A 144179-nucleotide genomic window follows, 5' to 3' on the forward strand; every position below is an offset into this window, starting at 1 on the left:
TTCTGGAAGGCCTTGGCAATGACACAGGCTCGTGGCCTCGCGGTAACGGTAATGACTATTAAGCGTTTAAAAATAAATTCTAAACTTTAGCGAAACATTTGTATTTAAGGTAGCAACAGCGCCATTATTTTATGAACAAATTATCAATGTTTTTGGTGAAGTTTAATGAGCCATAGTTTTTATAATTGATATGAAACATGCAAAAAATCGTACCGTAATCAACCATGCTTTAATTGGATACCTAAAAAGATCATGAATCATAACGGAAACAAGAAAATTCCACAGAAGAATTGAATTGCACAATAAGAACAGTTGTTTCTGTTCAGGCTTTAGAGGTATGTGAATAATTTAGATTATCATAAAAAAGGATAAAGTTTTATAGGCTTAGGTTTTATACCAAAACTGTGTTCATCTGTAAAAAAATCATATAACAATATTACCTGCTATGTACGATACCTAGCATCATCGACGTAATTTTTCTTATATAAGTAAATACATTCGATACATTATTTCTTCTAAAATATGATTAAATGCATGAAATAATTGAACTAATAAACGAAAATCATAAAACGTCACGGCAAACTTCCGGGCAATCGTAAAATTTCGGTCATGCTAGGGTGTTGGGTGGTATGGTATGAGTTACATTCGCCCAGTTGAAACATTCGCGTGCGACCTTGCCCCGCTTGCATCGCGTTGGTTAGGCCAATGTCAATGTCGAACGAAACGGAGGTGAATTATTTGGTAGCGACCGTGAAAATAACACGAATATGTAAATTGTTTAAAATCGTAACTGATGTTTGATAAGAAATATATAAAATCTAAATATAATACCAACCTACTTTATTCAAAACATATACTTTACTTTAAGACAGCAGGTTTAAAACCACTGTGACCCATTTTTATGTACTTAATTTGTTTTTATAATAGCGTTATTTTGCGAATTTTCAAAATTGGTAATAAAGAATAAATCGTCAGGATAACTGTATATGTCTAAGGAATGTAAATTTAAAGTGACGGAACATGAAAGGTTCGTAGAAAAAGCTCCTCCTAGAAGAGAGTATTCGTTTACCCAGCGTTGGGTCCCAAAGGACCTTTTCCTTTTTGAACTAAAACTACATTACAATTAGCGTTGTAGTATGAGTACCTTGTACGTTCGGTTCAAGATACTCATGCTTATGAGTACCTTGAACGAACCTTCTGATAGTTTCAATTTTATGAATTTTATTACAAGCTACTACCGTTGCTAAATTTATGATGATTAATTTTTTTATCCTCCTTGAAGACTAACGAATACTAACTATATACTTTTTATCACAAACACTATACAGATTTTATTAAAAAAAAAATTGGTAAAAGTGCATAATTATAAAGTTGTGTTTTGTTTAATCGGTAATGTATTTTGAAAGTTTAAATAATTTGCTTTCATATAACTACAAACGGATGTACGGTAAAGTACCTTTCACTATGAACCTGTCTATTTACGACGACTTTTCTTTGTTTAATATAAATATCTATTAGCAGGCAAACGGAGCAAAGAATGTCTTCGCTGCAAAAGCCAATCGCTACATTGCATTGTTGCAACTATCGAATTCGTCGTTCGGAATGCCATGCCAGACTACAGACGATTGATTGATGTATGTATATGTGTACATTATACTGTTTTGTTTGTTATAATCAGTATAAGTATATTCTATATCTATACGATACATATGTGTAAGAAACTCTGTCTGTCTGATTGTTGCTCTTTCACGGAAAACATACTGAATTTCAATGAATAATACTTTTTTGTGCCTGTGAAACGTGCTGAATTTTCTGGTATTAGTTTTGTATATATTTGTTATTATATAATATGTTTATTGATTTCCGATTGCATATCCAAGCATAATGTGACAAATAGAACCAAAACAATTACATTCGATCGGAATGTTACAATTGTCTTTCAATTATTTTTACTGAGATTCCAATTTCTTCAACTACATCGCTCATTTCCTTTCATACTGTCGAAGAATCATAGCTTAAGAACAGTATATATTAAACAACATGATATTTGAATCGTTTGTAGATTTATGACATTCTAAAGCAATTGTAAAGTTTTTACCTATTTAAAAATAAAGATTTTTACTTGACCTAGAATGGATTCCTGATAGATCCCTACTTGAAGTTAAACCTCGAGAGATGTCTTCCTATTTACACCATTACTTTGAATTCGATTGCTCGTGCTCCAATATAAATGCCCTTTTTGTATTAAAAAACATTTGATTTAGCAGAATTTATTCATAAATCTTGATAAAAGTTTCGGAACTGATCTATGGTTATTGGGATCTGTAAGATACTAACTAACCAGTTAAAAATTGGAATGATCTACTCATTCTAAAGTTTCATTCCCTATAATTTTAAATTAAATTAGGAGATCTTTGACTCCCTAGTTTCGTAGTTGATTATGATATACCGCATGGTATAGTGGTATTTAAATTATATCGGCATTTTTTATTTTGAAACATACTCATAATATAATTCACTCGGTTACATTACAAAAATTGATTTATTTGAAAGGTAAAAGAGAATAAGGGGTTTTTAGGTACAATTACTAATACGTGATACGGCCGCAAGATGTTTTATTGGAATAGATGGTTACTAGGGCCGATTTAACTCTGAGGTTTATTCAAAGTTTGAAGTGGTCGCACCGCGATTATTGTTAGTATTATGGCTCAAATATTAACAAGTTTTTCTAGAAAACCTATCTAAAAGCACAATAGAAAATAAATTTTATTTTCATTGGCTGCATGTGTAGACCGTCACTAATTGTCATTAGGAAGTAAAGCTGGTCACAGATGTGTATTTCATTCTTAAGACGTAAAAGTTTACGTAAAGCCTAGATCGATGCTCAGCTAAAATTGGGTCAACATGGCAGCCAGCGAAAATGTTAAAGTTACGTAATATTCCAATTTCTCCCTGCCTACATTTATTTGCCGTACGTAAAAATAATGTTCATTTTTTTAAAGTAAAATATCACAAATTACAAATATGTTAGGTACATACTAATTAATTATTGTAGTATAAACACTCATTATCTTTCTCATTAAATTTGTGAGATTCGGATTTGAACAATGTACCTACATATATAACATTAGGTTGAAATAAGGTCGTGGTTTTAGAATACATCTCATATTACTAGCGGTTAGAATTCGTAGGCTACCGCGGCACAATAGCTAAAAAGTAGGTCGGTGAAGTATATTATGAGACGAGTAAGAGTAAAGTACAATGCTGTAGGAAATATTTTAAAATGTCAAATTATATTTTTTTAATTTCATACCTTAACGTGCAAAGGAAAGTTTAAGTAAAGTAATTATTAGATATTAACAATTAATAAATTATCATTAATATCTAATTATAAATCTATTTTTATTGCTTTATTGCATTGAAAATATTTTCTTTTATAAGTGGACTTTATGTATTATATTGGCTTAGTTATCAAGGCAAGTCACAAAGGGGTGAGATTCAACGAAAACACAAATAATTCAATTAAAAAAGTTCACAATTCTTATAACAATAACAAATCATTTGACATTTTTAATTATTGTTATCATTTCTGATATTATTATTTGACACTAATCAGTCAGAGTGGCTGTATAAGATGTATAAGTATGGATGTATAAGAACAAATAAAAATGTGAAATGTATAGATTATTATTATATGAAAGATAATAAAAAAATATATAATTAAAAAAAAAACACATTATTGATGTTAGCGTTGAGAAATTGGTCACACAAGTAGACACTAACATGCCGAGCAAGCTTGTATTACAAAATAATTAACAATACAACTTACCTATAGTTGTACAGATTTATAATTAAGAATACAGAGTATAGAAATCCCAGTGTTAAATAGAAAGTATACAGATACTTGGAACAAAATCTAAAAGATAATAACATTTTAGAAACTTCTCGAACCGATCGTGCTGCGGCACTCGGTTTAAGCCGCATGTCCGATAAAATTTTATCATAGATAACTACAATCGAATTACGATTAGATTATCAAATCATGTTGATGTTAGATCTATCCTTGCAATCATTTACTTATGAAAGTGTTATGAAATATTCATACAAGATTATATTTTGCAATATTGATTCTTCATTTTTATATTATGTGGACTGAATTAAGTGGTGAAAGAGGTGTACTTATCCAATACCATTTTTCTTGAAATCCCTTTCTGTACCATCCCCATTGACCATGAGGCCATTCTTAATGATTTTAACTAACTTCGCAGGAGAGAGTAAATAAGTGTATGCAAACACAAGTAGAGTAGAGGTGGCTCTATTCTCTCACGCTCATAATTAGATGGGACTATGATTTTAGTAGAAGAGGAAAACGGTTAAACGGCAACGATTACTTTTGCGATTCGAATGCGATTAGCAGACACTTTGTTAGACCGAGACACCGATCATTATTTTACCCAATTCCCGAATTTAATTTAATAAAATACCTAGTTCATAAATAAATTGGATATCAATAATAAAAAAGCTTTATAAACCTATTACTAGCGTTACATTCAACAAGCTAAGCCGTGTGTGGGAGAATCTAGAAAACCAATTGTAACTAGATCTGAATACAATAAAGAACGCAGTTTGCGGGTCGGTCGCTGGAGGACATTGGGAGGGGCATTGCAATTTGTAGCTATATGAGTAATATCCGGTCCCGCCCGTAGCTTCGTTGATACACACGACGACCCACGTTAAGAATTACTCTAAGCTTAGCATAAGGAATCTGGACCACTATATGATTTTACATCAGGGTTATATTTGAATGACCGCCTAGTTGGGCATTGATTCCAGGGTCTTAGATCCTGGATTCAAAGCCCAGGTCAGGCCGATTAAAATTTTTTGGCACTTCCTATCGGAAAATTCGCAGTAACAGCCCGAAGTCTGGAAGTTGGAAGTGTACACTTCCGTACCGCGGAAAGCACGGAGAGCCTTCAGTCCTGCGCCTAAACTTTTTTCGATCATGTCGGATTATAAGTCTGAGGGAATAGAGAGTGAGAGAAACACAGGTGGTGTTCTCGCACGTACTTGTGCACTAATTTATGATCTGCGTCGTGGGCTGGTCTCGAAATATCGACGACATCACGAATATCCTCAATAACTATTTTTCTTACGATCGGTATTACCCCATTACATAACATTAAAAGTGTTTATGTCAGTGTAAAATGTCTAATTTTCCTGCGTCCACAGATTCATTAAATACTTAAGCAAGAAGGTTCATCGGAAACTATACGTATAATTTCGATTTAATATTTTATGGAATGTAATATAAATTAATAAATAATGGCACAAAGGTATCGCTAATGATGTAGAAATTGTAGTTCCATATCTGATTCCTTGGGAAATTGACTATTGCGGTACTCACTCTTAACACAAGGTTAGCGCTTAACTTAAGGGGAAAATAGGAATATTCGTAATTCTTTGAAAATAATTTTTGCTAGTATATATGTTTATATATTACAAAATTTACCTTAAAGAAATAAACATAAATCCATAAATTGCAGGAAGTAACGGATAAGAAATTGCTACATAAACAAAATAAATCTCTGTTCTCTATGAATGCATGGAGTGTTTATATGTTAATGATTCTTTATTTCGTCTTGGTTTTATTTATTTTATATTTATAGTACTTTAAAAAAGAAAATGCGACCACATTTAATAGTTGAACAAACACAAGTGAACTGCGCAGAGACGTCATTTTTCTTCACAACGTTATGAGAAGTGCTTAGCACTCTTATGTAAGTCAATTACCAATCCCATAGTAACATCAAGAGTATATCGCATATATTAAGTGTTTGCTGTGTTAGCAAAAGTAATACAAGAAGGTACTTTTCTTTTCAACCCTGACCCTCTTTGATTGGTTCAGTCCTGGACAAGTAAGCTATTTTTGGATTACTATTGACGAGAACGTTCTTTTAATTTGTGTTCTCAATTCAGCGCACATTTACGATTCAAATGAGACATGGTTTTTTAGTTTTCTATGTCATATCGATTTCAACTTATATTGAGAAGAATATTTTTATTATCTGACTTTGTACTAAGTGTAATTGTCAAGCTACAATGACACAACGTTCTAGCTAAGCACATATTCACGATACATTTATTTAGAACTTTATACAACGAACATTAGTGAGATGACGTCATTAACAAAAAATCCGCACGACGAACAATTTAAACCATTGTTGATGCAATATTAGTCTTGCAGTTATGAGTGATTCAAATCTGTATATATACATACATATATATATCCATTATAATATAAATGGTCTATCTGACGCAAAAATATTCAAATCGGACTGGTAGATCGTAAAACTAAGTGATTGAAACAAACAAACGATTTCGACTTTGTAATATTAGTACAGGTATAATTTTTTATTAAACTTTTAATTTTATAACCCATCTGGTATAATTGGCTTATTATACTTTACCTAATAGTAAACCACCAACCATAAGAACTAACATGTTATGCCCCTTATGCCTTAATTACAGGCATAAGGGGCATAACATACCTTAAAACTGGAACACATTATTTAACAAAGTATTATAATAGTTTCGCGTTAGAATATAGCTCCTATCCAAGCGAGATCGAAAATAGGCTTGCAACCTACCTGTCGTCTTTTTATTATGGGTATTATATAGCTATCTCTTCTCTCCGACTTCGCACAGATAAAACAAAAAAAACATGCAATCAATTATCTTCTATATAGCATATATCCGTTTTAAAACTATAAGCCAAACAAACAAAATTTACCTCTTAATTATACGAGATTCTATCCTCTCTCTAGTCCGTTGATTGATTGACGACTTACATAGTCCCCAAATTTTTGGCACTTTTACCAATGTAAACGACATCTATCGATATTACCCTGAAAACAAACAATCCTTCTTCAAAAGATAAGCTAAGTCACGCAATGTTCAATGTAAGACTTGAACAAGCCGACGGGATTGGACGTAAATATTTTATGACGATAGCATAGGCGTTAATGGAACTTTACGGGCACATTATACTGACAAACTCTTTAGTTTAAGCTGTGAAGGCGTGTGCGGAAGTATTAGTCAGTAGGGTCATTAACCGTTGCAACGTGCAGTTGGCAATCGCACACACGGACCAAACGTCTCGTCTCGACAAACATGGTCAGGAAACCCGTCTTCTATTTATACGATTTTGGACGATTACGATGACAATAATATATATTACTCAGATTATGTTCGTACGAAACTAAATTGTTGATATTTTAAGAGTAACACTAAAACCGAAATAGTATTTTGTGTGCTAGTAATTTGTTTTATTTCATAGTGTGCATTTGTATATATAGATTGAAATATTACTGTTATAAAAAATAATCTAGCTTAGTCCGTAAATTCTTCTCTTGTGTTTTTCTTATAATTTAAATAAAAAATCGATTACTTATTATGTTTCCTACTTTGACTTGTTTATAATATTTAACTATGGTCAAGAAGTTATTGATACTCATATTTTCCAATTATATAACTACCTAAAAGGACAGTTGAGAGATGAGTTGACAAAAAGGTAAAGAGGCCCCGCGCCTTTAACTTTTTTTTTTAAATTAAAATCAATAATTCTTTATTCCGTTTTACAGAATTTATTTAAAAGCAAAACTACCACCGGTTCGGAAAGTAGATTCTACCGAGAAGAACCGGCAAGCTCAGTAGTTACTTTGTTCCACAATTTTAATTACTCTTATTTCAGTATTATTGCACCTTATCAAATGCATAGAGATAAAGTTTGACTTATTGTTAAAACACTTACAAGTGCGATAGTTATTAATAATATCAAATATATTTCTACCTATTCTCGAGTGAATTAATTGGAGAAGATCATTTTCTTTATGCTATCCATAACTATGTAAAATATGTAAAACTACGTCCCTTAATTCATTTCTCACTATGAGCCGTATACTTCAACTTTCTAAGAAGTTAAGAACACTGCAGTCAAGTGGCTCCTTCGCGTCATCGCAATGTCTAAAAAGTCACGGTTTAAAATTAAAAAATAAAACCATTTATTTTTTACTTCTTTGGCACGAATATTTACTTCGTTGCATAATTCACATTTCTTCTGTTTCATTGAACTAAGCCGTTCCTACTTAGATAATCATAAGCTAATCTTGGAACGGGTTGCTTAAAAAACAATTGTTCAAAAGTTTTATTTTAAGTGATATCATGGAAACGAAAATATTTTAATTTACGTAAGTCCAATCGCTTGATGTAGAGATAACTTTATATATCATATGAGAATAACGTATATAAAGAATTATTACCCTACCTAAAACTTGATTCATAAGATATATATATATTTTTCTTTTCACAGAATCTTAAGCTCATTGAATTCTTAATAGGCATCATTCCAAACTGAGATTTCAATAGGTTTATATAACGCTTGTAAAATAAATGGCAATCTTTGGCTTGAAACATCTAAACTTTCCCGTGAAAGTTTTGCCGCCTTTCCACATTATTAAAATATAGAATTTCTCTCAGTCACGAAAATATTCAAACTCAAAACCAATTCAAATAACAAATTATAAAAGGCGGGCGAATTGGTTATGGTCGAGAGTCAATTGACATTGAAAAGAAATTGAACATTCAACTATTGTTGCCAAAAAAACTGGAGCACGCGCCAAAAAATTCTTGTATTTTTTTTTGTTTTGCTCTAGCTATTACGATTTTCAGGGTATGTTTTTATGACTAAATATTTGCTTCTTTTCTTGTCCAATGCAAGTTATTGATTTTGTTACCAAATTCTCAAATATTTAATAAGATATCAATCAATGTATGTATCATTGTAACAAGAACATGTAATTCCCACTTGTCATATCAATAGTCAAAATTTTAAGCGACTGAAACTGAAGCGCAGTTTCTTATATAGGTACAAATTTCATGTATACATTGGTGTAGTAGTTTTGTCAGTTAGACATCACAAAAGAATGTATCCATATTAATTAGTATGGATAGATTTATCGGTAAAGACATTACCAAATCTCAAGTAATAGAACATCCAGAAGTGCTACATTACTTTTTTCAATCGATATCTTAAAAAATATATTTTAGAAATTAGCTGTTGGAAAGTGGAAATGAAATAATACTACTGATAATACTATAAATAACTATGACATATAATATACATCTTAATTTATATTAAAAAAAAAGAAAAACATTTGTACAGGTACTTGTTGGAATCAGATAAATTTGTCTTCTTGCTTTATTTATAGTTGCATTAGAAAACATTAAAATTACAAACATAGGAATCGTTAAAATTTGTTTCGACTATCGTCTGTCGTCACCACTAACCATCAGGTGGCATTTGCCAGTCCGCTATTTTTATATAAATAAAAGATCAAAATTGATAATACTGTATAAAAACTGACACTGTGGAAAGTTGGCAAAATATGGTTTTAATACTTACGTATATACGTTCATATTACTATGAACAGTGTTTTCAATTAAACAAAGTTAGCATTATTTACTATGGTGGTATTATAAAATATTGTGAACGTTAAAATTGTTACATAAAATTCCGATACGATTCTACACTATTATACAATGTAAGATATTTTGGGAAGCAAACCTAAATAAATCATAGCAACTGTTTATTTCCCGCCGCGCCTCTGCTGATCGCTTGCGTCAAGATGACGAGCTGTTTGGATTTGTTTAGAATAATGGACTTTAACCTATTTTTTTGCAAGTCGTCTGGAAATATACATAAAAGTCCTTGATTTATAGGCCTTGACTGATTTTAATTTGTTTTTGATTAGAGATCATATAATGATTGTTTGTTTTCCAAGTAAATGGATTGTAAAATTGTAAGTTTTAAATATATGTAATTATTATCCAAAACAAATAAAAATGTATCTATCTATTCAAGACCGACTTCTAGGCTAAGGGCTCATTACCACTTCAAGGAAATTTTCTAATTTATTCCGGTCGGTCTCCAGTGCGGGTTGCTGGGTCTTGAAAGCTAAACCTCAAATATCAATGTGATTAATTGTGTAAATATGTAAATTAAATAAAAGAAAAAACACACTTTAATGTGACATCAGCATTTTATTTCTCTTTTTATATTTATTTCAGTGTTCAACAAGACTTATCAATTATGTAACTCACTTCTAAGGAATTGTATCCCTTTTTAAAATCACCAGTGCAGTTTCATGGGTATTCTGCAAAATAAAAAATAAAAAACAATTATAAAGTAATTTAAACTTTGAAAGTAATAAACCAAAAACAAATTCGAATACATTTTTGCAATCAAGCAAAATGAGATGGTTTATTTATGATTCCTGGAAAAAATTCAATAGACGTAGGTACACTTTTTACTGGTTAATATCAAACGCCGTATAATATTTGGTTTCTTATTTTAAGTTGGTTATTTTCTTACAATGGTTTAGTGAAAATGGTTCAATGAGAGTCTTTTCAATTTGGTAAACGTTTGCTTATAATGAACAAGACAAAAAAATATATATTTAAGTATTTTGCTATTTTTCGATATCTTTGAGAATTAATATGTTTTTGCGTAAGTACAATCATTAATAACAACATTGCTTTAATGTCACTACATTCATGATAATAATTTGAAATTTTATGAAACAAATCTATAAAATGCAACATTTTATTTTAAAGGAGATACCTATATCACTTTACTGTGTGATGGTTGAATTTTTTTCTCCAAAATAAATTGGCCATTTGCGTATGACCATATTATTTAAAAGTACAAGGAAAATATATATATATATATATATATATATATATATATATATTTAAAGTTATAATGACTATGTATTGGTATTGTTTAATACAGATAATTAATATATAATCATTTTATGTCGGACATGATGTCAGGTCTAACTTAATCTTATATATGATTAATGCAAAAGTTCACTTCACACAAAAGGTTCTCACTTCACTTATCACGTATTCAATCATATTTAGTAGAGTTATGTCAATACATTTAATACAAGAATTAAAGCTGTAATTTTAGATACTAGGAATATAATAAAACAAATGACATACTCATTTTGGAGGCTGTTTTGCATCAGGACCAGGAGGTTCATCTTGCATTGGGGCTGGCATATATCCCCTGATAAAATAAATTATAAAAAGTTAATTGAAATAAAAACAAAATACATTTAATTTTTGTTTTAAATCTGATTTGGCATATTCAGATATATGTACATTACGATGACTGGTGTGTAAAATCATTCAATGAATTGGCATAATATATATTTCCTTTGCTTCATAAATTGATTGTTATAGAAACTTTTTTACACGAGGCAAAGATCTTTCTCGAAAAGTTTCCAGAGTTTAAGGGTTATAATGTTAGGAGACGTGCGTAGCAAGGCCCTGAAATTATTATTTTTATTATCAATGTTGCTGGCGTTAAATATAGAATGAGGCACAAATTTTACGAAATTGTTTAAATTCAAGTGTTTTAATTTACAATTAATTTTATATTTTACATTTTTTAATTTGATACATATTTTTAACGATGATACTTTACTAAAGATGGTATATAAATCTATATTAATATAAATGCGAATGTTTTTGTCCGTCTGTGTGTCTGTTGCCCTTTCATGGCCAAACCAATGAGCCTAATTATATGAAATTTACTATCAAGTAAGCTTGAACACCTATAATAGAAAATACATAGGCTACTTGTTTTTAAAAAATAGTAATTTTAAAATATGTCAAGATATTTGACAGATTTTTGAAATTAATTAAGCAAATTATATGCATGTCTGCATGTATGTTTTTTTGCTTCGACACATTTCTCTGTATGCATTTCAAAGCATAAAATTTTGACGTTGGCGTCCACTGACTTTCAATGCCAAATTCCAAATTTCCGTGACATTGCACTTGACTGCTTAAAATTAGCAAAATTTAAATATAAGTGAAGACCGAAAGAAATCGCAAAATAGCCGTAACTGAATTATCACTTTCAGACCTTGACGACACGTGAACTAGCAAACATGCATACAGACATGTGTTAATTGCAAACTGAATAAACACACAGTAAGCCTTGACTCTGTATATCTTCTATTGAATCAATTAAATTTACATCCTATTCAGTGTGTTGTAAGGTCGATAATAATTTACCTTCTGCAAACTTGCATCTTCTCTATTCCGTTTCTAAAAAAACCTATAAGACTAACAATGCATGCAAAAATAATTCTTAAAAAGCTAGTGGGATGGATAATAATGCGTTGCGAATAATGTGTATGATAATGTAATCATTCGATCTGTGGCAATAGTATCGAGCAATAAAATTCTTCAAAGTAAAAGTGTTGTTGTTTGCTTCGGCTTTTAAAAATATTATGCAAGAGTAAAACAACGAACACATTACTGATACATTTCTTCCAAGATACTTACATAAAAACGACTTTAAAAATAACAGACAAAAGTAACTAAATTTTATAATTCTACGACTATTTACCTATCTGAAGGAAAGCCTCATTGAATAAGATAATATAAATACATGGTTATCATGTTGCTTGAAACATTTTTGATGATTTCGATAAACTAAGAAATTCATTAGCAAATGTACCTAAAGAAGACATGACTATGCCAGAATCCCTATAAATACGTATGTCGTTGGTTAAGAGATTTAAATTAAATTTAAATCAAACAAAATCCATGATAAGCGTACATTGACGGTCCGAGTATTTTACAAATTAATATTTAATGCCTACTAAAAGAACTACTTTGTTAGTTTATAATAAAATAAAATAACCTATTTCTTGCATAGGATTAATATATAATTCAATATTATACACAAAATTAGTAAACTTTTTATAAAAAACAAAAACATGAGGACATAAATTTTTAAATTTCCATTACGATTACATTTTTATTCTTCATCTATTTCTTCATGTATGAATTCGTCTACAGAAGTGTCTTCATTATTGTCAATGGCTGGTTCAACAGTTTCAGCAAGTTTATCGGGTTCTTTCGTATCATCTAGCGTTACTATTTCTTCGGTAATGGGTATATCATCTTCCTTTACGACTGCTTCGAGTACACTTAAAGATTTTATTATAAAATCCGGAATCTGTGATGATTTGCTTTGAGCATCACTATTATTCTCGATGCTGGCGCAGTTTTCACTGTAAGTATTATAAATGAAATTTAAGATTTGTGGAAATAGACAATATTAGAAAACAAAAGTAAAAAGAAAAACAAAAAAAAAAGTAAAATAACATACCGTCAACCAGTTAAAAGAATAACAATTACATGGAACGAACATTTAAATGTTGATATTTATAACTTGTTTACGTAAAAAATGGCGTAATCAATGATGTTCCAGTAAATTAGAATCTAGTTTATTAGAATATCATTGGGCGTAATATATCGAATTCTGAGAGGAATCAGAAGTGGAATTGGCATTAGTTAATGTAAATAGTGTTAGATAATCCAAATAAAAAACGTTTCAGAAGCTACGTAAGCACACAGCTGATTTGGAAAGCTAAATAACTGGAATAGGGCCAATTTTATTATTTCCACTATTGCTAAGAAACTTTACGTTTGATTGACGTATTTTATAGTTACGTCTAATTATTAACTAAAATTTGTCAAATAAATTTATCTCAAAATTAAAAAAAAAAACAATTTTATGTTTAAGATTAGAAAGCTTTGCGAAAAAGGTTCAATTCAATGTAAAAACAATAAATAAACGAAAACAAAACAATTTACAAATTACTAAGTCTTCACGAGGGAAGACTTGTAAATGCGCCATCTGCCTCGAGGTTAACTTAAGAAACAAAAGTTAGACGCACTCAGTATTATGTAACTGTAGTCTGTAACTACATGGTAAGTGCAAAACGTAAACCCAATCTTCGCTTCCTGTTTGCGACGGGCGTGGGCTGAGCGCGCAGTACATCTAGTTTATTTCTAAGCACTGAACTAGGATTTAAATCTAGTTTTTATCTAGAAGCATTTTCTCTATCTTTAGTATAATATATTTGCAGACTTATGATAAGACTTATCTTTTCTGAATAAGATTACGATAATTATCCGAGTCGAAATACTTAAAAAGGCATATAAAATCATCCTACCACATACCATCAGATAACCGTCTGTACTATAAAAAAGATTGATAAAATTAAAATCCGGCAATTCTTAAACTAAATTAATCATGCACCAATACTTAAAAAACTGTCTAGATGCAATGCAAAAAATGCGGAAAATCATTGATTAATGGAAAAAAAAATGTTTAGCTGATGTCTGGTGCTACAAGGCCACAGCGAATAACCTTGAAAGGGTGACTACAAAAAAAAATCAATAGTTTTAATAAAATAACTATCAATGCAAGGACTAAAGAAGCGAATCGATTTTACGGTCGGCCGTGGGAATTGCAGACTGTGTAATGAGTAAAACAAAACAGCGTTTTAACAATGCTATCGTTTGTATTCAGATCACAAAACAGAGGAAAAATCGTATTAAATGTCGAAAATTCTTAAAATAAAGGTATTTAAAAGATCCTAGAACCAGACGCAGTATCACACTTACAAAGTTACAAAATATAAAGAGATATTGAACAAACAAAGGTGAGAATTTAGAAAAAAAAAATGTTCTACAAGTACATATTAATGTACATACAGGTACATTACTTGAAAGTCTAGAATATTGTTCATTGTTTATTATTGCGAAAAACAGACATGCATGCATATTATATATACACATACATTAGAATAATATTAAGCTTTAAATAATATGTAAACTTACGTTGAATAATCATTTTATGCCTACGTTTACGAGATTGAATGTTTCATTGTAATTTTGTTCGAATTTCCGTGAATTTTGTCAAAAGAATAATCTAGAATAAACAGGAAAAAGTCACGATCGGTTAATTGACAATGCAGTCATATGTTATTGGCAAAATGTTCACGGAAAACGCGCTTCATTATTACTAATAGACGTTGATTATATGTATATTCCCTAAAAACTTTTCTTTACTGTAGGAAATATAAGCCCTTCCTCCCAGCGTTAATATCTCGTATTCTCAGATTGTATATACAATTATAACATTAAAAATCTTACCTACAGACATAAAAATAGCGTATAACCAAAAGTCGGCTTACCATGAGTAAAATACAAAGGCAGTACTTACAGAATACCACTCAAGACAACATCGGACGGCGTCCTAAATCCAGTAAAAAAGTAACCAAATTATGAGAATGTTAATCAATAACCAATGTAGCACAAAACAACACCGACGCAGGATTATGTTTCTAGTTCCAAGCACCATTTTCGAGCGAAAACCTACGCAAACAAATTCGTTAATCTGTCGTTTGGTAACAATGCTATGCGTTATCATTAATTTATTCCCCTGTTAAATTATTAAGCCAGTGTAATTAATTATTTACTGGCACAAGTAACAAAATATCGAAATATCGACTTTCAACTTTAAACTCCAATAGAAATAGACGGATTGTTGACGAAGCTTCGAATCGATACATCAATATAAACTTGCCCTTTAATCAACGTTATATTGGTATTAACAACATGATCTGTGTCGTGTTATGTAAGATCAGAAGGCGTTAAACTTTGATGGACTATTTTTTTTTATCATATGCGCTGTCTATCGTCTATCGACCTTACAGAATTGGCGTTATTCCAGCGGCTACCGCTGGCCCTTGGTGTCAAATTTGTAACGCCCTGCTCTGTTGTATTACGGTTTTCCATTTTGTTTGGTGTATATATATGAATAATTTGACGATTACGTCAAAGATGATCAGCGATAAAACTAGGTTTTTTTAAAAAATTCCATATTTACTATGTAAACACGTGTTTGAATTATTTTAAGCTTTTATGTTGTATTAGAAAGATAAAACTTAAGTGTTTAACGCCATAATTATTATAAAAAAATAAAATTAATTAGTAACAGTACTCAATCTTTATATTTATTGTGTTATAACTTTTCCAATCTATTTATAAGTTAGCCAGACTGTAGTGCAGAGGCGATTAGGTTTGAATTATTTTATTTGCATTAGATATACTGCGGTATTTGCGCGCGCGCAGCTACGGGCGCTATTTTGAAACGCAGGCCGACAACCCCGGCCGGACGACTCGGCTACTCGAGTCTCGGTCCTCGGAGGAAGGTTAAATAGCGATCAATGTCTTCTATTTGTTTTATAATAAAATCATATAATTTATGTTATAGGTTTGAATTAAACCCGCAACTTTCGACTAATAATCACGTGTCCTGACCAACGGAGCATCTCGGCTCATCCTTTTTTGTATATACAGATATTAGTATTTATTACTTTTATAAATATATATTGTAAATCATATATATAAATATTAGTTGGAAATTTTTAATTATATATTTTAATACAATATAAATAAATAAAACGAAGATGTGAAGCAGGTCGCCGTTCACAACAATTTCACACGGTGATAAGTTTTTTATCACTTTTTGCTAATGGAAAAATTCGGACAAAGGCGTCACAGTTCGACGATTATTGTAACAGTCTCAAGATACGGTATAAGAAACCTATACCGTCATCTGTTATTTGATGTGACAAAGATTATATGTAAGATAGAATGTACCTACAATGATAAATCGCAAATGGGTTGCCTAGCTAGATCACTGTTAAATACTATAAACTTTCAATAACTATTTCTGATGACCTATCACGATTAGTTAATTATATTAATAAGATAACAATAAGAAGTAGATTAATAATTAGTAGACAGAATATCGAAAATCGGGTATTAGTAGAGAAGTAATACGATACAATACGAGGAATTGGAAATATTTATATTGGACAAGTTATTTTGGACATTTTGAACATCATTGAACGCGTTGACCATTTTTGTTGATGATAAGAATAAAGAATAACGATTGATATCTACTGATCTATAAAGAGTTCCGCAAAATTAGTTTCATCATTGAAAAACAAAAGAAGATTTTTTAGCCTCTCCAGTTATTCTGTTATTAAAAATGATGCAGGAAGCAAATGTAAAACATACCATAAATTTTATGGTCGAGGTGAATAATATAGTAACACTAATTATAATTCTTAAATTTAGGGACGAAGTTGTACTTAATCCAAACGAGTCATTAATTTGGTTCAATCAGATATACTGACAGCAACCATGCGTTCAACGCAAGTGATCGCATTTTTGGTACTCATTTCTCCAATATCACACCGTTCATTTTAGACCAATAAGAAATTAATGACCCCGAACCAAATGTCTAGTATAAATAATCACGAAAAGGATTTCCGAAATTTAAATATTGCTTTTGTGATGAGCGTTCCATTTTTACAGTAGGTATATACCTATTATTAATATTGTATCTGTGATGTTTACTAAACAGCCTTCTAAAGTAATTTAAAAAAATCAAATAATGAGTCAATCCATCAAGTAATCACTACTGAACATCGATATATATCTTAGGAGTATCCGGTGGTTTAACCAAGTGGGTCATTAAATCAGTTCCCCGCCGTCGTGCCATAACGAGAGGATTACATGCAGGCACGTCCGCCCACTCACCGTGCAGCGACTTATTCCGCATTATCTTGGAACATAAAATAGAAATTCTGCAATAATTCTTAAACTTCGGGCTCGGGTTGCTTGCAATCATTCGAGTCAAAGTTGCAAAATTTAAGTATTTCAAACCATTTGATTTTCACATAATATAATTTAATTGCAGCTAATATATGACATGTCATTGCACTGAGATTAGATTTGCGAATTATTTTTTCGGGTTCGAGATTACTATGGTATTTATTTCTTATATCCTAGATGACGTGATTTGAATTTTTTATACATTATTGTGTTTTTTTTTAAATCAAATCCGTCAAATAACATGTTCATGTCTATGAACTCCAATACGAACATAGTTATGCAGTAAAATATTTTGCCTATTTTTTATAAAACTTTATCATAATTTTACTAAATTTTGTTATGGGAGGTTTTGGTCTTGATTGATTTTGATGAAACTTAATTTTAAATGAAAGGTATATTTTTGAAATATGGAAGCTTATCATGACTGCAAGTTGATTGTTTTGTAATATTATTTTTTGTTTTAAATAATGTCCTTAGAAACCGTTTTCCAAATGAAAATGTCTTGTTATCACTATTAATGACTCATGTCATATTAATTAAGCAAGACTTAACTGTAATCTTAACTTTTCTTGTAAATGCAAAAATAACTCTGCCTGTCTGTTTCTGTTTCGCGGCCAATCCACTGAACCGAATTTGATAAGATTTGGTATAAAGCAAGCCTGGAATCCAAGGAAGGACGCAGACTACATTTTTATTCCTAATACCTGACGACCAACACCTAAAGCTGGAGCGAAGCCGTGGGCGACAACTAGTTCACTAAAAACGTAATTAATATGACTGGAGTTATTCGGTATAAACTCTACTGCTACATAGTCGTATTCTGTCCAATATACTAGATACCTACTAACTAAACAATGATATTTAGAAATGGACAATATTACTTAGTACTTCCTACCAATGTTATATATTCCTAACATAACGTACCTAATGTATTCTGACTAAAAATTCTTCCACATATTGCAACTAGAAATATGAATTAAATAAATTAAGTGATATAATAATATGTTATCTATAATGAACTTGCATATTTACTGGACTAAATTAGATTAAGATTAATTAATTTAACCTTTCCACGCAAAATCATACAATTTGTTCGAACAAATTTAATTACTGTTATCTGTGCAGTTGATTTAATTACATTAAAAATAAATAAATAATATCCGTATTGTTTACTTAATTATATATATTTATATAATATTGTGATTGAGTCAGTAATAGCGAATAAGTATAATAAAATATATAAGAAATTGTGAATCGTCGTCGTCGTTTGCGGACATCAACCCACATGCTTGTTACGACAAACGAAGTGGTTTCGTTTCTAAGATCGATTTACGCCAACAAAGCTGGCCGTGTTACTGTAATATGCTATTAAAGTTTCATCGGATATGATTATTGTTGAATTTGAACGCAAAGAATAAAAACAAGTATTAGGAATAATGCTTAGTACCCGATTAAATACCGTATCTATGAAAAGAAAGCGTGTTATAATTAGTATTCGTTGATTTTCATTAAGTTTTAATGGATTTGTACCTAATTAATTAACATACCTTTGTAAATTGTTAAAAAAGTGTAACTACCTTTTTTTTTGATAGTTTTTCTCGATGGAATATTATATTCCGAATCGATGTTAGCTGTACTTGTAGGTTTTTATGAGCCTATATAAGCAACAGCCATTAAATGTGCCACTGTTGGGCTAAGGCCTCTTCTCTTTTGAGGAGACGAATTGAAGCTTATTCTACCATTATTATTTGGTGGTAGGGTTTTGTGCAAGCCTGTCTGGGTAGGTACCACCCACTCATCAGATATTCTACCATCAAACAGCAGTACTCAGTATTGTTGTGTTCCGGTTTGAAGGGCGAGTGAGCCAGTGTAACTACAGGCACAACAGCCTACATGAACAGAGAAAATTTTAAATTTGTTTTTCGATGTTTTAGATTAAATAAGAGACAAATATTATAATACTATAAGTACCAATACAAGATCACTCAGTACTGTTGATCTTGTAATACATATCTTTGAAACTACGTATCTAATACACAAACTAAATGTTATCTTAGAAGTGTATCGGATACCGATGTGTTAACAATCGTATCGTATGTGTATTTTGTATTATTAAAAAAATATATATTTTAAATCAACAAATAAGAGAATTTCATTATCATCATAAGGATTTGAAGATACAGTACAGTAAAAGAGTACTAAGTTATTATGAATGCAAAGAGCTACTGGGCAAAGATCCCCCCTACCACGTTATTGAACTGCGAATTCTAATATGTTTATTTAGCGAAATTTATCATTTATATTCGTTACATGTTACCCTATTAAGATTACCTTCAATTTTATCTTTTAAAAAATGAAGCCCGTGAAAATACATTGACGTTTTGTCTAGATTAGAGCCAGCAATCTTTAGTTCAGAAAACCGATTCTATCATCGGCCCGTCTCGTCTATATTATCTATATATCTCCTATATGTACATGGATGATATAAAATCATAAAAGTCATATGAAGGATGAATAGATGACTCAATGATACGAAACACGTGTTAGTGACAGAGGATAAAAGTCAGGAAAATAATATTAGTTTTTAAAGTTCTCAATCAATATATTACAAATTTCAACTTGTGTTCGGAAAGAAATTTTACATTTGTGACGCACATTGACGAATAAAAAATATAAATCATTTAATCTTTAAAGTTTTTGATATTATCAAAATAGGCTATAAAAATATATATTAAGCTATCCAAGCACCCACTCAAACATTAATTAAATCGATCCAGGAGGATTATTCTGTACTTGTGTCTGTGACTGAGCTCCACCGCTGCGGAGTGACAGACACAAGTACAGAAGAATTTTATAATACACAATATGGCTTATGAGATAAATTTTAAAATAATACAGATGTTAAATAATACAGCTTATTTTCGCTTAACTGAAGATAATATCGTGGTTTGCAATAGTAATGGAAGAAAATCAATATGGCCGCATGCTATATCTGTTATCAATTAATCATGCTATTGTACAAGGTACCAACGTCATTGGTGATTGTGACTTACGTTTGTATTGATTGCTATCGTCTTTACAAAGACGTAGAAAACATTTTACATTTGTAAAATCTTGATTAGACTTACTTCAGATCCAACTACATCTAGACTCCAATAACCTTTAATTACTCTATTGCCAAACAGCAATGCTTTGGTGACGGAGTTAGAAGAGTTTTCATCGGTTTTCTTCGTTTTATTTTTTTTTTATTACCAGAGTCTTTAGGCGAAGGGCAATTGCCATCAGATCCTTAATTAATCGTTCGATTTTCCAAAAACAAATTAAAAGCTCCGTAGCGTACCCAGTGCTCCTGTGGTACTTAGATAAGAACATTAATTATATAATTTAGGGTTATGGTGAGAAATTATTGTTCTCTTATTTATAACTTTCTTAAATCGAATTTGAATCAAAATATTTTTTATTCAAACAGGCTCATAAAAGCACTAACAAAATACTTAATATGCAGATGCCTTAGTGCTATGATGATCATGTACTAATTACGATGAGAGAACGGTAGACCGTTAAAAAAATTTGAAATTTTATTTAAAAACTCTCACAAATACATACGTATATATAGAAATGAAAGTAAAATGTAATAAAATTAAAAGGAAAGTTTTAAAAAGAGCCAATGTATGTAATTTCATTTAAGTGCTAAAAGCACTTAGGTACATTTGGTTGGAATTTCGTGATGTGTGCACAAATGGAGCATGGTGTGCAATATGCATTTGTACGTAAACCCCACGCGTCGTTAACTGCAGTTATATATAAGAACACGTCCAGGAAACTATAAACAGTATTTACTGCCTAGCAACAGGCGACGAGACAAAGAGATCTATGTCTAAATCCGTAGTTGCCGTTTAAGGCGACATCGCCAACGGGGAACCGCATGCGTTGCACTAAAATAGATAAGTACATTTTGTGGGGGTTGAAATCCTTACCATAAGCTTGCGTTTTATAATGTCGTTTTATTAGAGAACAATGAAATTAGTTATATTATGTTCGTCGCATGAATATTACGATTAAAATGATAATATAAGAAGCGAACAATTAGTCTTTGTCTATTGTTCATTATTGAGGAATACATACAGTTATCATAAATAAATAATTAAACCATTTAAAAGACAAAATGATATCTCAAAAGGTGACTTTAATGTTTCTTAAGCTTTAGGATAGGCAGTTGTTCTCATTGCAATTAATCTAACAGATAAAATTGGTCTACCGCCAAAAAGGATTAATTCTATGGCTTCTCATGTACATGGAACCACAGCGGCTTCAGCGCTGGATCGCAATATGTATTAACCCTTTCGTTGGTCTGGTTAAAACAGACCCCGAGGTTTTGATTACGTGTCGAAAAATTGACAAGAAAATCTCAATAGTGGCCAATGTCTTCACTTAGGGGCTTCGGAAAATACGTAAAGCCGTACGTTGGCGGGTTCTGCTTTTGACCTTTTTTTTGGGAACAGCCAGAAGAATAACACGTTGGAAACCCGCTACTTGTAAACTTGGTATAGGGTGATGCGTATGTGTAATGTTCATAAATGCAATGTTGTTAGGCAAAAAAGTCTCAACTATGAATTAGTCTTATATATACAAACAACTGCGAAAGATAAGTTACGAAGGTAGGCAATGCTAACTATTACCAGAGGTAAAGTTATTTAACTGGCCGGTAAGACAAAGACGATTGTTATAGTCTTGTTAAATAGCTAAGATAACGCAGAGTTTGTAGAATGCTTATAAGTGAGTATATTTTTTTACAGACGCATTAGCTATTAAGCCAGCACGATTATGCGCCAATACCTTTATATATTTAATACCCCTGAGTGTATTGACAACAATAATTCCGAAGGTATAGACTGCCTACTAATGCATCATTTGCAAACTATATAGATACGTAGTCGTGTTGTAATTTTTTGTCTTGAATATCTCGGGAATACATAAAAGTAATCGAGATGGCACCATATTAACACGAGGCACAATTATTAAATCGGAACCTGTAAAGCTATTTTATAAGACTACATTCAAAACCGCCACACCGCCGAGCCTGGTGAAAGGAAATTAATATAATGCTTTGTTTTAGGTCATATTCCGTGCCGGTATCAAAATTAATGTATATTATCGCAGTTTTGCATAAAGTGACAAAAAGTTTCGATGCAAAATTTTTAAATAAATAAAATAACACATTCATAGCAGATTATTTAAAGTTTTTTTTTATTTAATAATAGAAGATTTTCGATAAGCCATTTTTCAATTTTGCCGGGCCCTGAAAATTTGCCGCCCTGGATACTAGTCCCGAGTGCTGTAAATCCAGTGCTGATCATATTGTCAGTATTCGAACAAATCAACGTTAATATTATAAATAAGAATCTTATACTTATCCACTAAATTATTATGACTTATCTGAAAATATGAGATCAAACATATTATGATAATATTTTAATCGTAATGAAACTAAAACTTGTAAAAAAAGGATAATAATGAATTGTTGTCTTTTAACTTTTTAACTGATGATACTAGAGTATATAATCAACAGAATGCACAACCGATATAACGCATAAATTACTTTTATAATTAAATATGTATATACTAGATAACTAATAGATTACATTATGAATTATTTTAACGTAACAAAATTAATAAACATTACTTTACATATTTATTTAATTCAGACGCTTGTATTAATAAACAAAATTTTATATGCACGAATACCTAAAAGACTTGAATTTGAAACTACATACTTTATGACAGTGACAGAAAATTCTTACTTTGTTTGAAAACATTTAAAAAAAAAGAAATCAAAACAGGAAAACTAGCGTCATATTATACTATAAAGTATAAATGTATTCGTGCCAAAAAAAACCCTGTTATGGAATTTACAAACCTAACATACTTTATATGCGTAAATTTTACCAGGTATTTTCTTACTCGTGAACTTAGTACTAGAGTACATTTTGTCATTTGTTTTTAGTGTAATCAGTAATAGTATGTATTTATTTCAATTTAAAAACGGTGTATATCATTTTTAAGTTATAATTCTTTATTTAGACGTATTGTTTAACCAAAAGAATTGAATAATGTCTTGAATTAACTGAAATAAACTGATTATTGTGTAATCTATAAAATAAAAAAGGTTTTGAATGTTTATAATGTTTCAGATTTTTGAAATAAAGTAGTGAATCAATTATACTAAATGTCTGAAGATAAGAAGAAAGCTCTTTTTGTTTGTCTTGGTAAGATTAAAATAATCTTCACTCACTTTCCTTATTCTAGTGCTGTTAAAATTATATTACTACTACTACATACTATTATTCACTACCGGTTGGAAAACTATTTCTTTTTTTTTAGATTTATATAACGCAATGTGGCAAAGATTGAAATTATAACAGAACTTAAAATTCTTTGTTTAAAATTTAAAGCATTGGTTAAAAAATGAAATGAACTATGAATTTATGTATAATATAGGGAACAGCTGTCGATCACCGATAGCAGAAGCTGTGTTCCAGAACACTGTGAATAAGATGGCTATAGGACATCTCTGGGAGGTAGACAGTGCTGGGCTAGCGGACTGGAACGTTGGCTACTCCCCCACTGATAGAGCATTGAACACAATGAGAAAACACGGACTACGCTATAATAATGTTGGAAGACAGGTATACAAAATAATACATGTCATTAAGCTTGCATTATATATTTTTTTATTCAATAATCTTATATCCTACGTGGCAATATACCCATATTATAAAAATTCTGAAGTCTATGAAACTTGAGTAAAGATAAGAAATTCATTTATTTAAAAAAACTTTTTAGATAAACAATGACGACTTTAACAACTTTGATTTTATATTTGGAATGGATGAAATGAATATAAGAGATCTAAAAAGCTTAGCACCTGAAAATTGTAAGGCTAAAGTATTTCTGCTTGGGGACTTTGATCCGGAAGGTGAGAGAATTATAAGGGATCCTTATTTTGTGAGTATTATTTTATTAATTTGTATAATGAACAAAATCAACAAATATATAAATATTTAATAACCTATTTCTTTTGAATATCTTGACGCTTTTAATTTCTTTTTTTGAACCAACTTTTGAACAGCAATTTTTTGTGTTGCATTTACACTAAACTACACTATACTCCAGTTTCTCAACTGCTAATTTATTTTATATACCTTATGGATTTTTCATTGCTTTTCTATTCTCGCCTCACTAGTAAAAAAGTACTTTCACAACTAAAAAGACAAACTACATTTACAGCCATAATTTATGGTCTTTAAAAAGCAATGAGAAACAAAAGAAACTGATAGGTTTATCTGACTGGTCATTGGTCAGTGTCAACCGATAACGTAATAGGTGACCACTAAGTCTGCGGATAATTTACTTTAATCTGCCTTGAACAAAACTTTTAGAAACTGGAGCTATGTTGTATTTCACAAGTATCAATGCACAATATAATTTACTAAAATATTTTTAATATTTACTATAAAACAACTAGTAACATTATATTGTCAGAATAAATTTGATAAAGAATATTCACAGTACCATTACCTATATAACATAAAAGTATTTCTACTGTTATAAATAATAATATAAAAAATGTTCTAGGATAACCACGACAGAGGCTTTGAGAAGTGCTATGAACAGGCCGCCAGGTGCTCTAAAGGATTCTTAGAGCAACTAGAGAAAGGAAATGTCAAATAGATTATTAATTTGTTATTGTGATTTCAATTTCAAATAATAAATGAATATAAATTCGTAACGATTTTTTTTACTGGCACCCAAATTTTGAATTTCCGTATACTGTTACGGTTATAAAAAATAAAACCAAATTATATATAAAACATTTAGTTATGTATCAATTACCAACAAGATTTCTACGGATTAGCTGAAAAGTACTTGACAGCAATATAATTGGCTTTACACGGTTATAGTGTGAACGAACCTTATGTGAGTTACCATTGGAGCATTTTTATTACTTCTACGCGAACGTACAAGTATTATTATATATGCAGGCTTTCAGAGCGAGGATGATCATTTTGCTAATCTTACGTAAGACAACAAAATTACAAAATACTTAAAAATATTCTACTACTTACTGCTTTTAAACAATTTCTTTGATTCATCATTAAGAATATACTTATAAAAGAAAACATTGGCATTTACGTCATTTTAGATTTTTTTTGTATCGAGTGATTAATTTTTTTGAATAATCGTGAAAGTATTGTTCGTCTTTTAAACATTATAAACCCGCAAAATAAAATTGATTATTATTACTGAGGCAATGTTAAATAGGTACGTGACAACTGACACGGTTCTCAGTGTAACGATTAGTTTACGTAACATACGGGCTAAGCGGTAACATTTCATTTACGAAGCCACAATATATTAAGGTGACTATTGGATTACAGTCTTGAAATGTCTTTATAAAACAATTATAATAACTTTCGACAATTTACTACCTAACGGCTTTCGGTAATTGATAATAATAAATTTAAATTTGGAACCCTGACAAAAATACAATGGAATATTTTTTAAATTTAATTGCAAATTCTTTATAATAATAAACAAACAAGTCTAGACTTTTATGAAATTTTAGTCGTGATTGTTTTTAGTCACCTTGTAATTTGATCTCAATATGCTGTAGGTATATTAAACAAATTCAACATATAATTTATTCAAGTAGGCTTTTTGAATCATCATTTTACACAACTATAAGTAGGTATAATTAATGCTATCACCGGTTCGGAATGTAGATTCTACTTCTTTTCAAACATTTTCAATAGCAAGTTTATGTTAGTTGAACACAATTATTTATAAATCCTACCCGAAAATCATCAAGTAGTTCCAAGCCTTTTTATCGTCTATATAACCTGATGTTGAATAATATGCTTTATTTATTAATGTGTTTTTAACCTATGATTTGAATTTATGAATCGGCAATGTTAAAATATCTTTGAAATTTTAGTATAGCATCGAATATATTGCCCTTAGAAGGATTTATTGACTTTACGGAGTCGGAAACTCGGCGTTATAAGCATATGCTATGATATATCCATAGTTAATAAGAGGACCCTACCCATTCTACAACTTTAATACATCAAATCAACGTGGAGGCGTTAGTATTATAATAAATTTGTTTATTTATCATAATTCGTGTGAACTTAATAGAAAACAGGGTTTTATGGTTTAAATCTTTGTTATAGGTACATTAAACAATCGTTTTTTAATTTAAAATAATGACTTACTTCCGTACAAAGCCCTAGTATGGGGATAATTTTTTAAAAACGATGTAAGTACCAACTGTCCTTTACTCATAAGCTGAATCTTAAGTAACGAATTCCATATTTTTTACTTAAATAAATGAGGGACTTTCATACAAACTTCCATCCTAAAATTCATCTTCTTACAATAAGCTTCAACAATTGATTTGACGAATTTCTATACAAACTTTCATCAACTATTTAAGCCCCTTGGGAGAATTTTGAAAAAACCTCTCATAGTTCTCACCTACATTCCTTGAGGAATTCTCGTGCAAATTTCATCACGTTAAATTCACCGGCTTAGACTGCGTTTTATGTCAAAAATGTATACTTATTTATTTATTTTATACTTAGTATGTCGTAATAATATAAAAGAGAAACATGAATATGTAACATTTAATTCATTACTTTTGCACGTCTGCGATTGGCTCTAAAGTCCAAAAGTATGTATCGTATATGTAATAAATTACAAACTCCTATAACAATGTACGAGGATTTTAACAAATAGTGATTAATAAGCTTATATTATATATAACTAGTAAGTTAGCTAGTGAGTTATGTATAATATAAGCTTATTTTCTCATCGGTAAAGGAGACTTGGGAGTTCCCATGAGTTCGTCAAAACTCAATAATGCTTGTCCGGATTTGAACCCACAATCAGTACTTAAAATCTACGTATGCTTAATACATGTATCAACATACAATAAAAGATACTAAATATCTATATTTTGGTTTGTAAATAAAACAAAAATCAAAATGACTTTTAAATACCATTTATAACAAATCGTTCGAAAAAGAGATATTGTGGTATGGTATGAATGACTATTGCGCCTGCGCCGTGGCCCGTGGGCAGACTGCTTAATGCGTTTCCGGCGCGGCGGTCGGAGACGTGAGTCAGACCCCGGTCTCGCATTACTTCCGCCGTGGGGTCACTTGACTGACGTTCAATTTGAACCAGTTTTCATTACTTGGAAATTATATGTCTAAGAGCATAAATTGCGTTGTTCGTTTATAAAGCATGATGGTTAAAAAAAGTTAATTTGGTGATTGAGATTGCAAAGGCGTAGCGCAGAAAATATTATAGACATTGTAGTTTACAAATGTGTACATAAACATTGCAAACATATGTGAACTCATTTTTCCCTTACGCTTAAAATCCGATTGGCCTGCAATCAGACACAACCTGAGACAGATCAGACATTGGACCATAAACTATAATTGTAAGATATTATCATCTTACAATACCTTTGATGAATTGAAAAACTTAATTAAAAATAACAAGGCAACTAGGTACATTTCAGCTGTCGTTGAACATCCGAACATCATCGGGTATACGTACAAAACTACAAATACAACGTACATTCATATATATTACAGATGATACGCGAAATCAATATCTACTGCGCACTGCAGTTCAGTCCCACACTCACATACCGAATGTTAGTATTATTTAAAGATCTGTTCTATTTCTATTCATGAATTAAATATCTCATTGCTACTTCTATATAATAAGGCAACTTATCATAACTTCCGAGATGTTCTCACATCGCTCTTATAGTTTTTTATTAATAAAATGTTTTTACATTACAACTACCATCACTCGAAATACATAAGTAATTACAGCTCAATAGCCGAGCTAACGATACTTAACCAGTTGACGTAAACATTAATATGATGCTTTGATAGTGTTTTGACATCACAAGTTTACACAAGATTACCCGCATAAAATTAAGTAAAAATGAATCATCCAACATCACTTTATCTCACCGTAATTTCGTAAAACAGCGGATTGGTCGCCTGATGATGATGATGATGTGTCATCAATTATTAGGAGTTCTCAATGATTACCAAACGCTTCCAATTATAGAATATAACTTTCACCTCTTAAACTTGATCTCAGCAAAAAAAAAAGTGTTGATATTTGAAAATAGAACAAGAATCATTTTTGTACAAAGATCTACGATCAGTAATTGTTGGTGCTCTGGGTGCTTGATATGTGACCTACCTATTTTATTCGATCAGATTTATCATATAGAATACGAGTTCAAATATATCTGTTTGTTTAAATTACTGACCACGGGGAATAGATTTATAGGATCGTTAATACGAGGGACAGAGCAAGGTCGCAAATCTCGTATCGCATCATCAGCTAACATCATCGTAAACATTACGTCACAGATGATGTCTACGTTGTTAGACGAGACGGCAAATATCTGTCTATGATTATGTGGAAAACAACTAAAATTAGTATAACTATAATAAATAATAAAAGGAAGTATCCAAGTATCAGGTATACGTGAATAACAATTATAAATAATACATTATATTTTAATTTTAATATCATGTACTTTTACATATATATACCTACTTACTTCTAAGTCTGAATCTTGATTAATTAAAGCATAATTGTAACTTGTTGATTCTCAAAAACTAATTAGAACGGTAAAGAAAATCAAAATCTTTTATTTATTAATTTATAATAAACGAAAATGCCGAATTTAAAGGAGGTTTTACTAATTTAATAATAGATAATAATAAATGTCATAGGTTGATAGAAATCATTACTTTATAAAAAAAAAACTGACTAAACATTGAAGATTGCATGGGTTAGTAGAAAAGTGGATTAATAACTTAGTCTTTATGATATTATATTTCATAAAGACTAAGTCATTAAGTTAATTATAAGTTTTTTAACTTATTCAATTAGAACCGTGAAAATTTAATCTACTTAAATTAAATACATTAGAAAATGAGATTAATACGTTTTGTCACTGTAACTTTTTAATTTCATTTGAAACCTCTACAAAAGCTATTTATTTTTCAAATCAAATCAAAAACAACCTCTTGTAAAAGAAAATACTTATGAACTGAGAAGAGCGGGCGAAAGAAACTTAGATTTTGGAAACTACTATATATATAATTTTTTTTATTTTTAAACGAACACTCAGCAAAAACAAATCATACTTATATTTGTGTAACGTTAGCTTAAAAAGCACTTAAATTCGACCTTGACGTTTCAGGTAAAAGAAAAAATTTGTAGGGCGACGTAATACGAAATGTAATTTAAAGTTATCGTATGATAATGGAGACGGTCGGCGTTTGAGTTTGGCAAGAAACGAATACCTAGCTGATGCCATTAAAACTATTGTTAGTGCTCTACTACTCGAGTGCTAGCTACTTATTTATTTCGATCAGCTTTATACATAATTATATCTTCTTTATGTTTTGTATATATAGTACCACCAAATGTCCCACTAGAGCCTATTCCACCAGGCTGCTCTAATGCGGGTCGGTTCCGACACGTGTGGCAGAATTTCATTGAAATTAGATACACGCGACCTTTCCTTTCCTTTAATTTTTTTTTTCAACGCCAAGCAAGTGTATTATAAACACAAATTAAGCACATCAAAATTCATTGATTCATCTGTCGCCGAGTGCTTTCCTTGGTAGATTTCTACCGGTGGTAGATTTTGACTATCAATAAGTAAGTGTAACACTTCTATATTGATTTTTGACTTTGACGCCTGCGTTTGAACACGTTCTAACTAATAAATTTGTATGTAATTGTTATAGCTACTGGTACTTATTTTTAAAGTATTATATTAATTGTTCACCATGTATCCATTGTGACATGTAGTGAATTAACGCGGCGTCATTCCTGCCTTTTACGATGAAGGTCGAAGATAATTCCGTTCGGAATAGATTTGTGTCGAATCCCTGTGGGCCACACCACGGTTCCTCCGAGTGCATTTTAATAACTGTTGGCTTGAGCAACGCGTTATGTACGTGTAATTATGTTATTTTAATTATTAAAAAAAGTGTATCTGTTTAAATATTTAAGTATTTTTTGTTGTCTGAAGAACAACATTACTATTTTGCTCTTCTCATGTTGCACTATTAGTATTAGGGCACAATGGAGATTTGAGTTAGGTGTGAATGGTGAGCCAGTGTAATTATAGGTACAACGAACAAAGAATAACTAATATTTATAATAATGACTGTTAATATTATAATGCAGATCCAAGGTCAAGTCTGTTACGTAATTCACTTGAATCACGTCTTCCGTCCACTAGTCAGCCACTGACGAAAGATTCCGTGTTCAAGCTCCGACAACCATTGTGGTTTGATTTGCTTAAGTTCTCTGTATAATCATAATTCGTCTCGTGATTGGCGGTAAAGGAAAACCTCCTAAGGAAACCTGCTTGTCTCAGATAACATTCTGTCACCAACCCGCATTGCAGCAGGGTGATGGAATTAATTTCAAACCAGAAATGAACCGTAGCCGTAGTAATGTTAATAAGTGTGTTACTACTACTAATGTTTGTTAACATAAGTGAGTGATAAACCGATTTTTTTAACCCGTCTGCCTTCCTATTGTGCAATATTATTCTATTTCGTTTAAAATGGCCTAAAATGTACGATATTATCGAATTTGTCTCGAAAGCTAATATTCAAATATATGTACGTTAAAAAATAACTCGTTTTCATCAATGAAATAATGAGACGATAGTCATGCAAAACTAAATGGAAGCAATTTCATTTGTATACAAACGACCTTGTCGGTCTAACGATGCGCTGTGGTGAAGCGAAAAATTACTCTGAAATGAGATTCAAATTCATGTTTCATGGTTAATGCTCCGCAATGTTATACCCGTGCCTAGTTGAGCTTGTGAGAAAAAAGTATATAATAGATATTACCAACCTATAAAATTGTATTAAAAAATATTTAGTATAAGATCTTGCAAAAATCGTTATACCTATATACTAAAGTGGAAGAACAGTTTACCTAATGTTTTATCACAATTGTGATCATTACACTATTATATATAATTATAATATTGCCATTTATCCTGTTAATAAAAAGGAAATTAAACGAAAAAACTCTCCTCTCAATAAACTATGAGATAAAAAACATAAACAATAAAAAAAGACTTTTGTATACATAACTCATAAGTTTTCTTATCTATAAGTAATAACATTATCCAATATATATAACAAAATAATCATTACAATCAAGATTACTTCTTTTTTTTTTTTTTAAGTCTGTCAAAAAGTAATTAGAACGTGTTCGGGTTGAACAATCGTCAAATTACACATAAGCCAAAATTAATAATTATTTAGGTTATATTGCTTAAAATCTTTTGTTAATCTATGAATTGAAATAAGTAAGATAAGAGCAAACTGTGTTCAAATAAGCTACGTATTTAGATAACAAAACATTGTTATTATCTATGGTTTTGTAATACAACTGCATCAATTATGTCCTGTTTGAAATAAATTAAAACTAATAACGTTTGTACCATAAATATGCGGGCATCATTAAAACCAATTTAGTTCAAAACATACGTTAATTATCTATCTTAAACGAAGTTGAATAAATATTTTAAATCACTCTGAATAGAAGAAATCATCGAATGGTCATTTTAATTGGTCTATTTATACGTTTCAAAAAATATTTTAATAGAGCCGAAATGGCCTAGTGAATAGAATGCGTACATCTTAAATCAATGATTGCGAGTTCAAACCCAGGAATTTTCATGTGCTTAATTTGTGTTTATCATCTTGTTTATCATCTTGTGCTCGGCGGTAAAGGAATACATCGTGTGTCTAATTTCAACGAAATTCTGCCACATGTGAACCCATCAACCCGCACTGAAGCAGCGTGGTGGAATATGCTCCTAACCTTCTCCTCAAAAGAGAGAGGAGGCTTTAGCCCAGCAGTGGGAAATTTACAGGCCATACATGTTGTATGTTGTCCGACAGGATTATGAGAGTGCATTTGTGTCGCAAACTAGTGTCCTGTAATATACACACATAGATATATATATATATCCTACACAGTTGTGCAGTCCTTGAGTTTGTCCACCGTTGCCGAAATTCTGTGAGGACATTATTATTATTATCTATGCTAGGAAATGAGATAAAATATTTCAAGAATAAAGGAATAAAACGGCCCAGTCGCAATTTATAAATAGTGCAAGCAAGAAGAAATAAAAAGATTAGGCACTCTTATAATATCAGCCCGTATATAATCCTTTAAACTGGATGAATTACGGGTTTGTTCATTTGTACGTAATGTTATTTAATGAAAATTGTATTGCTTAATAACTTTTTTTCCCACTGATGATTTACAGTCTAGTTTTATTACGATATTCACTTTTCAAATTGTAATAAAATATCAAGATCTCTATTCCAAAAAAAAAATCAAACGCCGAGGCAAATAAGGAGGAAGTATGGCATAAATGGTATAAATAATGGCTTGAATTGTGAATCAAAAATGAAGACGACGGCTTACACGTAAGTTATGGCTTAAACTAAATTATATCTTCTAGTCTATGTATAAAATATATTTACAAGTAATCGTGCCTAGATTTTTGACTTAACTCTTAATAATAAATATTGTCCATCGATCATTCATGACAAAATATTTGATTTATTTGAGTATTTTGAGCTTGCCCGGTATACAGTGCTTGAAACGCTAGTTATCATTTATAACATTGGCGCAGATACGATATCCACTTTGGAGAGACGCCAATGTGATCCCGGTACGTTTAGATATTACCTATGTCTGATATTATTGAAGTGAAACTTCTTTGGGCGCGATGGGGGTCAAATTTCAAAGTGGAATTAGTCGATGTGTGATTTGTTGTGATTCAGGTAACTTTTAATTTAAAAAAAATATCTTAACAGCCTGCTTCCTGTATATGTCCCAAACGTTTACAGTTTATCCCGACACACTGGTTTAAGGCGGGTTTGGTAGAAACAATAAATGTGTGGATGAATTTTGCCGACACATTTTTTATAGCATAAGCCACGTAACGGTAACTCTTCTAACAACTAGTTTTTACTTTTGAGTGAATTAAACATTTCATATGCGACACTCATTTTGTGCGCATGAGCGGGATATCAAAAATGTAGCCTTTTTTATTTGATAAAATGAGATATTAGGTCTTGTACTTAACTATAGAGAACACTCGAAGAAGCTGTTTTGGCCTTAATGTCGCATCATTTGAATGAAGGATGTTTTTTTTAACTTAAGTCTCGATGGATCTACTAAAGTTCTCGAAGAGGTAGGAGAGGATATATTTTTGGTAAATTGTAAAGTAAACCTCGAAAAGTTAGGAATCAATGTAAAATCCGTTTTGTTATGCTTTTGTTTTGGTGAGATTAAATTATTTCATATTAGATTTATCTTATTTTCATATTCTACTAAGAATAAGGAGACTAACGTAATAAATTAATAGGTAAAAAGTAGTCATTGTCTATTATTTTTATTTACCGAGGATCTTTTTATTATTAAGGAATTTATTGGTATAGAGTTAAAAATCTTTGTTGATCGGTCTTTTTTGTAACAAGTTCTGTTTATCCCTTATGGTATTATAGTAGAATTGTTGCAAAATATTGAACTGACTTTGTAACGTTATTGCTTGGTATATGTTTAGTTTCAATTTATAGTAATTTTTGATAAGTAACATCTTTTCTCTCGCTTTTCTGTAATATTGATTTCGTAAAAAGGGACGGAAGTGTGTAACAAAGTGTGTAAGGAAGTCGAGAAAGTCGCGCGCTATCTGATCTGATTTGACTAATAAAGCGGAGAGGTCGGGAAACAAGTCTGCAATATAATGTTAATATTGCTGTAAGACTTGTTTCCCGACTTTTGTTTTCGAAATATTAATATTAAGATTTTCAATTAGAATATAATCCGTCAAGTTCAATTACACATACAATTTACAATTCTCTTGATTAATTTAATACAAAATAACATTTTACCTAATTAAAAAAGGTGAGGTGATTCAAATATTTGGCTCCAAATAATTGATCTTGTGCATATTATTTCAAACGAAGTTTAAGTTTTCTAATGACTTTGACAGTTATTATTGATTTTTGAGATTTTTCGCTTTCAATTCTTATATTTTGGTAATAGTATATTTTAACCCTTTTAGGTACCATTTATTGATAATTAAAATTAATCAGAAGTTCTACAATGTCGACTGCCAAAAGGAAAGCTTTATTTATATGTTTGGGTAAGTCCTGATTTTGTAAATAATCTAATAAATATTAAGCACATGAAAACATGCTTAAATATCCTGGGTTGAATTTTCGTAGGAAATATTTGTCGGTCACCAATAGCAGAAGGTGTATTTCAAAAGGCGGTAAACGATATTGGAGATGGTGATAAATGGGAGGTAGACAGTGCTGCGATAGGAAGCTGGCATGTTGGTAACCCACCTGATTGGAGAGCTCTGGACACTATGAAGAAACATGATGTGCCATATAACAACTGTGCGAGGCAGGTATGTGTGTATGAGTTGATAACACAAATACTAGAATTTTTATATGAAATATTTTAGACACACTGTCTTACAATGAGTTTTCATATTGGTCTCCTTAATCAACCAATAAATAATATTGATTATGGGAACAGTAATAATGTTGAATGTCATCAGAGTGTGAACAGGTTGTAGCAGATCTGCTAATACCGCTTTACTTCTTTTAAGTAATTCAAAATGAGATTCAGGCGACTTGTAATATATTATTTTATCAGATAGCAAATGCTGATACTCATTGCATACATATTTATATTTTACTTATCTAGTCATTTGGCTATTTGTCAAGTGTACAGAAAGTAAAAGTAATTCATTTTGCTATAAATAGTCAAAAAGTAAAACAATCTATATACCTTGTATACCAACATAATATTATTATATTTGAATATAATATATTACAAGAACATTAAAAATAGCTAATATAAATATGTATACTATTCATATAGTGACAAACTAAAAAACATTATTGCTTATAGCCATAAATTATAATAATAATTTAACTAAACTGTATTTACTTTTAGCAAAGTAATAAATTAAATATATTTGTTACTTATTAGGTAACGTCTGAGGATTTCAACCATTATGACTTTATATTTGGAATGGACGAAGCTAATATGAGGGATCTAAGTAAAAGGGCACCCAAAGGTTCGAAAGCCAAACTGCTATTGTTCGGAGACTTTGATCCCCAAGGTGACAGGATCATTAGAGACCCTTATTATGTAAGCATGAACAATTTTTATTATACTATTTGGAAATTTAAATATGAATGTGGTAATATCATTATGATCATCGCTGCTATTATTTTTTACAAATTTGTATTGATAAAGGATATTTTTAATGGGCCACAGAATCGGGATGTTACATGATAACTTCCAATCTACAATAATATTGTATTGTTAATAATCACAATGAACACATAAATATTAACCAATATGCATGAAAGCAGTGTAGTTGAATAAGGTCTCAACCATCTCATAAGGAGAGGCATTAGTACAGCAGTGGGATATATACAGGCTGTTATTTTAATTATCTATTGACCAAATGTTTCGTTACTTAAAAGGAAATAATCAATATGATTATAGATCTATTCACTTAGAAAAGCTTGCCCTTCCACATAAATTTATGGGTATATTAATAAAATAAACTTAACAGATATAATTTAATTTGTATTTTTCTGCTGTCTGTACTCTTTCTTATTTCACTCACTCCAAAAAACTCACTCATACTAAAGCACTCCGAAAATTATTTAACATGGAGGGATTGCCTTGAATATTATTATATTATATGAGTGAATAGATCTATACTTATATGTAGAGATAATATATAGTAATATGTATGTTGTTTTAATTACAGGATAGTGACTCATCGGGATTTGAGAAATGCTACCAACAGTCTGTGAGGTGTTCAAAGGGATTCCTGGAGCAGTTGGAGAAGGGAGCCATTAAATAATTTTTAACTTATTACTCATTCCATATGTACATGTAATTCATAACAGTTAGTAGTAAAGTATGATAATCTGAATTTGTCTTTTTTTTTTACTAAATAAGTTTTTCTAACACAAAAGCTATATCGAGACAACAATACAAGGTTATATCTATATAAAGTTATAAATATTATTTCGAATAAAAATATTGCATATTTTTATATGATTTTGTAGATTTGATTAAAAAGAGATGTTATATCAAATGCTGATAAGACAGTTCATTCATAGAACATGCTGTAGAACTGATTGTGCCCTTGGATCATTGCAAAGGTCGAGAGTTGAAATCCAAGTAAACACAAGTGTTTTTGATCTTGTTCATAAAACGTCTAGGATATCAATTCAACGCCTAGCGCATCACACTGAAGCTGGTGCTAAGGTGCACATCCTTTCCTTAATTGATGCTTTTACCATATTTATAGGCTATTAACTAAAGATTAGTATATTTTTTAAATGACACCTTGACGTGATAAATTATACACGTTCCATTGATTTAGTCTAACAGATCAAGTTTCCTTTATTTCAAAACTATTACATATTTTCTAGAAATAATTATTTTTGTCATATAATGTATCATAAAGATTAATAGATGAATTCACCTTGACCCGTACTTCATAATACGACCTATCGTAATATAAGCTACGTTAGACTGATTAAATAAGAATGCGCGCCAAAATAATTACCCTAGAGCCATTTGCCTAGTATCTTGGCATGGATTCGATCTAACACTTTGTTTATAATTGAATTATTTTAATGTCAGAATTGTACCTATATATTTGTTATCAAATTGGCCCTAAACTAAATTATATATAGCAGTCAAGTATGTAATAGATTTTAGAAGTAAATGTTTTTTCAAGTAACCGTGTACCCGATTGAATTTTCTTAAGTATTAGACATTTTTGTAGTCTGTGTTGCCACCAATTCCTATATTTGGGATATCAAAATAAATTCCGAAAAGGAATTATTTGGAAAAGGCTTTGACAATTGTCTTTAACATGAACTTAAATATCGATATCTTTAACTGATTTTTTTGTGCAAGCCCGTGTGGGTACGTACCACCTGATTATCACATATTCTATCACCAAATAGCAATACTTAGTATTGTTGTGTTCCTGGGTGAAAGTTTCAGTGAGCCAGTGGAACTGAAGATCAATGAATCTAAACTAGATTATATATTCGATCGAACCCTGTGGGACTATTATGGTTATAGTAAAGCAACTGTTGCTATCAAATATTTGTTGCGGATTCATAAATCAGTATTATGGAGTATTATGATACTGCATAGGTTCATAATACTGTGTGTGTAAGTGTACTATGTAATGTGTGTGTCATAATAGATTACTCTCTTTATTCTCACACCATTTACTATTGATTATAGAAAATATTTAAAATTTGTGGTTTAGAATTTAATATATTTGAAATTTACCCGTTTATCTCCAATCCTATTAATATATTATATGTACATATGTAATATTTAAAAAAAAACAACTATAAGGCGCATGCCTTATTGCGTAGAAATTGTGGTAAGTCTTTTTTAGTACAAATTCAGTTAATAATTTTTATACACCAGAATGTTGTAAATGTAACAATGTGGCGTAGAATATTTATCGCTTTAGCCAAGTAAGCTTGGATCAAAGAGGAAGCTCCGACATATATGTTAATTATTAGTTTTGGCAGTCGTTTCTTAACGATCTCCGCTCTATGTCAAATATACATATACACACAGTTCTGAATACAACTACAATACAATAGCACTTTTAATTATTATTAATTTATTTTAAACTAGGTTTAATTAGATATTGGACGAATCGAACTAGAAGAGGTGTGGTAGCTTCTATTATTTTTAAAGTATTGTCAACTAGCGTTTTATACACAGTGAGGTCAAGACCCGAAATACGAGGACTAAGACTTCACAATTTAACGATAAATTCATATAGAGAAATATCGTGATTCTCAAAAGACATTATAGCTACAGTGTATATATTTATACATGTATGTATATATGTAGTTTGAAATCACTTACATCAAATAATTGTAGGCAATGACTATATACCACAGAGCGAAAATAATGATGCCTTCACCCATGCTTCTTTCATGCAAGGATTCCTGTAAAAAAAAATCATATTTAAATAATTTACGCACGCTTTTTATCATCGTATTATTGCAGTGTGCTCATAAATAATAACGCCTACCGAATTTATCTGAGCAAATTATTTTATTGACAAAGTTTCAGACATTTGTGTGCAGAATATAGTCGTGTTGGACTCTTTTTTTATTTACGATTAAATTTTATATAGATTAAGTGTTAAGTAGGACACATAATAATTATGTTTTAAAAAATAATGCAAGAAATCGAAAAATATTACCTTTGAGTCATTTTCTGTTATTTTCCGACATTATAAATTACATAACTGTACTGTTATAAAATAATTTGTAAGCGTCATTTTTAAACCATTTTCAAACATAGACACGGTAGGTATATTTTATTAGGATTATTGAGGCATATTTAAGAGAAGTGTGAAGTTTATGTGTGTGTCATAATGACAACTTTATTCTATCATTAATATAGCAATTAAAATAATGCATTATTGTTTCAAATTCTCTAAAAAGGCTACACAATGAAAACTACGAAAGATGTTTTCAGTTGTATTCAGTTATAAAATAAATAATTTCGATTTTAAAATAGATAACTAGTTTACCAAAAGTATGCAAAATAATGAATGTAGTATTCAAAATAAAATATATAATATATTCAGATATAGTGTTTAATAAATTCATAAAAATCTAATCTTACAATGTGTAATAAACATTCATTGCACATTTATTTCTTAATGATTATTAAAATGAATTATATAATAATTCTTACCTTAAAATTTATAAAATAGGTTTCTAAAATATCAAATTAATTTAAGAAGGCTATGGCTGAATAAACTATTAAATAATTGACAGTTGTCTGTACAAAAAGTTTTACGTCTACAATATATGCACAATAAAAATGCCTTAAGATTGTCATAGTCATTAAAAAAAGATCAATAAGTTATTGCTTTTAATTATTTATAAAAAAGAGACAATAAATTCAACAATGATTTTATTAATATTAATAATTTCACATAATAACAATTGGAGAATAGTAAATTTTGCTTAAAAATATAATAGGTATGTATACCTAAATGTGGAAAATATGATTTTATATATTGATATAAGTAGTTAATTAAGATTATGTATAATCTATATAATAATATCACTATGCGGAATCACAATTATACATGCACCATTATATTATACAAAAGACGTATCTTGATTCACAAATAAGAGAATTGAATCTTTCTTTCAGTAAAATAACAGGTTGATCTAGCATGCAGCTATAAAACCCTTTTCCAGCTTTTCTACATATTCCTTTCTGCATGGCATGTTGTCTGCAGGTCGATTATACGGAAGCCAGACTGGTTCACCAATGAAGAATCGTTTTGCACGAATAAAATTCTGTAAATTCAAATATTAATATAATTTTTCATAGTGAAGTCTAATGGTAGGCAATTTGGCAGAGCCAACTTGGTCATGGTTACCGAAAGTCTTACACATCTGCAAATGAAGTTATGGATGTTCGGCCAGTGTAGGGGCAAAATCTACAATCTATTTTTGACAAAGCCCATACATTTAAGAAACATTAGCAGCAAGATAATTCCACAACTTATATGCACACGGAAAAGCATCATGACGCACATGTTATTATGACATAATATTGGCATATTTCCTATATAAATATTATATATGTATATACACTTGTTCAGGTAACAACCACTGTTTTTTTAAGTTTCTGTTTGTTGTGAGACATACACCAAGAATGGTTGCCAAATGATTGGGTCTTTTCATTCTTGGTTGTTATATCAGTGAGGGCAACACTGAGTAGGTTATCTCACAAATAGAGAGGCAGTTAACTGACTGCCTTGACATTTAGATTTAGTTCTACATAAGCAGTATTATCATGCAAGACAGATTTTTTGACATTAAAATAATATAAATAAGTAACAATTAATAAGTTTACTTATATATTGGAATAAATGTTACTTTTTTATTCAATATAAAAGTTTATTTCATAACATGCATAACTTACATTAGTGTCAAGAGTAAATCTGTGGTAAATTCCACTTGGTATGACAATCATGTCACCTGCAGATACGGCAATTCGGATCCACTCATCTTTGCCATCTCGTACATCAAAATAACCGGAGCCCTCGAGTACAAACCTGTAATTATTGAGATGTTTTTTAGAAATTTACTTTATATGGCTTTTATGGATTCATGAGCATTTTCATAATAATAAATATGATATATTTTAATAAAACAGACGAGGCTATGTGTCTTCTAATGGTAGTGGTATAGGTCTCACCTTCATTAATAGACATTGTTACTAAATAACATGACCAATTACTACATACAATAGGAATGGTCAATGAAATATAAGATTAAGAATTATAGGATCTAATATACCTTATTTCCTCATCTGTGTGAAGATGTTCTTCATAAAAGGATTTAATTTTTTCTTCATAATTTGGAAGGCACTCCTTTGAGCAAGCTATTTCATCTTCATATGTGTAACCTCTTTCTTTTTTGATTTTATCCAGAACCCCATCTGTTGTATAAGTGTTAACATTAATCTGAAATAATTGTTTTAGTTCGAATTAGATAATTATATTTTAAATTGACAAATCATAAAAGTCATGCTAGTAATTAAGATTTAATTAATAATTAAATGGTCCTAGTATTTTAAACTGTCTCAATAAATATACATTGGATAAAAAACACAAGCAAACCCTCAAAACAGATCAGTTGTTCAGACTTGTCATAAATACAAGTGGCCAGGTACAAAAATTATATTTTATGAGACCGTTTGGGGCACCTCACTGACGTTCCAAGAATTAATATAATTGTCCGGCGACCAAGACTAGCCTGCAGTTGTTGTTGTTGTTTGCAATGAAATGACAAGTGACAGCCAGTGTCTAGACACTGGCTATTTGGTCAAACACTGCAAAGCAGCCCGTAACAGTTCACCTAACAACAAATGTAGAACAGACATACAAGACACAATTTGAATTGGCTCAAAAAGCTTAACAAATGAAAATATTATAATAATATGCAGTTAGTCTACAAAAACATGATAACGAGTGATGTAGACTGACAAAGAGTTCATTTTGTTTTAAGTGACCTCTCACCTACAAGTAGAGATAATTATAAGAAGTCAAAGATTCTAAATCTAATTTTTGTAAATGTAGAAACTTACGTTAAAATATTCGACGCCGGTTTTCTTGAACAAATCTTCTATTGATATGAATTCAGGTGGATTTCTATGATGTTCTAAGCGCTGATCGCTGGAATCATTGTCCATAAACCAAGCTTTGACCATGTTTTACTTAAACTTTATATATATTTCAAGAAATTTAAGAGGAAAATGTATAAAAATAGAATAGTAAGACAGCCGAAAGGCAGAACAGATACTCTGGTAATAACGTAAGTACGCAAGTAGAAATAAATCGTGCTTATAAACTTTATGTAGTTAGATATCTTTGGCAATAACAACTAATAAATATTAAATAGAAATACTACTGTGAACTGTCACTACTCATTGCTCAACTGACAATAATTTGACATTTAAGTTTTGACTATGACTATGAAGAGTAGCCACTCTTAGTTTTACCGTTACGATTTTATTAAAAATATCGCGTTGTCAAGTTCTGATATTTTTGCATAAGTGAAACACTAATATTATATTAAAACCCATCATAATTTTTATTTTGTATATGATTCTTTTATGAGTTACATATATAATAATATATTATAATACTGTTAAAAAAAATGCTTTTTGTAGAAAACTATTGCTTATTACACTTTAAAATTCGAACCAATAAAATTAAAAATACGATGATACGATTGCATAGGCTAAAAAATTTTTTTTTTTTTTATGGCATAAAATCCTTTATTTACGATATGAAATCGAGATAGGTAGCTAATTGTAATTTTCATATATTATGTTATTTTGAACTATTTAGTATGAATTCTTAGTACCTACTCATGTTGATGTTAAATAAATTTTGCATTGTGTAAAATTTATTATTCCAATTATATTACCGTGCAGTTTATATTATTTGAATTTATTGGTCGAATATTTCGATCTCAGGTGACATCAATACTATCTATACCGATATTGTATATAGGTCAAATTGTTTTTTTTTTTTTATATGTAGAGGGAATCTCCAGAAATAATCTTTCTATTCCAAATTTTTTTACTGGTATAAAGCTACATTCACCCGGAGTGCTATAGTGCATAAATTATATTGATATAATTGTAGTAAATAGTAATACATTGAAAAATCATTACTTTTATCTCCTAACAAGTCAAGGTAACAAATGTTTATTAACCATAGAGAATAAAAAAATAAAATCACATATAGATTAAAAATAATTTTAATACATTAGTCTAATAATATAACATTTTGTCTCACAACTAAATTACAAAAACCGTTATTTAAAACGTTGGGGTCATTATTACATTTAATACAAAAATAATTTAATCACAAACCGAAATAAATTCAAGGGATATTACAACTCATCATTAAAAACCAATCTATGAATCACCGAAGCCGAGATACATTTATAATATTTTAAATAAAACGGAAAAGTGGATTTGCATATAAATAATATATAATGAGACAAGTTTAAATAATTATTTTGTTATAATACACATTATTATATTACATGAATACATCCAATTGAATATTTAAGTGACATACCTCTTTTGTCGTATATGATATGAATACAGTTAAGTATAGCGCCGACTAACTATACGATTGTAGTTTTAAGTAAGTAATACATTTTTAGGCTAAAAAGTTGTAGTATATATTTTTATGCTAATTATTTGGTTCCAAAGGTAATTCAAATAAAATTTTTGCAACATAATAACGCAACTGTTAAAAATCAATTAAATATATATATATATATATCGATATCAAATATAAAAAGTTTGAAAAATAAATGCGACAAATTTAAATCGATATTAACTGGACGGAAATACAAATCACAAAAAAATAATAATTTAAAAATAAAATAGAAAGAACAGAATATACACAAAACATCAAATGTACACTTTCTTTGGAAATATAATAAATCAGAAATAATTAATAAGTTGTTATCAGCTATTGATCATAGCTTAGAGTGCATGATGGGGTTATCGGTCTAATGTCTTTGAAATAAGCTTTTTAAATCTTGCATGTTAACTAGATTTAAAAATATTCCTCATTTAAAGACATGGCCTTACGAATAATGTTGTCTGGATGTTTGGTGAAACACATTCTTCTCTCTTCTGTCACCAATTCGAGAAAAAGACAGCATTGTTACATTAAACACCCTATCCTAAGGAGCATATAGGTAAAGCCGGTAGCCTTAAGATTTAATAATCTTAAAAGAAATTCTAGTATCTACAAATATCTAAAACTGAAAGACGAACATACTAAGTTTACTAAATGGTTGAAAATAGAACATTTAACAAAAATATTTCTTCTATATTAGTTGAAAAAATATATTCTTATACCTAAACGGATCATGTACCGCAGATTAATAATAATTAATTATAATTCTTGGTATGCCTTATTTTCTTAATGGCATTTCTAAGAATCGAAAGCAAGGATAAGATTCGTCAGGAAATTTCGTTCGGTTGATTTCCATTTTTGTGATATGAGGTTATCAAGAACATATTTTACTACAACCAATAGCATTACGATTTGACCCGTCAAACATGTGGCAAGTCAATACATACATCGTCGCCTTCCAGTGAGCACAAAGTATATTCCTTTTTTTTTTTTTAATTTAGTTGTTGATTAGAAAATATTTTAACAAAACGAAAGTGAAATGTTTATTGATTACAATGAGTTCATTGGGAAACTGCAATGATAATCATTTAAATTTGAACAACTCGGTTCGCCTCGCTAGTGCACAATTTAAATTTCATAAATCGTGTACACCAAACAGTCTACGGGAGAAGACAAAGTTCTCCTGTAAAATTATGATGTATAAAATCAAAAGGTTTCACTACAAGTCGACGACATACATATGATTGTACAAAGCATACGGTACATACTGTATACAGCAAAAACAACGATTTTGATTTTATAATTCAAAAAATAATTAATAAATAAATGTTTGAATCTCAAATTAGAGCTAATATTTAAGTTTAATACAATCATCCATTTTATATACTCATATATGTTCATACAACTAGTTAAATTTGAAAAAAAAAAAATGATAAAATATTTTTAAAATTGTACCTTTTTGACGATTTTCAATTATACATTTAACAAACAAGTATTTAAAGCTAGATTCATTAAATATACTATCCTGACTTAAAAATGAAATACTGAGATCATATTCTTATTCCTATTATAATGGATTTAGTTTCTTAGCTTACAAATGTCAAAGACAAAAAAAAAAACAATTCATACGTTTATCAACTGTTCTTGAAGGCTAAACTTACTTCCTTTTATTTTAAAATAACTATTGTATATATATGAATATAAATATTAAATCATGGAACTACAGATCGACAATTACTACTAAATATCATACAACCGAATATGTTATCACAATCATTAAAATTATTTACATAATCTAATTTTAAAACTATAATACTATTATAAATTAATTACAATTATACTATACTTAATTAACATCAAATATTAAAATAATATTACAACTATATTTATTTTGAATATACATATTTCGTAAAATGGAATTTCTGTGATCATTTTAGTTATAAAAAAAAAAAATAGTATCTTTTAGTGACAGAAATATTATTCAAATAAAAAAAAAATGCGTTTTGAAATTAATCAATACAAACAATACAATGTAAGAAAATGTTTACATTTTTTTTTCATAAGCAGTGTCTTTGATTTGAAGATGGGTACCTATAACGACTATAAATTTTAATGATCATTTTTTTATTCATTTGCATTAAACTAGTTTCCAAAATACACAAGTGTGATAAAAGACTAGACAAGAGTGGATCACGAAAATAAAACGTATCGGATTTTCATTGATAATAGTTTAAAAGTGTATTAAGTATATATGTAATGTAAATCTATTGCAGAGTTTAGGTTTATTGAATTTCGTTGCCAGTGCAAAAAAAATACGTTTTGCATACGTTAGCAACGTAAACCTACTGAAATTATTTTAATGAATAATGTAAAAGTACAGCAATAATAATATTGCAAGCATCTTTAGTATACATGAATTATTATTTTGGAAATTAAAAATAAATCACGATATTGTAAAGAACAATTGTTACCACGACAAATTTACCGCATCACATAAATATATTCTAATAAAACTGCAACATTGAATGACTTCAATAAAAATTAAATTATTCACTATTTAAAAGAAAATCATTTTTTATGTATCACTGGGAAATATTTCTACTGGCAACATATACATCCAATTTCACTTCAGATAGTCGTATACGTTAACATACTATCAGTACGAATGTCTACAGTTTGGTGTGTTTCACCGTGTCAGTCCAGTAATTCTGGATTGTCATCGCTTCAAGCGAATTCAGGAATGAATCGTTGTCCAGGCTGTACATCTCCTCAGAATTATCCTGAAACAGATGATTCACGATTAGAAAAAACATATTTTGCAGTAAATCTAATGTTTCAATTTCATTTGCTTATTTCAAAACTACTGGATTTCATATTTAGGAATATTGTATTAAAATAGGGGTAATATGCAAAAAAAAAACTAAAGCATTCTGTCAAATGGCAGTTTAAAAACTACTATTTAAAATTAAATTATAAGTACCATTTTTACAGATTTTTTTGGCAAGAACAGTGGATATAGAATATGAACTTACCCTTATAGTGCTATCATCAAGATATCCACTGGAATCGGGATTCGAACATTTGTCATTCAAAGTCTGCGGCTTGTTTAAATACCGCCTACGATACAGAACTAAGGCGGTACTTCCTGCAAGCGCAGCCAACACTATTGCTGCAAATGATATACCAGCTATTGCTCCCGTATCCATTCCACCGCCACCAGAATCGATTATCCTTCTGGAAGATTCTACATTCGGCGGTATTCTCGTTTGCAGGAACGTAGTTTCCAAAGATAGAGGTTTTTCAGTCACGATCCGACTTTCTGCAACGCCTTCTAAACTGAGGTCCTCCTTTATAAAGTCAGGTCTTGTCAGATTACGTTTTTTTGATGAGAAAGTAGAATTTTGTGAATCGGTCACATTAGTAAATTCTATAGTTACATTGATGTTAGTTGTGTTCTCTGGTAGCGCTATAATTGAGACGTTATTGTCAGTTATGTTGACAGGAGTCCATTGTATTTGTTGAGTTTCCGTGGTATTTACTACTGTTACATTCGTAACAGATGCGTTAACATCCTTAAGTGGTTCTTTTGTTATAACCTTTACTGTTTCGTTTATTTCCGGATTTGTTCTAGTAGTGCTGACTTGTGGAGTTTTCGTGAAGTACATGGCTCTTCCTTGTCTTTCAGCACTTTGACGTTCAACTTCAAAATCTGCTACGTGTAGTTCCTCTGACTGGGGCGCAGCAAGGTTTTTGCCAGTGCTTGCTGGAAATATAAGATTATTATTAGTGAGTAATTTAAATGGTATACATAAAAAAGCAAGTATTAGGTTAAATGTTAAAAAAAGAACGAATTAAGGGAATGAAATGAATGAACAAATTAAATTATATAGCAATGTGAATTTATTCGGGCTTTAGCGAGTTTATTATAAAATATTATTCTATATCAATGTTTAATGGGAGAAAATTATAAACAATTAACTAACTATTTATATTTTACTTGAGCTATCTAAATTAAAATATAGCGAATCGACTTGTATCTAAGAACTACAATCAGAGGCGCAATTATGTACGGTTGAGATGAACACCATTGCCTTATACTAGGAGAAATCGAGGGTGTATCTTGCGTGTGTGTTGTGTCATCTTCAGCGTTGAATCCAAATTACAAAAATGGAAACGTATTGGAGAAAAATTTCAAAATAATATACTTTTTACTTGCGTACTATCAGCGTAATTATACTACTTAAACCTTTCATATTTGATTTTAAAACAAATTAAGGCAACATTATAGCAAGTTCGTTTTATTAAACCAATTCAATGGTATCACTCCTTGCAATCGATGTTAAGAAAACAGAGATTTGGCGAGTCTTAAAAGCGGATTACGAGTAAATTGTTATTTTATGCCTTTCTTTGTTTCCGTTGTGTTATTCCGAGCCAAAGGAAAGGCACCAATATAAATCATTGCAACACGAATTGGCTCTGTTGAAAATTGGTCCGATGACAAATATGAAAGTTCCAAATAAGAAAAGATTCAACTTAACCCGTATCAAATGTTATTTCATATTTTGAGGAAGACTTCAAAATAATATTTGATGTGGGTATTTGACAGCTGCGTTCACGTGGTCTATAGGTGTAGCTTTTAAAGTTCATAATACTCTAAAAAGCCACACTACAACAAAATATATCCTGACATTTAATCTATTAATAACAAAAAGGGCTTTAAGGCAAAAATAAATACATTAGATTAAAGCAAACTATTCCCCAAAAAAATCTAAAATCAGTTATATGTATTACGAGTGTACCGAATTTACCAATAATGATACTACCGTCATTTTATTTCAAATTATTCGAAGATAAAATTACGTAAATTTGTATCGAACATTCATAGCTTGTTCTACAAAAAAAAACAAATTAATCTGTCTCCCCGGATTGCTCTTGAACATTATTGAAGGGCTATTTTCATTCTTATTTCTAACCAGAGGAAATGAGTAAAGCCTTACCTTTTTTATATTATGCAAAGGAAAGCTTTATAAGTACTCGGTGGTTCCCTTGGGTGGGATTTCGGTTTAGGCTTCTTACTCACTAAAACTTCTGCAACCATCCGCTGGATCGGAGTGACTACAGAATCGTTATGACATTACGCCATTCCGGAGGCAAAACACTCTCCTCAATCCTGACCTTCCGAGTTGCTTTTTACCTTGGGAGGGGAAGGAAATGTTTTTCTACGGACCCGCATCAACAAATATGACAAAATGTAATCATAAATTACTAAGACTGTATATCTAAATATTTGACAATTTATAACATGTTGAAAAAGTTTTTAAATCAGTTGTTGCGAAGTTAGAACGGTTCGCTAGTATTTACTTAACGCTGTAGTATGTGTAAAGTTAATAGTTATTTCAATTGTGTATTCAATGAACCAACCAAAGTAAATAGGCGATCAGACCACGCCCAAGGTCGCACACGACTAGTTTGCGTGGAATTAATTAAATTGAACCGAAACAAAGCAATTTCAAACTCATACGAGTTCTGTTTATGTTTTTTCCTGTGTGTATTCACTATATTAATTAAACTTTTGTGGGTTAAGGTTAATTATATTTTAACATTTCTAGTAAAAAGCTTATAGAGCTGCGAATAATACGATCTCGAGTTCGAATACCGGATCACTAAAAGATATTCTGTTTAGTAGCCGCATTTAACGAGGAAATACAATGCTAAAGTAATTCTGAAGATTCTATTCTGTTTTCATTGTATATGTACTAAGAAACCATTATTCTTGATCATGTACCTCAGAGTTCGCGCTAAGTAAAATGTACGATTCTAAACTGTCTTACACGTCCATATGATACGATACATCGTCTTTGTTATACGTACACTGGAGTTCCTAAACGTTACTGCTTGCATATAAATTAGATTGATTTGCGGTGCTATCATGTTTCATTCGATTGTGTTGGATAGCTTAATATTTATCTTCGATATCCTTGTCTGAATCTTATGAATCTATTGATTAACTACAAATATTCCTGAAGTTTTTTTTTAATATAAATAAATAAATGAATATTGGACAACATCACATACATTACTCTGATCCCAATGTAAGTAGCTAAGGCACTTTTATTATGGTACCACAAACACCCAGACCCAAGACAACATAGAAAAACTAATGAACTTTTTCTACATCGACTCGGCCAGGGATCGAACGCGGTACCTTGGAGTGGCGTACCCATGAAAACCGGTGTACACACTACTCGACTATGGTGGTCAAAAATGAAAACTTAAAAATTAAATTTTAATATATTATTGTCTAATTAATATTAAAATAACGAACATATGGTTTAAAGGGAGTAATCAATTTATGTATGTTTTATTTTGAGTTGTTTTTTTTAAATTCTATTCATGACATTATATTATGAACTTAGATATAATACCTAGACTAGACTCTCTAATTTAGTATCATACTCGTCACGTAGAGAAATTGAACGAGTCATACTTTCAAAGAAGAAAATCAATTTTACATATTCAAAATGACTTTCTAATAATTTTTCAGGTTTTTATCGTTACACGGAGAAACCAATTTTGCTATACCCGCATCAGGTTTGCATATTTTTAAACTTACAATAAATTTATTTTCATTGATATCGATGTGATTGGATCAAAAAAATTGTATATTTTAGTAAAATACAAAGAGTATTTAGTCGAGCACTAATCGAAACAAATTAAGCGAGTAAAACCTTACAGATTAAGATTAGTTCTAGCGAGTGGGCCATCTGTCTAGACTTGGAGTATTAAATTAATACTGAGAACAGAAATCAATTGCCATACATTCTGATAAATTAATGCTATCAACTTAAATTCAATAAAGATATGTAATTAAAAATCATGATCTCCTTTGATACTGACTGACTCATAAAAGATATAAAGGTACTTCCCGTTGATCTCGTTCAATGTAAAAACAAAGGACTTTGAGATCTTCATAGCCCCGCGTAAAGGAAGATACTGAACGAATGAATTACTTATTAAAAACCTGACTACTAAGTTGGATTAAATTTAGTGTTTTATTAATTAGCATTAATGATTATTGTTCTTTTGGCAATAGACAGAGTAACTTGACCTATTTAAAATTGAAAAAATCATATCAATTTTTTTTAAATAAATAAGGCATTTACGCAAAACAATATTCAATTAAATATAAAAGAAGCGTGGCTCAAGTATATATTTATTCTAGGCAGGATATATAAAAAAAAATAATTGTTCTTTACTGACACACTCTGTAATTAAAACGGTGGGTAAGAACTACTGACTTTCTAGTCTGTTCTTCTTGGTACAATTAACTTTCCGAATCATTGGTAGATTTACATAACTGTAAATTACGATTCAATAGTTCTTTTATGAGCGTACTTGAATAAAGAATATTTTGATTGCTATTTTGTAAGTCCCGCGCAATTGCAACATCTTATTGAATCGAGTTAAATATACATTAAAAAAGTATACGACTAGGCAACAGAGTATCTTTTAAGAAGAGTTTAGAGTTTATTCCACCACGTCAATCGTGTTAGTGTAGCTGAGTGGATACATATTCGACATCAGAACAACACGTACCATTTTACTCACTATTTCTTTCACGAGCATTGAGTTCACGATTTAAACTCACGACCTTGGGTTGAGACACAATCCACTAGTTCATATCGGTTCTTATTTATTTTTATAGATGATAAAACAACGTCGTATGAAAAATGTAGTGTTCATGTTGTCATGAAAGGATTCGCATTACCCGTGCCTACTACGTTAGAAATGACAGAGCCGTGAAAAAAGAAATAGATTTAAATTGTAAGGTTTCAGTGAAAAATTACTATATTCGCTTGGATTAATCGTAAGCCTATGGTCATGACCGTTGTTATGCCGCCTTTAGACGTAACAAGTCACTAAGTCTGTATGTGTTATGAAGAATAAAATTAAATCAACTAGAATATTAATAAATAAAGCATATTATTCAACAGAAGATTATATCGATGACAAAAAAGCGAGGAATTATTTGATTTTCAGGTCGGATATATTATGTATATAATTGTATTTAACTAACAAAAATGTTTATTTTAAATTATGGAAAAGAGTAACTACAGAGTTTGCTGGTTCCTCTCGGTAGAATCTACATTACGAACCGGTGGTATCTTTACTTAATATAGTTCTGTAAAATGACGATTCAAAAAATCTTGTAAAAGCCTACTCGAATAAAGTTAATTTTTATTTAGATTTTATATACATATTTAGTATAGTTTAAGGGATCTGAAAAGCGTCTACAATTTGTTATGGAAAATACATTGGGTATATATAAATGTTATGCTGGAAGAAATACAGGAGGTAAAAAATGTTTACCGTAATTAAAAAGTTTACTCCCGTTTTTCCAAACTTAATTAACATTCCCGTTCTTCCCTTTTAATTTAATTTTTCCTTAGATATTTAACGCTTATGATTGAATTCATACAACTGTTGAACAGAACACTCGTAATACATTATGAAAACTATCAACACTCTGTTATAAAATCGTATTACTGTAATTATTATGTTTGAAAAGGGTTCTCAGTTTTTATAATGGCGGTTCTTGGAAACTTATAACAAGTCCGATTATATTATGTTCTGGAAGTTATGAAAGGGGGTTAGGAGAGGAGGGCTACCGAGAAGTTAGTCCTCGTAAAGCCTACTTCATTCGGGCGAAGGGTTCGATATCTGTCTAAAATTTGAAATACCCATAAAAGTAAACTGAAAATAACAGCTTGTAATGTAACCAGTGCTGGAAAAAGGACCCGTCTTGAGAGCAAGGTCTATAAGGTTTGCTAGTGGGTAACAGATTTTCATCATATAAGGAAGGGAATATTAATTAGAATTACTATTCTGTGATGCTTGCTCAGATGGAGACCCACAATTTTCGGTTCAGATTTACGTTTTGCTCTTTATTAAATTGCTTGGATGTGGACGTTTAATGAACGGTTCATTTTAAACCACACTGCAGCGTAGAAATAAACCAGCATGCGTTCCAATGTCAGTTGTTTTTATACAGTAGTCTGATACGGGTCGCGCGCCTCTTATTGTAAGTTGATGATAGTACGTAATTAATCGGATAAACGGTTTAGGAACGCATAATATAATGAAGAAACAATAATTATATCTCTTTTCGATATTCCATCAACTACGACTCTTTTGGCTGTCACGTTTTCTCTACGTCATACTGAAGTTGCCAAAATGTACGATAAAAAATCCTAATTAAACTTTTTGATAGTGAAATACAAACTTTTGTATCGAGATTTCAAAATAATGTCCGTCAGTCATTAAAAGCAAAAAGCGGGATCGATTTTTATAAAATTAAACTTATTGATAATCGTTTTTATTATAGAGATGTCTTATTCTGACAATGTTATTATTATAAAAAACATATTTTAATGATCGCTACTCAATCGTATTACGAAACAACTCGACAAACTGTTGCATGCAATTTTGAATGTAAATATTATGATAATTACAGGGTAGAAGCATTAATTCCGCGTAACAGCTGTTTAGAGCTCATAGAACAGCTTAAAAGATGTTAACATATCAGTTAAAATTCAAATTTACAAATCTTGAACAAAGTAAGAAGCAGATTTAATTAGCGAGTAAAATGCCGGAAAGAAATTGCTTATGCATGGAAAATTTTAACTTGCACGAAATAATCTTCTTATGCGTTTAATCCCTTACCGGAAGCCTTTCTCGTACAAAGGATTATTACCATACCCATGCGAACGGGATCCTTGATTAAGTCAAGGGTAATACTATTAGTGAAGTGAGTGCACTGGATTTAATAAACCATTGCTTATATAATAGTTAGTAAACATACATACTTGGTGGTAGGGCTTTGTGCAAGGTAGGTACCACCCACTCATCAGATATTCTACCGCCAAACAACAGTACTCAGTATTGTTGTGTTCCGGTTTGAAGGGTGAGTGAGCCAGAGTAACTACAGGCACAAGGGATGTAACATCTTAGTTCCCAAGGTTGGTGGCACATTGGTGATGTAAGGAATGGTTAATATTTTTTACAACGCCACACACACACACACACCCTGTTCTAAATTTGAAAACAAGTAGTGCAGTATATTCACATAAATCTGACTTACAATGTTAACGATAAAAATGAAAAAAATGTCACTATACTGTAAAAGGTTATTTAAATCATGATACTTTATTGAAGATTTCGTGAGTCCATTTCAAATTAATATACCCTTGGGTATTCTGAACGGTATTTATCTTCTTAATGTTGTATAATATGCAATAAATAATTTGAATTCGAATATATTTCGATGCATTCAAACTTGTATAGGCATGTGGCCAATGGTTTCGAAGGTCGAGATCGAACATACTATTTGAAGCATACTTCCTCGCTGGGCAATTTTATTATTCAACGATATAATTGATGCCTATAAATTCTTCAGATTCAATAATTCGCGTTGCGTTTCCGTATAATAGGGGACTTATTTTCTCTAATCACGATCATTCAACTCGTAAAAGACTGATCAAATGACTCCCCATCGATCTTGTAATAATTTATTTTATTTTATTTAAATAACGTTTTTAAATAAAGAACGTTAAATAATCTTTACGTCTGTTCTAGCAATGACGATACAGTATTATATAGGCTGTCTATCCCGAGTTGGCACTGATAAAATTCATAGTCAGCCACCATTTCGCTGAAAGTTGAAATTTTCGAAAATCCTGTCTTAGTGAGCATTTATGTCGCAAAAAGTGTAACTATGCTAAATTTAAAATCAATCATAGCTATGGTTTCGGAGATCTCGTAATAAGTATTTTGCTTACAAACTCAAACTAAAATTCCTTTATTAAATATAGAAGCATTACACTTACTTATTGATAGTCAAATTAAACACTACAACACCGGTTCGGAAAAGGAAACACCCTGACCTGAGAAGATCCGGCGAAAGAAACTCAGCGGGTCTTCTTTTTTTTTTGACAATCTAATTAAATACATTGAATATGAATAGAAATAGCCAGGAGGCGATCGTTTCATTGAAATAAATAATGTATTAATACATGAATTTATATTTTAATGACATATTATTATCACAGAGTATTTCAAAATAAAATTGTTATTGAGCGTCCGATTTCGATGTTTTGTAATGTACTAGGCTTTATTTGTTTTATATTTGTTATGCCTATTTTTCTCTCATAACAAAACTTAATTAGGTTTCTTTTAAACGAAATATCTGCAGAAATATAATCTGTAGATATTATATTTCTAATTATTTTATTCCATGATATAATTATATTTCTGTTCTGTTGTTTACTGTGTAACACCGCCTTTATGAATTTCTGTTTTGCCTAAACGTTGACTGTTCGCGAATACCCCCAGGCATTAAGTTCGCCTATCGTATGTACTAACTGCACGTTGTTGTCGGTCAATAAAGTTTTATACACAAAAATATAAATACCATAAAATGTATGAGTTCTACTCACGTTTTACGTCCTACCTTTAGTTTATATGTCATAATTAACAAACACCATTGAAACCGATGTATTGTTTCGAATCGTATGAAGAAATGATAGTGAGAAATATAATAGTCCTGACCAGACGAGACTGTTTATATTTTTATACCTTAAATGCGAAAACTTTGAAGTTGTACAGAGGCTTGATTATGATATATTAAATCACCTATCCAAGAGCTTGTTTGGAAACACAATAAATTAAAAAAAAAAACATGCTTATAGTATTAACTTAATTATGTATTAATACATGAAGTAAAAACTTTTTAGGATATGTATGATAAAATTAGGCATGGTTAAAGTTTATATGGAAGTGTACAGAAAGCTAATAATTTTATATATTAATATATATAATATTTGTTATCATATATTTATATTCATTCATAAAGAGGACATTATGTATATTTAATAGAAACAGCCAAATCATAATTTGCGTTCATACTGCTAATGACAATACATATCACGTCAAATGTTATGTGAAAAGTTAAAAATCAATGCCGCTATAATTCGTAATAATGGAAAGGTATCGTCCCGCTGAGCCTCATTTTTCCTATCCTTCGAATCGATTTATCTTATATTTTTTGTTAACGATGAATAATGATCGAATTTTGACCAGTAGGCGACCACAGGTTGTCAATAATCCGATTCGAATTCGAAAATCGAACATTACGTTAAGTTTAATTCCATTCAAATTCAGTTCGGGTTGAATCCGCACTCTAAAGAATCTGTGCTATCTCGACGATTTAATATTATTGAACTAAAAACGTTAACTCTTAAATGTATTCGTATTCATTTACTTGGTTCACAGTTCATACGAATTTCTATAGTAATGGGCTATAAATTACAAAGACATTTACTTTTGTGTGTTGCGACGACGAGGCCTTAGCGAAAATAATGAGACTGGCACGAAGATCCATCACGACTAATTGCTACACGGCACAATGTTGAAACAATTTCGCGGTAACAGTCACAATAATAACCACTTTAAAACCGTCGCCGGATGTACGAACTACGAATTTAGATTGACAAAATAATATCACCATCATTGACCATTGTTTCTTTCATTAATAACAGGATGGTTTAAGTATACCGCGTATTATGGCAGGGTTATGGCAGGGTTACGCAGACTCGTTTGGGAAGGAAAGACCTTATTAAATATTTTGGCACACGAAGATGGTACAGTACGACACAACTTAGATGTAGCATAGGAAAAATTCGCAAAACCGATCACATCCGAATTAAGTGACTTCAAAATCATCAATAATTTTATTTTCTTATGCGAAAATGATCTTTACGTTATAATTTGTAATGTCATATAACTATATAGATGCTACATTTAAATTGTGTCGTAATATATGAACTTGCTATTTTCTTTTGAAGGTTACATCACAATAGATGACAGCTTACGTCGTGACCTTGACATATAGCAGGAAATTGTAAGACAAATTAACGAAATGAATGGTGTTTGTATTGGTAGTAGAAAATCGGGCTGACTGGGGTATCAGCTTTCCAGATATTCCACCGCGGTGGCGCGACTGATGACGAGTAGCGCTTTTATTTTTTGGATACGGTTGGATTGGGTAAACGTTAGATACAAAATGTTTGTGTGTAATGATTAGAAGATCATTAATAATATAGAGTACCTAATGCGTTTTACATTATTAATGCCGAGGATGGTTTAGTTTAATCCATAACATAAATAAAGTGGATGCATCTCCGGTTTAAGTATGCGGAGTTATGTTCCGTTTACAAAACATACCTATAATTGTGAGAAGCATCGTCACCCAGAACCAGTGCATCCACCAGTGCAGGGTCATGATGAAAGCGTGGTGACGACTGCTCGTTCTACCGACCTGAAATAAACATGCGGAACATTATAATAAAAACCTACATTTTTAAACGTAGAATACGGAATTATATCGTGGGAGACATATACAATATTATAAGGGTCACCTTGAATTTCATCTTATTCTTTCTTTTTATGCATTAAAATCAAATAATATGAATATTAAAACAAAGTTAAGTAAGATCAACAACATCATTGATACCTATAAATTCATCAGATTAAAAAATATTGCGTATCATTTCCGTATATATGATTTATTTTCATAAGATAGAACCTGTATGTTGAGCAATCGCCTTCTGACCTTGTTACGATGTAAGGAATAGTTAATATTTCTTACTGCGCCTGTGTCTATGGGTATTGGTAGTGGCGAAATTGACCGTTACCTTGAAAAAACTAGAGGAATACAGACTGTGAGTAAAATAAATTCATGATTTTACGACTTTCAAGCAAAGGGATATTTGTATAAGACAACAAACAAAAATAGTTTTTTATAATAATCTTCAATATGACGCGTAAGTTTGGTATAAATCTTACCATTACTTGTTTCAGTAAAATTTAAACTTAAAATCAAAACATTTTATATGATTTTTAGAGCCCCACCTCTATCTGTATTCCGCGCCGTGTTTCTAGTAGAAGTTTCTGCCCACCCGTGCCCTGCCTAACACCGTTAACAAATGAAAGCCGCATTTAGTATTAACGTCAAAACAAGTTTGAAAATGTGTTCGCCATAATTCGCCATATTGTATTTCTGATGGCCTGCTTTTGTTTGAGTAAGTGTTGAATTACAAAAACATGTTGAAAACAGATTTGTCCCTCGGGATGTGGGATGCCCATTTCTGTTAACTTTCCATTTCTTCTTGAACAAAGCTCTTAAATATAACATGCTTATGCCATATTTAGTTTTAAAAACAATAATCTTACCAATCTATTTTATAAGTTTATTATAGATCTTTATATTTATATTAAGACATGGAGGAGGAGTTACTTTTGTGTTTTCTTACAGAAACTATTTCTAAACTAATATACATAAAATTCACTAGAAGATGCAGCGCCTTTCAGAGAAGCTTTTTGTAGGTATATAATATATGGTAAACAATGTCTGTCGACGGTTTCGTTGGCTTGCTCATCGACTTATATATAAATACTAGCGGCCCGGTACGTGCTTCGCTACGTATTAAGTGATATAATACAAAAATGAGTTAGAACATCGATTCATTTCTTAAAAAAAAATATTTACTTAATAGCTAGCTATTTAAAAAATTAATTCAAAACATTTGCATAAACAATATTGGTTTTTCCATTTTGAGTGTAAATAAACAAACGGCTGGGGGTACCGACTCTGGAACAGGCAACATAAAGTTGGTCGTGTGAAAAACATGATTCTTCCAAATTCACTCCTGGCAGTTTCTCTTGAATTTGAAAATTAATTGCATTGATATGAATGTTCTTTGGTGCTAAAATGGCGCGTTCTCTCAACCAATCATGATTTATATAATTCTGAAGAATATTCGGAAAAACACATTCAATCAATTCATCTATCGATTGCACAATAGTACAAAAATTGTTCGGTATAGCGATCAATCCATTGGTCCTGTCGATTTGTATTTTGCCATCACCAATTTCTAACAATTGTTTTGAAAACTTATGAGCAGCTGGATCATTTTGTAGGTTAATACGCATATTAATGTTTAGTGTCAATTTTCGTACATATCTCCAAAGAACTGATGACTTCAAACAGGCATTTATTTCATCAGCAGGAGTTGATCGAGGAATGACAGGCAATGTTTGACGAAAATCCCCTGACAGTAATATCAAAGCGCCACTAAAAAGCTGTTGATTACCACGTAAATCTTGCATTGTTCGATTAAATGCTTCTAGTGATTTTTTATTCGCCATTGTACACTCATCCCATAAAATAATTGATGTTAATCGCAGAACTTTTGCCATAGCAGAATTTCTCGAAATATTGCAAATTGGAGTTTCAATCATCTGTACATTCAATGGCAATTTTAATGCAGAGTGTGCGGTTCGACCACCTTCTAATAATGTAGCAGCAATTCCCGAAGATGCAAGTGCCAATGTAATTTTCTGTTCCGATCGAATAGTTGCTAAAATCAATGATATAACGAACGTCTTGCCTGTACCACCAGGTGCATCCAAGAAATATAATCCACCTGAATTATTGGAAACGGCTTGCATGATTGTGTCATATACATGTTTTTGCTGAATATTCAATTTGGTAATATTCGATTGTACAAATAAACGCAAATCATTAGAATTGAATTCCTGCTCACGTTGCAATTCTCGATCAAACAAATCATGCATCTCCCGATTTGGTGCGGTCATACCCAATTGTGCTAATGCTTTATTTGCAATTGTTAGACACATATCTTCAATTAAAGAATCGTTGTACATTTCCAAGGTAATCAACAAATCAGGATTTCTTGCATGATGACGCATACGAACTAAAATATCTTCTGCCATATAATATTTATATTTGTTCCATAATTCAAGTGGATTTGATAGCATACACGTTGATAATATAATGGCAAATAGCATTCGTATTTGCCGTGAATGAGCTGAAGTAGATGCATCATGAAGTGTTGAATCCCAATGTGCATCATCCTCCAACAAATGCAAGAGTTGACATGCTTCACGATATGTTTGACACAAATGACCATTGACTGTTCTCAATTCTTGAAATTATTTTGGGCCATTGACGTTAACTAATAACAATCGCAAATAAAAACACTCAGCATTTTTGGATGTATTGTATATATTCTCCCAATTGCGTCTGTTTGGAAAATGCCTGGATGCCCATCGACTGCTGTTCCTTGTTTAAGTCTTTGATTTTTTTCGAAAACACATTCCATGTTCAGGTCAGTTACGCAAAATTGAAAAAAGCTGTTGACGTAGTTGCTCGTGGTTGTGCTGCTCTTTCCAATATATTTGCTTCATTAAAATAAACACATTGGTCATTCTCAAGATGCACAGCCAAGTGAACAGTCATAGAATGTCTTTTGTCCATTGGAAACGACAGAATCCTCCAGACGGCTTCATTACTACTAATATAGCGTCCCATTTGATACTGAGTAATTTCATCATTTCTATTATCAGCAGCAACATCGAAAACAGCCATATCGCTCCCTTTATTTACATACTTGCAAATATATTTAATGGTTTTGACTGAATTACAATACGGAACTATCCAACGATTATCAATTTCAACGTCCTGGTTAAGCATCCTAATGATTGCAGTTTTTCCAGTATCGTTACGTGATCTACGTCGATACAACGGATATCCGTCATTGCCCGTTATTGTGTCTGAAGCCAATTGCCTTGGGTATCGTTTCGAACACTTTCCATCTATCATACATGGCGAATTCAAATTTAGTTCACCGCACGGACCATGTATCATGTTTTTAACGACAACGTGAAATAACTCTGGATCAACAGTTTGATCGGGAATTTCAGCTGATATAACGTTATCGATTTGATCCGGAGTTATTTTATGTACCAGCCAAATTAATACATGTTCATGTGGCAATCCCCTTTTTTGAAATTCAATGGAATACATATGGCAACGGACCTCTCCAAATACACATAATATTACAATTAAATCCATAAGTGCTTTCAATTTTTGCCGAAAAACACATGCTGTAATGTCATGACCATCAGTTGTCGACTGTTCTTCAAAAAATTGTTTTTAATATCATCCCACTGCGGATTACATGTAAATGTAATGAACAGATCAGGTCTACCATATTTTCGTACATAAGACATTGCGTCTTGTGCATATTCGTTTATATGCCGTGGGCTACCAGTAAACGAGGATGGCAATATAGTCAATCGCCCGATGTCATTTACATTAGCATCATTCGCTATCGCATCTTGCAAATTAATATATTCTTCGGATCTTAATTTTGCTTGGTTGAAATGAATAAAATTAAGACGTTCAGTTTCTATTTTGGCATACATATCAACGATGTACTGATGATATAGTTTACCACATCTCAAGATATAATTTTGTGCTTGTGGACGAACCATCAATAGATACGAATAAAAATTCATGGAATTGATGATAAATCTGGCCCTGAATCTGTAACATGTATGCAATTTTAGGTTGTTTGATAAGAATTTTTAAAACTATCGAATACTTTATGATTAAGATTGATATAAATATGGGACAATCCAGTTGAAGTATTTACCTTAAACGTCGGCATGAAATTATCTCTAATAATTTTAGTAGCACCAAAAGAAGTCATTTGAAATGCCGAATTGTATTGTTGAATATGACTCAAAAAATGCTTTGATGTTTGAGATGTCCCAAATATTAATGAATATAATGACAACTCAATCATTTTTAAAATAAGAAATTGTGTTACATGCCAGTATTTAATACTATGCCATGGGTTATTTGGAAATAATAAATTGAATTAAGACGTATTACCTATTGAAACTGGTGGATGAGTGTACTCATTTTTAATTGATACTTACTTTTAATATGACAGACAATTCCCCGTCTAAAAAATCTCCATTAACAAAATGACGCGCCATTTATTGAAATAATTTGTTACCAAAAATGTGATAAATGAAGAACCACTCGACCGATTTTGTGCAAACTTCACATAAACCATCTACTAAATAGTTCGAACAAACCCTGAAAAATTAGTTTGGATAGATGAGCCCGTTCTTGAGTTATAAAGTGACAACGAAAAATGCCACTTATTTTTATATGTAAGATGTATTCCTTACTATGTATGATATATGAATAACTAAAATACGCATATATTAAACGGACACATGGATTGTTCTTCATTATGTAAAATCATGTTGGCCGTACCAAGAAATAGTCCAAAATGAACTTAAATAAACCCTTCAATACATAACTACTAAAACTAACTTAGTAAAATCTGTTCCTTTATATATATATCTAAGATAGATAGATAAGAATCTGTAATTCCATTTGATATTTCATGATATTTATAAAAATAGATACTCTGACCTGATTATTAATTGTTTTTTTATCATTCGATTAATTCATTTTATAGTTCTTATATGTTATCTTTTTGATTTATTTTGTGACTTTTATTCTGTAATGTGTAATTTGAATAGTATTAAAAAAAACCTTTTTCCCCAATAAATAATGTCATCGTTAGTAGACGCAAAAGTGAATTTTTTTGTTTTCTTTTTCTTACTGATGAGTTAGTCTGCAAGAGTTCTGTACATTGTAGGTGATGTTTCTAAGAATTCGATTTATACGCAGAATGTGATATTTTGTACATCATGTTGGCTTGAGATAACTAAATAAATAAATATTACTGTGTTTTCAGCAGGACGCATTTTATGTATCGACTGGATCAAGTTCAATATTGAAGAAGAGCGCTGCCGTCCTTCAAATCAAAATATTACAAAATCCTTCAACTAAGTCAGTCTCAACATTAACAAACGATGGTTTTCTCTAAATTTCGTGTTTCATTGCCTTATTCTTACATTGGATTGCCTTTTATATACAACGGCGTATATAGTTTTTCTGTTAATAAGTAACGTACAGTACGTTTAACATGTTCCTTGATTAACAAGACTTAATGTTGCGCTAATTCGCTAATTAAATATCTGAATACTAATGAAGAAGGCCTTGCTGGCTACTAACATACAACACATTAGTGAGGTATTATTATAACTATGTGTTATATACTTTACAGGTTGTTAAAAGTAAGACTTTGAGTAGACATGTAAGAGAAAAAAAAGCGAAGGATGCTTAGGGCAGCCGATTGAGAATAGTTAAATGACAATAACAAAATTCTTGACAAAAGAGCCGAGATGGTCCAGTGGTTAGAACACGTACATCTTAACCGATGATTGTGGGTTCAAACGCAGGCAAGCGCCACTGAATTTTCGTGCGCTTAATTTGTGTTTATAATTCATCTCGTGCTCGGCGGTGAGAGAAAACATCGTGGGGAAACCTGCATGTGTCTAATTTCAAAGGAATTGTACCACATGTGAATCCACCATCCCGCATTGGAGCAGCGTGGTTGTAATATGCTCCTAACCTTCTCCTCAAAGGGAGAGAAGGCGGTAGCCCAGCAGTGGAAAATTTACAGGCTGTACATGTTCACAAAATTGTTATTAAAACCGTATGTGAATTAAAAAAATAACAAAAACAAACATAAAAGAAATTGTCGCGAGACACCCGTTTGGAAAGAAGTTGCGTTCGCTATATAGTATGTTTTATGTGCCTGTTAACCAACAGACAAATAATAAATTAACAAAATTTGAGATTAATCAAATGATAGTATCATAATTGTTATTAAAAATCATGTGTGAATTATTATTAATTAATTTAAAACGAAAATAAAATCAATCTTATCTTTTTTCTTATTTCTTATTCAATCTTATTTTTCATTAAAATAATACATTTCCAATATAGGACTGATCAAGGACAATAATTGTGAATACCTCAAAGGGAAACTATATTATGTGAGTTTTTTTCCGTTTCTTCTCATTGGAAAATACTATTCCGAGCCGTGGTAAAACTGAAATATTCACGATTCAAAAATTATATGTTGTAAAGTTTGTTTAAATACATGGCATTTCAATTTGGATCAGATGGTTTTGACATTTAAGCTATCAGCCTAAAGACAGGCGTACAAGTTCTGGAAGAATCCCAGTCATGCGTGTAATGGATTCGGGCAGTAGCGTGTGTTGCTGGTTGGCGGTAAATAATATCGTCTCGTATATAAACGACTGACACCTATAATTTAAACTCGAGAACAACCATCCTCTTCACCCTGAAAGCCGATAATGTTCCAAGCCAAGCGATGATGATGATAATACTATTATTGTAAACCCTTATTTAACAAATATTAATAACAGCCCTGACATCAGAATTAATATGAACTGTGCGTCAGAAGTCATTTCCGAACATTTTTTTTAAATAAACCTAGAAGAGGAAAAATAAAACAAAAAAGATCTAACTATAGTCTAAAATAAACCACATATTTAATACATAAAAACCTCGTCTTAAAAACACCTAATAATTGAGACCGCTCCTATAATTATACCTAATACAAAAGCGAACCCAAAAATAACTCTGCTTGGATGCAGGAGTGTGGATAAAGAAGATATTAAATAAGGACAGTTCTAAGAGAATGTAGGAAGTAAACAGTTTTTCAATGACGTTGACATTTAAAGTCTGACAGTCAGAAACAAAACAAATTATTTTCAGGTTTTTATAAATGTATTTCAAGGACGAATATTGCCTTTTATTGACATTCATGTTTGCTAAAATTATTAAGTTACCCTAATGGAACATGGAAAGCGTCTAGACGTTTGCTAGATGAAGACGAAATAACAAAAATGCTGGGGCGTATAGCAAGTTCGGAAACTTGAATAAACGATTGATTTACGGCGTTGCCATGGAATATATTGTACGTATTTATCCTTTATGTTATTTTATGTATTTATCCTATGATGTATGTACGTAACGCCGGTAATAAGTAATAAACATTTGGCGAAACCTAAAATGCACGACTCGTGCACCACATATGTACACATGACAATTCAGTGGTGCCTGCCTGAATTTGAACTAGCAATCATCGGTTAAAATTCACGTGTCCTAGCTACTGAGCCATCTCGTTTCTTTCAGATAAGTACTATGCTTAAAAGAAACCAAGCTAACACTTTAGCTCTGAGTAAGCACTTTAAAGTAAATGGGCCACGTCTACACACGATATATTGTTGCAAATTTTTTTAAAGAGCTATTTGATGTCTTCTACATTCTGATACAAATATATCAATTTGAGATTTCATCCATCAAATTTTTAGTGTGATATTAGGGTTCTTATTTAAAATTTCCGAATAGGATTAAAAAAGTCGGTAGCAGTCTTTGCATGAATTTGCAAAAAGTTACGTAGCTTAGCTTCTTCTTAATATTGGAATGAAAAAGAAAAGAAACTAAAATGTCTCAAATAATTAAGGTAAACAAGGTGCCGTTAGATCTGTATAAGGATCCCGAGTGTCATAGGCCATGACGTCATCAGTAAATACATCGTTAGCCGTTATACCTCAAAGCTGGCATTTGCAGTCGCAGATATTGCGTAGACGACATCATAATTAATGATTGATTAGAGAAAATCTAAATAACTTAAGAATTTTTGGAACAGCCTGTAAATATAACACTGCTTAGCTAAGGCCGAATAAACTTCGGACAACTAATAACCGAATTCTTATCTGACACTTCAGAACTTAGTTTTTGTCATTATAAAACTCCCCTCCGAAGGATCTTTAATTTAAACATATTTCGAGATATAATTTTTTGTAAATCATGTTCACGCACGACCGAAGTAACCCCCTAAGGCCTCCTATATCCACCACACTGCTCCAATGCGAGTTGGTCACACATGTGATAGTTTTTGATCTTGTTAATATGATTTATACGCCCAAATTGAGCACATTAGATTAGAAAATTCACTGATTCTTGTTCCGATTAACTACGTGTTCCTTCCACATCTTCGGCTCAATTCGTTAAAATCAATAACTTAAAAATATTAAACGTTTAACACAAAACTGTTCTTTCTCTTTTGTTTTACACTATCGTTTAGTTGAAAAGTGTTGGAAGGTAAGTGTGAACATTTGAATGACAAAGGAAACTGTTAATTATTCCGAATGCGCCTTCACAACAGTTGAATGTCTGTCTGCAAGTCCAGAGTAACTCATTAGCGAGATAACGCGAAAAATGTAATCATATAAAACAATGAACGATCGATAAGCACATAGCTGAAGTAAATACATACATACATATATTTATTCGTTATGATTTGATCCAAAACCGATATGGGATACCACGGATTCGGTCAAGGAGCCAATATGGGATATCAGGGATATTATACTGCCGATGTGGGATAGGACACGTCAATTTATCACGAATATAGCAGAATCAAATCTCAGAGTCCAATTTTTTTTAGTTGCTTAATTTGTGTTAGTAAGAAACTAATCTCGTGCTCAGCGATGAAGGGAAATAACGTCAGAAAAACGTGCGTGTCGGATAAAACGTCGGTGTCTGTGTTTCCAACCAACGTCTATTGGTGCGGCGAGATGGAATAAATTTCAAACCTTCTCTTTGAAACCTTTGGGTATTATGCCCTTTTAACATAACTTCGAGCAACCCAGTCCAATATATGTTGAATACTAAAACTTTTAATGGACACTTCCCTATCAGTGGTTAGATTAAACTCAGTATTAATTATTATTAACTCTATTTTGTGTCTCTGTAAATCGCAATAGAAAGAGGTGCGGCTCAGATACTGAAAATTAATAGCACCATTACCTAATTCATCTAAAAAAAAAAATGAAAATATAAAAAGTGAATCTCAATACTAACACATAATATGTACATTTAAGTATATAATATGTACATTTTTTCTGTATTGCAATATATATTACTAAATCTATCCAATTATGTTGTAGTTTTTTAATTGTATGTTTGTTATCACATCAAGCTACGACCCTAAATATTCAACATAATCAATTTGAGCAACTTTGGGGTATTTACTTACTATTATGTATTTAATTAAATACATAATCATCGCGTGTATGAAACAAGCATATTTATTTAACGCGGGTACAACCGCGAACCGCATCTAGTTTTTAAGAAACCACAGCAGTTTCCGACTTCACAAATTCAATATATTCGTTTGTATATTCAAATTCCACAGATAAACTTTGACGATTAATTAATTTAGACAAAAAATAAAATCTTTTATATTTAATCGTCGAAATAAATTTAATGTTTAAATATCATCTTCGAATTACGCACACGAATTAATCGTTAGTTCATCCGGATATACAATTTTTGATTAAGATCCTCATTTTCTGCCCATAATAACCGTAAATATAACGAAACTTTAATAAACGTAAATTCAATATCGTAAAAATACGTATAATATTGTATAAATTCTAACAGGAGAACATAAATATCATCTACAATAACAAACACGAACAATAAAATATATTTTCGTTTGTTTTTATGTTTTGATATAAAAATATTTCATATTTCCGGACGAATTCATCCGATCCAATCAGGATTTAAATAAAAACGAAATGGTTTTAATTCGGATTTTGAATCCCACGTATATGAGATCGTTATGATTTTACATGTTAAATAAAAACCGACTAAATTTAAAATACATTATTTATTGGAAAGTTGACGTGCACCTCAAACACATGTGTACAACATTTATTTAATATAAAAGACGAACTATACTTCAACCAAGCAGGTTTATGTCTAAGGGTTTAAGTTACAGCGTAAGTATTCGTTAAGAAAGCATTCTGGGAAACTTCAACTTAAAGGGGTGGAATTGGGAGGGGAACGTTTTATGAATTAAAAGTATAAATTTAACGTAAACCTTTCACTGAAATAAGGTACGACCGAGAAAAACTGACGAGTTATGATGACGAGAAGTCGATGTGCGGCAGAAAAATCTAGCATACAACAAATCGAATAATATAAACACGCTCTTCATGAAAAAGGTCTTCATAACGTGTCGAGGTTGCAAAAGGAACCCTTATCACAAGATCTTATTTTTTCTCAGGAACACATAGAAGTATAAAGTTGAAATTGATACCCAATACTAAGGTCTTCGGTTCTTGAAGATGTGAAATCATCAAACTTCTAAGTCTACGCCATCTAAAGATGGCCTTTTACGTCCCTTTGCCTATACATTCATACAAAGGGTATCAAAAATTATAGGGTCCTAAATTATAGGGTACTTCAAACACAATAAATTTGGGAAGAAGCAATATCTTGTTCCATAAGTATAGGAACTTGTAAATTTGTTGTTACATCAGTGTCTGTTTGTATCTGTCTGCTTGAATCTTCAGTGCGCGAGTCGGTTTAAAACCGGGGAACTGCGAGTAGGACTCCTATGAGTTAAAAGTTCACTAATAGAATATACACGAGCGTAACACAATTTACTATATTTTATAAGTGACACAAGTTCTTTTTATAAATTAATAAAATCCTACAATGTTTTAATTATTCATACTGTCGTTTCAAATTGTTTTATTATCTGTACCAGCGGAGGACACAAATTACGACTACGTCTATAAAAGCCATTGTCATGACTGCTGCGCTCATGTTCTATAGGAAGTACTCTAGTTTCTTCCCAGTCAAAAGACAGAGAATACGTAGTATTGTATTTATTTGAAACGGGCTAAAATTTAAATTTAGAACGAATTATTTACGTTTTCGTAAAACATTTGAAACGAATTGGCCATTTGCTGATGTTTGAATTATATATTTTTTTTATTTTGAATAATTTGAATTATATTGACTAACTTACAATCGCGAAGGCGAAATTACTAATGATGAGAATATGACATTTAGTAACTTACTGCGTAGTAGGGCTTTGTGCAAGCCCGTCTGGGTAGGTACCACCCACTCATCAGATATTCTACCGCCAAACAGCAGTACTCAGTATTGTTGTGTTCCGGTTTGAAGGGTGAGTGAGCCAGTGTAACTACAGGCACAAGGGACATAACATCTTAGTTCCCTAGGTTGGTGGCGCATTGGTGATGTAAGGAATGGTTAATATTTCTTACATCGCTATTGTCTATGGGCGGAGATGACAACTTACCATCAGGTGGCCCATTTGCTCGTCTACCTACCGATACCATAAAAAAAGAGAATACATTTATTTTCTGCTAGGAGATAAGAAAAAATTAAATGAGCTATTGTAGTTGTGGAGGAAGGGATTAAGTCAAGAAACTAGAAATATTAAAATTTGAATTTCTTGGTTTCGGGTCAAAACAAAAACACAACCCAACTAACTAACAAAAAATAACAGAGGATTATTTTTTTTTTTTCATTGGTTTCAGCGTTTATATTGTGAATTTTATTGCAATTATTTAATTGCTCTGACGCAAGCTGCTAGCGAAAAGATAAGTATGTATATTATATATGCCTCACAGCTTAAATACTCTGATTAAACGGGTATTTACTTCTACACATAACCGTAATCATCCGTACTTACTCAAAATACAAGCTAGACCAATCTTGTTAAACTATGATATCGAGAGAGTTTTACGTTGATTGGATTAGTAGTTTCTGTGTAATATGGAACATACGAAACAAATAAAACTATCATCCGATCAGCACGTGACTCAAGCGAAGCGTATTTTTAAACGAAAGTACGTGATATTCGATAGCAATTCAAAAAATGTATTTATAGTGTAGCGTCGATTCGTCAAATAAAATGTTAGCGTGTTAAAGTCCCATAAATAACAAAAAAAGAAATTGAAATTGATATTTCATCTGCAGACATCGTGAAAATCGTATATGAGGTGAAGAATATACGGATAGCGTACAAGATTCACAAGTAAGCAGTTTGAATTTACAAAATTTTACATATACAAATTACAAGAATATTAAGGCACTGCTAATCAAGTATAAAAAAAAACGGAACACTTTATCCATTCCTACATATGTATGTCGCACTAACTAAAACAAAAGACAACGCTGTCAACCGCCATCTTTTTTTTTTCAGAGTAAATTAGTATTAGCCCTATAAACATTTTATGTTTAATTATTCAGGATTTACGTTTCAACGTAGGAAAAGTTTCGTTCATAAATCTAATTTGTACAAAATATCATAAAATACGACTCTGTAAATGTATAAATTGTTGAAAAGTTAGACCGTATCTTAGTCGGCATGCGAGTCTGAGTATTCTAATGTATTTGTTGTTAATTTGGCGCGACCTTCCCTCGGTAATTAAGGTAGATACGACTCGAATTCGACGGAAAATTCCTCGCAACGTACATTAAAGCCGACGTCTAAACGCCTAAAGACGTTGAACGCCCATTTACCAGCGCTAGTTGCTCGTAACTTCGAGCTTCACTGGCGTTAATTTTGGGATAAAATGTGGAATTTTTTTAGTAATAACGGAAATACAGTTTGTTTACACTGATTACTAAAATATATAGATATAATAGGATTTTTTTCATACTGTGAGGAGATTTCGAAAAAGGTTATATAACATTCGGGTTTTTGTTCAATAAGAAAAACTTATATTTAAATTTTATTCATAAATAATTTAAATTTTAAATACCTAAATATTTGTTTACGCCATGTTTTATTTTTCTTATAACGTTACATAACAAACGTACCTGCTTGATTGTCTTATTTTCTTGTTCGTCGTGTATCCTTCTGCACTTATAACGACTTATGTATTGACGTACAATAGTACGTATAGAATTAATTTAAGCAACTCGCTAAATATGAGTAATCCTATTGGTTCAAAAATAAAACAGACAAGTTACTAGTAAATAATTATACCAAGCTAAATAATTGAAACGCTTTCATACGCTCACTGAAATAGTATAGTTTTTGGGTTACCACCAGATTTACACAAGTGTGATAAGGTTTCAGACTGATAACTACAGTGAAAAGTGAGTTGTCAATTTGTGTTTAGTGAGTAATAACTCACTGTAAGCTTATATAATTGTGTATGAACCAAAGTATCACAGATTAATGAATTACAGTATGTTAATTTTTTGCATATTAAAATATAAAACGAAATCCATGAAAATGACACAAAATGTATAATTAAAACGTTATGATGCTGTAACGTGTTACATAATCGTAGATCCGCCTTTATTCTACCATTATGACAACTTATCATTTGAACAGATTGCATACAATTATCCGTTTAACCTACTTTAAAAACAACCACAACAAGCAAACGAATTACTTTCTTCGTATGTAAAATTTTAAATAATGCAATATTTTTGGAAAAAACATACAATTCAAAACCTTATTTCCATGACTTAAGTTACACAATAGCGTACACTGATCCGTGACGCCATTAATTTTTTTGGGTGCGCGTGATTCGCTCCGATCCACATGAGGTGGAGCATTATCATATCAATAGGGCTGTCACTAGGATAGGTGTGTCTTGTGCATCGAACCTATAAATGGCTCAATTGTATTTTCATACTGAAAATTAAAATGCAGTATCGTATAATATTATTGAAGCTAATGTAAGTATTTTTTATTTGTGGTAAAATTAGATGACGAAGGACAAATAAATGTAATACAATTAATACTTGTTCGAAAATATGTTACTTAATTCGAAATTATGAAAGTGAAATTGACAGGACACTTGGTTTTTGGCAACCCTGTGTTTGACGTGGAACCGTTCCGTATCGTTTGTACTTAACTTAAACCTTACTGTTTTCTAAAATGTATCGTTAAGATGGAAAGCGTGTTTTTGTATTGTTTTTATTCCATATAAGTTTCACTGAAAAATGCTATATACCTTACTTATATGTAAATATATTATAAAATATTTTAATTATTATTCCATAGTTGGCTGACTTCGTTACAAGACGTTATTTAGTATTGTCATCGCCAGTCAAAAAGTGAAGAAATATAAGTTAAATATGGATGCAGTATGGATGACAGCCATTCTCAAAAGAGTGGATTGCGCAATATGTGCAAACACTGATTAATTATTTTCTATCTCACTCATCACAATCAGATGGGACGGAAATCCAACACGATAGTTGATAGGCGATGGAGCATCTTTCCGCCATGCTTGGAAGCGAGATCTGCTGAACGGAGACGGTCTCTTTCTGAGAAAACGTTATGTTCCAGAAGGAGGCCGCGGATCGTGGGGGTGACTCAGCTGACTCGCCTCGTTGATGCCAACCTAACTATATCATAATAAAAAACCTTATCCATATGAACTATGAGTGATAGCGAACTAAAAATAAGACTTCGATTTTAAGTCTACATAATCATTTATAGGCCAGTTAAGTTCTTCAATTGTGATACATTCGAGTATCCAATATTCATATGCTTTCAGACCACTTCACAGTTTCAAGGTATCGATGACAAAAGTATAACGACGGTTTCAGAAAATACACGTACATATTTCGTCTTCGTAAAGGGCATTCAAACAATAGGCCATTGTTCCTGAAGTCTATCCTTGAGAAGCTATCAACGAAGCGTATGAAGTATCGTGACTATTCAAATATTCGTAGAAAAATACTTATTAATATTGTAACGGCGAAAGTATTTCTTGGTTTGTCAATATTTCGCGAGGTATAGGTAAGAGGAACGAGTGTGATTCTTAGCATAGGTTTAGTTTTAATCTTAAATTTGAGATATTCGTACACATTATTTTGAAAAAAATATATGAGCGCAAGGCTACGGCTAAATATTGTCACTTAATTTTTAGGTGACAATATTTCCAAGCATTAGCGAAGATTTGCCGCTGACAGTTTACGTCATTGGTGATTTAAATTTCGTAATAGCGAGTGATTTTCGTAATTGAGACCATTAGCAGTCTCGCTATTCTTACTTCAAAAAATCTACCAGCGATTCTCGAAACAAACACCTTCACACGTTCTTAAGAAGAACCGACAAAATTAACTCAGCTTGATTATTTTTTCTCATCGATAATTTAGTTTGCTATAAAATCCAATAACCTTAGCAAAATATTACTCGAAAAGGCCTAAAGGCGATCATTTACATCCCAAGGTGTTATTATGTAAAAATTAGATAGTTAAGTTTCGCAGATTAGATTGCATTTAGATAAGAGTAAATAATTTGGTACGTAATTATAGAAATGAACAAAATCTTAATTATTTAAATTTATTTTAATATATTTGTAATAATAGTAAAAACGGTTACAGCTATAGCTAAATATATATTTAATATTGATCATCTATACTAATGAAATTAATGCGAAAGTAACTTTGTCTGTTTGTCTGTAACTCTTTCACGGCCAAACCACTGGATCGAATTTGGTGAAAATTGCTATTGGTACTTTTTTATTCCTAAAACCTGCTGACCAACTCATAAAACTCGAACGAAGCGACGACTAATAATCTATATGTCCAAATTATATGTCACGAGAAAATGTAAGTACCGAGAGTTTATACTAAATTTAGCTAGATTGCAAACGCCGTACCACGGATCAATTTTAGTTGAATTATAAACGTACCAACATACTCTAATCTAAAAGGTTATAAATTATCTAAATTGTATGCGGTTTGCTGTAAATTCAAAATTTATGCAACGTTCAAAATTTTCCGTGAATTAATAATTTCCCTAGATTTATTTTAAGCTAACACTAAAATCCAATATTCCTCGTAAATTTCCCGTACAATATTTAAGCCACTTTAGTATCCGTTGAATAGAAAACGAGGACTTCCAGATATATTAATTTCTATATGACTGCAAGCATAAATTACAGTAAAATTGTGACCATAAAAAAGGATGCACAAAAATAATAAGTAGATACAATTTTTTGCTATCCAGTTTTTGAAAAGCTAATCAAAATCAAATGAACTTACTTGGCTTCGCTAATGGCCATTGGCCGGTTGCAGCCGATGGCGTTATTAACGACCAATAAGCGATCAGACTAAAGCCAAATAAATACTCAGAGATTAATTAGTGTTATACTTTTCATATGTAAATTTTTGCCTATAAAGTTACTAAAATAACGTTTTAAAATTAATAAAAGCAAAGATCACGATTTATTTTTGAAATGACAGTACTTATGTTACAACGACCACTTTCAAGAGGGCTTTATCAATCGAGGAGACCGATTAGAAACCTCAAAGGCCCTTAAGGCTTTCAAAGGACGGATATATCTGTATATTCTTGCACATTTATGTCTGTGGATAGTAAGCTTTCAAGATTAACAATGAATGGCTGAGCGCAACGTCTAATGGTATTTTTAATGGCGACTGCAACTTAACAATTTATTTTATCAGATTTTTCGGATGTCATTTTTGCATGTAACATTAAATTATTTTCAAATAAATATAAAATTAATTGTTATCATATTTATAGTAGATAAAGTATATTTACATTGTTTATAAATAACCAGTTTACTCACACATACTAGCCGAACCTGCATCTTTACCCGCGAAAATTTATAAAACTTTAACTATGGTACAAAAATCGTCACCTACGACTTTCCTCGGGACTCAAACTATCTCCATAACAAATTTTATCTAAAGTTTAAGCGTAAAGCAGCGTTAAGGTAGCAGAGTTACTTTCGCATTTTAATATTAGTTTAGATTTCTACATCATTGGTGGTAGAGCTTTATGCAAACCTGTGTCTGCATATAATTTGGCAATCTCGGTTCAAACACCAGCGTTATTACGGGCGCAAGGGACTTATTACCTACAATCTAATAGTTAGCAATGCTTTAAGGACGAAGGAAACTATTAACCCTTAAATTAAATTAGCTGGAACTAAGAGGCCTCTTCTCGTTGTAAATAAATAAACATAATAATACTAACGGATCTCAATGACTAAAAATGACTTCTCATATTTTAAGCTCAGGTTTAAAAGGATATCGAAACTCTAGAGGACGGCAATTTGTAATTAATGGGGGCAACACAATCTCTCAAATTGTAAACGTCCCTGTTTGTCCTTGTGCTACTTAAAAGAGTTTTCGTAATTCAAACAAAATGCAGAGTAATGTTTGACAAAATAAATGTATGACTGAAATTATGTATATGACGGGTCGATGGTCGATGGTCTAATGGCAGAAGGAGATAAAAGGTCAATCGGCCTTGAATTGACGCCACCGACTGAGATCTAAGAAAATATTAATATAATATCGTTCAATTCAGTAACACATTTATAAAGTAAAAGTTTTTTTGAAATACGTACCGATTACGTCGGCCGGTGATTCACCTTCGAATCATAAGTCAATCGGATGTTGCCACACCTGAAACAAAATATTACAAAAAATAAATATAATTGCAATTTAAAATTGATAAATCATTTGTATTTAATATTTAATGATTCGGATAAAATAATTCGGAATACTAAATATTATCGGATGAATTAATTACAATCAATTATATCTTATAAAATAAATTCGGTTAATTTCATTTAAATATAAATCGTTGCATAAAATTCTCAATGGTTTCGAAAATTTACATGCCTTTAGATGATGGAAGGAAAAATATATTCTTGGTCAAGCCCGTCTGGGTATGTACCACCCAGTCATCGGATATTCTACCGCCAAACAGCAGTACTCAGTATTGTTGTGTTCCGGTTTGAAGGGTGAGTGACCCAGTGAAACTACAGGCACTAGAACCATAACATCTTAGTTCCCAAGGTTGGTGTCGCATTGGCGATGAAAGGAATGGTTAATATTTCTTACAGCGCCATTGTCTATGGCCGATGGTGACCACTTACATCATCAAGTGGCCCATTTGCTCGTTGGCCAATCTAAAAATCATAAAAATAAACAGATGGGAAATATTTTAATTAATTTCAAGGTAGTCAAGAATATGTCAAAAAAAAATTCTTTATAGATAATATAAGTTTTGTTTAGGCTAGGAACAGTCCACAACGTTCTCTTTTTCTGAATGTTAAATCGATCATGCCTGCGGGACAGAACGATTCCTACTGTTGTTTGCTTTACAAATCATACGCTACCTACCTTTATTAAATACGAAATTTCCGGATTATAAAAACACAAGTCTTTTTTTCCTTTTATTAAACTTTGTTATAAATCGTACACGTGTTTTTAATATAAAATTTAATTTGTAATCGTGACATTGAACACAAATGATTTCCTCATCGGTGAGTTAAGGATCCTGTTCGAGTTTACACTTGAGAATGAATATTGGTCAATGATAATGGACGTTTATAAACATACATTTGTTTGGAAATGGCATAATAGGGCATGTTTACAAGCTTAGAAATACAGATCGAACCTATTATTATTATATTACATTATTATTTTAGTATTGTATACATAAGTTATGAGAAATAAATAAGAATACATAAGGACAATTTCGTAGCGAGTATTAAAACAGGGAAATATTAATAGGGACGAGAGACTCAGCCATGAAAAGAGATCTCATAAGATATTACTGCTGAGGGAGAATTACAAAGAAACATTACTACTTGACTTAGATCTATGTTTTAAGACACGGACCGAGGTTAATGACCCCAAACAACGTCCAGAGTCCGATCTCTGAGCTTGCGTTTTGTAAGCTACAAAAGGAATTTATACTACTATCCTCTTATAGGTTTAACAGGACTCGGGACGCCTGTGATTGGCTAATAAATCTAATATACCGCTACGCGTATTAAATTTGCGATCAGGAGATTAGACGTTACGAGTGCTTATCACACATCGTGTGTACAATGTTAAGTAGCTTGAGAGCTTAAGTGAAAACATAGGTAAATACGTAAAATACTTTTTATTCGTCTATTCGTTATTCTATATATAGTAAGTAGCAAAATTCGGCAGATGTCCTGCCTGTATAAATACGTACATATACCAGTTGACAACGTGATCGATTGAACGATATAAAGGTTGAAAGGCTGCACGATATTTTATTACAACCAAGTTGATTGTATTATTATATATGAGAAAATAATTATATATGATTTGTGTTAATGTTTGGAATATTTAACGTAAATCTATCACTCTAAATAATTCGATAAGCGTCATGTAAAAAAATACATAAACAAATAAGGCGATTTGTTATACTACACGAGATGATGTAAAGGCGCGGAATTAGTATGTTTTACTTGGTAAGCCCGCCTGGCCGACTAACAGCAATATTTAGTATCTTTGTGATCCAGTTTGATCCGGTTTGAGTGAGCCAGTGTAACTACAGGCACGAGGGATATAAAGTCTTATTTCCCAAAGTTGGTGGCGCATTGGCGCCAATGTCTATAGGCGGTGGTGACTATTTAACTATAAATTTGCATGTAAAAATAGTAATCATTTCAATTTAACTATTTCATGAACGAAGTTATTCTATCTTCATTCGAACCGGTGTTAGCTTGATAATTAATTCAACTTGACAATTTGTTTCATTGTGCGTTGTCTTTTACTAATATTATGCATGCGAAAGTTACTGTGTCTTTCTGTCTGTTACGCTTTTCCGCCCCAATGAGTGAACCGAATTTGATAGCAAGCTTTAACTGCAAGGAAAGAAATAGACTTTCTTATACTTAACATCTGCGGTCGACAACTAGTATGTCATATTCTTAGACATATCTAAATCCTCTGAAAGATTAACAGCTAAAACGTTTCGTAACGAATAATGAAATCGATTTCTTATGACTTATTGTTTTTGTCGCTACGCCCTTCATTAGCTATCCAGTACGACCTTGGGTTTAGAAAGGCTTCAGACGCAAGAGCTAGTAATCTAAGCCTGTCTAATTTTTATAGACACTGAGACAAGTTGAATGCTATTATTAGTGATAATTTTGTTGAATACAACTCGTTACACTGACAAAGTAATTGCAGATTTAAATAACGTTGGAATTAGATCAATGCGAAAAGTCTGCGATCATTTTACTTGTCAGTGTTATTATTTAAATAATGTTATACATTTTGTTATTTGCTATCTCTTTTTAACCGCATAGATAAGAAAGAAATAACAACATTGAAACAGTTGTAAATTACTTTTTTTCAGAAATAAAATAAAACAAAAAGCATATTATAATAAGCGTTGTATTTTATTCTCTTTAAAGCGATTACTGTTAATTATCAATATCTAAAAAGGCTTAATGTGTACAGAATGAAGTGTTACTAATGTTACCAGTATGAAAACCTTTTAGCTGGCGACGGCTTACAATATGGAGAGACTCCAAAGTATTAATTGATTTAGATGGGAAATAAAATCAACGTAAAACATAAATACCAATAATATCTCGCTAATTAGCACCTGTAGAAATGCTAATATTACATTAATTGTTTAATTAAATTAAATTTGGAATTCACGTGACCATAAAATCACGTGAGCAATAAAAATCTTGATACAATTGTATCTAATTATACTTATACATATATATATGTATGTTATTTAAATATATTTTTATTTAATTGTAATGCATTTATATATATTATTTTTATCTATGCTATTGTAAGCCGACTTTTATTTAATGTTTTAAATTATTATTTTTATATTTTTATTAACAATAAAATATTATTGACTTCCGGTAATTTTATTTTGTGAATGGCAACGAAAACGTGTGCGGGAAAAGAGGGTACGGTAATTTGATTCATTCGGTTTTGAGCGTTGAAGGAAAAACAAAAAAAAAATGAAAACAGAGAAATATAAAGACAGTGATTGTGATCATTACGGAGTTTTATTTTGGATATATTTTGTTAAGTTTACACTATGTACAAGCCTAACATTTTTTTACCTCTGTTTCTTTCCTCTACCTTAAGGTTGCCTGGAAGAGATCGCTTTAACACTAAGGCCGTCTCTTGTGCATCTTTTTTGAATTGGGGCACAATAAAGATTATTTTGATTTTTTTTTTATTAAGATAATAATAAAGCCAATGGATTTTTTACAAACGGTAAGATAAAAACCCTTTTAATGTGGTAACGTATGACGATGAACGTTTATAAGTAATATAGTATTATAACATACGTATGCTGATATTTATAAGAAGTTCAGCTGTTTTTATCGACAATTTAGGAATAACTTAGCGAGGTCCATGGAGTCTAGATTTAATATGACTACTCTTGATGATATACTAACGAATAGTAGTCTAATTTGAACGTATACATAAGTATTCATACACATCAATGTGTCAAAATTAGTGCATTATTTTATGTAATGTCTTTGTAAGTTTTTTTTTAATTACTTTAACTTAATTGTAATTTAAAAAAATCTAGCTCTAGATTAAATTTTGTTCCTCTATCAATAAGTTCGGAAATGTTTGATTAACATTTATATTATATAAGATTATAATTTTATAGCCTATTATATATGTTTTCACCTAAAGCAGGTAGAAGTTATTATATCGTAGTGAAACCATGAATACAAGTACAGTTTTGATAACGATGCGGAAGGCAAGATGTTAAACAAACAAGCGCGCTATAAGAACCGAGCATTTGCATTGAAACTGTTATCGGGTCGTTGCTCATAAATCACAAAAACCTTTTTCTATTTATTCCCTCCATAATTTTCCTCGCGCTCGCTTAATATCCGGTACTACAGATTAAGAGCCTGTCTTGCATCCGGCCGATAACAGATTTCCCATCAGAGACTAAAAGCGAAACTGTTACTTAAAATAATACACGATAAGACTTTACACGTATTACAAATTTATTTCTGATATATTATAAAACCAGAAGCATGAGATCGCCTAAAACAGTTCCCTTTCAACTGACAATTTACGAACAAAATAAAACGACTTTAAATTTTTCGACGTAAAAATTTTCGGACTTTTAACACTGGATTTATTCTGGCATTCTGCCATTAAATTTCACGAAATTGATCACGATCAAGGAGGTAACCTCGCTTAGTTCGTGTAGAGTAGATGAAACGATTAAAAACTTACGAGTGAGAAGGTTATTCTTCTATTTTCTGTACTGATTTCTACCAATATTTTATTGGTGTACATTTATAGTTCCTTATGGATGATTCCAGTTTCATTACTCTTATAATAAATACGAAAAAAAAGGAGCCTTAGAACTTATTTATTCCTGAATATTTCTTCAATTGTTTCCAACTAAAAATCATATTAGGTAATGTTAAAGGTTACTGTTGTCTACATCTCATACATCAATCTTAAAATAGTTTGCGAAAACTACGCAGACGCACTATTTCTATAGTTGTTGACTCATCAGAAATGAGTATATGGAGGAGGTCAAGCGCGTATAAGTTGAGGTAAAACGATCATTTGTAAACGTAGAGCGATGATTCACAGGAATTTCCTTTTTGGTAATAATTAAAATTCTGCAATGTCATTACTCTGAACATTGTAAGGTTTTAAAGGACAAGCTCACCTCTATATAGTAAAAACTTTGCGAATTATTAAAAATATATATTACTCCAGAATTTATGTGGATACAGGTTTGGTTTTATGTTTTTTTTTTTTTTATATTAATATGTATATTATTCGGAAAAGTTCATAGCAAACCACCGACCCGCATTGAAATAGCTCTATATATTCGCCGAGAAAGCTCTTTTGCCAAGAGCTACAGTACAGCAGGAACATTTTCAGCCCATTATTTTACATTTGTACATAGTACGAGCGTTCCATTTCAAGCTACGTATGATTAAATTGTATGAACTTCATATAGTCCAAGAGTCAGTGATCGGCAGACTTACGGTATAGTAGCAAGCTCCATATTACTGCCAGGTATACTGCTTCACCTGCTGTTGATGAAATGGAGGTTCACTATTCCCATCGAGGGTTCCTTTGAGCGTGCAATGGAGTCGAAAAGCATAAAAATTGACTTTCAAAACGTGATCGCAGCAAGTCTGCCCTTTTGATATTTTAAAATATATAGAAAACTTCAATGGCAGACACTTACTCCGGTTCCATCTATATTTTTTATAATTTCAAAGCTACTTAAATTTGACAAAAATTTACGTTATTTCAGCAAGGCTGAAATTTATATATATTATGTATATTATTATATATTATATTCTCAGTCGTGCTAATAAAGGTGCATGATACCGATATACTCGTGATGAGGCTTGGTAATATGCATAAGTTGAAAAATACTTCTTCGCGTATCTGGATGCAGATAGGAATAGGTAATAATAAAAGAGCAATAGGTGTCACAAAAAATTACGAACATCTAGGCGAACTAACCTGTAGAAGTTTACTTGGCTTCCATGCTTTCACTGGATGCGATTATAATCCTTCATTTTATAATAAAGGAAAAAAGAGGCCTTACTCTTTATTAAAAAAGAACACCGGTCAATGGGAATAGTGAACCTCCATTTCACCAACAGCAGGTGAAGGTCTATACCTGGCAGTAATATGGAGCTTGCTACTATACCGTAAGCCTGCCGATCACTGGCTCTCAGTCAATAGGCTAGGAGAATGTATTTATTTCACGATATTAAAAATAACAATATGTTTTTATCAAGTTTCAGTGTTACCGTAATCTAATACACAGCCGTTGGGGTCTTGTGAGGTCGTTTAATCGGAGTGTAACCGATATCCAGTACAATGTACACTGTTTGACTGACTATTGCAACACACTATCGCATGACGGCACAACAATACCAAACAGACGCAACTTTAATTATACGCAAAGTTAAATCGGATACGTTCAAAAATGAACCGTATGCGTGCAAATTTAAGATTGGGTGACGAAAATTTAGGATGTGTATTTTTTTTTGCAGAGGCCTCTGTCATTAGGGAGCGGTGTGCATGACAGATTAAGGCCGAGCATTGTGTGTCGTATACGGATGAAGTTGGACGGTTTCAGTCCTTTTGTAATCATTTTCTGAGTTATCAAATGGCTGTTTCTTACCATTTAGGTAAAGTTTACTATTTCTATAAATATTTAAAGTTCAGCCGCGTCTTTATTGTTAATGTTACTTTTCATAATATTATCTTAGCTCGTATCTAGGTTCTAAACAACCTAAATAAAATAACATAGCAAATGGTATTGACGTATCGTTTTGATGAGGAAATTAAAGACCGCCGCAATGAAGTAGTGTGTTAGATTGTTTATGAACTTAAACATAAACTTCGAATCATTTCGAATAAAAAACATCTTGTTTGGACACGACTAATTTTGTTAATGAATCACAGGACGCATTATGGTACAAGACTATATATCAGAGAATATACAACCAGAACAAAGGAAATAAACAATCTTATGCTTGTTGAATCATCGTCCTTGTGTCTGTTGAAAACTAACATACAGGCATCAATTCTGAGGAAGTTCTTTATGTTATCTTATTTTAATAGAACCAACAACAGATTATTTTTTCGATATGTATTTTTATGAAACAGCCTCAGATTACAAGGTTAATTTAATTCCACTTAGAAGCACAGCACATTACGTTGAGCCGTAGTAGTAAAAAACTCTAGTGCGATGACATTTACTTAAATATCCAGCTAACGAGTGTCTAATGCGCTTCTTAACGAGTTCATCTGCATTGCAAATCCAAGGAGCCTCATTAGAATGAGTGCTGTCTGCTGAGACGTGAAGTGCACGACTACATCGTTACAATATTATGTTCGTAAATAATCACAATCAAGGACAATGTTCAAAGTGGCCAAGGATCCTTTCTGAAGGTTTGGGTTAAGTACATTTTTTATCTTAGCTGAATAGTGCCTGGTCTGTTTTCTTACAGGATCACAGATCCCAAAAGACCTGGGCTTTTCCTCAGTAGCCACTAAAAAGCTAATATATTTTTCTATAAATAATTTTTCAGTTCGAAGTTTGGAAGTCGGCTGAGTTAATAAAAGACAGGCTACATCATGACCGTATTTCATGAAACTTTATTTATATATAATTTATTGCACTTAATGTGGAGAACAGATGACATCAGAGTAACAGAAAATAAATTTTCAAAGGTAAAAACGGTACGCAAAGGCGGTCTTATAGCAAAATTTAATGGACAAACTTTGGTGAAAGAATTTTGAATGAATGAATGAAAGTATATGCATTGCTTCGCTACTGAAATACAATCCACAGATAAAACAAAGAAGGAAGCCTTGGAGTTTCCAAATTTATTTAACTTCACTCGTGAATGTCTAGATCAAGTCCAGCAAGTTAACTTGAACCAATTTCACCCTAACGATTTTAATTTTGACTAATTTGGTGCGATTTAAAGATTTCGACCTGACGATTTAGAACTTCTAAAAAGAGCAAAACCGCGGGATACAACTAATTTTCAAAACGAAGAGGTTTTATGCATTGTCGTAAACATCAAAACATTAAAGTAAGTAAATAACCAGTAGTTAGAATAATTTCTGAGGCCTAAAAAGCGAATTGATCGTTATGAACTCAATTCCATTACATCAAGGTTATTTCGACTTTTACGAGATCACAATAGTTTACATTGGGCTGAAGGAAATGACAGTCGTACGAAAATTAATCACCGTCTATCCTCGAACTTTTTACCGATAAAGGAGGTTATATATTTTTATGTGGACAAATCAACGTGGTCTAAGACTTCAATTGTTTCATAAACACAAATAAATAAATATTAACGCATAATTTATAATATCACGTAACAAATGTTGCATGTACGAGTTTAGCCTAATCAATTTAGACAATAACAAATTATATAAGGATTATATATAATTCGCACATAATGAAATGATGCAAATTCCAGGTATCCCTACAGAAAAAATATTATATATACATATATAATTAATAAATGCATTTATTTTACAATAAACACGTTATTCCTTTTACAACAACCCACTATTTTGACGGTTTAATTTTTTTTTTTTTAAATATTCTAAATTACTCACTCACTCACACTTACTCTTACTCTGTCTGTCTGTTGCTCTTTCAGGGCGAAACCATCGAAGCGAATTTGTTGAAATTTGATATGAGGCAAGTTTAAACCAAAAAGGACATACAGGGGCTATTCGCGCAATCTGTAACCCAGGAGCTAAAGAATCATTAAGGCATAAATTTAAAGAAATTAAGATATTAACTGTTGCTTCTCAATATATATTCTTTAATGTTATGTTGGTGTTGGTTTTATGAGAAAATGTGATACTCATAGCATTGGTACAAGGAACAAAAACTTGTTAATCCTGTTAGTCGACTGCATAGACAGTAACTCTTTTGTGGGCAATGTATACGGTTTTACAACAGGATCACAGAAAGCGTTCAAAATGCCTCTGTTGCCAAATTTAAAAAAAATGTTAAGGAACGCTTGTGTGCAAAATGTTATTTATACAATTATTGAGTTTATGATTGATAGCACATTTTGGGAATGAAACGATCGCCTGGAAATTTCTATAATGTATATAATTAATAAAATTGACAAAAAAAAGAAAGACCCTCTGAGTTTCTTTCGCCGGTTCTTCTCAGGTCAGAGTATTTGCTTTTCAGAACCGGTGGTAGTGTTTAATTTGACTATCAAGTGTAATGCAGAAGCATTAATAAAGGATATTGAATAAAGGAGTTTGAGTTTGAGCTTAACACGTGACGACTAATCCCGAAAACACGAGCGAAGCATTAGGTGACAGTTTATATGTGGATATAGTTCCATTTTGCGTCTGTTGCATAAAATTGGTCTCTCTCTAATATAATCGGTCACAACTGACAAGAGTAGTGTCAAATGGACTCGACGGGCGAATCCAAACCGAAATTATCCTTGACAGGAGAGGCTTGGCCCATTAATGTTACTATATCGGTTTCGCTCACGAATGCTAATTACGACGCGTCGTTCAAACGCGTTCGAATAACAGGAAATACTTTAACGGCTCGTTTATTGTAACGCGAAAACAATCGTCACAGGTGTAAAATAACGTTTCGTTAACTATAGATACCGGGTGTAACTAATTTAAATATTTTGTTTCTCTTCAAATGTACGTGCCAAATGTTACCGAACTGCCTATTTACTGTTACAATAAGTCTTCAATATAGGTCATTGAACTATGATATAATAACTTATATAGACATCTAAATCTTAAAACTAATATGATTTAATGTGTATATAATTGAGAATGTTAACTATTTTTAATGATTAATAATATTTGATAAACATTACAAAATATATCAATCGAAGCAAACATCCTCATTATCCTTTACGATTCTTTTGTTATTTATTAATTGAAATTGTCCAAGGTTATAAACATTCGTCCAAAAACCAAATATGAAACCTTTTTTTTGGGTTTAATGCTTGTATAACAATGTCAATATAAAAAAAAAAAAAACATATATGTCCAAGTCGAGCTATCCGCGCAACGGTACCGAGACGAGACCGGTATAAATATTTGTTTTACCAATACAAATGTCGGCTGTGGCAAACGAACTCGTGACCTTATGTGAATACATTATAGGAGATTGCACCCGTCCCACCGAGGAAGGTAGTAATGCCTCAACAAAATAAGAATGAAGTTGATGAAGAGATAGTGTGATTGAGAATATAGGTATAGGACTCTTAACATATGTACGTACGAGTATCGATAGGATACTGTTTATGTAAGAGCCGAGATGGCCCAGTGGTTAGAACGCGTACATCTTAACCAATGATTGCGGGTTCAAACCCAGGCAAGCACCACCGAATTTTCGGTGAAGGAAAACATCGTGAGGAAGCCTGCATGTGTCTAATTTTAACGAAATTCTGCCACATATGAATCCACCAACCCGCATTGGAGCTGTGTGGTGGAATATGCTCTTAACCTTCTCTTCAAAGGGAGAGGAGGCCTTAGCCAAGTAGTGAGAATTTTACAGGCTGTTACTATTATATTATTATACTGTTCATGTACGATATTGATTGATAAACGTCTAAAACAAACCACAAAAAAAAAGTTTTTAGCATATTTATGTTTTTCGGTTTTTCTTCTACTCATCTCAATCTCTAGACACTTTTCAATTGACCTTCCTCCTACACTCGTCACCTCTCACACAGTCATCATTTGCTATCCCTATTCGCTCACAACAAACTTCACGTAATCCGAAATTCATTTACAACATACATAACTGAATGTGATTTAGTTTTTTTTTTTTTTACTTTAACTAATCCTACTAATACAAGGTCTCTTGATTTAGTCAATGCCTTTGCGCATCGGTTAGTCATTCGTAATAAAAAAAAAAAAATCTCGGTGGAATGCATTCGACTTTCATCCGTCACAAAAAAAAAACAAATATAACAAATATGTATATAAATATATTGTACAAAGCATTTCATATTTGGAGCACTGCGACCACGCTGACAATAATTAAAAAAAAAAACAATTTGACATGCATGGTTGAAAATAAAACAAATAATGTGATTAACTTTGTTAGTGATAAGGTTTTATGTGTTCCATATATACTATGTTTAAAAGAAAATCCATTCCAATTCAAACATAATGACATTCTGGCTATGAAATCGATTTTTTATACGCTTCTGAATATATTTTATGTTTTGCGTACATTTTGCATAATCCAATGAAACCGACTATCTATGTAAATATTTTAATCGACATAACAGAAATCGAATAAGCTTAGATGTGCGCAATCATACAGTCACGGAATCTGTTTGAAATTTTTTTTCTTAATGAAATCATATATCATTTTTTAAGTAACGATAAAACTAATTTAGGTTATGTAGAAATAAATACGAAAGTTTGTATGTTTCGTACTCAATCACGATTATACGCTTCGACGAATTCAAATTAAATTTAGAAAACAATCAATTTTCTTTTTTAAATTTAATAAAAAAAAATCTCAGAGGTAGTTAGTTTAATGACTTAGGCCTTTCATTTATATCATATGTTGCAGTTAAACTTAAGCCTAGGTGCTAAATAATAATGCACAAATAAATAATGAATACATTTCGTAATCGTAAAATTAATGATATTACGTGAAATCAGAGACATATCGTAATATGTGTCCTTTCGCAAAAAACATTCTTAATTTATTCAAACTGATGAATGTATAACATCTTTTAAACATGTCTGGTGTTACGTGCGTGCCAAATCAAATAGGCATTTTCGCGTTAAAATAAAACATTCCATTGCTCCGCCTATGTTTGGCTTCGGTTCAAAGCACGCATTCGCAATGTCAATGACACTCTAAGAACTATATGCAATTAAATCTAGAATACTCAATTCGGTTAAATTAAAAGATTACTGGTAATTATACCATTGTTCGTACAACGTTTTGTGTTTTGTTTTAACGTACGAGAAAATACAATTTTTATAAATATAAACTTTTATTGGCTAACTGAGAGATGTATTGTTTATATGACCGATATACATGTAAAAATATTGGACGGATTTAGTCCAGTGGCCTAATTACTGATGTGGTTAGTCGACGTCAAGTCATACAGGATACATATATATTTTTTTCTTTAAAATAGTTCGGCTGACTGGCAAATAGGTCACCTGGTAGTAAGTTAATCATTTTATTTTTCTTACAATAAGCATCGCAATAAATATACAATTCCGCACACATTTTTAACTTTGCTGAATCTATATCAAGTCATTTGTAAAAAATACATTGGTAAAGAAGGCATATTATTCGATACAAGGTTATATTGATGATAAAAAAGCGTGGAGTTAATGCTTGTTGACTTCCACGCAGGAGACATAACATACATATATAATTGTATTTAACTAACATGACTGTATTTTCAGATGTTGAAAAAGAGTAACTACTGAGTTTATTGCCGGTTCTTCTCGGTAGAATCTACATTCCGAACTGGTGGTAGCTTTACTTTAAATAGTTTGTTAAATGACGATTCAAAAGTGCTTGTAAAAGCCTATTTGAATAAAGTATATTTTGATTTGTTTGGATTAACTATGCCTTACATTTACATTTCAATGCGCAACCAACGATGGGTAATAATATTTTGAACGAAAACTGAGTAACGTGGTCAAGGAAGTGACGTCACCTTTCAGACGTAGTAAAAAACAGGTGCATCCATCTTGGGTTGTCACGACGGAAAAAAAATTGAACTGTCAGTTGCGTTCTTGATGAATGTTATAGAATTTTTTTGTACATAAGTAAAACTTAGTTAATTAGTGTCCGTCAATATTTATTTTAAGTATTTTATTTAATGGTCGATTATAATATACATATGTATTGTTTAATAGTTTTTGACGAACTTTAGTGTCATGGTCTAGAGTAATGCTTTAATAAATATCTTTAAATAGCACTATAATATCCGACTCCAGAATCTTTCGTCGCTTACATTATCAATTTGATTGATTCCCAGATAATACTGTTTCGACTGTTGGTTGGAATGAACAAAGAAAATGTTTTAGCCTGAATTTAAACAATGGTCTTCTCAAAGATTATTCCCGACAATACAATACCCTTTCCATTTCGAGTATAACTTTATGCACCAAATCTTCGACTAATGCTGATAAATTTGGTTGAATAAAAAGCAATTTGGAATGGAATAATAGAAGTATACTAATAAGTTTTGTACGCTAGATCTTTCGTTTTTTTTAAATATAATTAATACCCAACAGCATTTAGGATGTATGTAGCTTTCTACTTAGCTATGTAAATAATTGTAAAAAAAGTAACTTAATGCTTTATGAACACGGCCTATCACAATAATACGTATGAGAATGATATTGATATTAATATTTTAATGAAATATTGCAGATACCTTAACTAGAGCGAAAATAATATTAACTAAAATGTCGTTTATGCAAATTATTTTTTATTAATATATCAAGTTTCTAGCGACTCGACCCGGCTTCGTAGTGTAACTTATTTATAAGGATATTTTTTTTCTGTTTGAACGTATTTTTTGGTTGCACATAATTTGGAATCAGTGATAACAGATGTTCTGTTTTAAGAGGTATTTCCTACAGACTTTTTTTTAATTGTGATAGGTAGACTTATTTGCATAATGTAAATATAATTTATAGCACTCAGGAATAATGAAGCTTTCGACCAGTGTTTTTTTTTTAAATGGTACATTCGACCTGAGATTACCTGCACCATATAAACAAATATGCCGAGATGACCCAGTGGTTAGAATGCGTGCATTTTAGCTGATGATTCAAACCTAGGTCAGCAAAGTTAAAGTGTTTATAATTCGTCTCGTGATCAGCGGTGAAGAACATCGTGAGGAAACTTGCATGTGTCTAATTTCAATTAAATTCTGCAATTCATTATCGACCTGCATTGGAGCAGCGTGTGTGAATAAGCTCCAAACCTTCTCCCCAATGGGAGAGAGGAGGCCTTAGCCCAACAGTGGGACATTTGTACGCTGTTACTTTACTTTTTTTTTATACAAACAATGTTACCTTTTTATAATATTACTAGATTGCATACTAATAGAGTTGCCATTTTAAAATAAAATGAAGGTTTATAAGATTCCAAACTACAAATAAGCGAAGGCAAGATAAGATGCCTGTCTCATTAAAGAAAATGTCAGTTTCTTTGTAATAGATTTTTGACCTTTACCTTTTGTTTCCACGTTTAAGAAATAATTTATGTATATTACAGCATCATTATTCGCCAGCTCGCACGTCTTAATTTAAGTTCAAAATCCATTTTGAGCTATACTGAACTAGTATGTTCTAATAACCAAAAAGTAATTAAAATATTTCTTATTCCCCTGTCTACGATAGGTTCGAGCTGGAAATGTACATATATATTACAATAGCATAAGATTGGAATCGAGCTTACGACTTTTATATAGATATACAGATGGATTTGTTTGTATGTAATATTCTGTATTGTAATTTGTCGTGTAACATTTAATAAATAGAAATAATGATTTGTATGTTTGTTTTCTATGCGTTCCTTAATCATTTTCCGTTTGCGATGAAACTTTGGTAAGTTGTTTTGCGTACGCCAGCGACGGTTCCTGGCGAGAAAAAAAAACAAGAATTTTTCTTTGCCTATATTGAAGGACAACAATACTATTGTTTTATGTAGATATATTGTACCCGTGCGAAGCCGGAACGGGTGGCTAGTTTATGCAATAAAAATTTACAAACAGAGGATGTGAATGCAAAACGGTGTATTCCTTCCGGAGGGATCGAGTCATGAGGGGAAGCGTCAATAAAACGAACATTACGTGATTCTTAAAATCGATTCACACTTTATAAACATGTACTCGAAGACGTCTCACTACTGGGTGAAAGCCTTAAGACAGGCTGGGAGTTGAATCCACTACGCGGCCTTAGTGCCGGTTGGTGGGTTTAAACATGGCACCACATTCTCAGTTAAAACCAAGTTTTTTGACAATATTTTCCGTCACAACTGAACATTGGATGAATTATAAACAAAAATATGCTTGTAAAAGCTCAGTGGTTTTGAGCCATCAAAACATGTGGGTCGTGAGTTCTACCTTCTACTGGGTTTTCTTGTCTTTACAAACAGTCCCGGAAAATATCGACAGCTAAACATACATACCTAACATTAATACCGTTTTGTACATAAGGAGTCTATATTCTATATATTTTATATTGTTATATAATATATGCAGGAGATTCATGCCTAGCATTTGAAATTTGTAACAAATGAGGTTATTTATGAAAGACATGCTTCCGCACAAACACTAACAAACACAAACATAACGCTACACAAACCTACATATAGATAATTTAAAACTTAATTAGTAACGAATTATTAAAACAAGGATATTTTAAAATAATTGAAACGGTAAAGATGTTCGTTAACAACTCGGAATGTCACCCGGAGACAAACTAGACAGGTTTCGACGAAAATAAAACTTAACATTTAGTTTTCATTTAAGATCGCTTTTTTGATAAGCAGATAGACGTGTTCGATTAAAAATAAAACTACGGTTAAAGCATTCATATAATTCTAAAAAACAGTAACTGACAAAATAGGTACGGTTATTATATAGGTACCTAACGACGCAACAAAATATTCATTTTATCTCCATGAGAATATTATCGTAATTAGACTTAATTTAAATTTATCTTATCGGTATTAAATGATTACCAATTATCATACTTTTTTATACTAATTACTTAAAAAAAAGTAATTTAAAATAACTTTTAACAAAAACATAAGATATATATAGAACATTGAAGTCTATAGTAATAGTTTTTATAAATACGAATATAAGATTTTAAGCGATGCGCTAAATTGTAATAACTCCTTCCAGCAACACAGTATTCCACCTGCCTACCTAGTTTATTTATAATGATTTTATATTATGTATTGCACAATACGCATATATCTGATATCGTAAACGGCGTGCATACGATGCAGAAGAATATTCAATATTGAACAAAATTGCTTCACTTTTCCAGCGACGTATCTCCATTTTAATCTATTTTTTTTTATGTAAGTACTGAAACTAATCGTGAATATAAAATTGGACCTTTTTATAGCGATTTTTCAGTAAGATTACATCTTTAGATACGACTTCAGTGTGCTGGATTATCGACATAAAGTTGAGAGTCTGAATCGTCTGTCTGTTCAAACAACGGTGTTTGAACAGTATTGTACTACAATCGCGAGGTATTTATCGAGAAGGGATTAAATGCCAATACCTGTAAAGGGCAATAACGGACCAATGGCCTTCGGCTTCCGCAATCCTGACATTTATATATAAACAACCACTACAGCAGACATTCTGAACTTAAAATAAATCTATCATTGTTAAAGTTATTTTATTTTCATGGATTATTAAAAGCCTAAAATGTCTTAATATAATAAAAATAGTCAATATGAAAATGAGTAAATAAATAACCTATTTTAAATTTACTTACTTACTTCCGTTAATCGTTTATAAATTAAAACCAATCTAGAATCTAGATGCATAAGACAAGACGTGTTAGACAAACGTCATTATGACTCAATCAATGACGAATCATTTAAAGAATAGGTTAAAATATAGATCCGCCTCTAGGAATTATCATAATATTCGCATTTATACATATAGCAGTAAAAAAGGATTTCGTAAAATTTTGATTTCACAGGTCGCTACATACCCCTTTTCAACGTAACGAAACCAAAACAAATCAAAATGCTTTCGGTAAAAGACAATTGTTTCGCCAATTCCTCAATATAACGTTTTAAAATTTCTTCACATGAAGCCGCGACGCTATGTTTAATATTAACAATAAATACCACGTATAATGCAATTCGTGATTATAACGATTCAGTCTCATTAAAGTGATATTAAAGCGTAATGATTAGACACAATTCAAAGTTCCCAAACGTGGTTTATGTAAGATGACGAATCTTGTTAAGAACCAGCGGCGGCCTTACCCATTGCGAGGCTCTGGGCGGTATGTCTTTGCGAGGCCTCCTGTCCTCGGTGAAAAGTATGTATGTGATTCGAAAGCAGTCTGGTTGTTTGGTTTAGGTATTTGTTATGTTTGACGAGATATGATAAAGTTATACAAATTAATAAAATTTGTGTACTTTTAAAATATTTTACATCGAAAGAATTACAAAAATAATAAATAAAGAAATTATATTTTTTTAAATTGATGTTTTTGGCGTCTTCCTTAGACTAAAATCTTTAATTAAAGCATGGGCCGAGAACTATGCGATTAAAAAACTGATCTTCATGTGTTTCGAGGCGCGATATTATCAATTATGTTCTGAATTAATGAATTAGTTAACTAATTTTACTTTAATTAACTGTTATTTTATAACCTTAATAAATAATTGGGGATCAAAAACAAAAGTTTTAAATAAAAAATCTATTTCAATTTTGCTTGGATTTTTGCGCGAGGCCCCTGCAAGAGCGAGGCCCCGGGCGATTGCTCTGTTCGCCACCCCCTAAGGCCGCCGCTGTTAAGAACAGTGTATATATTTTTATGTATCATGAAATATTAGACATTAAAAAGGTCTATAAACTGTATTTGATTATTATCGCTTGTCCTTTTTAAGAGGCACAGACGCTTAATAAAACTGTGATCAAATTGTTAAGCGTTAAGGTTCTATATATAATATCATTAAAACACCAATTAATATCGCAAATACATTCCTATTTTATTTTAATATCACGGGATTTCGTATTCGCTTATAGGGTACAATTTATTAGTGGTGACTTTGATCCAGTATGGCTAAGTTCTTTATTGGATGATCCATTTTGCTTTAAATAATTATGATGAATATTTACGTTATTCCAATAAGCCTCTAATAAATGAGGATCCTGAAAATTGTCAAGTTCGCAATTAAATTATATTCCGAAAAAATACGAAACGCCTGTCATTTATTGAAATATACACAAACATACATATATTTCTCTCTCTTTCTCTCTCCGATAAATATTTTTCGTATCTCATGAGAAACTGAAAGCCGAACGTATACTTCAAGTTGCAGTAAGCATTGCACAAATTAATCGACAAAATAAAAATAATCCAAACAGCAATTGCGATTAATAAAATTTAATTAACTTACCAACTATAGCTACCTCTTGAAAACATTTCATTTCGCAATTTCAAGCACTTATTTTTTCTTTGGAAACCTATATTGTGCATTCGTCAGCCATTTTAAACTGGTAGCCAATGAGTAACATCGCAAAAAAAAGCAAGTAACGAACGCGCTTATAAATAACTTTCAAGGTCAAATTATATTATTGTATATATAAAAGTGTAATTTATATCTTATACGACTCTTGTCATCGAAGGTGCGTGTATTCTATCCGTTAGTGGTTTCCGTAAACCTGATACGACCCATCAGTCTAGAAAAAAACTTATACATATATAAACGTATACATCCTGATCAGCAACTATAGTTTATTGGTGCAAGTTTAATAGTTCATTTATTTACCCATTAAGATCATTCCTATCTTAATCAACAACTTTCTGATGCTATTTAAAGCTATCGTGCGATGAATCATATTAGATTCTAGTAGCCATTTGCTACTTATCTATGAATTGACGTGTCACCGTTATTTATTATCACCGAACATTTCTATTGAAGATAAAACGCAAATAACTCGACTCCACTGATATCGAAAGGTTATTCAATGATTTATCCAATGAGCAAGATCAATAGTAATACATCATATTAGAAACAAAATCATTAAAATGTGGTAAAATTTAAATATGCCAATTCATTTTGTATGTTGTCTGATCGACTGGAAAGTCTTTTGAACGAAACTGAGGGTTTCTTTTTATACAATCGCTTTATGATTGCTGTCAAGGACCTTAAGGCCGTTACATTTTTTTTTCTCGGCGTAAGGGACTGTTGAATCACTACCTGGAAGTGAAGGGTTAACTATTGTAATAAGTCTTTATCACTATCGTATAGAAAGACAGTAAAACGGATGCCAGTGCCCCGGTGCAATATTTAATAAATTTGTCGTATACGTCGGTGATGTTTGTTATTTTAGTCTGTAAAAGTTAGAAACTTATAAGAAAATATCCAATTGAACATTTTTCAAACTACGAGGCAATTTGGCGTGATTGATGCCTTGAAATGTTTTAACAATTAAGATATTTTTTTGTTGAACAATATACTAAGTGAAACTTCTTCCCAAGCTCCGAATGTTACAATGTTTCGTAATAAAATATTATCCTTATATCATTCCATAGTTAAACATCAGATGATCAGAATACCCACCCACATAATACCTAAAAATGAGCACAGCCTAAAATTACTCGGTGTTTACGGAAAAAAAAAGTGATGGTTTGGTTCTAAATAATGGTTTTAGACAACGATGAAACATATCTTACGAATATAAAGTAAGAGGAAATAGAATAACAATACAATTGCGAAGCGTTTGTTTTCTGACCGAAAAGAATGCCTAAAAACATACCTTGATTGAAAAATAAACCGTATCCGAATAGGAGTTCCACAGCCCAAGTCACAATTAAGTTCAACAAGTAACAATCACTCACAAATACTGTTTATTCACGTAAATTGAACTCAAATCATAACAATCCAATCAAAGTGTAAGAAAACACGATACGCAACAATAACACGTCCGCCCTGTTAGCGCGCCAAATGGCGACTGGCCTGCCGCGTCAGGCACTCCGCAGGTTCGCTTTCATCAATGAACTATACCTGTGTTACATTGTCATACAATATGACTATTTTCATTGCTCTGTATCAACTATGAAGCTACATGTTTTTCATTAAAAACCAGCAATGGAACGACAACTTTCTAGTGAATCGATTAAAAGGCCTAAAATTATAAAGAAATTTGCAATGAATATCAACTGCATTTTTTAATTCCTGCTTTAATGTACCAATGTATTTGTAAGTACAATTTTGTCAACCATCATGTTTTGAGGCTTCCAGAGTTCAAATGTGAGTATTTTATAAGGAAGTCTAAGGGTGTGTAATTCTAATATACATATACACGTGTACGTATGTTCGTGAAAATTTCTTGCCTCGTTAATCTTGATCTCGGGAACTGATGACGATAGCAACTCCAAACCAATTTCATACGATGCCTGCAGCGTAATGAACACTAGCTACATAATTAGTTTTTTTTGTTAAACTAATGCATAAATATAAAGGAAATTGTCTTTATAGATGTGAAGTTTCATTTAAAAGATGATAATAAATACAATTTATCTAGAACGAAAACAGATTAAAAAAAAGGATGTTCATAATTATGGAAGTTGGTTCCGAGGAGGAAGTAGCCAAATTTGGATGAAGCCCTACAAATTGTATAGGACACAGGAGTCATTGTACTTTGAACATAAAAAGAAACATTTACTCCAACAGAAGACTCGTTTCTTTAAATTGAGTTTTGAAGATTTACAATATTGTTAAAAACCCTATTGTTATAATTATTTTGGGTCACTTTTAATATTATTTATAAATCTTTATATTTTAATTTCAGTTATTACAATATAATTGAAGTTAAAATAGTTTAAGTAAATACATACAATATAATAAAATGATATGGCACATCGTGCAGAAAATTATGATTAATGACATAATCAGTTCAATATACAACAAATATATAGTTGGTTAAAGAATTCTTACTTAATATTATAATTGAGAAAGTGTGTTCGTTGTTTTGTCTTTATTTCACGCAACACAGAGCAACAGATCGTTGTGATTTTTTGCCTAGATATAGTTTATGCACTGACATAGGTACCTATAGCTTTTCACGGAACAATTGCGGGCAAAAATAGTAATACTATAATACTATTTGATGTGTTTCTATACGTCACAGTGTAAAGTTATTTGTAATTAAATAAGTAACGGCTTGTAAATATACCACTGCTGAGTACCTATAAAGCCATTTTTTAGGGAGATTTGAAAGTTATTCGACTACGCTGCGCCAATACAGAATTGGTGAATATAGGCAGAATCGTATATGCTTTGTTCAAAATATATTCCTTTAACCTTAAAAATGGATTTTAATTTAAATAATGATTACTTTAACCATTTTTTCATATTTCATGGCACGTATGAATTTTACGACCGCATTATCCAAGTATCTTTTGTTAGCTTATAATTTATTTTTGCGGATGTACTGGAACGGGGTGTTGAATACTTTTGGCGTATTTCAGTGTCCCTGACCGCGTAACCTTGGGGACTGTTAACTAAATAGTGCGGTTTCACTATTTACTAACAGTTATCAACGATCACACTTCACAACTCGATGAAATCGTTAAAAATAATCGCTTCGTTAGAAATGAGGTGGGACATTATTTCGGTAATTTTACATTAACGCTATTCAGTTGTCAATGTTGGAAAGTATTGAAGTCTGTATCTTCACTTGTCTTATAATATACAAAAGTAATAAATTAACAACATAAAAACAAAAACAAATTCAAAAAATACTAATATTTCACCCTTAGGGCTAAATTTGCTTCAAATTTAAATGGGATCAAAAGGGAAGTACACTCCGAAATAAAAAAATAAATAATCTGTTTAAAAATGACAAAGTTCTGAAGAAACAAACATAAAAAAGTACTTATATAAATTAATTAACCACTAAAATTCATAAAAAATTAAGTGCTTATTTTTTGAGGTCTGTTAAAAAGAACCTTAATTTTCGGGTCTTTTTGGTAGAATCTATATTTCAAGATTAATTTTATTTTCTATGATGAGAATTCAACGGTATTTGTAAAAATCGTACTTTAAAAAAGTCTTATTTAGATTTTAATCAATAACGGTTAAATTGAAAAAAAAAGAAGAAAACAGAACAATTAAAATTGATCTAATTTTTTGTATCTAGTACTGCAGCAAAAAGAAGAGATGACAGCGAGCTAACAATTAGCCCATAACGAATGACCAAAAACTACTAAGACAAAAAAAAAAAACAAAACAATAACTTTAATATAAAATAATACACAATTTAGATACAGATAAGCAATTTCCCTATATCGCAACAAGTAGCACGATAATTGTAACTACAATGAATTTTGCAAATAGGAAATTACGAAACTGGTCCATATAGCGTAACATAAAGCTGCACACACGACTACTGGTTCAATCAATTAGCCAAACATGAGTTATTGAACTGATTGTGTCGATAACTAGTTAAGACTAGTTAAAATTATATTAAGCTAGCTGTCCCGATCCGTTCAAACTTCGTATGGATTCAAATAGAATTTAAGTATTTCTTTAAAAAAAAGGTACCTGGAAATTAATCGCAGATAATCTAAACCATCCAGAGGACCAATTAAAAACACACAATTTTTTTATTTAAATCGATTCCGCCGTCTACGAGATCAGTATATACGTATAGAACGTAAAGAATTGCATAGTATATATCTATATTAAAATTCGATAACGAAACATAATGACACATTCGAAAATATAATTCTAATATTTTTTTCACATTTCACATTTTTTTCATTAGCAGCCTGTAAATTTCCCACTGCTGGGCTAAGGTCTCCTTTCCTTTTGAGAAGAAGGTTGGAGCATAATCCACCACGCTGCTCCAATGCGGGTTGGTGGTATACACATGTGGCAGAATTTCGTTGAAATTAGACACACGCAGGTTTCCTCACGATGGTTTCCTTCACCGAGCACGAGATGAATTATAAACACAAATTAAGCACATGAAAATTCAGTGGTGCCTGCCTGGGTATGAACCCAAAAAAAAAAATTAACTTGAATTAATTATAAATATCGATATGATATTATTATTGTGAAGTCATATGTATGTCATTGTAATCTCTAAATTAATACAATGCGAAGGTATTGAGGAAATGAAAAACGAAAGAGTTGAATTGAATAAGTCTCCGTGTTCAATGTATCTCCCTATTATGTATAATAAAGAATGCTAGATACGGTAACTGTGTCACTTACTACTTTAGCATATAAAGTTCGTAGTCTAAAATAAAGTGGGTTTTCCTGCTTGACAATGGTAAAACGATCTATTTGCGCTGCGCAACTAAAAGTCGCAAGGCATTTAATTGAAAACTCTTTTAGTAGTATCCATTGTTTGCTATCTAAAAATCTTCAACAAATTTAATCCGATTTTTTTTTATGCTATTGAGCTAATAAGCCACCTGAGGGTATGTGTCACCACCGCTCATAGACAAGGGCGTTGTAAGAAATATTAATCATTCCTTACATCGCCATACGACACCAATCTTGGGAACTATGATGTTATGACCCTTGGGCCTGTAGTTAAACTGGCTCACTCAGTCTTCGAACCGGAACACAACAAAACTGAGTACTGTTCTTTGGCGGTAGAATATCTATTTATCTATCGTGGGTGGTACCTACCCAGACGGGCTTGCACAAAGCCCTACCACCAAGTAAAGTAAGTAAATAGTAAGATTGTGGGTTCAATCCCGTATTACAGACTTTGATAATTTTATGTTTATAATTCAATTCGTGCTCGGCGTTGAACGAAAACATTTGATGTCCTGCATGGGTAGGATGAAGATCTGCCACATGTTTATCTAACGACGAAATAAGAGCAGCATGGTAGAAAAAGCACCATTTTTCTTCTGCAGAGGGAACATGTATATACTATTATTTACATATTATAAAAAAAAAGTGAAATACAGCGGACAACAATAAAATCGTCTAACTGCGATTCCAATCGATATTATCACGTTGTCAGTTTTATCAGACGAAATTCTCTGAAATTCTATTGAGATCAATTGGTTTTGACACTGGTTGAACGATTGATATGAAAGTGGGCCTGTATAGGAATTTTTCCTCCGAGAATATTTATATATTACCACCTTCGTTGCAACAAATTGATAAGTGTCGCTGAATTTTAAATATCATTGAAGCCATTTTCATGACAGTTTGATTTGTATAATCTATTCCATTGAATAAATGCAATATCATTAGTCGTTTGGAAGTAAAATTAAAGTTGATATAATTCGGTAAGTGGTATAGTGTTGTATTATAAATAGTGCATATAAGTAGTGTACAATTATAGCCGGGCTAAATCTAAGGTTTGATTTTATCTTTATTCCCTCTTTGATTGGAATAGACTAGAGGCAGGAAAATGTTTGTCAGGTTTAGCAATCCCATACACGAGAAGATTAGTTTAGACAACGTTTACAATTATAAAACATATTGACGTATTTTTTTTTAATTTTAGCAATTTGTTTAAATAGTTTATTGATGTACAGCCTAAAAATTCAATCGTATCGATTGACCGAACAATAAACTTTCTCCGTTGAATAGGAAATTAATTCACAAAAGTGAAAGACCTTGTGCGGTACATAAAACATCCAGAGCACATTCGAAGCAACAACTGAACTTCCTAAGCACATAACAACGTAATTTGCATAAATGAATAGTCATTTACCTAATTTACCTTATGTAAATCTACTTATACACATTTTTGCATGTTTTTTTAAGTATGTACATGAGTATGAGAATTATTGCCGAATTAATAACGTTTAAATGTGTTCTAAAATTAAATAATATGCTATATTTGAGCCAAAACTATGTGATGAATAAATTTGTCTAATGAGGTTAAAGAAGACTTGTCAATTGTCACACTTACGCCTGTAAACATACACACGAACTAATTCGATAAAATGCTGCACGTTGGAAATGTTTATTTAATTTCCCGGTAAGCTACGTAGTTATTTAATTTCAAAAGAACACAAAAACGAAGAATGTTCTTCGTAGATTCGAAAAAAATATTTGATTAAATTATTTTCGAATCTCGAACGATTTTTGAAAAATTTTTGACAATCCGTTTTTAACTCATGAATATAAGACTAAATACCGATTCTCAGATGTCTCAAATCAGATATGACGTATTTCGATACGAACCTTTATCTACCATTTAAACCCTTTAAAGATGAATTTTGAAAATTCCTCTCTTAATACTTACATTATATAAGGAAAAGAAGTGCAAACATTCATCCTGTTAGACCCATTCGAGGCTGTGCGTTGTATGTCAGTCAGTAATTTTAAAAATGTATTAAGAGTATCATAGTGACTTTATGAATGAAAGCACTCCTTGGGAGTAAAGCGATCGCCTCTTACTACTTATTAATTATTTTGAAAATGTTGCAAGGAAAACGCTGAGTTTCCTCCCGCGGACAAAAGACAGACCTGAATAGCCTTCGATATTATCTTTTCCGAACTGGTAGTAGTTATAATATTTACAATAAATTTGTACATTGAATAAATAAACTGGAATTTAAGCATTGCCAAGTTCCAGTTTTTTTCAGTATCAGTCCGTATTGCCGACTGAAATGCTTAGTAATAACTTTTTAATGATCCCACCCGGGGTAACAATCTCGGCATCTGTGGAATTATAAGTTAGCCACTAAACTAACGAGTATTTCAATACTTAGTGCTGCATGTGCGAAGGCGAGGCGAGCCACTAGTTTTGAATAATTTTGTTTATTTTCCTCTGCACTAAGGAAACTTTACAAACATATGTATTGAAGGAAAATATAAGCGTAATTTCCTGTCACGACTTTTAAATGAGTAACATAAATATTTAATTCAATTCACAGTTTCACGAACGAGGAGGAGGTCACATGTTCAAAGTGTATGTTTATTTTTAAAACCGATTACTCAAAAACGGCTTTATTGCTTTGGACATTTTAACTACAAAACTATATCAATACATATAAAACAATTGAGATTTTTTATTAATTATATTTTTATGCGGTCTATTTGTTCAATTCGGGGCCGGATCTACCATATGGCTTTTTGGGCATTAGCCCAGGGCCCCGTGGATTCTAGGAGATTTAAGCGTATAGACAATAAGCGACTTTGTTTTATACTATGTAAAGATGCGATGGCTAGTCACGAATGAATATGACCGATTGAGTTATTTAAAGGTTTAAGTGATATCGTAAAATTATGATATCATAGCAAAAGTCAGCCACCTAATCGTAAAATATGAGGAACGATATTTTTTTAGGGTTCCGTACCCAAAGGGTAACCGTCCGTCTGTCCGTCAGTCAACAGGCTGTATCTCATGAACCGTGATAGTTAGGCAGTTGAAATTTTCAAAGATGATATATTGATGCTGTAATAACAATATTTACGGGGTCATCCAACAAACCCCATACGGCAAAATTTATTTTTTTGCTCGTTTTTGTTCGATATAGATAATGACAACAGACTGACGCTTGAAATATTCACAAAAAAAATAGTTTATTCACTTTAAAAATAATTAATTAAATTAAAGTAAAATAAATATTCAAGGGGGTCTCCTATTTTTTTTTATGGCTATGGTTGGCGGACGAGCATATAGGCCATCTGATGGTAAGTGGTCACCACCGCCAATAGACAAAGGCACTGTAAGAAATATCCACCATTCCTTACATCACCCATGCGCCACCAACCTTGGGAACCAAGATGTTATGTCCCTTGTGCCTGTGATTACACTGGCTCACTCACCCTTCTAACCGAAACACAACAATACAGAGTACTGTTATTTGGCGGTAGAATATCTGATGAGTGGGTGGTACCTACCCAGACGGGTTTGCACAAAGCTCAACCACCAAGTTTTTTTTTGCCGTCTTTATTGATAATGGTACGGAACCTTTCGTGCGCGAGTCCGACTTGCATTTGTTTTTTTTTTAATCTCAACAGCCTTTGCAGTTTATTAGTTTTGTTACTAATAGATATATATTAGACAATATATAACGTAGATTGCAACTGAAAGATAATGATTAATTACCCGGCCTACTAATAACGACTGTTTATTTTTATCTATGTCAGTCGGCAACACACGGCTCCATTTCCGATTTACATAATAATATCGTTTCGAAACCGTTCGATTACAATTATGCGTTAACCGTTTTAAATTAATATTTTACAAATGAAACGTGCACAATCGCAGATAGAATATACGTTAAACGTGACAAGTTTAACATTAAGATTAAAAATAAGAGAAAATTATATATTGTTGATATCAAAATTCTTAGATTTTGACAACAATTATTATTAGAGATGCTATTTAAAAATCTACTAAAAATAAGTAATTTCAAGAAATATTAACGTTATATTAACTAATTGCTTAATTCTTTACTGCCTCTTTCAGTAATTAGGAATTGGTATTTTTTAATTTATGACAATCATAATATGAAGATGAACGCATATCGAAAACAATGGCGATCATTTTTATATTTTTTTAACTGAAACTTAACGAATACTTTATTTCAAAGAAAAATAGATTAAAAAAAATATTGAATTTGCCCATTATCTGTACATAGATACATGATACAGTGTAATTTTTATTCAAATAAGGATTGAAATTTAATGTTTGATTAACGTTATTTAATGTACACAATCTTAAGTGTTTATTCCCCAATCTACTTCAAACTAGAAAGCGTGCTGTGGGAACTATTGTGTGCTGGTATTACGTTAAATTTAGTTAATGTTTCGCCATATGAAACCCACAGTTTCAATGGCCATTGCTGGCATAATTTGACCTAAACGTGGTAGGGCTTGTTACCCAAGAAAATGTAAATCGTATTCAATTATATTCATAACTTCACGAAATCTGCATTTACCAAAATTAATTTTAATATTTTATTGCGCACGTGCGTTTATGTTCGAAACGTTAACACGATTTAATGATTAGAAGTAAATATTAAGCCGGTAAATGTTACAACATGGTTATTAATAATGGGAGACGGCGCATACACAGTCCCCATAACCAAATATTACGCGTCCGAGTTATCCACATTAGGGATAATCGCAAAGATCAACCCCCCCGCCGCAGTGCAATGGTCGAATCTCGCTCTGGGGGAACCGCCTTCGTGATCACGGTGGCCCCCTACCTACGCCAGGTAAGTATGCTTAAAACATTTTGTTACAGGGTAGTCATGTTTCGTGTAAAAATATTGCTAGCGTGATGTAGACTTTTTTATTAATCATACAACGCCATCTAGCGAATGGTGTGAGAATTTATTTTAATATGTACTTGCGAAAGAGCGATTTCATACATTAATTTATTACTGAGTTTGAAAAAAATATACAGAATTAATAAATTAAAACAATTCTAGTATATAATATACTCTAATCTGTAATCGGAATACTGTCACGTTCACGTTTGGTTAAACTCCGTATAAATTCGGTTGACACAGAACACACTCGTAGCTAAAATTATAGTCATAAAGTTTTAATATTAAAACTTTCTACAATATCAAATAATAAACAGTCGAGAAATTGTGATGGAAATTACGAATACAAATTTCTGAACGCTACGAAAGAATTCTTAACTAAATTGAATGTGTCAAAGCTGCTGGAACATTTATGTAGTAGGAAAACTGAAAAAATACTCCCTTGTACGTGACGAATCCGCTCTTTTTTCAGCGACTGTTCGGAATTTGAAACGGTAAAATTCTGTAAAGTGATTGCCAGCAACGAATTCTATTAAAATTACAAAGCAATTCTTTTTCTACTCTGAACTTATAATACACGATTATTAAAGATTTGATTGTGTTAAGTTATTTTGTATGATACCAAAAGAAATTCAGGATTAAAATTTTAAAAGCCTCTGTTTCTTGTTTTGTGATAGTTTTCTTGCTTTCAGAGGTTTTATTGCCTTTAATAAAATACTAAATTAATACTATATCAAACATCCGGGATAAAATTCATAATCATTTTAACTCTCATCATCAACATCATTTTCTTCCCATAATGCTAAACGTGATCGGGTAAAAAAACGGTAAATCTTCTTTGCTATAACATCATAATATGTTATCTCAGTAACATTATATCATTCGTACGTAATTGATATGTTAATGATATTGAAAAAATAAATACATAAAATATTACGACTATTGTTTTTATTTAATATAATTTTGTTGAATGCATTAGACTTGGAAATGTTAGCAAAAAGTTACAGCCTGCTAATGTTCACCAGCTAGACTACTAAGGCCTCTCTTTTATAAATACATATATGTATAATATAATAGATTTGGAGATTCTTCAACCGCGTCCTTCTTGGCTTATCGACTATGCATGACTTTTTAAAATACTACACTTCTGAACAATAATGTTTAAAATTGGACGTTTTTTATCATATAGCATTATACATAAAGCCACTTTAAAAACTCAATGTAATTGCGCCATTAAAAACGAATTTTAAATCACTGGAGCGTAAAAATGTACTAGGCAGGTTTTTCTACTTACTGAATGATTTTATATAATGAATTCACAATGGTTTTAAGCTAAGAGTATATTTCAATTTATTTTTTCATACTAAAATTTAAATAATGTTTCAGTCGAGTCGGCTAATTTATAATGCTGGAGATCTCGAGGGCCCGAATCCAAACCTCGAGCTGAAGTGTTTCAATTAAGAAACAACACCCCCGTGCTTTGGGAAGCACATAAAGCCGTTGGTCCTGAGCCTGAACTCTCCGTTCGTTTCGGATATGCCGTTTTACCGAATTATAAGAATTAGGGAATTGTGAGTGCATCTGTGTTTATGATGATACAAGATAAGTCACATTATTGCAGATTGTTTTGTATCTTACAACTTCCGGTATTTTTTGTCGAAGTATAGCGTATTCTAGTCAAACATAGTTTTCCATACTTAAGTTATGGTAAATTAAGTTCCAATTTACATTAAATTAACTTTGAAGTATAATCTTTATATTATAAATAGATTAAATAAAATATACAAGTGGCGACTCTCCCAATTTTGACTGTTATTCCGCCCATATTGTTAAAATGCATTGATTGTATATGGAACCATTCTCAACTTATAATATTCAATTAAATAAGAATTAATAAATTGGGTTAACGATCGACGAAGACGAAAATATACACGGAACACGTGAATAATCTACGACTGATCTACCTTTATTCTGATTAAAGGATAAAATTACTGATTTAAATTAAAATGGGTCCGAACACCTTCAAAACGTCAATCAATCGAAAAAAAGGGATCAAAATTCTCCTAAACTCACAATTGTCGCCAATAGAGACATCAAGAAACATATTACACATACTAAAAATAAGGTCAAAAAGTTATCTCTTTCTCCTAGAAGTCGGTTAATAAATCTGAATATGGTTTATACTAAGGTGCTTAAACACTAATTCAGAAGTTCAGAACGGGGATTTCTAGTATAAATCACTTGAACTCAGTTTTCCCGAGCTCGTAACTAAGAAGAGCTCTCGGCGACTTGCAGTCTCCGGCCTTGATAGCCTGCATTGCATAAATCGTTTAAATGCAAATAAAATATTCAGTGTTTAATTGTTTTTATAAATCAGAAGAAAAAAATCGATTTTAATTGATACTTTTTTTTAATAAATTTTTTGAAGTTGCTTTTTGACTTATTTTGAAAAAAATCTAAAAAAAACGCGATAACTCAAAAATGGTTCACTTTTGCATTATGCATATGGGGGTTAAAATTATCGCAAATGGTCACCCCTATAACTTCCTAACGGGAATACGTCGAATTACCAATAACCCTGTATAATGAAAATGAACAATTATTAGTTTAAAATAAAATTAGAAAAAAAGGAGAATACCCATTGAACTATAGGGCCTTTTATAAATAATTGTTTGGTATGTCAGCGATAGTTGACGCTACACGACTTAGGTTGATATTTTGAATAACTTTAATTATAGATATAAATTGCAATATATAATTGTGGTTGTTTCTGTAACACTAATAATCATTAAACAGCAACTGAGGTTTTTTGAGGATTGTTGTAGTTTGTTAATATATTTCCTTTCTAATTATGAAACAATATAAACGAATGTCACGTCGTTTTTTCGGCGGGAGTTAAATAAGTCAAATTTGTAATTTAGAGTTACATACTATACTATTTGCCTACATACTCAATGTAGGCTACATTGACTCAGTAAGCTTATCTTAACATAATGCTCGAGACAGCATCGTTTCCGAATACAATACCAAGAAATAAGTTCTGAGTTATTTCAAGATATAATCCATAGGTATTTTTTCATCGAATTTAATTGGGACTATTAAAGATATGAATACGAATAATGTATTAAATATATAATAATAAACTTGGTTTACTGAACTTGCCTTTTTTGAAGTCGCCTAAACAAGGAACGAAGCCACTATCCATAGACTTCATAACATATGTACGAACTATAAAATCTATTTCTACAATCTCTTTACAAAGAATTACTTTATAAGTAAAATATCAGAGATTTCAAATTGGTCATTCGACAATATTTTCCAGTGCAGTACACGTCAAGGTAATTTTTTTTACTTGACGCAGTGTGGTAAGCCATAGCAAATGGCACTTAATTATCTGCAATACAAGCCTTCCGTCACTATCCGTCCACGCTTGATCTAGCAAGGGGTCACGGGCGTGCGACTTGAGAATTACATTTATTTTTTCATATACGTTTATGTCCCTTACAAGCATTGGTCATTTTTAAATACATTTTGGATCATTTTGTTGGTAAATATAAGGATAATGAAGACATATGTTATTCTATAGCTAACTAAAAAATCTTTTAAGTCAATAAATATAAAACTTATATCAGAAGATTTATCGTGTTATATTATATAAATAGATGCGCTTGCAGTGTCACCGACTTCAAATTATAATAATATTGGAAACACATTTCAGAAAAGGCTTAAAATCTTAATAATTAAAAATGGCCACGGATCATATAGTCACGTAGGCGTTGCCTTCATCACCCACGCAAATGTTAAATAAAATGAAGATACCTATGTACCTACAATTTAGAGGAATTAAGAAAAAATAGGGATATATTTTTCCAACGAAATTCATTTCTCAGAATCTGTTACACTATACTTACGAATATATATATATATATATTAATCCTACTTTCATTTACATACATCATCATCTTCATCATCATTATCAATTTAGCCGGAAGACGTCCACAGCTGGACAAAACACAAGAAATTTACATTTACGAAACATGTTTACTATATCATTCGTCCGTCGCCTCTGAGTATGTACGAGAGCTACTGAATGAATTTTGATAAAATGGTGATTGCTCTTTCCGAGCAAAATGTACGAGTTATTAAACTTACCGCACATAATGACAGGTTTCCTAGCAAACAGCCCTACAACTATCCCCTAAGACAATAAAGTCGCTTGAGTTATATAATTTAGAAACGTTTTTATGTCATAATAATACCTTAAGGTTGAGGGTAATTGATACAGGATTACGTTGAACATAATCGCGTCAACGTAATTGGATCGTGTCTCAAGAATATACCGCCCATAACGGCGTCTTCTTGAGCCGAGCTTCTCGTTTTACAACGTGTTTATCTTTGCCCCGGCGCATAACTTAACTCGAGTCTTTTGCTTCGTTAGTAACTATTCAGATCGTTTCGTTGGTCACAAAAGCGCCAGATAATCTGTAAACATTTGATGGATCAAATTTGTTTGAGTATTATTCTTGTAAGCCCTTTATCTGCATACGTAAATACAACCTTTGCGACATTCAAGACACTGATTGGTTTAGTTATAACTGGATTATATTATAATGTTATTTAGAATTCAAGGCCATATTTCTTCTAGTCATATCGTTATCGGTGTAATGTTTCTCATATATGTATTCTGTATTTATGTGATATTTGTTTTTATTATAAAATCTGGCCATGACAGTCTTCAAATATTTTCCAGTGAAATGAAAATAATAAATTGCCGATTTAAAGTGTGTTTTACGTTTACGATAGATGATGGTTATTAGACGCAGATTTATGGTAGAAAAAGTAAAGAAAGATCTATTTTATTTACCTTTAGCGTTCGAGAAAAAATGTCAAGCGAAGACTATTACGCATCATAGCAATTCAGTATGTGAATCGTTAAAGATTCGTATAGATCAATACAATTGTATTAAGCATCTATTTATCTTAGTAGGCTGGACCAAATAAAACAATACCACATCTTAGTAACGGATCTGATTTTCCGTTATTAATTTTAATGTTCTTATCTATAGTAATATTAGAAATGCGAGGGTAACTGTCTGTCTGTCTGTTGCTCTTACATGGCCAAACCACTGAACTGAAAATTGATATTTGCTGTGAAACAAGCTTGAACACCGAGAAAGGACCTGGACTTTTTATGCATAGCCCCTGACGACCAACTCTTAAAACATGAGCGAAGACGGTGTCGACAAATAGTTATCTATATCGTCTCCAATACATACCTTTCTCCTTTAAGCATTTTTCAATATTCCTTGTAATTTCCGATTTTGCGATCCACACTTAATGAAAATGATGATGAGCCGAGATGGCCCAGTGGTTAGAACGCGTGCATCTTAACCGATGATTTCGGGTTCAAACCCAGGCAGGCACCACTGAATTTTCATGTGCTTAATTTGTGTTTATAATTCATCTCGTGCTCGGCGGTGAAGGAAAACATCGTGAGGAAACCTGCATGTGTGTAATTTCAACGAAATTCTGCCACATGTGTATTCCACCAACCCGCATTGGAGCAGCCTGGTGGAATATGCTCCATACCTTCTCCTCAACGGGAGAGGAGGCCTTAGCCCAGCAGTGGGAAATTTACAGGCTGATTATGTTTTATGTTATGTACTTAATGAAAATGGTACGAACTACGAAACATAGAAATCGTTTTACTATTGCTAGTGTTATTTTCAAACGGCTGCATTTTAATTCCACGGCATTACGAGCGTCCACGGTTCGAAAACGTGGATTCGTGTTATTAAAATTGTTTCTCCTATTGTTGCTTCTACTATAATTTATTCTCATCTGTAATGAAACATTACAAGTATTTTTCGAGAAACGTAATTGAACTTCAGAGTAACATGGGCAGAATTTAATTTACGTTTTAGTCGAATTCAAGAACTTTTGGTAGCAAATTACAAAAAGAAATATTTCTTGGAAATCATTGGAATTTCTCCGCAGTATAATCTTGTACTTGATACTTGTAGCTCCGGTACCATAAAATTATCATTTTTGGAGCGAAGTTCTTTTCAACAATTCCCAATTCAACAAATTCTGTAGTTCAAATTCCTGTTTTGAATTATTAGCAAAAGAGCAGAATATTATATGCCTGTGGATTTATTATATTAAACCAATTCTTAAGAGCATAGTTTGTCAGCGTGGGAATTTATTTTAGAACACACACATAGGTACTTCCCAATAATACACTTGCATTGTGCAGTGTATCGTACGCACCCCCTAGACAATTAGTTGCTTGTTTTCGTTGCAACGAATAAATTAAATTTTCATTGCGCGTTCATAACGTAGGATTTATAAAAATATATTTATTTACGAGTAATGTATTAGCTATAAGGATGTCACTCGCAAACACAATTATAAATTATTTGTTAGCATAGGGTGCGGTCAGAGTGCATTAAGATGCCTCATATACATTATGATTTTTATTGATTCTACTGCTCTCCTCTAACTAAATTATTATTTTCTGGATATTTTAAGGTTGGTAGGTATAACGAATTAGGGCGTTAAGACACATTAAATAATCACTTACTTAAATTTTATAAATAAAAATAATGGAGGTAAATATTAATCAGTTTTTTTTTAATTAACTAAAGACATAAATCTTCTTGGTTAAACAAGTCAATTAAAATTATTTTATATTACACAAAAATCAGGGGGGCGGCCCGCTGACGGTATCTGGTCATGAAAGGTACTAACTAAGTATAGCATCAGTACAAAATGGAATGTATATCAACCGTTTTTGCTTAGCACTATGCACTATTTTAATTAAGCATTTAAATAATTAGGAATTAAGCAGACGAACTAAACGACATGAGTTTGGGTATGAGTTGGCGTTTGTTTTAAATTTCGTATTAAGAGAAAAAAATAAGCAGGATAGTGCAAAAATTACATTACATTCAGGTTCATTCGGGTATTCACTATGTTCATCCTTATAATTTTGTACTTTTAATTCGACATTAGGGGAAAATAGTTACCCTTCGTACACTTTTCAGATTTTATTTTTTTAAGATGTGATTAATTGTCGTATTTACCTAGTTTATGTGCTTAAGTGTAACAAATATATTATAGTTTGTTACAAAAAAGTCCAAAATTTTTATGACAAAAGGTTAAAGGGTTATAGGCTTTTTTCTACAGAAAATAATTGTACGAATGTACCCCACGTATTGGTATGGTAGGGGTACGTTCGTACAGTAAATGCGGTAAATTCGTACGCCATGGGTTAGATTCATATAGGGTAATTAAAAAGCCAATTAAAATCGTTCAATTTTTATTAATTATTACAAAAATATTTATTTATCAAAGAACTAACTTAATAATATGTGACTTGACTAATAGTCGATAAATCTTGAAAAGTAAAAATTAACAATTGCATCCCACGACACTCGCGCCCCACCCTTATGCTAACTTGTCTATGTGTGCGTAGAAGATTCGCGAAATTATAAGACTCGGCTCGAAATAAAAACTGACGTGCTCCCACCTTGAGATCTGGGGAGGGACTGAAAATTTATTGACAGCGATGTCGAATAATAAGTCAAAACCGTCAAATGATTTTCTCCATACTAAAAAGTATGGACGACGAATGCCAAAAAGTAAGCAATATTTAAATAAAAATTACTATAATATTATGTGATATAATAGAAATTTAACACGGTGAACTTATTATTTACACTTTTGTGTCCCCATTTAACCAAAAATACATGTATAAACTAGCAGCTAAATAGCTTAAAAAACGTTAATAGAAAAGGTCGATTTCAGTGTTTGGAGTGATGTTGACGATGAATTTACTGAGTTATTTATACAAATTTTATAAATATCATGCGGTGAAACTTGAGATCTATCTATTAAGATACTGAATGTTTTTTTTCATCCATAATCAATGCTCCAGTTTTAAGATATTTCGAAAACAGTAAGCGCTATTTAGGCGTTCCGCAAGGACTGTCCTCTTAAGGCGGTCGGTTGAACGACAATTACATTGACATTTTGCAGCACCATCTAGCGGCGAATTTCGACAAAGAGAATGGCGTAAAAATATTTGCTTATGAATAAAACAAAATTTCTCTCATTCATGGTAATACGGCAAAGGGGTCGCTAATAACATTAATTTATTACTATTATACTATAATCTATATAAAATATTACAAAAACATGAAAATCTCACTTGTCGCGTCAATAGTCGTGAAACTTCAAAAGAGAACTACTTAGACATATAATCCTAACTAAAATTATAAAGGCGTAAGTTTGTATGTAAGAATGTCTGTTACTCTTTCACGCAAAAACATCCAAACGGATTTTAATTAATCTTTAAAATAATATATCTTATACACCAGAATAACACAGGCTATAATTTATAAAGATATTCTGTAAATAATTCTTGACAACCAACCCCTAAAACGGAAGCAAAGCCGCGGGCGAAGACTATAATTATAATTAAACTAAAACCTCCGAAACGCGCAATCAAATCGCGCCTTTTATCAAGTTTGATGTATATTGATGTGGTATTTTTTTCACTCAGGCCTTACATCAAAAATATCCTCTCGTATATTAACATAGATAGATAGATTTATCTTTTAATTCCGTCAATGTTAACACTAGTCACATGATTGCACAACGGTCATTTGTGGACATTATTTTTTGCGACAGTTCTACAAATGTCGCAATAAGTTCGAGGTTTTCGCAATAATCTAGCCGGTAATATAATTATTTGTTATTCTACTTACGCAACTAAGTTGCAGGTACAATCAATCTTGTATTATATATTACAAGGAGATAATTAGCACAGCTGCTTTACATATAAATGTGGGAAATGACATTACAACGATTGTTCAATGAATTGTGTTATATTTCTACGTATAGAAATGATTACTTAGTAATCATTTCTATACCGTCGATATATTTGTTTTTTCATTAGAGGTTTCTCGTATCTATTTGATCTCGTAAATATTTGATGTATTTGTGGATATTATTACACGCGAGTGAAACTGCATTTAACTCGAATATTAAGACAAACGCAAGATCGGAACGCAATTTATTTATTTACAATATGAAATTCACACTTGTCAAGTCAATATTATGAAGCGCATGTATTTATATAATATACTAAAACCTTCTTGAAATGTTTTATGCATATTAAGTATTTATTCAGTTAGGCTTACAAACAAACATCTCCTCATTTAATTATTAGTATATATTTATATAACATCGGGAAGACATAACAGTTACATTTACAAGTAAAAGATAATATCTATGTACTGGTAGTAAAAACATGATATCAATATAAAATAACCAATAATTATACAATAGTTCGCTCTGACTTCGCATGGGTAAAATAAGAACAATTATTCATAGAAAAAAAATCTTGAGTGTACGCAGATCAAATCACCAAAGTTTCATCACAATCGGATGGATTGGTTTAGCAGAAATGGATGTTTGTATACAACATACTAACATCCATTTTTATTTATATAGAGAACTCAAATCACCTCTTATTATAATAATAATTTGATATACTTTGTGAGCTGGAGCGATGTGAAAGACATCCATTGATACAGTCGCCTCGAAGCAAATCATTGCGCAAGCGCACTGCATGAGTCAATGGCGTTTGCTCGGCTAGTTCAGTTTTGTATTAAAGTAACGCAAACTAAGTGCGTCGACAAGCAGTACAGTCATTCAGATATATACTCTAGGTTCAATAGTATTAGAGTACACATTTGTAGTTAGGGGTTTAGTATCTCTTATGAGTTACTTATTAACCTCGGATCGAAATAGCGGATCACACAGCGACAGCCTTAATATCCATCTAATCATGCCAAAATAAAACAAAGATAAATTTGTGTATTCGTACCACCTTTACAAAAACCAGCGTACAAATTTTATTTTATTTCCGTCACCCTATATAGAGCTCAATTGTCGACGCGAATATTCACTCCATTGAAATGTAACTATAAACCGACAAGTGGACGACAACAGGTTTTGCCATTTCTGTAATTTTTCATATTGCAAATATAATCAACCCTCTGCACGTTGTACGATTAACGCAGAACCGCGAACACGCTACGACAAGTGAAGTGCCGTCATTAGAGTTACGACGGAAAAAAATGCTCTGTCCATATTAAAAATGAATTGGTCTATAATGTATAAAAGTACAGAGATGGTTCAGGTGTTAGAACACGTGAATCGTTAGTATTCGAGGGCAAGTACCACTAACTGTTTCTTTGTACATATACAATTTATCTGGGAATATATATTTATATTTAGGTTTAATGACAGCATTTGTGTGAGTTTCACTTGTTGTAATTCTGCAAATATTTTCCAAGCTGAGATTGTTCAGTGAGAACAGGTGAATAACCTAAAATTGGCAAATACTGCTGCATCTCGTGCCCAGTGGAATAAGCTTTCTAACCTCTAATCTCTATATAAAAAAGAGAGGATGCCCCTAGACTGAGCTACGTTTTTTAAAATTATATCCAGTTATTTGTACTGAAGCGGAGTAGTGGTTACTAATTCCTTGAGAGAGGAGCGCTGTTGAATCTACATTCAAATAGACTTATTCAATGAGAACAATTGAAATTTTAATTTAATAAACATGACTTCCGCTATATATAAAGCTTAAAGTTACCAAATAACATACTTGCATCAAGCCGCTCTCATGCTTGATGCTTACTAAATTACTTGATATTAACAGGAATAAAAATAGTATTCATACTACAGAGCCCTAATCACGACTCACTCACGACCCCATGATTTTACAATACAACAAAGGATAAAAGACGCATCTCCGTAATGAAAAACGCCGCTTTGTAATCGTAGTTTTCAATTTGAAAGTTGTTTTAGCGCTGATTGAGCCAGCACACGCTTCAAAATGAAAAACATTGTACCCAATAATTTCAATCGAAATGAACTGAACAATCAAACACCTCACGGTAAAACTTTATGTTATATTTGATCCAGGGTATAAGCTATAACCTATCAGCAAGCTTAATTTCTTTGTTCAGCTTTTTACAAGTCTGACGTTGATTTTATGCTGTATGATTCTATATTCTATGTGTGTTAGATGTATATTTCATCAGACAATAAAAGTATATAATATTTTTAGAGCTATTCTGTACAACCAACTTAAAACTCACGTCAGAACACGATGGTGTAATGTCAAGTTATATGCGACATTGATTACTATCATTACAGCGCGTTGCCCATACGCAGACCGGACAGGTTCAAACATTTCGAGTATTTGTTATGTGCGCGGCCGATTTTGCGTGTGCGGTGTCACTCAGGATGCACTGTTAAAGAATACGCGCATTGAAAAAAAAAGTAGTTTTTCACTTTAGAGGTATGAAGTGAGTTCTTACGTATAACAGAATAATAGCCCTGTGACAGTAGAGCTATTCTATAGTAACAAACACGAGCGTAAAGTGTCAGAATTTGATAGGCCACTTTGATAATAAGTCCCTTAAGTCAGTTGTCAAAATTTTACGAGTGAGATACGAAGTGAATTATTACAGAATCGCACTGCAGGAACGAATTTGTTCACGAAAATCACCGGAACGTTACACATTTATTTGGCACTTAAATATGACCTTGACTTTCAACTTTTATCGCGCCTAAAAATTTTTTACTGCATAATGACTGAAAGCCTTAGCGAATCGATTACTCCAGATATATGATTATTATTTACAAAATTTTTGTTAGATAGGTATATATTTTTTATTTTATTTCGTATTATATATCTAGGCACTCTAAACGATTATATACGAGATAAACCTTGAGAATTGAACCCTTTGTCTTTTTACAATGGTTCTTATTAACAAAGGAAAAAAACGATTGAAAATATACAATTATATTCCTTACATCAGTGACATTGACCAGTTATATATTAGATCTCAATTTAAAATTAGATTTTTTTTTAAATTTTTGTCTACTTTTGAAACTGGCTGTTTGAAGAGCGTTTAAAAAAATCGGTTCAGAGATTACTGTAGGTTGTAACGTAATAATAAAAATGTAAAAATTGTTCCTTATTTATTTTTTACCCAAGAGTGTGCAAGTTATGGCGCTGTGCGTTAAGATAAAGTAATAATACAGGCAATTTTTATGCTTTAAAAGACTACACGTGCTGAAACATTGAATGTGTTTAAGATACGCTGATAAATTCACACTCGAAGGTTGCACCGAGGTCGAGCGTTCGCAAAAAAAAAAAGTTTTTAATTAAATTCGTACATTATTCTAATATAGTTTATGTTAACCTAAAGAAAACAGCTCAGATGACGTTGAAATATAAAATGAAGCAGCCTTTCATGCTAAGGAATAAATTATGGCAGGTCGATGAACGCTGAAAACAAGTATTGAATTTTAAATTGAGATGGAAATCCTTCGTTCCGGTGCTCGTAGATCTTAGTATATTTTGCGATAACAATGTATATTATTTGATCAGTATAAAATAGCTTAAAGATTTTTTGTAAAAATATGACAGGAGATAACGACGCACGGAACATCTCTTTTGAAATAATTTTACAATAAATAATGTCGCATTTAATATTGGATTATCTATATATCAATACGAAGATATGACTGTATAGAGTGAGCTTTGCCATAATTAAAGTTTATTTGGAGAATATGAGTCGAAAGCTAAAATTTATTAAAAAATGTTACAAATATATCATATTAAATAAAAAAAAATAGCAGTTTACGTTTAGACTGACAATGACAACATGGAATATTGCGTTAAACGGTATTTTTTTTGGGTGAAATGTCAAACGTCAGCGTGTAGACTGTCACTTGTTGTCCTGTGGTACAAAGGTGAAGGACGTTTCAAGTCATGGGCCTCCAGTCCAAACTTACCCAAGAATAACCTGTGGACGCTCGATAAGCAGCTACTTTACGTTGATGCTCAAAACTGTATTATTTGGATTGTTATAGCACGGGTAGGCGGGAAAATGGGCTACCTGATAGCAAGTGGTAACCATTGCCTTTAAACATTGCGCTAACAACTTTGAGAACTGAGATATTATGTCACTTATGGATGTAGTTACACTGGCTCAATATTAAATATTGCTTTTTGGCGGTAGAATATATGATGATTGATTCAGCATTTAGTTACCGATAGCAGGGTTTTGTAACGGTGTTTTACAGTGTAAGCCTATTTTTTCTGAATTATGTATTTTTATTGCCCTTGATGGCTAGGGAGACGAGTGTTGGGTCTCAGCCGACAAAAGTTGGCTAAAGTCTACGAGGAGCTCGAAGGAGGTGACGAATGTCCTAAATATGATCTGTGAGAACGCAACTCGGTTTACAACGTTGTCGGGATGGTTTAAAGTGTTAACGAGTTAGTTTAATGACAGCCGTAAAGGATTTAATAACATCTTACGTCTTAAATTATCAACTATCTGCGTCTTGACAGTAAGCGATATTTTATGTTTCCCACAGTACGTTTCTCACGTGAAGTGACCACGTACTACTAAAAGGCCTAATTTCCTGCTCCAAATTACTTGCACTTATAAAGCAATATGTTCATATCAAAACTCTTAATTATTGCAAAAGCGACTATTCAAAAACAGGTCACATACATACAATAACTCGAGGCTTTTCGAACTTAAATTCCTCAAACGTATTTCTTTAACCTAAATTTACTGCTTGGGGAGTATTTAACACCTTTGAAATTATGTGACCGCAGTTAATTCTACTGAAAGCCGTCTTTTGAATCTGAATGCAAACTTTACTACTAAGAAATTTAAATTCATTTAATGGACAACATTTACGTTAATTATATTTGTATGAAGTTTCTTTTCAAAGGTATTTTTTTATTACACGCTGTAAAGCAAAGTCACAGTCTATTAGTCTCCTACTGCTAGTCAATTGATTCCTCTTCACTTAAGGAGGAGCTTTGAATCTTGCAGACTGTCAGATAGACTACCTGATGGTAAATGGTCACCACTGCTCGTAGAAATTGCTATTGTAAGAAGTATAATCATTCTTCATGTCCTTAGCGTCTGTAATTATATACTCACCATACACGACAATACTAAATACTTGTTACCGTTTGACGGTAGAAAATATAGAATGAGTGAGTTGTACCTTCTAAGACATGCTTGGACATAACCACAAAACCACATGAAAGCACACAAAGTTGATGTAATTTATTAGTAAATAAAAACTGGTCACTGCTGAGATTATTGACGATTACACTTGGAATTGGTTGGATTGTTTAAGAATCAATACTCCAAACCTAGGGTAGCTTTACAATTAATGTATCTTGAAAAATTACGATTCAAAAATGTTTAGAGATGCGCAATTGCATAAAGTATTGTATATTTTTGAATATCAGGCATTACATTCGTCTCTCTATTTTTTTACTATTTGAAACCAAGAGTTCAATAATTTAAAAGTTCCAGTGATTTCAATTTGAGTTTAAAGGTCGTAATATGATTTTACATATAATTAAAACATATTTAATCTTGGTTTAATATTGTGTGAAATCAAACTCTCATGATCATTAGTCAAATTATATTGTTCATAAAAAAAAACGGCACCAAGAGTTTCGGTTGCGATAATAGTTAAGAAATTTTACAAAATCCAATTATTATGAAATTGTGTACATTTATGTCACGGCGAGAGAATGCGATATGTTCATACTCAACAAAACATATAACCAATTTTCATACATAGACAATACTATTTTAATTTAAGTTTATCATCTGTTTTATTTGATGTACTTAAACTTTAATCTATATATATATACAGTGGAAAAAAATAAAATATATAGTTAGTTATAATAATAGGTATTTTGCACGTAATAAGTACATACGAAACATGTAGGTATGTATTACATTTTTCATATTTTAATGTAAGTAATCTATAATTTTTGTTTGCTTTTGTTTCGTAATAACAGTCTCTAATACTATTGTGTATAGAAGACAAAGCCATGGTCAAATTATCATTTTCACTATTGCTATGCACAAATCTGCAGCATTTACTCCCTTTCTGCGGTAGGTAATGGTCGTTCCTCGCCTTCTTTTTACCTGTATGTGATGCGTGACCTTCAAGTGTCAATTGTTCACTCAGATTAAAAATAAAAACGAGCCGGGTGCTGAACGAAACATTACCAAAGGTGTAAAGAATCATGTCGGTCATTATAACCGGACATAATTTATTAAAAATGGGTCATAATAAGCGAAATGGTCACTATAAGGGAAGTCATTATATCCGACTTTTTTACAACGAATTTTATATGAAAACCAAACTTCATAGTGTAAATACGTCACAATAAACGTTTGGTCAATATAGGCGGTGATTAATCACGAAATCTCATAAATTGTAACACCTACAAACCGGAAATTTGACAGGTAGATTCCTTATAGGGTGTAGAGATTCGCTAAGAACGTATTTTACGAAACTCTACCCTTAAGGGGGTAAAACGGGGGTTGGAAGTATGTGTTTTTATAAATTTCGCAAGGGATTTTTCGATTACTTATAAAAAACTATTTTAATATATTTTTTAAATATTTCCCGTTTTACTTGAATAGCTTTTATCGAATCGAACCTCGATTGACCTATATAATCAGGTGCAATAGACTCCAGTCTCCATTCGAGATAATTGCATGACTATGGGATTTACTCGTTTGCTATCTCGTTTCCTTATACAAAATGATAAGGATCATTGGACGATAGCGCAACAGTTAGGAAATAAATAGACGCATTTAAGTAAAGACTGCGAGATAATCAGGTACAAGGCACAATTGAACGTTTAAATTCTGATGATAAAATTTTACTTATAAGAGAGTTTTAAATAATTACCAAATTATTTATTGACGATGTCGCTTCTCTAATCACTAATTGAAACACGGTTAATTTGAATGGCTTTAATTTTCGCAATAAACAGAAGTGTAAATGCATCATTCAATGCCATATTCCGATATTAAAACTTGTTAATATATTCATCATGTTATTTAAAATTACATACAAATACATTTTGAATTGCTGCGTGGTTTCGAATTTAATCCGTATTCTGTTTGTATTTATGTTTATTTTTCCGTAATCGACATTTTTCTAATGATCTATAAAGTGTTGCGTTAGTATAATCAACAGATACTAATCGTTATTTTGTATAAGTGATGACGGTTATGAGAATCATAAGTATTTTTCGAATATTTTCGAACAAATAATTTGAATTTACATGTGATTGATAATAATTCATAATTCATCTCGTCGTCGACGGTGATGGCAAACATCGTGAGGAAACCTGCATGTCTTCGGTGGAATTCTGCTATGTGTCACCATCTCGCATTGGAGCAGGGGCAGCGTGATGATTTAAGCTTTAATCTTTTTACTCAGGAACAGATGAAGCCTATGTTCCGTAATCAGACATTTACAGAAGTTAACCCACATCAAAAATTATTGTCACATAATAACAGGCCGAACATATACATACAAAGTTTGACCATTTGACAGTTAATGTAGGTTCAATCCAAGTGCCCCAAATGTTACTCAAAAGAACAGTCTAAAAACAGTTACATTGTCTTCGTGTAAGGCATCACGCAATATCTCCCAAGCGATTTCATTACGTCATTAGCGACAACTACAGCCTTCGGATGAAAATTAGACAAATGAGCTGAAAGTTGAGACCAGTAGCCAATTTGCTGCAATCATTTTACAACTAGTAATGATTGTATCCTTTCTGTACTAGATATTAATGTTAACTGTTGTAAAAAGGAAATATCTATAGAGTGCGTTTACAATCTAGCACAGACTCCGTCCCTGACCGATTTAACGTGAAACGTTAACTAGGCTGTGAGCGGCACCAAACAACTATTTCTATTCATACTACACTTTAAACTGTATCATCCTTGTAGATTCGAAACGTATGTAACGAAATAACACAAACATTCTTTATAAACATCATACGCTAATTTAATTTCAGTTTGAACATTTACACAAACTAAAATTGACTTCAAACATTTTTTTTAATATTAAACAATAATTATAACCACCCAAAGAAAAAAATGTTTTTCCAAATAGGTTCATAAATTACGGAGTTCTCTGTAAAAATTAATTAATTAAATAATTGAAAAAAATTACAAGGGAATTGATAGCCTACTTCTTATGAAAACGTTCCTTCGATAGTTTTCGAAGAATCATGAAACGTCGCTTAGCGTAATTAGTAATTCGATAAAGATTCTAACTGCAGATGGCGCTACGTTCTTTCAACAAAGAACAGATGTAACAGATACATCATTTAATAATTATTCAACTTTGATTTCATTGTAAATATGTTTTTTTTTCTTATAGTCCGACTTAGCAAACTAAGATGTTACTTATGTCTTCTTGGATTTTTAGTGGATAATAATTTTTCAAATATAAATATAAAGAGAAATTAACATTTCAGTTATGCAACGATAAATAACAGTAAATGACATGTTGAGACATCTCGTACATCATTTTATGAAACAAATGCGTAATTTATTACATTACAATAATTTATATTCCAAACAGTCAATTATAATAGCTACTTGAGACAAAACAATACATAAGTATTATAGAAGTCCGGCAGCAAAGGTTGATAAAAAACAATGGGAGCGGAGGAGCTCATTAAGATGACAGTAGCTGACACAGACTAAACCACTACGAAAGAGCCTTGCAAGTCAATTTCCAAGCCTTCTTCATTTTAATAGGGGTCTTTGTATAAGAGGAAGAGATAAAATATTATTAAGTGGACGTGGGTGTTACAAAAATGGCAAAAGCAATGATATTTGTGTCGTAGATATTAGTTGCTATATATATATATATATATTTCATTTAAATTCGTCTAAAACTCAATATACCTATACGCTAACGATGAACTATTTATAATTTGGTCCCTAAAGTAACAAACTTTAGGGACCAAATTATAAATAGTAGCCCTATTCCATAGGACGCGTCGTATCTACATCAGAGGTAGAAGCGGCTATATGGTATACTGCGTTCAGAACGAGAATACGTTAATGTAACCCACAAGATAAAATTGTGACGAGGCAGGTATTTAATATGTTACATTTAATATTTAATTAATCTTTCATTTGTTATTTGTTAAAGAAATTGTTCTGTATAATAAATAAACGATTTGGGCTGGCCATATTTATATAATTGGTTTGAAGCTGAAGTGACGAACACAAAGACATTACTCGAAAAAATGTCTGCTGATCTTTTAAAGTAAAAATATATCAAAAATTTGTACAAATATTGAACTATCAAGATGAAAGAAAAAGAAGAATCAAATGTGACGCAGCACAATTGTCTGCGATGATACAAACAGCTATATACTATATACTAGCTGTTGTGTTTTAGTCGGTTCAAATCAAAATCTATATTTTGTAAAAGAGTTAAGAGAAAATTATTGGTTTCCTCTTCGGTGATTGTAAATTGGTAGCTTTTAATTGCATTTTGAAGGACGGGATCAGGGATAGAATTGATAAAAAAAGTAAATTTAATTTTATTAGATAATTATTTGCAGTTGAATTAAGAAAACTCGTAGATATTAAGCTACAATCAATTTATTTATGACTTAATAAACTAACAATTACTTTGTAATGTTATTAGGTGGTAGGTATTCATGGAAAAATTGAATTAAAAAATTACGCCAAAAAGACGTCTCGTATACTCATTTTGCATTTACATAAGCTATAACTAAAATGAAACTACATGGCAGATTTTTGACTATCGATAAGCAAGCGTAACACTTCTATATTGTATAAACATTTTTAACTTTGACTTTGAATTAAACTCGAAAACTAAAAAAAAACATTTTTTTTTTAATATATTGTCATTAAAATTGTTTTTATGGCAAATATTTGTATCATTCAACTTAAAAAAAAAAAGAAAAGTTTGTAACCACGATTTTAAAATACCTATCGGTTTAAAGGTACGTAATATATTTCACAAAGTATTTTACGTGCTTTAAAGTCCTAATAAGTCTACTAAAAGGCGGGGAATCTATCGTAATCTGTAGCGCGCTCCGGGATCAAGGACCGTCGGTGGCCCTTACCTGCTCAGCCGGTGCGGGATCCGAGCTTAGGGATTATTTGTGCCTATATCCAGTCACGACTTTGTAATAATGCTGAACTTGCACGTTATTTGTACTTTTGTTGAGTGGTCCTTTTACCATTCAATTCCCTTGTATTGGAATAAAATAATGTTATCCATTTCTTAAAAAATAATTCGATAAAATAAAAATAACTTCAGTTATAATTTTTTTTTGTATGAATAAATAAATAATTAAAGAATTTTTTATATATGTTTTGGTATGTTATGTATGATGTAATGTGACGTAATATGACGTAATATGTAAACAAGGAATGAGCAATATATACATATACTAAGATTTTTTTCTTACCTTAGTTAACCAAGACATTTGTAAAATTTAAATTTGTTTATCATTAAATAAAAAATATGTATAGGCTTTAGAGTATTTAAGTATTAGGATTGTCTGAAGAGGCATAGTGTCTTGATGGACAGGATATTTGTAGGGTTATAAGGATAATGTTTTGTGCAAGTACCATTGAGCATTGTATGTGGTTTTCCATAATTAATATCACATTTATCTGTAATGATGAAAAGTATTGTGAGATAATCTGCATGGATTGACAGAGTTCTGGCCCATGTTTATCCAGTTTATCAATAAAAAGACACAAATGGAGAAGATAAGTCAGTTACACGCTCATTATTGGTGAAGTGTACAACTATGTTAGGTATATTTATATTTCGATTATTTATTATAAAACGCTTCAAATTCATTAAAATAATAGAGGCAGTCAAATTTTATTTCTTAAATTTATATAAATGATTGCCCTAATTAGAGAACATCAAAGTTACTAGAAAGTAAAGTAATTAGTGATCATTACATATTTGCCCCGCAAACTATTTTAAATTTATATCACAAAATATTTAGCAACAAAAACTAAAAAAAAATAGATTATTAATATAATATAAGTGCATATGAAATTTAATTACATTATTTTAATGTACTACATAATTTAACATGCTCTTAGAGTTACTCTCGGTTCAATAAATCTATTGTTGATTATAAAAATAATAAAGAATTTCACATGTCCTAATAAGATACAAATTATTTATTTATTTATGAGTCTCATACAAAAGGTACACTCAAAAACACATTCTTAATATTAATCAATGTAGGATTTACAAGTTGTATGCTCCATCAATTATAGGGGACCACAATATGTACTATTAAGCAAAAAATATTTAAATACAGTTACGATAAAAATTTTAAAAATAAAACATAACAGTGAAAAGTCAAATGTAAATTAGAAACTTTATTAACCTACAGAATACAAGTTTGAATTGTAGAAGTTAATCAAACTCGACACTGCTTTGTATCTTTCATATTTTTTAGAAACTAGTGTACAAATTCTAAATATTAAGAGTACCTATTTGTATTTCAGTGTCTGTAATAATGCCAATTTTAATAATATCATATATCATCATCATCTTTATAAAAGTAGTATTAGTATAATGAAAGAAATGAACCAGTTGCTTTTTTTTTAATAGCCCACTTAGGTATATAAATAAAGAACCTATTAAAATATTATTAGCTGATCATTAAGAAATAAAAATTGATAACTTTTATTATTTTATACAATTACCTAATATTAATAATATTAATTTTTTTATACACACTATATTAGTAAAGTTTATATATATTTTTTAAATTTAAATTTAATGTTTAACAGTTATAACATTCAAAAACGTTTAAAAAAAAAATACATACCAACCGATGATCTTTGATAAGTCTAATTGTCACCTTTATAGCACTTCACGCTTACATTTATATACGCTTATTTTTAAATTTAAGCGTAATTTAGCTATTACGCTTAAATTTAAAAATACATTACACAATAGAATTTCCAATTATTTTTTTAGACTCTTATTACATATTTATTTCATTCTAACTTTTTAATACACTCTAGATACACAATTCCATTGTTTGTCTTTTTTGGACATTGACAGCTTTACCGTTTGGCGTTTGACATTTGACTTATCCTCATGTTGCATTACTTCTATTTATTGCCTTTTCACTATAAATTGTCGTTTTAAAATATTTATTTAAATTAAATCAGTCTGGGGAACACCCCAATATATGCATACATTATTTAAAAATAACTATTTGTATTATAAAAAAAAAAAAGTTTTGAGAAATAGTTTACAACATTATCAATAGATGGCAGTAACTTCCGTAGTATTTGGATCTTAAAAGTATATGCATAAGAAAATAAGATGTCGCTGCTAAATCAACAATATCAAGTTCTGATATTGTTTATCGGATTAATCGCAATTTAACAGCTACTATGAATACAGTGTTACTGCAATATTAATACAGCACTGATCGTGATTCCAACTGAGTTGCTAAAGTCAGGAGGGATTTTGATCCTAAAAGAGCTAACATGCTTTTTAATTAAAACGATGTTGTCTTACTAAAATGCTGAGCTGCCTAAACGAGTCTTCCCGGCGCGCGTGCCTATTAACAGGAACTTGGTATAAACCAAAGTCACGCTCACGAAGTATGCCAGCTTGTGTTGTATGTAAGCTGTGCTTGAATTAGGTAAAGGCATTTAAAGTATGGAATAATAAATTCGATTTTCCGGAGAATTAGCAGAGTGAAGTGCCAGTATCCTGCCTCATCGAAGGACCAATGGCCGATTAGGGCAAGTTTAAGCCGGGGCCGATGAAAAAATAAATAACAGATTAATTTAAGTCTTCTTAAATCTTCTTTTGAGCATTTGTTGAGCTATTACTACCATATAACTCCGTAGCGTAAATTAATGTTTAAATTGTGAGACAATTGATGGTATTAAGATGTGTATAAGTAGTTTGTAATCTAAACTAAACAATATATAGTGTAAATGATTAAGAAAAAAATTAACTCAGTTTGGGCCACGTCGATCGAGAAGAACGGCGAGCTCCAACCCAAGATCTGCTGATGTTTAGTCAATAAGAAAATTGTAAACCACCACAAACAAATAAAAACATTAATCACAAAAAAAGATACGGGCAACTGTGAGCCCGTGGAAGTTATTAAAAAAATAATAAAAAGAAAAAACAATACTACTCCAATGGTGATTGTTGGATGAATATTTATATAGCAGATTATTATTAAACTCAAACTCAAACTCAAATTCCTTTATTCAACATAGAAGCATTACACTTACTTATTGATGGTCAAATTAAACACTACCACCGGTTCGGAAAAAGGAACACCCTGACCTGAGAAGAGCCGGCGAAAGAAACTCAGCGGGTCTTTATTTTTTTTTGTCAAATTAATTACATACATTATACATTAATTAGATATGCCATATTGGTTTAGTAGTCATGTTGGTTTCTCATGATGTAGGTATTCCTTTACCGCCGAGCACGATGTAAATTACAACCACCACTTACCACACTAGTGGTGCTGATAGTAATATAAAATATTGTTCAAATTGCTTATTATATGAGTACTAGCTGAACTTATGGCTTTAGCCGCGCGAAATTTATAAAACACAAACTTCCAACCCCTGTTTTATTCCCTTAGGGGTAGAGTTTCCGTTTTTAGCGGATGTCTATACCCTATAAGGAATACCCACCTGTCAAATTTCAAGTTTGTTTGTGTTATAGTTTCTGAGATTTCGTAATTAATCAGTCAGTGGTATTTCACTTTTATTCCTATGTATAGATATTGTGAACATATCGAAATATTGTATTTGTTGCTTCTTGTAGTTGAAAAATTGTTTATTCGAAAAGTTTAATAAATCCCACTTTTTTCATCTATGGCATTAACATTAGGTACCACTTATTTCCTATAGAAGTATTTTGTAAGAAACTCGAAGCTACGGCATAACTCGATCATGAAATGTCCGAATATCATATAAAAAAAATTAATATTTATTTTTACAGTGCAATCAATATCATATATACATATATATCAAAGTTCAAACATAACGTCGCTATAAGTTGTTACAATGTTAATTATTTTGTAAAACTAAAGTGGTTTTACAAATCAAAATATGAGTAAATTTACAACAGTGCGTGTTATGTATTGTATATAAAATAAAATTCGAGTAATTAACAAAACATCTTAGGAAACCTACTTATTGCTTTGTACAAGCTCGTCTGGATAGGTACCACCCACTCAGCAGGTATTCTGCCGCCAAACAGCAGTACTTAGTATTGTTGTGTTCCGGTTTGAAGGATGAGTGAGCCAGTTTATTTACAGGCACGAGAGAGATAGCATCTTAGCTCTCAAGGTTGGTGGCGATTGGCAATGTAAGCAATGGTTATTATTACTTACAGCGTCCATGCGTGCGTCCAGCGTGACTACTAAACATCACCTGCAGGACCGCCTACTTATTATTACATTTAAAAAAAAGTTGTAATTATACAAACTTCATGAACGTAATAATTATATAAATTGTGTTGTACAAATACAAAAATAAATTTTCTTGTAAAGTTACTAGATACTAAGTTTTTTACAGTGCATGTAGGAAATAAAGAAAATAAAAACATAACTGTAATTTAAGATTTTCTATAATCTTTTATAGTTATACTAATTATTATGAATGTATGTAATCGTATTTACGGTTATGTTTCAATTAGTACTTGATGCTAAATTCGAACGATATTTTTTACTTAAGCCTGTATTGTATATCCAGACGAATACTTCGAAATATCGATACGCCCAAAATCCGTTACCAGGCAACAATCAACTTACATGTTCCCTGCTACTCGTTACGCGTTCTATCGTCATCTTTAGTTGTATGTATATCGTGTGGTGTAAATGGGGCAGATATAACTATAATAACGTAAGTACTAGAGTATATTACTTGTAGGAAAACATAGCTATAGAATTGGGTTGGGTCGCTTGAATCTTTTCGTTTCCATTCATAAATATTCATATAGCTACGCATAGTAGTTTATTTTCGGGCATATTTATCAAAAGCTTTGATTTAAAAAGGTCATTTTTATTTGATTGATGTTTTTCGACAAATCCTACGTTTCGAATAGATTGTTGATTATTGAAATGTAAGGCGTTCAAAAAGTCATCAAGCAAATTAAGAAATGTCGAAAATAAATTAATATATTAACAAATGACATACCGGCTGAGAGGTTGTGTAATTGTGACCCACATTGAAATTGTCAAGGGGTCTTTAAGCCTAGCCGTCTAAGATTGTTACCAGCCAGTAGCAATCGATTATAGCGGAGTAATATTGCTTTTAATAAGCACTTGTAACATAATTTTATTTCTAGATAAATAAAACACCAAATAAGAATCCTACTCCGTTCCTTTTTATGCAGTTTTATTTGCGGAACAAATGAGAGTCAAGTTTATCACATCTAACAACACATAGCATAGTAGCCGATTATGAAATATCTGGTGAGTGGGTGGTGCCTGGGGGTGCCCCCTGACTGGTTGCTTATTGAAGCCGTGCCCACCACAAATGCATAGATTTTATCGACAAGACCTATTTTGGCGTATTTTATGAATAATCTGATAATAATTTAAAGATATCTTGGAAAGAATTACTTATATCATGTCATGCTTTCCGAACGTAAATGTGCTCCAAACATGACATGTGGAACATTATTTCATTATAGATATATTTTATCACAAAGCCCCCTACCGTACCTTAAATTAAGTGTCTATTTGAAAAAAATATAAAATGATGATACGATCACGATATGACGTACGTACAAATGACGAATCACGATAACTTCAGAGAACTTGAAGAGATGAATGAATGGTCCACATAGTGAGGAATTTATTTATTTATTTAATTCTCGAGTCTCCAACAAAAGATACACACTAAATACATATTCTTAAAATTAAACAATATAAGGGTTACAAGTTGTGTGCTCCTTCAATTATAGGAGACCACAGCATGCACTAAATAATAATTTAAATACAATTAAGATAAAAAGTGAAAAAAAAATATACACGTAGCAGTAAAAAACAAATATAAATTAGTAACTTAAAAATTAAGAATAGCTTATCAATTGAACATGTTTTTGTGTTAGGTTAAAAGTTTAGTTAGACACACTCTGAATTTGGACAAACTGTAACGATGAATATCGAGGTCATTATTATTTCTAGAAAGTATGTTATATTGTCTACAGAGCCTTGGAACAGCAGCGTTATGGCCTGTTTGATTGAAATGTACGAATATTAAATAAGTTATATGCTTTTATACGGGGCATACGAGAAGGAGCATTAACTTGAATCTTTTGCAACAGATTACTACAATCTATGACTCCATGTATTATTTTGTGCTATTTGTGTTATTTAAATATAAGATCTGTGATATGGAATGAAATTAAGACAAGTTATCTGCTGAAATAATAATAATACTGTGATAGATGTATGGAATAACTTATGGAATGGGGAATGAGTTCTTAAGAAAAAGCTAGTAAGCTGACAACCTTGTCTGAAAATCTGAAAGCAAGCTTAAACTCCAACGAAGGACATAGACTTACTTTCTTATGTTTAATACCTGACGACCTAAATGTAAATCGTAGTTACGCATATTGCGGAGGGATATTGATACGTTGATATTACTAGATTCATGTAATAAGCAGTCTACTGACAATGATATTCGTGAACACTTTTGTTAATAATTACAAAAATACTTATTGTAGTCATGTATGTATCATATGTATATGTTTATCAAGAAAGGATGATTTTTCACAATAATTTTGGCAAATAATTTGTCATCAGATTCGCAGAAAAATTGTCGAGTGTCATGATTTAGTTTTACTGTGACTTCATCGGTTTGATATAAAATACGATTAGTCACAAATGAATACAAAAATACCCACTTGAAATCAGTTTTTTTATATTTATAAATACTATAAAATTTAACTGACTTAACATTCTCACGTAGCTTACTATATCATTTCAAGTTCAATAAAAATTTAACTATGGAGAACATTTAATTATGTTATAACGGGTACATTATTACTAATAATTTGGTATTAATGAGAAATTTGTATTACCTGAAGTTTAATGCGTACTAGTTTTATGTAATGGAAGTTACAATGGACGTCAATGAGGAAACTACTAAACGTATTCTGTAGTCGAATCGCGTGGGTTCCTTTACATTTGGTACTCGTAAATTCAGAAATGTCACCGAGTAGATTAAGATAATAATCTGCGGTTATATATCGTATCTTGTTATTTGTTATGACATTTTTGATCATACTTGAATAGATAAATTAAACGATAACATGTTTATATGTCGGAATAGATTTGGTTAACTTTGATGCAAATTAAACAAGCAGTTGGGATTGGGACGAAATATGTATTGAAATGTATTTCGTTCTGTTCTGTGTGCTGTTCGTATCCGAAGACGAAACGTTCTTTCGTTATTCTTCGTGGTGCTTCGTGGTTGTCCGTTCACTTTGACTTCATCTTATAATAATATATTATATTAATAGCGTAAGCCAATTTATGTCCCAGTAATCATGGGACGATGGCTACATATAAAAAGTCGGTTATAGTCTCATTTTGAAGAACTCCAACCGTAGATGTGCAGAAAATTAAAGAGGATTCTTGATTGTACCTAATTTACTTAATTGTTACGATTTAACAAAGAATTAATTTTAGTGAGGGGAAAATAGTTACTGGTTAAAGGGCGGTACTACGACTGTATAAGAAAAAAAATGAAAAAAGTAAACAATATTAAAGTAAATTGTTTTCGACAAACTGAACTAATGTATACTATTTGATATTAAAATTTTCCTTTAAAAGAGGTTTCATCATTTTGACGCTAAATGTAGATGTAGGGTGTCTTGCAGTTTACAATGAAATTAAATCAAAACAAAACATAGGTTTCGAAATTCCTACAAAATCTTTTGAATAAACGCGAAGTTTCGCGGGAGACACACTATTTGATTTATTAAATATATGTAAACCGCAGCTTTTAGATGAGAAATATGGATTCTAGCTAAAAATAACTTCAGTTTTGGAGATAAATGACTAAGGACTAACCAGGCGATTTAGTGAATCTGACGAAAGCGATAAAATTCTTCTATTTAAAAATTATACAGTTATTTTACATTATTTTAAAGATAGAAAGCATCATCGAATTTTAAGAATAAATAATGATTTTAATGAAACGCAAAATATAAACAACTTAAAATTAGACATATACATAATTAAACTCGTCCAAAACAATATAAATCTTATCCTTCCGTCTAATGGTCTAAGAACTGAATATTATGTGGTGAATGTAACTATTAGACGAACGTTCTAGTTCGCTGTTCGTACCTCGCACTAGCTATCCCTGGTGATCAAGCCGCAGCTAATTGCCACTTTAACTTCAAACTGAGATTAGATTAGGTTTTGATGATTTCAGCGCTATGTAACATGACTGAATGCGGTCAAACAAGATTGAATAGTATATTTACAAACATTTCTCATTATTAGATTTCGCTCAGTGGTCAAAATTTAACAGAAAATATAAGAAAAACATAGTATGAATTTGCATGTTTTGAATATTTTAACTAAAGTCACTAAAGTTATACATATACAGTTAACTAATTGCCGCGCGCGGTTTCGCTCTCGTTTTAGCAGTTGGTCGCCTGATATTTAGCTTATCTTAGCTTTGCTTTTCTTGTAGTTCAAGTTTGCTTCATACCAAATTTCATTGAATTCTTGTCAGTGGTATAGTGGTTTGGCCGTGAAAGAGCAACGGACAGACAGACAAACAGACAGAGTTGCTTTCGAATTTATAATATCAGTATAGATTAATCAATAGTGTTTCCTAAGTTCTACCATTTAAATAAAGCACATATGTATACTTTTCTTATTTTAGTTTCGAGGTATCTTTGTTTTATTGTAGCTTAATTAAAATGTGTTTACACAATTCCATCTCTACATATTATAAACCAAAGATATTTGGTGAATATGTCGGATAAAATCATACTGGCTGCGAATTTTACTAGCGCGCGCCATAAACCAGTAGCCTTATATTTATTACGATATTAACGCTCAACGTACACCCTTCTGCAAGCCGTGCAGACAGTGCCGGATTAAAAGGTTTCAAGAATAGCAAGCGACAAAAAAGTATAGGTTCTATGTACTCAATTCAGTTGGGTTTTTTTTAATACTCTCAACAAATATAGGTCACCTGATTGGTCGTTGATAGCGCTGTCTAGCGGTTGTAGTCCATCACTGCTACTTAACAGTTCCACTAATAAATTAGTAAGTATCCACTACTTAACAGTTTATGTGCTAAACATAAAATCTAAACTGTTGTGTCCCATTGTGCTTGTGATTATGCCGCCTTATTTAATCTTCTAACCAGAAAACGGGGAGGCATTCTGTTAGGAGCAGAGAGGGATCATTTTCTATATCTATGGCATTATGTTCATGATTTTTTGTTCGCACTTTTATTTTGTGTCAACTTCAGGTTCAAATTAATTCATTGATCTCATAATGTCGAGTTAGTTTGAATTGAAGTATTGTATAAACATATGTTATTAATAATTGATTATATAGTCTTTATTAAAATTGCTTTAGATAATGGCCGACAACAAGAACAATCAGATCAGCATGGCCGCAAGTGCCATTGCTATGCGCGGCATCCGCATATTTTTAAGCGCGGGAAAGGCCGCTGCGGAGCGTCGAGCTTCTCCACCTCGAGCTCGTCGGACGAAGACCGTTGTACCTGGAAACAAACTTCAGTTTAATATAGCTGAGATTCTGCTTAAGGAAACAAAATTCGATAAGTAATTTGAACAAACTTTTTTAAGGGTTGTATTTTTTTTTATTGTTTTATTTTAATTATGTAAATGAAGGTCATTTAAAGACTAAGTTTTTGATTTGTGTTTAAGGTACTGTTGTAGTCCAAATTTCAGGTTTAGTAGTTTTGACTTTCTACCATATTATATATCTTGGAGATCATATTCTGCGGTAGAAAATGAAAAAAAAACCGTCATAGTTATTTGACATAAAATATGTTTTGTAAGTTGGCTTTCAAAAATCTATTCCTAAATTGTGATTTCCAGTCCTATATTTTATTTATATAATTATTATTAGCCATAAGATCTACAGATAACTAATATATACCTATGTAAACGTTTGCAGCAGCTTTTGAGTTAAATAATTAAATTAAACTTGACACAGACGTCGCTCAAATTATAAAATCTAATTCCTGATAATACACCAACAAAAGTATGAAAAGGCTTTGTAATTTTACATATTATGCAAGTTAATATTTTATGTTCCGCGAAGTGGACAGGTCCTCTTATCTAATACCGATAATCGCTACGGAGTTAATTTTTAGTATTGGCACCTAGCACGTATAACGTCATCAATGTCTAATATCCCCCTACACATACAGTACACACACATTCAAACAAGAATTTCAACTGTTGACTAAATTTTAACTCCTATGTTAAATACTATGCATTACGTAAAATTACAATCCACTCAGCTGTTTTAGTTTGAATAGTTATTTTTTTAATTAAAATCGGATGTGTAAATTGGCCACATGATGCTAGGGATGCGCCGCTAACATTGGGAACTAAGATGTTATGTCCCTTGTGACAATACACTGGCTCATTCAGACACAGGCAACAATACAATTGTTGTATTCCAATTTGAAGTAGTTCATACGTAAGGTATTGTTGCTGTTTAATGGTAGAAAACCTTACTAGACGTAGTTATGAAACTCAATTTTATCCCCACAAACCATTTTACACCGATGCGTTTTCTGTTACTGTTTAAAAAAAAACTAGTAATTAAACTATCAACATATATTACATACTTTCTCATTTGATATATTAGTAGGGATTCGAAATTTGAATACGATCATATCTTATACCTTTTTTTTTAACTTTGTGTGGTATAAGGATATAAACTGGCCTGCATTGCGATTCTGTAAGAATTCACTTCGTATCTCTATTGACAACCGACATACCGTGATACGCCATTTTGATACGTAAAACTTATAAATTTTATAATTATTATAGTTAATGTCGCATATCACATTCGGACATTTCACGCTCGAGTTCTGCGGTGAATTTCGAGTTTCGTACAGAATAACTCTAGTGAAAGCTAAAACCTTACGATAAATAATAATTAAATTAAATTTTAATTGTGACTCAAGTCAACCTAGTATCAATATAAACAAAACGTTATGATATTATTATAGTATCTAACATCGCGAATAAACACGCGATAAATAAATTATGACATTGCAGTTGTTTGAAAATTAATACATAATTTTGCTCCGTATTTTATTAAGTACTAGCTGAACCTGCGGTTTTATCCGCACGAAATGTATTAAACTTCACCTTTAGCACACAAGCCGTCACCTTCCAATTTGCTCCCTAGGAGTGACTTAAAAAGTAGCCTATGTCCTTCCCAGTTCCCGCTTCAAACTATCATACGAAAGTTTGTCTAAATCGGTCTAGCGGATAGAGTTAATTTTGCATTTATAATATTAGTACAGCTAATGTAATGATTATTTACGTACCGAGCCGTTTGTAGGAACGCGGAAGACATTTATTTCAGAGCAAGAGGCTTAAAATAGTTTAATTTATTTAACTTTAATTGAGTAATTTGACGTCTATTTTGTGTATTAGAAAAATTAAATTTTAATTTTAAACAAAAGTGAGTAAATTATTCTGACTTTGTCTCGTCTTCCGTTTAAGAAATAGTAGAAATAGTTCTTAACTTCAAGACACTTATTTAAAAAAAAAATTAAACTATTATTTTATAATAACGCCATAAAGAAAATGAGAAAACCACGTATACACATTAAAAATTCTACCGAAACGTTTACGGTAATTGTCTTCCAAATTTTGTTTATACCACCCTGTTTACGCCCTTGTCAGTTGAACTCGTGAGCTCCATGAAGCTAGCCGTATTACACGCACGCACCCCTTATCATGCCGTATCGACAGCTCAAAGAAAAAACACTAGAAATGTTATATAGAAATACTCATTTCAGCAAGTGAGTCGAACATAAAATAATATCACCAAGAAATGAATTACGTTTGAAACGTCGCGTGAGCATGACAAATATGATTTAAAGTGAATATTTTCCATAAAACCATACATATTTACGTTATTGTGTATTGAAAAACATGACTACACTTTTTACCTACACACACGTTGTTATTGTCTGACGTTTAGCGGTTTTAAAATATTTAATGAATAGCATTACGTAAAATTTGGTTATATTTTTTTATTTTAGAAATGAATTGGATGCTCTCTTCACGATGTACAGAAGATTGGTGACATCTGCACAAAACGCGGCACCCACTTCTGTTATTGCTCAGCCAGCTGCCAAAATTGACGTAAGTATTTTTATATCTATTTAAGAATGTATGGGATTGCCTTCAAAATTAAGTTGAGCCTGTTATCTCGACCGTACCATTCAATCTCTGTCGTGACATTGGCGAAATAATCTGTGCACTTTCGACACAAAAAAAGTCACAATATAAAAAAAATTATGTACGATGAGAAGAGACCGGTGTTTTGTACAGGAAATGTGCACTAATTACACATTTAATCCCAAATCTTATGCAAATAAATATGTTTATAAAACATATTTATGTTGTGACTTGTGGGATTGGACAAACGTGTCGCTCTGTAAGCCTGTATTTATGTTTGTTAAAAATAAGCGTTAAAACGAAGCCGCGACTTATAATAAGCGTAGAAACAATATTGTGATCATTTTAGATAGCTTGGTTGGACACGACTATCAATACACAAATATTCGAAAAAAAAAAATGCTTATTAAACTAACCGTAAATTTTATATGTCGAATGTAGTTAATATTTAAATATAGGTAAATTATCTACGTAAGTTATCTAACATAATAATTATCTTTGTCATCTCTGTTTGTTGTTTTACGAGCTTAAGTGTTATCAATAAATAAAACTGATAGCAAGAGTAGAAAAAAAAGTTCGAAACACGCAAATTCATATAATATTTTCAAATTCATTTCAACAATTACGATAGTCGAATTTTAACGAATGCGTGAATAATAGTTATTAATTGTTCCGTGTTCCATATTCAATATATAAATGAAATTGACGAGTTAGATTATCTACACAATATGAGTTATGTTTAAAACGGGTGACACGCTAGTCTTACAATATGATCTTATAATCAAATTCTACTCGCAAGACATTACTTGGTGGTGGTGCTTGTACAAGCCCGTATGGGTTGAGTTACTCTATCGCCAAACAGTAATATATTGTATTGCGTAATGTTGAGTAAGGCAGTTTAACTGCAGCCATCTCTTATTCTTCGTGTGCTTCATTACTGAAGGTCGTGCTTGTCCTGAAATTCTTTCAACGATGAGTCGACTAGCTTCCTCCGCAACACTCTGTCCTCGGCTAGTCTCAGGGCAGTCGGAATATTGAGTTGCGTTATATTTTGAATCTGGTCGGACCAGTGGGTAGGTAATCGACTGCGTGATCTCTTGCCTTCGATTTGCCCTACTACAACCAGTTTATCCAGACTGTCTGGTTGCCTCCAGGCAACATGACCAAAATATGTTAGAACTCGTTGGTAGCATATACTGGATAGTCTAGTAATCTTCAGTTGGTCGAGAATAGACTTGTTGGTTCGGTAGCCACAAGGGACATAAAATCGTAGAATATCTATGGGCGATACTTAACATCAGGTGGCCCTATACTCGTGTATCTTTATTGTAAAAAAAACGACATGTCACGTTTTGTACTTCTATGGCTATTAAAATAATAAAAAAGCGACCACATGAAATTTCTACGACATAAATAAAAACCTGCCTGAAACGTAAACTTTGAAAGTATGTATCTAACATGTTATGTACGCACGCAATTCGAAACATCTTTTGTCTGACGAATGTTCTCTATTATATTCGTGACCAATTATGACGTGATACAGCTAACGTTTACGGCAATGCCGAAATAAAAAAACACATTCGATGTTCGTATTTCGATATCTTTTATGACTAGCAATAGTTGGATGTGTTTCTAGCATGCTTAAAATCTGATATAGCAGCAATTTGCTTTATTATTTTGTGCCAAAACGAACGAATGTTACAATTTAATGTTATACCGCCAGCTTCTAGGGGGAAATGTCACAGGATTGTTCTGCTTCGAAATTAGACTTAAAAATGCTATTATAAAAATATTATTTATCCCAAACACAGATAGTTGTTAATAATTTTATTTGATATATTATAATTGATAAGCTATTGATTTTACTGAGGAATAAATCCAACCGTGTGGGGTAGAGAAAGTATAAAAATAGGGATACGTCATATATTATTCGATATGTAGGCAGACTGGCAAATGGGTCACCATATGATAAGTGGTCTCCACTGTGTATAATTTGTTCACGTTGTTTACGTTTTTGGTTGCTTAACGTATATTTTAGTTGGACATAACATGTCTATAATTGCAGATAATGTTTCTAAAACCCGTAGCGATTTTTACCTTAAAATTTCGTATATTTGTGTATTTTGACTCGTTTATATTTAATCAAAATTAATTTAATTATCATTTATAGGAAACTTTTTGACTAAAAACCTAAAAAAACATGTTTTTCCATCACCAACGCTCGCATGAAAAAAGCGTACGTATGGGTTTTTTGAAACGACACCTAAATTCGCTGTCTAAATAAATCAAATTTTCTTTTTTCATATATTTTATCAGGGTATCGACCAGAATACATTCCGTGATGTGATGCATAATACCTTCGACTTGGTGACAGAAGACGTGGTGCTAGACCGTGTATGGCTTACTTGGGAAAGGGGAGTGAATGGTGGTGAAGGGGCCTTAAAGTTTGAAGCCTGGGCTCGAGGTCTAAGCGTACTCTTGCGGGGCACCGATGAAGAGAAGAAGTCGCACTGCTTCGCTGTTTACGATATGAATAATGATGGGTACATCACTAGGGATGAAATGTTTACGCTTCTCAAGTGAGTTAATGAGTTTATTATATAATATATTCCTGCTTAGAATCTAGCAACTTCTTCAAATCAGTTTGATTTTCGAACATCACATTTTGACATACATGTGTACGTTTGATATTTTGAATCCTTCATTCTTTTTTTACTAGGGTGTTACTATGTAGAGTTTTATTTATTTTTATTTTTCGGGAAACATACAGCATAGTATAACTACACAAATATTTAATACAAAAATAAGTCTCACATAAGCCAACAAAGATTCAACTGTTACATTAAAACATGGAGTTAATCTAATGAGAACAAGTAATTAATAGATAATCAAATTATATAAAATTAGTTTTTTTTTAAAGTATTTTAGAGAGTAACAATACAAAAAATAACCACAAAGAATATTAATGGCATATAGATTTTATTAAGAACTTAAACAGATTTACGTTAAAGATTACTGTAATATTTATTATGATTGTCACATGCTTTTAGTAAAAAAGTTTATAGCGCCTATTACTATATATAGAATATACTTTAAATCTGTAACTTCAACTAAAGTTTGAAATCCTGAAATATTCTTCGTCTACTTGACGATAATAGTTACAAGTTAAACAAATGAGCCATTAAATTACAAACAAATAGCTACTTAACTTTTTGAAAACACACGTAGGTACGCAATGGTTGTCATCGCGTTACAAACGACTGACTCCGACGTTTTATAAAGCGCTCGTACACACGATACAATTAGATATTCATTAGGGTATGGTTCCAAATCATACGCTATAGCTATTATGCGTTTTTCTATCAACGTAATCATATAAAGCGTGGCCGATAAATAAGTAAACGTCAAGTTATATTATTACACACGTATTCCTAATTCGTATACATACACAATAAAGCACCAACATACGAACATTTATATAAACACCGGACAGTCGCGACGCGGTTGAAACATCGATAAAGCACGTTATTGTCCATTAAAACATAAATTCACGATCATAATTTTTGAAACTAAAATTTAAACTTTTACAACTTAAATAAAATAAAAACAGGTAATAAAACTTTTGTAAAATGTTTCTTTAATGGTTGTAGGTACGCTGACATTTTAATTTCTACTGCATAAACCGCAATGTCGCAAGAAAATATAAGCATGTTATTTTATAATTATTGATGTTTTAGTACAACACGCAATAACGATGCAGTTTGTTTTAAATTGCTTTTTGTCGACAACTGTCAAATCTCGGCGTAGTAAAATTAAACACGTGGATCCAAATAAAAGTTAGTATGGCTCGAATTAAAGCAACCGATTTTTTACTAAATAGGAATATTTTTTTTAGTATTTGATTACTTAAGCTATAGTTTGTCAGATAAGCAGAGTCTATAAGAGCCGAGTGTGGAGAATGCGTAGTGGATAAACGAAAGGTCTTGATGCGGGCAAGCATAGATTTTTTGTTTGTTTTTAATTGATTAATAAAAGGAAAAAATAGTGACGAAATCTGCAAATATCGGATGCAATTCTGTCACGTACGTACGTTCATCAGCTTGCCAAGGTGCAGTATGGTGGGGTATACTGCAAACCTTCTGCTTCGGAGGCGAAGAGAGCTTTACCCAACATTGGGATATTTCAAACTGTGTACATTTTAAAGTGCGTTTAAGAGTTGGACTTACAAGTCAGTTGATGTTACTCCCCCACTGTCATGGCGTCTTATGATTTAGGTCAAACATACACGTTCTTTAAGTATCTGATCTGTGACGGGATCATTTTGCGCGCACCTAGTACCAGTACGAAAAAAAATATGAAAGAGAATTTCAAAATTATTCTTACCATTTCTCTAATAAGTTTATAATTTCTTTTTATAGTTATACTTTAACCCTTCTTCATTCGCTTAAGCGCTTTTTAGTTTTGTTTCATATTTTTGTAGAATACATAAACATAATAAACATAATCAACCTGTAAATTTCCCACTGCTGGGCTAAGGCCTCCTCTCCCGTTGAGGAGAAGGTATGGAGCATATTTCACCACGCTGCTCCAATGCGGGTTGGTGGAATACACATGTGGCAGAATTTCGTTGAAAATTAGACACATGCAGGTTTCCTCACGATGTTTTCCTTCACCGCCGAGCACGAGATGAATTATAAACACAAATTAAGCCCATGAAAGTTAAGATGCACGCGTTCTAACCACTGGGCCATCTCGGCTCTTTTTTTTAGAATATCGTGACTTAATATGACAATGATGTCATCCTCCTCGTGTCACGTCAGTTGTCAAGCTGATTTAATTTGAGAAATTATTCAGATGAGTCTTATTTTAAGATTAACAAACTGTATCAGCCAAACGTATACTCAGAACTACTCTTAATATGAAAATTAAATTGTACTCCATTTGAAGTAACTATTAAAGATATTTATAGGAATTCGCTGTTGAAGCAGCCAGGTGATGAGGACCCGGATGAAGGGGTCAGGGATCTCGTAGAGCTAGTCCTAAGAAAAATGGATATTGACAAGGATGGGAAACTCTCCATAGAAGATTACAAGTAAGACCTTTTTATAACGCTTTTACTAGCTTTGCCTGTATCTATTTATCTATCTATGAAACTAAAAAACTGATTTTGACCCACTTCAAAACATTGGGTTAAATAAAGAAAAAGAAGAAACTTTGCACATTTACCAAGAGCCAACCACTGACACTACAATAATTTAATAAATTCGTACGACTATCTTGATCCTCCGGGGTTTCAGTATTAACAAAAATAAAAATAAAAAAGACCGAAGATATATAGATTAAGATACACCGAATTAATAATTCAGTTTGTGACTAATGTTATTCCTTTATTTTTAAATTAGGCAAGCAGTGGAACAAGAACCATTATTACTCGAAGCGTTCGGGCAGTGTCTACCTTCAAAACGACACGCGGCTGCCTTTATCAAAACTCTAGTTAATAAATAAGAAAATATGCATAAAATTACTCTATTTAATATAAGTAATATAATAATGTAACAATATAAGTAAATGCTGGTTGTCACAACTATAGCGTCAATTAAAAACTTACAAGTGTGTGATGCTGCCTGGTAATAAACGCACACAAGAACGCTAAAATAAAAAATAATAATTAAAAAAATACAAATTAAGGATAAACCAAACACGGACAACATATCTGTGGAGACATAAATTGTATAACTTACATTATTTACAGATAGTATTGCACAAAAAACAACAAATGCACCAACTGTATTATTTTAGTGTGCGTGACAGATACTCTTGACACACGCCAAACGTCACAATACTTTACCAGTGTGCGTGTACTTAGTGGATTACTGTTGGGCAAGTTTATTTTTATTCGCATTCTCTGCTTTGACAGTCTAATCTAGACATATAATTAATCAGAGTTATAAAAATGAAAACCTATATCATTATTTTTTTAACAAAATTACGATCAATCATGGCGATGATCTTCACCGGGAAAGATGACTACAGCATTACGTTATCAATTTGAAAACATTAGCATTATAATTAGCCTAATAGATTATATGATTTATATTCATACAATGCATGTATTATTATTACTTGGCTTGACACGCTACTGCGTGTCTAGATTTTTAGCCGAATTAATTGGTTTGGTAAATATTATTTAATGTTTTGGAGCCGAGATGAACTAGTGGTTAGAACGCGTGCATCTTAACCAATGATTTCGGGTTCGACCCAGGCAAGCGCCACTGAATTTTCATGTGCTTAATTTGTGTTTATAATTCATCTCGTGCTCGGCGGTGAAGTAAAACATCATGAGGAAACCTGAATGTATCTAATTTCAACGAAATTCTGGCACATGTGTATTCCACCAACCCGCATTGGAGCAGCGTGGTGGAATATGCTCCAAACCTCCTCAAAGGAAGAGGAGGCCTTAGCCCAGCAGTGGGAAATTTACAGACTGCTAATGTAATGTATGTATGTATGATTTAGTAAATTAAACTATATTTTTATTATATTATAAGTGTTAAGTTGTTATTTATATATTACCTACTGTTAATACAATAATATATTGTATTTCACTCGATTTAGTCTAAGTCGAAAAGTACAAGAATTTTCGAAAGTGTTGCGTCATCCGTTTAAAACACTACTATTGATAAACATAGTGTACGGTTTTAAAAGATGTATTCAAAGTCAAAGTCAAAAGTCTTTATTAAATATAGAAGTGTTTACACTTTCTTATTGATAGTCAAAAAAGTAATACCGGTTCGGAATTTAACACCTCGGACTTGAGAAGAACCGGCGAAAGAAACTCAGTGGGATATTTTTTTTTTCCATTTTGCATGTACAATAATAATTATATTTTAGCTATTTGAAACAGCCTGGAGGCGATCATTTCATTCTTAAGGTGTGCAGTCAACTAAAAAGTTATTAGTGTTGTAATATCCTTTAGTACACAAACGCTCTTTAACGATTCTTTTGAATTTTATAATTGAATAATTTTGAACGTTTTCTGGGATCCTGTTGTAAAAACGTATACATTGCCCCAAAAAAGAGTTACTAACCCTGTGTAATCGAGTACTTGGAGTAACAAGTTTATTCTTGTTCCTAGTGTTAATAGAATGTACGTCACAATTTCTGGGAAAATCATTTATGTTTTTGCGTACATACATAACATTATCAAAAATAAATTGAGAAGCGACAGTCATTATTTTAATTTCTTTAAATTTACCTCTTAACGAATCTTTTGGGCCCTGGTTATAAATTGCACGAATAGCCCTCTTCTGCAGTACAAAAATGGTATTAATGTCAGCTGCATTACCCCAGAGTAGGATGCCATACGACATTATACTGTGGAAATAACTGAAGTATACAAGGCGAGCCGTATCCACATCAGTCAAAAATCTATTTTTTTTTACCGCATAGGCTGCAGAGCTGAGTCTATTCGCCATTTTATTTATACGGGGGCCCCATTGGAGCTTAGAGTCTATTGTCATACCAAGGAACTCTGTTGATTCTAAAACATCTAATGCTTCCCCGTTTAAAAGTACACTCGTTTTGACACATCTTACATTGGGAGTAGTGAATTTAATTCATTTTGTCTTTTTACTATTTAACATTAAATTATTAACACTAAATCAATTTACTATTTCAGAGAGAGCATTTTTCACATCGTCATATATTGAATGACGTCTTTTTATTTTAAAAATTAAAGAAGTATCATCAGCAAACAATACTATCTCGAGTTTATCACCTAGGAGATGTGGCAGAACTTTCCGAACACAACAAACTATTTTTTTTTAGTATCTTATTTCTAATTAATTTAAATGAATCCAATCATTTTCAGTTGTAAATAATATTATTATATATATTATTGTAACATATTAATGGTATTGTTCGAGGAGAGTGTTATGTTTGCGTATAATATATTATAATCTTTAATTAATACAATTGGGCCATATTTTTTAATAACAATTAACATAAACACATAAGAAACAAGCCATGACAGACAAAAAAAAAACAAATATAAATACAAAAATCGAACAATTTAATTAAATTAATTATAATTAGGGATTTATTTTATATAAACAATTATATTTATTCATGTGAGTCGACACCGGTGTTGAAGAAAGCGTTCCAAGCGCGAGCAGCGGGGAAAGGTAGCAAGCGGTAGATATACTGAAAAGTAAGTAAATATAAAACACTATGCTGCCTAAACTGCTATCTTGTATGCTACGGTTCAAGATTTCACCCCCATTATACGGTTAATGATAATAAATTCTGTAGTTACTGTGAAATTTTTAGAAAGATTGTAGCAAAAAAGTAAAAGTCTAGTCTGATAACACAGAATTTGCAATGTTGTGAAATTAGTTTCGGCTTCAGTAATGTAAGAAAAAAAGTCTAAACATGAATTCTCCGAAATAAAGCATCGTAGTTGAGTAGACCAGTGCCTAGATACAATACCAAATATCCCGACCAAATAAACTCCAGGACTGGCCGATAAAGTTACTAGATTTTCCTAACAAAAATTCTCAGCTGTTGCTGTTGCTGTTGGTCCTGCGTCTGAATTCTTTCCGTTCATGACGTATTTGTCGTCCCATCGGATTTTGAAATTGAGAGAGTGCACAAGTGTATTTGCACACACACATGTGCACTATAATATGTCTGCGTAGTTCTCTGATTTCCCTTGAAATTGGCTGCCATGACTAAAACCGGTCAGGACATCATCATCGTCGTCATGACCTGACTGCTAAAAAATAGTTAGAAAATCTTCCGTTGTGATGACCCTCTCCGCTTTTGGTTGTGTTATTGGTTAAGTATGTTAAGCTTACCCTATTCAAATAGTGAAGTTCATAGGGGAGGGTAATTTCCACGATCTCTCTGCGAACGGCATCAACGATCATATCAGCAGCTTCACCAGCGGTCACGACCTTCATCAAATTTTGGAACCGGATGCGAGGCTTCTTGCATAGACCAGTATCCACAATGTATGGACAGATAGTCGTGAATTTGATCTGTGTGGAAATAATACTTTTAAAATTAGTTGTTACGAGACACCAATCCAATTATGTAGGATTTACTTTACGTTTTTGTGGTAATGACTTATTAGGCATTAGCAGTGGTGACACTTACCATGAAGTGGCACATTTGGCCGTCCGCTTTTATGATGCCATAAAAAAGAAGCGCTCGGCGTATATAGCAATTTTTTAACGGTATAGAAATCGATGCGCTGGAGCGCTATCCAACGCTGAGTTACAAGTTACAAAATGTGGATAAACACTTTCCCCATAAACAAAAACACATACGCGCCAACTCTTATACTCGTACCAACATCCATTTTAATATATAATATGTTTATAAAACCTCGCCGTATTTATGACATTTAAGCGAATTAAAAATAAAAATTTTCATTTTTAAAAAAACGAAAGAAAACAATGACAATTTATAATTTAGTAATAGAATCACCAAATCAAACCTAACCTGGGTCTGTTTTGTTACCAATATGTCTTCCTAATAGTTTCCTATAAATATCAATTCAACCCTATCACCTCGCCTTTTCGCCTCCACTGGTGACAGGAGGGCTGGTTCACTTGCTGTGGTTGATGCTGCTAGCATTCTTGCCACCATCCCACATTATCGGTCATTATTTATACAGTAACTATTTTTAATTCTTATTTATATGTAGTTGAAGTCGTAATGTTAATAATTCTTATATAGATATTGATCCAAAGGATATCAAAAGAATTAATTTCAATGTTATCTAAAAGCTCTCGTACATTGACCATAGGAAATAAATAATCATGATTTAAAACATTTTAAGACGCAATGACTTACAACAGAGTGAGGTTAATATCTGATAAGTTGTTCATCCTTTTAGCTCTTAATCTAATTTATGAAAATAAATGATACGAATATCAATAATTATCAAGACTATTTATATCCTTTAACATATAGATATTAGATTGTATTATAAAGTGAGTAAATTTATGTTGTAGGAGGTCTCAGAAACTATGATTTCGTTTTCTTTTATGTTTGCCTTACATAATCCATTATTGTGAAAGGTAAAGTTAAACATATATAAATATATTCGTTTCATGACATGACTAAGTGCACTACATGAGGCTACAGATCCTATAGTATTGGGATCAAATCCCAGATCAGGCTAATATAAACTACAATTCATTAATTAGA

The 144179-nt window shown here is 31.6% G+C and overlaps 6 protein-coding genes, 1 long non-coding RNA gene and 1 other non-coding gene across 10 annotated transcripts in view; 3 read left to right on the plus strand and 5 right to left on the minus strand.

Moving 5' to 3' along the window:
- Window positions 1-10084: 10084 nt before the first annotated feature.
- On the minus strand, window positions 10085-39230 carry LOC135193361 (uncharacterized). Its single transcript, XR_010309184.1, has 4 exons — window positions 39083-39230; window positions 38740-38822; window positions 11062-11128; window positions 10085-10211 (listed from the first exon to the last, which is right to left on the minus strand). It is a non-coding gene; the product is annotated as an uncharacterized LOC135193361 (long non-coding RNA).
- On the plus strand, window positions 23419-25408 carry LOC113402138 (low molecular weight phosphotyrosine protein phosphatase-like). Of its 2 annotated transcripts, none has more exons than XM_026642292.2 (5): window positions 23419-23568; window positions 23811-23885; window positions 24118-24305; window positions 24463-24624; window positions 25255-25408. In XM_026642292.2, exons 2-5 carry the CDS (start codon window positions 23846-23848, stop codon window positions 25348-25350), a joined length of 486 nt encoding a protein of 161 aa, XP_026498077.1. In that variant the 5' UTR covers window positions 23419-23568; window positions 23811-23845; the 3' UTR covers window positions 25351-25408. The 2 variants fall into 2 exon arrangements, with proteins under 2 accessions (XP_026498077.1, XP_026498078.1); XM_026642293.2 differs by lacking the exon at window positions 23419-23568 and adding an exon at window positions 23619-23637.
- Window positions 34703-36757, plus strand: LOC113402137 (low molecular weight phosphotyrosine protein phosphatase-like). Its single transcript, XM_026642291.2, has 4 exons — window positions 34703-34933; window positions 35016-35203; window positions 35794-35955; window positions 36590-36757. Exons 1-4 carry the CDS (start codon window positions 34894-34896, stop codon window positions 36683-36685), a joined length of 486 nt encoding a protein of 161 aa, XP_026498076.1. The 5' UTR covers window positions 34703-34893; the 3' UTR covers window positions 36686-36757.
- A 707-nt stretch (window positions 39231-39937) lies between the features above and the next one.
- LOC113402141 (acireductone dioxygenase) lies at window positions 39938-42292 on the minus strand. Its single transcript, XM_026642299.2, has 4 exons — window positions 41998-42292; window positions 41208-41374; window positions 40831-40963; window positions 39938-40199 (listed from the first exon to the last, which is right to left on the minus strand). The coding sequence occupies exons 1-4, from the start codon at window positions 42118-42120 to the stop codon at window positions 40068-40070; spliced, it is 555 nt and encodes a 184-aa protein (XP_026498084.1). The 5' UTR covers window positions 42121-42292; the 3' UTR covers window positions 39938-40067.
- A 3552-nt stretch (window positions 42293-45844) lies between these two features.
- Window positions 45845-94314, minus strand: LOC113402133 (uncharacterized). The gene is made up of 5 exons (XM_026642287.2): window positions 94109-94314; window positions 74642-74699; window positions 56861-56954; window positions 46612-47342; window positions 45845-46359 (listed from the first exon to the last, which is right to left on the minus strand). Exons 3-5 carry the CDS (start codon window positions 56916-56918, stop codon window positions 46249-46251), a joined length of 900 nt encoding a protein of 299 aa, XP_026498072.1. The 5' UTR covers window positions 56919-56954; window positions 74642-74699; window positions 94109-94314; the 3' UTR covers window positions 45845-46248.
- Window positions 94315-102341: 8027 nt separating this feature from the next.
- On the minus strand, window positions 102342-102511 carry LOC113402155 (U1 spliceosomal RNA). Its single transcript, XR_003369197.2, has one exon. It is a non-coding gene; the product is annotated as a U1 spliceosomal RNA (small nuclear RNA).
- Window positions 102512-131137: 28626 nt separating this feature from the next.
- Window positions 131138-139548, plus strand: LOC113402134 (calaxin). Of its 2 annotated transcripts, none has more exons than XM_026642288.2 (5): window positions 131138-131351; window positions 133826-133928; window positions 136281-136543; window positions 138934-139056; window positions 139367-139548. In XM_026642288.2, exons 1-5 carry the CDS (start codon window positions 131146-131148, stop codon window positions 139467-139469), a joined length of 798 nt encoding a protein of 265 aa, XP_026498073.2. In that variant the 5' UTR covers window positions 131138-131145; the 3' UTR covers window positions 139470-139548. The 2 variants fall into 2 exon arrangements, with proteins under 2 accessions (XP_026498073.2, XP_026498074.2); XM_026642289.2 differs by lacking the exon at window positions 131138-131351 and adding an exon at window positions 133453-133582 and having other exon boundaries at window positions 139367-139541.
- A 2470-nt stretch (window positions 139549-142018) lies between these two features.
- LOC113402130 (epidermal retinol dehydrogenase 2-like) overlaps window positions 142019-144179 on the minus strand; it is an 11013-nt gene continuing 8852 nt past the window's right edge. Inside the window, exons 6-7 of the mRNA XM_026642284.2 lie at window positions 142820-143002; window positions 142019-142166 (exon numbers count right to left, since the gene is read on the minus strand). Of these exons, the coding sequence (XP_026498069.2) occupies window positions 142086-142166; window positions 142820-143002 (264 nt within the window). The 3' untranslated portion in view covers window positions 142019-142085. The remainder of the gene's footprint in view (window positions 142167-142819; window positions 143003-144179) is intronic.

The sequence above is a fragment of the Vanessa tameamea genome, chromosome 2 (assembly GCF_037043105.1).
Source record: "Vanessa tameamea isolate UH-Manoa-2023 chromosome 2, ilVanTame1 primary haplotype, whole genome shotgun sequence".
Classification (NCBI taxonomy): domain Eukaryota; kingdom Metazoa; phylum Arthropoda; class Insecta; order Lepidoptera; family Nymphalidae; genus Vanessa; species Vanessa tameamea.

Excerpts from the sequence above, each read along its gene's own strand:
- LOC113402138 (XM_026642292.2), top strand. The coding sequence starts at position 23,846 with ATGTCTGAAGATAAGAAGAAAGCTCTTTTTGTTTGTCTTG. Across the intron at positions 24,306-24,462 it reads ATAATAATGTTGGAAGACAG|ATAAACAATGACGACTTTAA; the intron begins GTATACAAAATA and ends AAAACTTTTTAG. Across the intron at positions 24,625-25,254 it reads TTATAAGGGATCCTTATTTT|GATAACCACGACAGAGGCTT; the intron begins GTGAGTATTATT and ends AAAATGTTCTAG.
- LOC113402137 (XM_026642291.2), top strand. The coding sequence starts at position 34,894 with ATGTCGACTGCCAAAAGGAAAGCTTTATTTATATGTTTGG. Across the intron at positions 34,934-35,015 it reads AGCTTTATTTATATGTTTGG|GAAATATTTGTCGGTCACCA; the intron begins GTAAGTCCTGAT and ends GAATTTTCGTAG. Across the intron at positions 35,956-36,589 it reads TCATTAGAGACCCTTATTAT|GATAGTGACTCATCGGGATT; the intron begins GTAAGCATGAAC and ends TTTTAATTACAG.
- LOC113402141 (XM_026642299.2), bottom strand. The coding sequence starts at position 42,120 with ATGGTCAAAGCTTGGTTTATGGACAATGATTCCAGCGATCAGCGCTTA. Across the intron at positions 40,964-41,207 it reads CACACAGATGAGGAAATAAG|GTTTGTACTCGAGGGCTCCG; the intron begins GTATATTAGATC and ends CAATAATTACAG. Across the intron at positions 40,200-40,830 it reads GATTTACTCTTGACACTAAT|AATTTTATTCGTGCAAAACG; the intron begins GTAAGTTATGCA and ends TTGAATTTACAG.
- LOC113402133 (XM_026642287.2), bottom strand. The coding sequence starts at position 56,918 with ATGACCCTGCACTGGTGGATGCACTGGTTCTGGGTGACGATGCTTCTC. Across the intron at positions 47,343-56,860 it reads GATGCTTCTCACAATTATAG|CAAGCACTGGCAAAAACCTT; the intron begins GTATGTTTTGTA and ends TTATATTTCCAG. Across the intron at positions 46,360-46,611 it reads TTGATGATAGCACTATAAGG|GATAATTCTGAGGAGATGTA; the intron begins GTAAGTTCATAT and ends CATCTGTTTCAG.
- LOC113402134 (XM_026642288.2), top strand. The coding sequence starts at position 131,146 with ATGGCCGACAACAAGAACAATCAGATCAGCATGGCCGCAAGTGCCATT. Across the intron at positions 131,352-133,825 it reads AAGGAAACAAAATTCGATAA|AAATGAATTGGATGCTCTCT; the intron begins GTAATTTGAACA and ends TTTTTATTTTAG. Across the intron at positions 139,057-139,366 it reads CTCTCCATAGAAGATTACAA|GCAAGCAGTGGAACAAGAAC; the intron begins GTAAGACCTTTT and ends TTTTTAAATTAG.